This window comes from Lethenteron reissneri, chromosome 46 (genome assembly GCF_015708825.2).
Source record: "Lethenteron reissneri isolate LAM-NWPU_2019-01 chromosome 46, ASM1570882v1, whole genome shotgun sequence".
NCBI classification, from domain to species: Eukaryota; Metazoa; Chordata; class Hyperoartia; order Petromyzontiformes; family Petromyzontidae; genus Lethenteron; species Lethenteron reissneri.
The window spans coordinates 4,348,122-4,478,724 of record NC_083824.1 but is presented as its reverse complement, the minus strand read 5'-3'; the positions used below and the strand labels follow the sequence as shown (position 1 = coordinate 4,478,724).

The following is a 130,603-nucleotide window of genomic DNA, read 5'->3' as shown; positions in this document are numbered from 1 at the left end:
AAAAAATATCTGCCAATTTTATCCAGGTTGTACTATCCATGACGAATCATTAATTCGGATTTCCTACAGAGCAGAGCATCCCTCCGGGGTTATAGATCTACCACTCGGAAGTGGATCTCACAGAGCTGCCTCTGAGATAATTCCCGGTGACCTCCCGTCCACAACGCTTGAGGGACGATGCTTTCCCACTCATCCCGCTACTGCGAGTGATGATGTTCACCGCATGACCGCCCAACCGATATTCATCATTCTCAGAGCTTGTACCCAGATAAATTACAGACAGAAGCAAACTTAATGCGACGGACTTTTTGCGTGCAGTCAACTCCAGCAGGAGGTGCAGTGCCCAGAGAGAGCCATCGCGAGCCATATCTCTCATATTGAATCAAGTCATCATCTGTAAAAAATTAACCCGTAAAAACAAAGTTTTTCACTCTAAATCCTTTATATGCGTGGCGGCTAGAGTCCTCTCGTCCTCTGGCTTGATATGGCTGCCACATATGGGTCAGATGATTGCATTGCACCATTAAGCAATTAGTAATTAAATATAATATTTTTGTCCCAAAAAGTGTAAAATTTTGGAAAAAAAATTTCACGAACATTAATTGTCACGCACAACGAGTCTGTGTGGAAAATATCAGCTCGATTGTATGACGGGAAGTGGGTTAAAAAACGACCGAAAGATTTGCACGGTCGTAAGCAAGCAAGCAAGCGAACTTAATATAAAGGATTTTAAAAAAAGAGCTTAAAACACGGTACAACGTTGGACCAATGCTGGGCTAACGTTGGGCTAACGTTAGTCCGATGGTTCCAACCAACGTTTTTGGCCCGACGTCGTTGGCATGTTTACCGGGTTATAGAGTGATGACTTAATTTAACACCATTGGAACCTTTTGGCGTCATCTGGTCCAACACCATGTGAGACTAGGCTCTAAGGAAAGCTGTCTCGGGTGTGGACCAATCAACTTCAAGGACAGTGCATACATTATCAGAGTTATGTTTTTTGTTTGCATTATGACTGCAGGTATTGTGGTCTATGCAAACATGACTCCTTGTTCAAAAGGTGTCAGTTTTGTTGCCAGATAAAAGGGTAAAAAAACAATTATCCGACTTAATTTAACTTGAGTTTCATTGCAACGTCAAAAAGATGCTGGGCTCGAGTGGGAACATCGGGTGAGCGTGTCGACACGGCCGCCTATAAACCAGCGGCTTGTGAAAGTTGCAACCCTTGACCGTCACGTTCGTGAAATTATCCGCAATCTGAAAATTGAAAGGAAAATTTGATAAACTTCGGTGGTTTGGGTAACGGTTCGTAATAAGACACCCACCCACCCCGCCCTGTTGTTTACGTTAGCCGACATCAACCCAAATATTAATAAAAACAGGAAGTATTTCTAATGTTAAATATGATGAATATTTTTGTTAGCGTTGAATATAACTTGCACGTTAAATGCACAGAATGAAAAATAATAGCGCAGCGTGCAATACTGTGCGTGTATCCGTGCACAGCATTGCACACTTAACACGAGTTTGTACAGCAGTGTAGACTGTGTGGCAGTGTGGATTGTGGTGGTGTAGACTGTGTGGCAGTGTGGATTGTGGTAGTGTAGACTGTGTAGACTGTGTAGCAGTGTGGATTGTGGTAGTGTAGACTGCGTAGACTGTGTGGCAGTGTGGATTGTGGTAGTGTAGACTGTGTAGACTGTGTGGCAGTGTGGATTATGGTAGTGTAGACTGTATAGACTGTGTGGCAGTGTGGATTGTGGTGGTGTAGACTGTGTAGACTGTGTGGCAGTGTGGATTGTGGTAGTGTAGACTGTGTAGACTGTGTAGCAGTGTGGATTGTGGTAGTGTAGACTGTGTAGACTGTGTGGCAGTGTGGATTGTGGTAGTGTAGACTGTGTAGACTGTGTGGCAGTGTGGATTGTGGTAGTGTAGACTGTGTAGACTGTGTGGCAGTGTGGATTGTGGTAGTGTAGACTGTGTAGACTGTGTGGCAGTGTGGATTGTGGTAGTGTAGACTGTGTAGACTGTGTGGCAGTGTGGATTGTGGTAGTGTAGACTGTGTAGACTGTGTGGCAGTGTGGATTGTGGTAGTGTAGACTGTGTAGACTGTGTGGCAGTGTGGATTGTGGTGGTGTAGACTGTGTAGACTGTGTGGCAGTGTGGATTGTGGTAGTGTAGACTGTGTAGACTGTGTGGCAGTGTGGATTGTGGTAGTGTAGACTTGTAGACTGTGTAGCAGTGTGGATTGTGGTAGTGTAGACTGTGTAGACTGTGTGGCAGTGTGGATTGTGGTGGTGTAGACTGTGTAGACTGTGTGGCAGTGTGGATTGTGGTAGTGTAGACTGTGTAGACTGTGTGGCAGTGTGGATTGTGGTAGTGTAGACTGTGTAGACTGTGTGGCAGTGTGGATTGTGGTAGTGTAGACTGTGTAGACTGTGTGGCAGTGTGGATTGTGGTAGTGTAGACTGTGTAGACTGTGTGGCAGTGTGGATTGTGGTAGTGTAGACTGTGTAGACTGTGTGGCAGTGTGGATTGTGGTAGTGTAGACTGTGTAGACTGTGTGGCAGTGTGGATTGTGGTAGTGTAGACTGTGTAGACTGTGTGGCAGTGTGGATTGTGGTAGTGTAGACTGTGTAGACTGTGTGGCAGTGTGGATTGTGGTAGTGTAGACTGTGTAGACTGTGTGGCAGTGTGGATTGTGGTAGTGTAGACTGTGTAGACTGTGTGGCAGTGTGGATTGTGGTAGTGTAGACTGTGTAGACTGTGTGGCAGTGTGGATTGTGGTAGTGTAGACTGTGTAGACTGTGTGGCAGTGTGGATTGTGGTAGTGTAGACTGTGTAGACTGTGTGGCAGTGTGGATTGTGGTAGTGTAGACTGTGTAGACTGTGTGGCAGTGTGGATTGTGGTAGTGTAGACTGTGTAGACTGTGTGGCAGTGTGGATTGTGGTAGTGTAGACTGTGTAGACTGTGTGGCAGTGTGGATTGTGGTAGTGTAGACTGTGTAGACTGTGTGGCAGTGTGGATTGTGGTAGTGTAGACTGTGTAGACTGTGTGGCAGTGTGGATTGTGGTAGTGTAGACTGTGTAGACTGTGTGGCAGTGTGGATTGTGGTGGTGTAGACTGTGTAGACTGTGTGGCAGTGTGGATTGTGGTAGTGTAGACTGTGTAGACTGCGTGGCAGTGTGGATTGTGGTAGTGTAGACTGTGTAGACTGTGTGGCAGTGTGGATTGTGGTAGTGTAGACTGTTTAGACTGTGTGGCAGTGTGGATTGTGGTAGTGTAGACTGTGTAGACTGTGTGGCAGTGTGGATTGTGGTGGTGTAGACTGTGTAGACTGTGTGGCAGTGTGGATTGTGGTAGTGTAGACTGTGTAGACTGTGTGGCAGTGTGGATTGTGGTAGTGTAGACTGTGTAGACTGTGTGGCAGTGTGGATTGTGGTAGTGTAGACTGTGTAGACTGTGTGGCAGTGTGGATTGTGGTAGTGTAGACTGTGTAGACTGTGTGGCAGTGTGGATTGTGGTAGTGTAGACTGTGTAGACTGTGTGGCAGTGTGGATTGTGGTAGTGTAGACTGTGTAGACTGTGTGGCAGTGTGGATTGTGGTGGTGTAGACTGTGTAGACTGTGTGGCAGTGTGGATTGTGGTAGTGTAGACTGTGTAGACTGTGTGGCAGTGTGGATTGTGGTAGTGTAGACTGTGTAGACTGTGTGGCAGTGTGGATTGTGGTAGTGTAGACTGTGTAGACTGTGTGGCAGTGTGGATTGTGGTAGTGTAGACTGTGTAGACTGTGTGGCAGTGTGGATTGTGGTGGTGTAGACTGTGTAGACTGTGTGGCAGTGTGGATTGTGGTAGTGTAGACTGTGTAGACTGTGTGGCAGTGTGGATTGTGGTAGTGTAGACTGTGTAGACTGTGTGGCAGTGTGGATTGTGGTAGTGTAGACTGTGTAGACTGTGTGGCAGTGTGGATTGTGGTAGTGTAGACTGTGTAGGCTGTGTGGCAGTGTGGATTGTGGTGGTGTAGACTGTGTAGACTGTGTGGCAGTGTGGATTGTGGTAGTGTAGACTGTGTAGACTGTGTGGCAGTGTGGATTGTGGTAGTGTAGACTGTGTAGACTGTGTGGCAGTGTGGATTGTGGTGGTGTAGACTGTGTAGACTGTGTGGCAGTGTGGATTGTGGTAGTGTAGACTGTGTAGACTGTGTGGCAGTGTGGATTGTGGTAGTGTAGACTGTGTAGACTGTGTGGCAGTGTGGATTGTGGTAGTATAGACTGTGTAGACTGTGTGGCAGTGTGGAATGTGGTAGTGTAGACTGTGTAGACTGTGTGGCAGTGTGGATTGTGGTAGTGTAGACTGTGTAGACTGTGTGGCAGTGTGGATTGTGGTAGTGTAGACTGTGTAGACTGTGTGGCAGTGTGGATTGTGGTGGTGTAGACTGTGTAGACTGTGTGGCAGTGTGGATTGTGGTAGTGTAGACTGTGTAGACTGTGTGGCAGTGTGGATTGTGGTAGTGTAGACTGTGTAGACTGTGTGGCAGTGTGGATTGTGGTAGTGTAGACTGTGTAGACTGTGTGGCAGTGTGGATTGTGGTGGTGTAGACTGTGTAGACTGTGTGGCAGTGTGGATTGTGGTGGTGTAGACTGTGTAGACTGTGTGGCAGTGTGGATTGTGGTAGTGTAGACTGTGTAGACTGTGTGGCAGTGTGGATTGTGGTAGTGTAGACTGTGTAGACTGTGTGGCAGTGTGGATTGTGGTAGTGTAGACTGTGTAGACTGTGTGGCAGTGTGGATTGTGGTAGTGTAGACTGTGTAGACTGTGTGGCAGTGTGGATTGTGGTGGTGTAGACTGTGTAGACTGTGTGGCAGTGTGGATTGTGGTAGTGTAGACTGTGTAGACTGTGTGGCAGTGTGGATTGTGGTAGTGTAGACTGTGTAGACTGTGTGGCAGTGTGGATTGTGGTAGTGTAGACTGTGTAGACTGTGTGGCAGTGTGGATTGTGGTAGTGTAGACTGTGTAGACTGTGTGGCAGTGTGGATTGTGGTAGTGTAAACTGTGTAGACTGTGTGGCAGTGTGGATTGTGGTAGTGTAGACTGTGTAGACTGTGTGGCAGTGTGGATTATGGTAGTGTAGACTGTGTAGACTGTGTGGCAGTGTGGATTGTGGTAGTGTAGACTGTGTAGACTGTGTGGCAGTGTGGATTGTGGTAGTGTAGACTGTGTAGACTGTGTGGCAGTGTGGATTGTGGTAGTGTAGACTGTGTAGACTGTGTGGCAGTGTGGATTGTGGTAGTGTAGACTGTGTAGACTGTGTGGCAGTGTGGATTGTGGTAGTGTAGACTGTGTAGACTGTGTGGCAGTGTGGATTGTGGTAGTGTAGACTGTGTAGACTGTGTGGCAGTGTGGATTGTGGTAGTGTAGACTGTGTAGACTGTGTGGCAGTGTGGATTGTGGTAGTGTAGACTGTGTAGACTGTGTGGCAGTGTGGATTGTGGTAGTGTAGACTGTGTAGACTGTGTGGCAGTGTGGATTGTGGTAGTGTAGACTGTGTAGACTGTGTGGCAGTGTGGATTGTGGTGGTGTAGACTGTGTAGACTGTGTGGCAGTGTGGATTGTGGTGGTGTAGACTGTGTAGACTGTGTGGCAGTGTGGATTGTGGTAGTGTAGACTGTGTAGACTGTGTGGCAGTGTGGATTGTGGTAGTGTAGACTGTGTAGACTGTGTGGCAGTGTGGATTGTGGTAGTGTAGACTGTGTAGACTGTGTGGCAGTGTGGATTGTGGTAGTGTAGACTGTGTAGACTGTGTGGCAGTGTGGATTGTGGTAGTGTAGACTGTGTAGACTGTGTGGCAGTGTGGATTGTGGTAGTGTAGACTGTGTAGACTGTGTGGCAGTGTGGATTGTGGTAGTGTAGACTGTGTAGACTGTGTGGCAGTGTGGATTGTGGTAGTGTAGACTGTGTAGACTGTGTGGCAGTGTGGATTGTGGTAGTGTAGACTGTGTAGACTGTGTGGCAGTGTGGATTGTGGTAGTGTAGACTGTGTAGACTGTGTGGCAGTGTGGATTGTGGTAGTGTAGACTGTGTAGACTGTGTGGCAGTGTGGATTGTGGTAGTGTAGACTGTGTAGACTGTGTGGCAGTGTGGATTGTGGTAGTGTAGACTGTGTAGACTGTGTGGCAGTGTGGATTGTGGTAGTGTAGACTGTGTAGACTGTGTGGCAGTGTGGATTGTGGTAGTGTAGACTGTGTAGACTGTGTGGCAGTGTGGATTGTGGTAGTGTAGACTGTGTAGACTGTGTGGCAGTGTGGATTGTGGTAGTGTAGACTGTGTAGACTGTGTGGCAGTGTGGATTGTGGTAGTGTAGACTGTGTAGACTGTGTGAGAGTGTGGATTGTGGTAGTGTAGACTGTGTAGACTGTGTAGACTGTGTGGCAGTGTGGAGGGAGAGAATTGTCAGGCGGCTGAGCCTCGCTGGAGGATGCTGGGAACTTCGCGTGGCCTGGGGCCGTCCATAAATGACGTCACGCGATTATGGACGATTTTTGACCCCCCCCCCCCCACCCTCGTCACACGGAGTCACAAAAAGTCAGACCCCCCTCAAATATGACGTCGCAAAGCTCTGCCCCCCCCCCCCCCCCACAAAAAGTAGAAAACATGCTTCAAATCGCTTTAAACTATCGTCATTGTAGTGCGTATTTAATGTGGCGCTGCACTCTGATGTTGTAGGAGAAAACATTGATTAAAACGTCTATTTAATTAAGTAGGACGTGTTGTCTATATTTATTTAAAGTTGCGCATTTTGATGTGACGTCACATTTCTCAAACCACCCCCCCCCTCGTCACACATCGTCACAAATGTCTGACCCCCCCCTCCCCCTAGGTGCGTGACATCATTTATGGACGGCCCCTAAACCCGCGTGAGGGAGAAGGAAGAGGGTTTGCTGTCGCTTCGTGTGGCGTCGTAAAAAAAAGAAACTTCGCAGATCGTAAAGATGCAGCGGGTTCGAACGTTTCTGGTGGATTCATCAGAATCAGAATCGCGAGTTAGACGGGAGGAGGAATCCGATCAGCGATGAAACTCTTTTTTAAATCCTTTATATTAAGTTTGCTTGCTCGCTTAGGACCTTGCAAATCTTTCGGTCGTTTTTTAACCCACTTCCCGTGATCCAATCGAGCTGACATTTTGCACATAGACTCGTTGTGCCAGACAATTAATGTTCGTGAATTTTTTTTCTCCAAAATTTTACACTTTTTAGGACAAAAATATTATATTTAATTACCAATTGCTTAATGGTGCAATGCAATCATCTGACCCATAGGTGGCAGCCATCTCAAGCCAGAGGACGAGAGGTCTCTAGCCGCCACGCATATAAAGGATTTATAGTGAAAAACTTTGTTTTTACGGGTTATACTTGTTTCACAGATGATGATACACCGGTTGGGGGACGTCCATAAATGACGTCACGCACCTAGGGGGAGGGGGGGGGTCAGACATTTGTGACGATGTGACACGAGGGGGGGAGTGTTTGAGAAATGTGACGTCACATCAAAATGCGCAACTTTAGATAAATATAGAATTGTTATAACAACACTAATTGTTATACCAACACTCCTACAACATCAGAGTGCAGCGCCACATTAAATACGCACTACAATGACAATAAGTTTAAAGCGATTTGAAGCATGTTTTATTTGGGGGGGGGGGCAGAGCTTTGTGACGTCATATTTGAGGGGGGGGGGTCTGACTTTTTGCCATTCCAAAATCGCGTGACGTCATTTATGGACGGCCCCAAAGAACAAAAGTTTGTTTTGGTAAAATTGTCCTAATAGCACCGTGATTTATATTATTCTGTGCACACACACAGAAGAAAACCCTGCTATACATCATCACTTGATATATTCCACAGCCAAGGCGGGAGCAAACTCTTTATTGAGAGAGTTGTGCCACGAACGCGTGCGCATGTAGATGATGTCGTAGGTGTGAGGAGGCGCGTGCATGCCAATGTGGGAAGATAATAAGTGTGTGTGGGGAGCGGTGGCGCAGCGGTTAGCGCCATGCGCCATGAACCCGGCGACCCGAGTTCTGATTCTCACTCAATGCCACCTCCAGTGATGAATGTCAGACATTGCCCTAGGAACCCCCCCCCCCCGAGGTCGGCTCAGCCTTAAAAAACGAGTACTTCGTGCGGTGTGTAAACATCAGCACTGGGGAGACAAAGGCGGCTGGGCGTGGTGCTGGTCACCCACCTCCACGTGTCAAGCCGTTACGGCCTTAATAGGTGCTCGCTGACAGCACTTGCCCGAACAGGGTGTTGTTAAGGCAAATTGCGGATCTTAGTCTTGGCGTGTGTGTACGTAGTGGGGGGCCGTAGTGTAGTGGTTAGTGCGCTGCACTATGGACCCTGGCAACTCCTGGTGACCCGAGTTCAATTCCCGCTCAAGGCCAATACCGGTGACGATTATCTGAACCGGTCTTGGGCCTCATCTAGGTCGACTCGGCCTCAAGTGAGTAACTGGTGCGGTGTGTAAACCGCCACTGGGGAGACAAAGGTGGCGTGGTGCTGGTCACCCACCAATTCGTGTGCCACAGTTCCGGCCTTGATAGGTGCTACTCGCTAGCAGCACTTGCCCCAACAGTCTGTGAGAGGCTATTCGGGGAATCTTTGTGTGTATGGATACACACTGCAATAGTTATATTTTTACGTTCGTTTATCTTGAACACATTTTGCAGAAATCTAATTCTTTTGCACTCGCACATTTACGCAAAACACAAAGGTAATACTGAGCAGTATCAATTGTTTACCAACGTAAAATATGGTTATGTTAAACACAAGTACATTACAGGAATTGTATTAACATACAAAAAATAAAACTTAAGATGTTGGAAAAACGGTGTTGTTATTATTGTTGTTGTTGCTGCAATCATGTTTTTGTCATTTTATGAAAAGCGAAGAGCTCCGTATGATGTCAGCGTGGATTGAGGCATTGATGAAAAAAAAGTGCAGCTGCCAATTTTTTGGGTGTTTTTTTGCCAAAAAGACGAATCCGGTGCGTCGTGTTTTATTCAACGGTTTAATTTAACTTGACTCGTGTTTGTCGTGGTCAAATCTTGTAATCAAAAGTGAGTCTACTTCCTGTTGTCCAATCAATTCCAAATTTTGCACACGTACTCAGATCCGGTAACAATGCATGCCTGTGTAGTGAGTTCTTGGAGACAATTTTAGAGGCAATGCGTTTATTTATAACGCACAACAGTAACAGCCCATCTATACAGCCTCGGAACACAGCCTACGGCTAGCGTGCCTAACACCGGCTACGCTCTCAGGTCCTCCGGCTATGAATTACCTAGGGGAGGCTATCTGACCCGACCCAGCCAAGGGTTTCAACCACTGGCTCAACCAGACCCGGGCCTTACAAGGACGTCAGGCCGGGAGTCCCAGGGTCTCACCACTGGGCCACACAGAGCCACGGCCCTTACAATGACATCAGGCCCAGGGTCTCACCATTGACCCACACAGAGCCACGGCCTTTACAATGACATCAGGCCCAGGGTCTCACCACTGGTCCCCACAGAGCCACGACTCTTACAATAACATCAGGCCCAGGGTCTCACCATTGGCCCGCACAGAGCCACGGCCCTTACAATGACATCAGGCCCAGGGTCTCACCACTGGTCCCCACAGAGCCACGACTCTTACAATAACATCAGGCACAGGGTCTCACCACTGGCCCGCACAGAGCCACGACCCTTACAGTGACATCAGTCCCAGGGTCTCACCACTGGGCCGCACAGAGCCACGGCCCTTACAATGACATCAGGCCCAGGGTCTCACCACTGGCCCACACAGAGCCACGGCCCTTACAATGACATCAGGCCCAGGGTCTCACCACTGGCCCGCACAGAGCCACGGCCCTTACAATGACATCAGGCCCAGGGTCTCACCACTGGGCCGCACAGAGCCACGGCCCTTACAAGGACAATGGGGCTAGGGGTCGCAGGGTCCTAGGCTGGCTGGTCTTCTGGCTTCTGTCTTAGACTGGCCCTGAACCTCTGGAGAGGTCCGGCTTTTATACTCCTTCCCAACAGAGGGGCGGGGTCTCGGGGGATCCCGTAACACCCCGCAGCCCCCCCCCCTGCTTTTGGGCTGGGTAATGCAGCGACTCCCCTGCCGGCACGAGGTACCGCCCTTGATGGGCTCTGTCCACCACTGCAGGTAAGTGTGGTCCATCTACGGCGCTACACGTGTATCAAAATTGGCATAATTTAATTGGCTTTTTTAAAGCAATTTACATTTTGTATGGACGGCTTATTAATTAAATATATATTTGTGTAGGTCAAAAACTCCGCGGTCCCTAAACTGTGGAATCGCCTCGCCAAAGAAGCAGCGCCACGTGGCAGGCGACGTTGAGGTACTTCTTAACCGCGAGTTAAACGAAGTTGATAATAATAAAATCGTTGTTTAAAAAAAAACTTTTTTGAAGGAGTTTATTCTACTCCACACGTTGGGCTATTGTAATAAAATAACGACACGTGTGTGTGGGGTATTTTCTTGAATAAAAAAATTCCACGGTAGAATGTTTTAATCTTATCGTCAATGCAGAGCATCATTGTGACGGATACCGCGGAGGAATTTTGAGTTATTACAACAAAAAAATGAGCGGTGGATTTTCGCACGAACAATAACACTGACCAACACGAAAAAAGAAGCTGTGAGTTCGGGGGACGAAAATTCGAGCGGCAGGGAAGCTGAGGGGTCATGAGCAGAGAACGTTTGGGTTGGGGGGCAGCATCTATGTATGTGTGTATGTTGAACTGCTTTCACATCGTACGTAGCCAACCATGCTGATCGGACGTGCGGGGGAAGGACAACAGCATCATCATCTAGTAAAAGGTTTTTACCCTTTCAACTGGTACAAAAACTGACACCTTTATACAAGGCATCTTGTTTGCAATAACCACAACACAAGCAGTCAAAATGCAAACAAAAAGAAACAACTCTGGTGATAATGATATGCACTGTCCTTGAAGTTGATTGGTCCACACCCGAGACAGCTTTTCTTAGAGCCTAGTCTCCATTGGTGTTGGACCAGATGACCAATCAACTTCAAGGACAGTGCATATCATTATCACTAGAGTTGTTTCTTTCTGTTTGCATTTTGACTGCTTGTGTTGTGGTTATTGCAAACATGATGCCTTGTATAAAGGTGTCAGTTTTTGTACCAGTTGAAAGGGCAAAAACCTACTACTATATTTTGCCACTGGTAAAGGAGATGTCTCATAGAGCATCATCATCATCGGTGTACAACCTCGCCGACCCCAAGGGGGAGGTCGGCATCTGGAGACGGGGCCCAACAAAAATCTTCTTGCACACGACAGTGGCCATCACTCACAGCTCGGGAACTGTGGTAACGGTAGAAGGGTCACGTGGTGAAGCTGAAGGTGCTCACGACGCCCAGGAACGTGGCCGACAGTGCCGAACGACACGTGGGTACGTCGTGACGAGCGACACGTGGGTACAACCCAAGAACGCACGTGAGACTACTTGAACGATAATATTCATCTTCTTGGTTCTTTCGGTAAAGTCACGTAGAAGGAAAATAATGAAATAATAAAAATAAAACATAATAAAATAATTCTCACGACGTTTCGGCCACAACGGCTGCGTTGTGGCCGAAACGTCGTGATAATTATTTAATTGTTTTATTTTTATTATTTTATTATTTTATTATTTCCATTCTACGTGACTTTACCGAAAGAACCAAGAAGACAAAAAGCAGTTATTTCGGTAAAGTCACGTAGAAGGGAAATAATTAAATAATGTATTAATACATTATAAAATAATTCTCACGACGTTTCGGCCACAACGCAAGCAGCCGTCTTCAGTGGAGAACAGGTCTCTGGCTCTCGACAGACCTGTTCTCCACCTGAGGACGGCTGCTTGCGTTGTGGCCGAAACGTCGTGAGAATTATTTTATAAGGTTTTATTTTTATTATTTTATTATTTCCCTTCTACGTGACTTTACCGAAAGAACCAAGAAGATGAATCCCTGCAGTCACGAAAGCTTTAAATCGAAAGATAATATTCAACACAAATTAAGTTTACTAATAGGGGTTTTCCCCCTTTTTTCTGGCAACAAAACTGACACCTTTTGCAAGGAATCATGTTTACATTAACCACAATACTTGCAGTCAAATGCAATGTGGACCAATCAGTTTCAAGTACAATGCATCAATTATCAGAGTATTGTTTTTTGTTTGCATTTGACTGCAAGTATTGTGGTTAATGTAAACATGATTCCTTGCAAAAGGTGTCAGTTTTGTTGCCAGAAAAAAGGGGAAACCCCTATTAGTTTATTTTGGTACTGGCAAAGGAGGTCCCATGATGTAACAAATTAAAGTTGTTTTCATTCGGCTTTACTCTGCCAGGGCCCTTTAATGTGAAATGTCACGCCACGCAACCGTTAATAAGTTAGGAGGCGTCCCCAAGTTCAGCCCAACCGAACTGCCAATCGACTCGGCAAAGCGAAAAGCCACGGCGTCTCTAGAGAACGCAGTATTATTGCCTCGGAGTGTCACTTCCACGAAAAGCTGAAATGAGTTCCGCCGCAACGCTGCACCGCCGGGATAGATATTCGGGCTATGAATGTGGGTTTGCCGTGTCACCGTAGGGGCCGTCCATAAATGACGTCACGCACCTGGGGGGGAGGGGGGGAGTCAGACATTCGTGACGAGGGGGGAGGGGGGGGTTTGAGAAATGTGACGTCACATCAAAATGCGCAACTTTAAATATATATAGACAACACGTTGTACTTAATTAAATAGACGTTTTAATAAATGTTTTCTCCTACAACATCAGAGTGCAGCGCCACATTAAATACGCACTACAATGACAATAGTTTAAAGCGATTTGAAGCATGTTTTTTTGGGGGGGGGGGGGTGGGGGCAGAGCTTTGTGACGTCATATTTGAGGAGGGGGGTCTGACTTTTTGTTACGGGGTGTGACGAAGGGGGGGGGGGGTCAAAAAATCGTCCAAAATCGCGTAACGTCATTTATGGACGGCCCCTTAGCCCGCTTCATCTCGCCGTGAGGATGTGCATGAAGGTCAACCATTTAGCACATCAAACGCATTGACAAAGGGGACGCGTTTCGACATCAGAGGCAGAGCTTACTGAAAGCCGCGTGAACGTGGATTTTAATGGGATGAAACATGCCAGCAACTTGACAAAGGCTGCACTCACTAAACCACGTTTGCCCAATGTTGAGTTAACAAGACGTTGTTTTAACTCTGAATGAGATTTCAATGGTTGGCAGAGGCACAGACACGCGGCCTGAAGATGAACCCTTATTGAAGTTGAGCCCTTGCCGCCTGCACAAAGACCACGCGCATGATCATAATCTGTATGTCGACTGCAGGAGGAATCCGATGAGCTATAAAGCTCTTTGTCCAGTCGGGGCACTGGATCAGAACGTTACAACAACAAACGACACAGAAACACGATCGGATTGCAAAGTTTAGGAAACGTAAGGAAGTAATGATAACAATTAAAAAGAAACACTTTTTCTCATCTTGCCAGGTAAAGCCCACTGAGCTTCTTTTTAGAAGCGACCTGGTCACATATGAGAGCTCAACTAAGTGGCATATCGTGTGAAAATGTATAGCAGCCACATCATCTAAATCGTCTAAACGCGTGATGTTTCTAAATGTGTAGGGAAAACCCGGAGGACCTGGAGAAAAAAAAATCCACGCGACCACGGGGAGAGAGACACCGCAAATTAAAAATATACAGCAGCAGCAGGCGTCAGGGTCGGGATCGAGCCCACGTCCTCGTGCATACCAGGCGAGGTAGTTAACATCTCATAGCCACCGTGATGATGAGAGAGACGCAAACTCCAAATATATAGCAGCAGGCGTCAGGGTCGGGATCGAGCCCACGACCTCCTGCGGACCAGGCGAGGTAGTTAACATCTCATAGCCACCGCAACGGTCCTATTACGATTAAAGGGACGCTGCCACGGCATAAGCGTTCGCACACCGGACTTGCAAACCAGAGGTCGCCGGTTCCATCCGCCGTTTCGATCTCCTGGCGCGGCAGTTGAAAGAGTGGCGCAAGCTTATCAACCCCACTCCCCCCACCCACTCGTCCCACCCACTCGTCCCACCCACTCGTCCCACTCACTCCCCCCACCCACTCCCCCCACTCACTCCCCCCACCCACCCCCGGGATGCTCTGTCCACCCAGCCCTAGACGTCTGGACACCAAAGTTGGTCGATTGAGCGAGGTCACGTGTGGCGAGGTCAAATATGGGTATTCCCACCCCTTCCCCCTCTCTCTATTTAAGGCCTCGACACAGAGGCGTGGTTTCTCTGTGTGCCGATGTACGTCCCTCTCTCTATGTATCTCTGTGATATCTGTCTCTACTTATATGTCTGTCTATATGTTTCTGGTTCTGTGTTTTATCTCTCTCTCAAATTTAGCATTCTCAGGACGAACGTAATCAACCAGGTAGGGTGTTGACTGTTATGTTATCCGACTCTCTGTTGTATTACATTACATTTCTAAGTATACTAGATTTGTGTTTCTATTTCATTTATACCTGATGATGATTGCTTGTGTTGCAATCGAAACGTCGTATGGAGAGCCCCTCCCAGGTGTCTATCTGCACGCTCCATCTCTTGGGCAAGCACCAAGACTGCAAAGAGGACACCATTGGACGGTTTTGGGGCCGTCCATAAATGACGTCACGCACACCTAGGGGGGGTCAGACATTTGTGACGATGTGTAACGAGGGGGGGGGGGGGGTTGAGAAAAATGTGACGTCACATCAAAATGCGCAACTTTAAATAAATATAGACAACACGTTCTACTTAATTAAATAGACGTTTTAATCAATGTTTTCTCCTACAACATCAGAGTGCAGCGCCACATTAAATACGCACTACAATGACAATAGTTTAAAGCGATTTTAAGCATGTTTTTTTTTTGGGGGGGGGGGGGCAGAGCTTTGTGACGTCATATTTGAGGGGGGGTCTGACTTTTTGTGACGTCGTGTGACGAATAGGGGGGGGGGGGTAAATAATCGTCTAAAATCGCGTGACGTCATATATGGACGGCCCCTTACCGTCACCATCACCACCCCACCACCTCGCTGCTGATCATAAACCACCTTCACGCGAATTCCGGTCATCCTGCGGCCGTCTGGAACGCTCTTCCTTCCGATATTACGAAGCCACTGGAGCTATGCACTTTCAAATCATCTAGATTAATTAAATAATTATTTTGGAACTTTTTTTGTGTCTAGTTTGTTTTCCTTTCCCCGCACCTCCGATTAGCACGGTTGGTTACGTATGGTGCGAAAGAAGTTTAACATACATGTCGTTTAACTTCAAGAACAGAGAATCGGGGCACCGTATACCACGGGGTGTGTGCGGCAAACCACGACGATGCGTGACCTCGTTTTACATAAATTGTTTAAGAAAACTGCTCTCGCTTCTTGGACAGACAATTTTTTCATCTTTTTCTTCCATCTTTCTTCCATTGCATCCCGCCCCCCAAGCCCCCCACCAAACCCCCCCCCCCCTAAAATGTCACCATAACCTTCTGCATTAATTGCGTTGAAATACAATTTGAGAACGACGCAGAGCTCGCAACAACAGCGGAGTCTCGGGGCCAATTTCTCCGAAACCATAAATGGTTGCGAGTGTAGCAGCCACCCCACGTCAGCTGCTCGCTCCGGGACCTGGCGGTTGTGGCCCAACAAACTCATCCAGGCAACAACAACAAACACAACAGCAAAGGAGATAATACATCAAAATGCAGAAATGTAAACACACATCACCCAAAAACATTTTCGACGAGAGGCTAATCGGAGTAAATTCACTTTGTTTTGGCATTTCGTTATTGAGCTGGGACAAAATAGAGGCAAAGGGACGTCACCCATATTCTTAGGTTTTTTCGGTAAAGTCACGTAGGTAAAAAATAAAAATTAATAAAAAGTAAAATAAAATAAAAATACAATAAAATAATATAATAATCGTCGTCACCCAGGGTGGCGGCTGCACGGTTAATGTCGGTCCACAGTGACGCGTGCATCTCGGCCTCTCATCGGACGATTCAATTCACGCACAGGGAGTGCTGCTACCTTTTGTCTGGGAGTTGGGGGGGGAGGGGAACAGACGTTTTTGGCAATAGCCCTCCTGCACGTGCTATGACGAAAGGCCATCGCCCGAACCGTCGCCTATATTATGTTTCCTTATAAGGCGACACAGACACCACGGTGTTGTTATTGTTGACAAATGTGTCGAGTCTTTGTTATGTATGCCTTGTGCACCAGTGCCAGCGCAGCAGCAGCATCGCCCAGATAATTTGATTTATATATATTTTTTAAACGATGTGAAAATGGGCGCAAAAAATTCTGGCGCTGGCAAATAACGAAGCTGCCGTCATTGCAAAAGAATGATATCGAGGCTGCCTCCGTAGACCAAACCCCACCGTCACCGCTCCGGCTGCCGCAGTGCCGGCACCACTCCGCCGCACCACGTGTTGGCATCACACCACAACACGTGGTGGAGCCACCAATCACCACGTGATAGATCCACCACACCACGTGTTGGAACTACCGCACCACGTGTTGGAACTACCGCACCACGTGTTGGATCCACCGCACCACGTGTTGGAGCCACCACACCACGTGATAGATCCACCACACCACGTGTTGGAACCACCACACCACGTGTTGTAACCTCAACACCACGTGTTGGATCCACCACACCACGTGATAGATACACCACACCACGTGTTGGAGCCACCGTAGCACGTGTTGGAACCACCACACCACGTGATGGAACCACCGTACCACGTGTTGGAACCACCGCACCACGTGATGGAACCACCGTACCACGTGTTGGAACTACCACACCACGTGTTGGAACTACCAAACCACGTGATAGATCCACCGTACCACGTGATAGATCCACCGCACCACGTGATAGATCCACCACACCACGTGATGGAACCACCGTACCACGTGTTGGAACCACCGTACCACGTGATGGAACCACCGCACCACGTGATGCATCCAACAGCCACCGCTGGTGCTGGACAACCTCTCCCTTCGAGCGCAGCTCTTGCGGTGAGCGCGAATGGTTCTGGGTGCTGTTATCACTGCGCGCGTCGCTCTAAAAAAGGAAGGCAAAGGTTCAGCCCTGCAACTTCTGCGTGAAAGGGGTTCTTTTGTCTCCTCTTCCACGCTGAACAGGCGTGTTGAAAGAGGTGAGCGTATCCACCTAGCGATCGACTAAACCGTGGTGGTGTTCTGACCCGCAGTGTTACTGCTGGGCGGTCAGAGGCGAGGGTGGGATTTGAGGAAACGAACGTGAATCCCTGCAACTTATCACGAACTCCAAGGATTCCGATTGTGAACGCACCGCTAGTATTCCGTCTTAGTTGTGTACATCGCGGCGGTCATTCGAATTGCGTCTTTTGCAATCGCCGAGGAACCACAGACAAGTTGAAAGGCAGCAGCAGCAGCAGGTAGCCCGTGGAGACGGCGTCGACAATTGCCCAAGCTCTGCAATCCCCAACATATCACGAGATTCATAATAAAAGGTTTTTGGGTGAGATCGCGTTATTTATAAATGTGTCGTAACCCTCCACCACCCGACACGGCCAATCAGCAAAAAAAGTGTCACGTTGACAAAAGACAAATAGTTCACTACTTTAGCCCACCGGTGTGTTGAAGAGTGAAACCACAACATTTACAGTTTTTGAGTAGTACTGTGACGTTTCGCTGGTAATTGCATCCAGCATCATCGGCCAATTCGCCAGAATGTTGAGGCTCTGCTCGAGCTGCCGGTCTTAAATAGAGCAGCAGCAGGGTGACGTCATCATTTAACTCATCAGGTGCAACGATTTGAGGCGGAGGGGGGGTATTGTAATTATATACTAGATTAGTAATCGGACAATTATTCTTGGTTCTTTCGGTAAAGTCACGTAGAATGTAAATAATAAAATAAATAAAAAACATAATAAAATAGTGAGATTTATTTTATTATGTTTTATTTTTATTTTTTAAATTAAACATAATAAAATAATTCTCACAACGTTTCGGCCACAACGCAAGCAGCCGTCCTCAGGTGAAGACCAGCGTCTGTCGGGGAGACAGTGTCATTCGTGAGAATTATTTTATTATGTTTTATTTTTATTATTTTATTACTTCCCTTCTACGTGACTTTACCGAAAGAACCAAGAAGATGAATCCCTGCAGTCACGAAAGCTTCAAATCGAAATTGAAGTCGAAATTGTTGTGAAAATGCACAGGTGCTCCGAGGCATCTCACGTGCGCATGCAAAGCGGCATGATGAGATTGTGCCCTTCTCATTTCACCGATTTACCGTGAATTGGACAAAAAGATTTCCTGAAAACCTTCCGAGCGAGATCTCTGAATAAGCCGATTTGGTTGCGTAAGAATAATAAAAAAAACACCTCGTGACTATCGTGGTGCTAGGAAATTCGTTCCACGCACGAGCAGAACTGAAAACACAACGAGTTCTGTAAAGGGCGCACATATGATTTGCACGGGAACATTTGGTTTCGCGCAGCAGAATTTCTCATTGCAGAGTCGCGCGATTGACTTTCGAGATAAAATAAAAAAACAATTTGGGGTGTCGCGATACCACGAACGCCGATCCGTGCCGGAGAGAGCAAAGCGTGCGGTGACCTGTCTGGGTTCATCGCGGATTCTAAATGCACGCTGACCCACGTGAACAGTCGCTGGGGATGGTTAAATTTCGATGTAAAGCTTTCGTGACTGCAGGGATTTATCTTCTTGGTTCTTTCGGTAAAGTCACGTAGAAGGGCAGTAATAACATAATAAAAATAAAACATAATAAAATAATTCTCACGACGTTTCGGCCACAACACAAGTAGCCGTCCTCAGGCGAAGACAGGTCTGTCGAGGCGACATTTTTAAAAAAAATTTTTATTACTTCCCTTCTACGTGACTTTACCGAAAGAACCAAGAAGATGAATCCCTGCAGTCACGAAAGCTTTAAATCTAAATTTAACCGCCTCTACGGGGAGGGATTCCACATAACTTCAGACGCTGTCGCCTCGACAGACCTGTCTTCGCCTGAGGACGGCTACTTGTGTTGTGGCCGAAACGTCGTGAGAATGATTTTATTATGTTTTGTTTTTATTGTTTTATTACTTCCCTTCTACGTGACTTTACCGAAATAACCAAGAAGATGAGTCGATGGGGATTTGCGCCGCGCCAATTAACCAACGTCCCGAGCTCAGCAGGTGAACGCACGTGCAGATTCAACACGTGGTGTCTGGAATCTTTAATTTCTACTGCATCGCGGGCTGCATAATACATACAAATTGACACAATCATAGCCCCCACCCTCTTGTCAATCCACTGCACAATATCGGTTATGGGGGTTGTTTCACCACGCTGGTTAGTGCTGGTTGGTGAAGGGGGGCGGCGAATGCCCGGTTCATGTATCGCTCGCCGCTGATGTGTAGCCGTGGCCGGCAATCGAACTCAGGAAACCCAAGCTCAAGTGTGCAGTGGGTTAACCTAAGGGGCCGTCCATAAATGACGTCACGCGATTTTGGACGATTTTTGACCCCCCCCCCCCCCATCGTCACACGGCGTCACAAAAAGTCAGACCCCCCCCCCCCTCAAATATTTAAAGTTGCGCATTATGCTGTGACGTCACATTTCTCAAACCACCCCCCTTCGTCACACATCGTCACAAATGTCTGACCCCACCCCCCCCCCCCAGGTGCGTGACGTCATTTATGGACGGCCCCTAATGTCCAAGAAATCTCAAACGTGCGGTCTTAACTGCGCCGTGCCCATGTTTGTTTGATGCTGGACGGGCAACGGGCGAGGCGAATTTAAACGAACTCGTCCCACGTTCTTCGAAACCGGCGTGCCGGGAGATCGAACCGACGCAATTCCACGAAGTCGTCACGACGAGGCAAGTCACGAAGCAACGACTCCGTGGGTTGGGGGGGGGGGGGCACGCAGGGCGCGAGGTTCGGCCTTGTTAGAGCAACGAACTCCCCCCCCCCTCTCCTCCTGCACATCATGGACCGAGTTTGTCCGGACGCAGCGAGTCGGCACCTGGGGGCATCCAAGGGGGCCTCGTCGCGAAACGTCTCACGCCAACATTCTGGGAAGCCGCATTTCCATTTGTGAGCGCTGCTGCGCTGAGTTCTTGTTTTATTAAAATCCTTTATATTAAGTTCACTTGCTTGCTTGCTTAGGACCGTGCAAATCTTTCGGTCGTTTTTTAACCCACTTCCCGTGATCCAATCGAGCTGACATTTTCCACACAGACTCGTTGTGCGTGACAATTAATGTTCGTGAAAATTTTTTTCCAAAATTTTACACTTTTTAGGACAAAAATATTATATTTAATTACCAATTGCTTAATGGTGCAATACAATCATCTGACCCATAGGTGGCAGCCATCTCAAGCCAGAGGACGCATATAAAGGATTTATAGTGAAAAACTTTGTTTTTACGGGTTTACTTGTTCTTCACGTCACCTGCGGCGGCGTATTTCACGCCTCGTCACGCTCGGTGTTCGTTTTGGAGGTGGATGTGCAAAATTGGGGAAGGGGGGTGTGGGTGGATGAAGCGTCGTGCGTGCGTCTGCTTTGTCTCTAATGGAGATGTTGCGAGAAGCCAGCACCACAACTCACACACACGTTTCGCCAGGCAGCTCTTTCTCACTGCGAAACGCGACGAGAACACACAGGCCCGGCCTTACATGGTTCACATGATACATGCAGCGCGCACTGTGAAGGATGTTATTTCACATTAATACTCGTATGAGCATGGCCCCCCTTGGAATCTATCTGGCTGTGCTTCCTTGACGGAAATTGCGATATAAAACGATTTCACTCATTCTTCAAACGCTGTGCTGCTATACGCTGGAGCTCAACATCGGCTGTCTTCCCATCATCATCATCAGTCATGCTCAGTTCACTGCTGAGTCACGGATTGCCCACGCCACCGACACAACTCCGCACAGCCCCACGATGATTCCATAACCCGTCTCGCTCGCGCGCGTGGATTTATCTCACGGGTTCATACTCTTAGGTTTTTTTGTTCTTTTTCGGTAAAGTCACGTAGGTAAAAAAATAAAAGTTAATAAAAGTAATAATGGAAATAAAATAAAATAATAAATCACGACGTTTCGGAGGCAACACAAATCTCCGTCATCAGGTGGGACCGTCACAGCTAAAATTACTGCATCAAGTGATGCAGTGATTTTAGCTGTGACTGCATCAAGTGATGCAGTCATTTTAGCTGTGACGGTCCCACCTGATGATGGAGACTTGTGTTGCCTCCGAAACGTCGTGATTTTTTATTTTATTTTATTTCCATTATTACTTTTATTAACTTTAAATTTTATTTTTTACCTCTACGTGACTTTACCGAAAACAAACAAACAAACCTAAGAGTATGAATCCTTGCAGTCACGAAAGCTTCAAATCTAGAATTATCTTATCGGCTCCATCTCCGTGACCGGGTGCCCATGCAGCCACTCATCTCATCCGTCGTCTCGAGAGGCACGTCCTCTGTCCAAGCCCACTTTTATTGACAAAGAGTCGCTAAGTCGCCTGATTTGTGTTTATGTGCGTTTATTCTCTCAATGTCATTCAAAACAAGCATCCTCTCCACGCCTTGCGTCCCATTCTGTGTTGAACGCACATCACCGCTGCTGATCTGTGTTATAATGAAGAGTTCGGCTTGAAGCTAATTGCATGTTGATTTCCATTTAAATGTCAATTTTTACAAAAGCCACTACAACCAGATCTCGTTTGCCTCTTTAATTTCAACATTTAGATTCTGGTCTGCTATGAATAATCGCTCTCGATAAATATATGTACCTCTTCTTGGTTCTTTCGGTAAAGTCACGTAGAAGAGAAATAATAAAATAATAAAAATAAAACATGATAAAATACATTTCTCCCGACGTTTCGGCCACAACGCAAGCAGCCGTCCTCAGGTGAAGAACAGGGCTGTCAGAAAGACAGCGTCTGAAGAATAAAAAATAAAGTGATCGCAACACAAGCGCTCGTCATCAGCAACAGGGAGCCATCGTACGCCTTGGTTCTGTCGGTAAAGCCACGGAGCTAGAAACTGAATAGACCACGACGTTTCGATCAGGGACAAGGTAGGTTAGCCTCCGAGGGCAAGCGGTTTATAAACCTCGAATGTCCACCACCATCGACGGAGCAAGCGGCGATGAGCGCCGCTTAGCGGTCGCAGAGAGCAACGCAGACACGCGGACACCGGACACAAGGCACACAAACACAAGGCATGGAGACACGAAGATAAAGACAAAGATCCCCCGTATAGCCTTAACAGACTGTAGGGGCAAGTGCTGTTAGCGAACACCTATGAAGGCCGGAACGGTACACGAGGGGGTGGGTGGGCCAGCACCACGCCCAACCGCCTTTGTCTCCCCAGTGGTGATGTTTACACACCGAACCAGGTACTCATTTGAGGCTGAGTCGACCTAGGGGAGGCCCGGGATCGGTTCAGATAATCGTCACTGGTGTTTGCCGTGAGCGGGAATCGAACCCGGGTCGCCAGGTTCGTAGCGCAGCGTAGCGCTAACCGCTACACCACCGCTCCCCACTAAATGGAGACACAAGGCACACAGACACAAGGCACACAGACACAAGGCATCAGACAGATGTACGTTTCGCTTTACTCTCGTAGATAGAGAAACTAAGTAAAGAAAGCACGACGTTTCGGTCGCAACACAAGGGTCCGTCTTCAGGTGAGAAAAAAATTATCTGCCGTTGTGGATTTATATCAAGATTATGTTGAGCTTCTTTCGCACCGTACGTAGCCAACCGCGCTAATCGGAGGTGTGGGGGAAGGACAATAAACTAAACGCACGACAGTAGTGTTCTAAAGAAATGAATTTTCAATCGAGATTTACAAGTGCAAAGGGGCCGTCCATAAATGACGTCACGCCATTTTGGACGATGTTTTACCCCCCCTCTTCGTCACACGGCGTCACAAAAAGTCAGACACCCCCATCAGATATGACGTCACAAAGCTCTGCCCCCCCCCCCCTCAAAAAAAACATGCTTCAAATCGCTTTAAACTATTGTCATTGTAGTGCGTATTTAATGTGGCGCTGCACTTTGATGTTGTCTGTTAAGGATGAGTGTGTGAACGAGAGGGTGAGCGTGCGAACGAGAGGGTGAGCGTGCGAACGAGAGGGTGAGCGTGCGAACGAGAGGGTGAGCGTGCGAACGAGAGGGTGAGCGTGCGAACGAGAGGGTGAGGGTGCGAACGAGATGGTGAGCGTGCGAACGAGAGGGTGAGCGAACGAAAGGGTGAGCGTGCGAACGAGAGGGTGAGCGTGCGAACGAGAGGGTGAGCGAGCGAACGAGAGGGTGAGTAAACGAGAGGGTGAGCGTGTGAACGAGAGGGTGAGCGTGTGAACGAGAGGGTGAGCGTGTGAACGAAAGGGTGAGCGTGTGAACGAGAGGGTGAGTGAACGAGAGGGTGAGTGTGTGAACGAGAGGGTGAGCGAGTGAACGAGAGGGTGACCGTGTGAACGAGAGGGTGAGTGAACGAGAGGGTGAGCGAGTGAACGAGAGGGTGAGCGTGTGAACGAGAGGGTGAGTGAACGAGAGGGTGAGTGTGTGAACGAGAGGGTGAGTGAACGAGAGGGTGAGTGTGAGAGAGGGTGAGTGTGAGAGAGGGTGAGGGTGTGAACGAGAGGGTGAGTGAGTGAACGAGAGGGTGAGCGTGCGAACGAGAGGGTGAGGGTGCGAACGAGAGGGTGAGTGAGTGAACGAGAGGGTGAGCATGCGAACGAGAGGGTGAGGCTATGAACGAGAGGGTGAGTGAGTGAGAGAGGCTTGGTGAGTGAGTGTGAGAGAGGCTTGGTGAGTGAGTGTGAGAGAGGCTTGGTGAGCGAGTGAGAGGGTGAGTGAGTGAGAGAGGCTTGGTGAGTGAGTGTGAGAGAGGCTTGGTGAGTGAGTGTGAGAGAGGCTTGGTGAGTGAGTGTGAGGCTTGGTGAGTGAGTGAGAGGGTGAGTGAGTGTGAGAGAGGCTTGGTGAGTGAGTGAGAGAGGCTTGGTGAGTGAGTGAGAGAGGCTTGGTGAGTGAGTGTGAGAGAGGCTTGGTGAGTGAGTGAGTGAGAGGGTGAGTGAGTGTGAGAGAGGCTTGGTGAGTGAGTGAGAGAGGCTTGGTGAGTGAGTGAGAGAGGCTTGGTGAGTGAGTGTGAGAGAGGCTTGGTGAGTGAGTGTGAGAGAGGCTTGGTGAGTGAGTGTGAGAGAGGCTTGGTGAGTGAGTGTGAGAGAGGCTTGGTGAGTGAGTGAGAGGGTGAGTGAGTGTGAGAGAGGCTTGGTGAGTGAGTGAGAGAGGCTTGGTGAGTGAGTGAGAGAGGCTTGGTGAGTGAGTGTGAGAGAGGCTTGGTGAGTGAGTGTGAGAGAGGCTTGGTGAGTGAGTGTGAGAGAGGCTTGGTGAGTGAGTGAGAGGGTGAGTGAGTGTGAGAGAGGCTTGGTGAGTGAGTGAGAGAGGCTTGGTGAGTGAGTGAGAGAGGCTTGGTGAGTGAGTGTGAGAGAGGCTTGGTGAGTGAGTGTGAGTGAGTGAGAGAGGCTTGGTGAGTGAGTGAACGAGAGGGTGAGTGAGTGTGAGAGAGGCTTGGTGAGTGAGTGAACGAGAGGGTGAGTGAGTGTGAGAGAGGCTTGGTGAGTGAGTGAACGAGAGGGTGAGTGAGTGAGAGAGGCTTGGTGAGTGAGTGAACGAGAGGGTGAGTGAGTGTGAGAGAGGCTTGGTGAGTGAGTGAACGAGAGGGTGAGTGAGTGAGAGAGGCTTGGTGAGTGAGTGAACGAGAGGGTGAGTGAGTGAGAGAGGCTTGGTGAGTGAGTGAACGAGAGGGTGAGTGAGTGTGAGAGAGGCTTGGTGAGTGAGTGAACGAGAGGGTGAGTGAGTGAGAGAGGCTTGGTGAGTGAGTGTGAGAGAGGCTTGGTGAGTGAGTGTGAGAGAGGGTGAGTGAGTGAGAGAGGCTTGGTGAGTGAGTGTGAGAGAGGCTTGGTGAGTGAGTGTGAGAGAGGGTGAGTGAGTGAGAGAGGCTTGGTGAGTGAGTGTGAGAGAGGCTTGGTGAGTGAGTGTGAGAGAGGCTTGGTGAGTGAGTGTGAGAGAGGCTTGGTGAGTGAGTGTGAGAGAGGCTTGGTGAGTGAGTGAGAGAGGCTTGGTGAGTGAGTGTGAGAGAGGCTTGGTGAGTGAGTGTGAGAGAGGCTTGGTGAGTGAGTGTGAGAGAGGCTTGGTGAGTGAGTGTGAGAGAGGCTTGGTGAGTGTGAGAGAGGCTTGGTGAGTGAGTGTGAGAGAGGCTTGGTGAGTGAGTGTGAGAGAGGCTTGGTGAGTGAGTGAGAGGGTGAGTGAGTGAGTGAGAGGGTGAGTGAGTGAGAGGGTGAGTGAGTGAGAGGGTGAGTGAGTGAGGGTTTTGAAGTATTTCAATCGCAATGCGCGAACACGAACAGAAGCGGTGGCAGACAGAAGCGATTCAGACAGAAACTGCTTCCTGCGGCGTTGGCCACCACGCCGCAGCAGACAGAAGCTGTGGCCTTTGCGCACTCGGCTCGCCACTCGTCGCACGGTGCTGAGGCGACCACCTCCGCCCCCACCCCCTCAGGTCGCCATGGAGCCATTCGTGAAGTTCACGGCGCAGAGTCCGGCCAAGGAGAAGATCTATCGGTGGGTGGCGCGGGGCCGCGCCCTCGTTAGCCGAGCGGCGGCGGTGGCAGAGGCTGCGGGTAACGCTGAGGGAGCGAACGACAGCCGCGGCCTAGCTGTTTATGAAGAAGCCTTCGCTTTAGAATCCGCGTAGCGCATCGCGCGGTGGGGGCGTGGCGAGATGCGTTCCTGCGCTGCCATTGGTCGAAGCGGCTCGAAGTGGGTGGGGCTTGCGCGAGATTGACCAATCGCGTGCGCCGCGCCACCTGTCCGCGCCTATCCGCGTTAGGTTTTGTAAACGTGGAGTGAGCCCTCCTTTGCTAATTAGCAGCCATGCTCAGTCCACTGCTGGGCGAAGTCGTCACCACGCCGCGATGTTAGAGACGACTTGAGCCGCCCGCTCTCGTCGGCGGCGTGAGGACTCGGTGGGCCTCTCGCGAGGGCAGCGCTGATTATAATCACTCCCGCAATGAAGGACGTTTAATAAACAACAAAATAAATCTGTTCCAAGTGACGCCTCCAATCACGCATTGACCAGCGCGGTGAAGTATGGTCAAAGTACGCGCCACGCGGACCCGTACGGCGTAGGGTGGCTCCAGTCCAAAGAGCCGCAACAACTATCGAAGCGCCATCGTCACCCCTCACCTCGTTGGCCCAGGGACCGGGTTCTGATTGTGCAGCCTGGATAGAGTTTCGCTTCCCTTTCAACACCGCCTCCTGCTCTGAGATGTTGACTACCTCGCCTGGTGCACAGGAGGTCGTGGGTTCAATCCCAGACACTGAGAGATGTTGACTACCTCGCCTGGTGCACAGGAGGTCGTGGGTTCAATCCCAGACACTGAGAGATGTTAACTACCTCGCCTGGTACGCAGGAGGTCGTGGGTTCAATCCCAGACACTGAGAGACGTTGACTACCTCGCCTGGTACACAGGAGGTCGTGGGTTCAATCCCAGACACTGAGAGATGTTAACTACCTCGCCTGGTACGCAGGAGGTCGTGGGTTCAATCCCAGACACTGAGAGATGTTAACTACCTCGCCTGGTGCACAGGAGGTCGTGGGTTCAATCCCAGACACTGAGAGATGTTGACTACCTCGCCTGGTGCACAGGAGGTCGTGGGTTCAATCCCAGACACTGAGAGATGTTGACTACCTCGCCTGGTGCACAGGAGGTCCCTGTCACTGCCTCTCTCTCCCTGTCTCCCTGTCTCTCTCTCCCTGTCACTGCCCCCCTCTCCCTCCCTGTATCTGCCCCACGCGTTGGGCCCCCACTGGGCATCATGCGCCGATGATTGCATTGAGAATCGATTATTCCGCATTGCTACTGCATGTGCTGCAGTAACGCGAGGGATGGTGATGGGGGGAGGGTGGGCGTCTTCATCTCGCAGTGGATAGGCCATGGCTAAGAGTGATTCTGGTTTCTTGTATGCAATAGATTCACTTGGCACTTACAACTACATCCACCACGTGGTTATACATTACAAGAATTGCCTTGCAATTCGAAATGTTGACAATCGATTCCGTGGGTGGGGTGAATATGTGAGTGTACATTAATCCTAGACCCCTCATCATGTCCTGTCCATTGGCTGCATCTTTTTCTCCTCGTCCCACACTCTGTTACAGCGTCTCTAGAATCCGCCTCCACATGTTTGTTCAAATTACGTGATAGGTATCGCATCATGAGACTGACAAAGACATTCAATCTGTGGCAAGGACAGCGATTCGTGAAAGCGGATACCGCAGAGCTACCTCTGAGAGGTTAACGAGTGACCTCTGGTCTATACAGTAGGGGGCGGCACTTACCCACCCACTGCTGCTGCACAGAGTGATGTTCATCGTCTCAGTCAGGGGGTGGGGAAACTTTTTTCTGCCAAGGGCCATTTGGATATTTATATAACATCATTCGCGGGCCATACAAAATTATCAACTTAAAAATTAGCCTGTTATATTTGGTCAAACATTTAATTAACTCGTCCCTAATGTGATGGCTGGAACTGCTTCCTTTTGGCGAGGCGTGTGATGTTAGCTGCTATTGATGATGTTGCTACTCGCCACTGCTTTTCCAGGTTTGCTCCAAGATTGATTGAATTTCGAGTCCCGCCTGCAGTTGCCTTGGCAGGGCCAGATCCAAATGATTTTGCGGGCCTTATACGGCTCGCGGGCCGGACGTTCCCCACCCCTGGTCTAAGTAAAGCCAAATTAAGTGCAGGATCACATTTAACGTTACATTGTTACACGTGAGGGTCTGGCACCAGCTCCTCACGGATGGGGGTCGGGTAGGGGGGTGGGTGTAGACCTGTTGTGTGGAGGGGCGAGATGTTAACTACTTCACCTGGTACACAGGAGGTCGTGGGTTCGATCCCGATCCTCACGCCTGCTGCTGTATATTTGGAGTCTGCGTCTCTCATTATCATGTGGGCTATGAGATGTTAACTACCTCACCTGGTACGCAGGAGGTCGTGGGTTTGATCCCGATCCTCACGCCTGCTGCTGTATATTTTGAGTCTGCGTCTCTCATTATCATCACGGTGGCTATGAGATCTTAACTACCTCGCCTGGTATAGAGGAGGTCGTGGGTTCGATCCCGACCCTCACGCCTGCTGCTGCTGTATATTTTGAGTCTGCGTCTCTCATCATCATCACGGTGGCTATGAGATCTTAACTACCTCGCCTGGTATAGAGGAGGTCGTGGGTTCGATCCCGACCCTCACGCCTGCTGCTGTGTATTTCGAGTTTGCATGTTCTCCCCGTGGTCGTGTGGATTTTTCTATGGGTTTTTCCCTCCACTTTTAGAAATATGCTTTTTGAGTATTTGGCTGCCATAAATGTCCACGTGATGAGCCACTTCGTTGAGCTATCATTTGTGGAGAGGCTGCTTCTGAAAAAGAGCTCTTTTGCTCAGTGAACCTTACATGATAAAAAATAATAATTTTGCATCATTTAGTTTAAATGCCGCTAAGGAGAGTGAACTATGGTGGGCCAAATGGGCCCATCCCAGCACCCCTCTGGAGCCGGCCCATGGCTAAACCCATCAGCTCACGACACTTGAGAAAACCCAGGTTAATTGCAGAATGGAGGAAGGCGATTTCTGCTTCACCTCCCATGCGACGAGAAGCTCCGTGGAGCCGCAGTGTTGAACGCGAGGATGGGCGACTGTCTTGCAGGACAGCGCAGTACACCTGCACGCTGCTCCACCACCTGGCGGGCACGGCTGGGCTCAGTGGCGACGTGGCAGCCCTCCTCAAGCAGCTGGAGACTCACCTGAGCATGGGCAGGAAGAGTGAGTCCATACACTCGCTTGTCCATTCACTCGCGTGGCAGCCGGGGTGTTTTTAAATCCTTTATATTAAGTTCACTTGCTTGCTTGCTTAGGACCGTGCAAATCTTTCGGTCGTTTTTTAACCCACTTCCCGTGATCCAATCGAGCTGACATTTTCCACACAGACTCGTTGTGCGTGACAATTAATGTTCGTGAACATTTTTTCTCCAAAATTTTACACTTTTTAGGACAAAAATATTATATTTAATTACCAATTGCTTAATGCTGCCATGCAATCATCTGACCCATAGGTGGCAGCCATCTCAAGCCAGAGGACGAGAGGACTCTAGCCGCCACACATATAAAGGATTTATAGTGAAAAACTTTGTTTTTACGGGTTATACTTATTAAACGGTCACAATCCCATTAGGTTAATAACGAGATGACCTATGAACAAATCACCTGTATTGTTCCCAATCTCATGAGATGTTGGAGGTTAAGCAGCGTTGACCCTTGGATAGTGATTGAACGAGTGACCACCACGCACAACACTTTGTTATCAACTGTGGGGCTATATGGGCAGCAGAGGTTTGTCTGGAAAAATCTATTTGAACAATTTTTCGATTTAAAGCTTTCGTGACTGCAGGGATTCATCTTCTTGGTTCTTTCGGTAAAGTCACGTAGAATGGAAATAATAAAATAAAAAAAATAAAACATTATTTTTTTATTTCCATTCTACGTGACTTTACCGAAAGAACCAAGAAGATATTTGTACAATGTTTTATTCTCCCCGCCATAATCCCACACTGACCAGGAAGTATGGTCCAATAATCCCCACGTCTCCACAGGGTGTGGGGAGGCCCTCATCCAGCAGTGGATTGACAAAATATTCTTACTTGCAGAGTAACAATATACAGAATGCGATGTACGTTTTGTTGAATATAAATCCAAAATATAAGCAAGTGTTTCAATGGCGATGCATTACATTGTCTTTTTGAAGCTTCAAAAAAACAAAACACACCGTGTTTATTTTTTTGTGTCACGTGTACACGAAGCAAGTGTTGACTTGATATTTCTATATCACTATAGATGGTGCGCATAAAAGTGACCCGGGCAAAAATTCATCCTTTTTCTGTAAAATCGTGTCTGATGCAGTGACGTGTAGATTACGACATAGGAGATTGACACCTCCAGGAGCCTTAGTCTGGCTGCCTGAGACTCAGAATGAATAATAAATGCTTCGTATCACAAGGGAGCCTACATTTGACCTTTTGATTTTCAGAAACAAAAAACAATCCCAATGCAGCCATAGCCATCCTGGTGCTGTGGAAGAGGAAACTGTGACAGTAACTGACGCACACGTTCCATTCGGCAATCTGCAGAGATACAAAGCCAGGGCCATTACACATTGACGTCCAATGTTGAGGGTCAATTCGCATTATGGAGTCAACAAGACATAAAGCCACTATACACTGCGACTACAAAAACCTCACAGAGCCACTACACACTGCCAATACAAACACCGTACTACACACAGCCACTATATTGCAGAGTGGAGGTTATTTCTGAGAATAACAACGAGCCTCCCCCTCTGCAGTGCTGCGCTTGGGTCAGTCGGCAGACTGCGTGGTGGCTGCCCGGAGGACTGTGCACTTGTCCGACCCCGTGCTGCGTCTGTGTCTGACGGTCGCACAGCTGAACCGTGGCCTCTACCTCGCCTGCGACAACTTGCTCTGGGCTGGAAAGTATGCAGCGGCGGTAGTGGCACCAACACACCATGCCAGTGGGCAGCCAACTCGCTGATCGTAGTGGCAGCACTCCCCAGGCGTGTGCTGGGCGTACCGGGTCAGCCTGTCATAGGCGTTCCCCGTTCCCCCCCCGTTGCTTTGGCCAACTCATGCCAAGCGATTGCATGAGCCTCACCGACGCGAATGGAGCTCCGTTGCGCCGTGTGACGCGGTCGCCCCTGGAAAATTATCGCCATCGAAGGCTAAACTTGGCACATTGGATCACGGTGTCTGTAATAGTACCTAAGATTTTTTTTTTGGCGAGTTACATGGTGCGGTCACGATCGCATCTTGAATTCCATGCTGGTGTCAGACCTGACCTTGCTGTAATGGATCAACAAGTTGAAGACGTTCAGCACCGGTGGTGTGTGCTTGCATGCACACACCAGTAGGAGTAGGCACGTGTTCAGATTCCACTGCTGGCGCTCCTCCTGTGCCTTACAGACGGCTTCTCAAGTGTTGTGAGTTGTTGGTCTCAGCCCAGTTACCAATGACCGAGTAAAAAAACGCGTCATCTTACGTTCGGTTGTCTCCTTAATTTGGATAATTTCAGCTGAGACATAAAACATCAATTTGACCACACACCCCATTAGTTACCTAATTATGTATGTTAAACGTGTTTGAGTGACCTGAAACATGAACGTTTTGTGAGAACTAATAAATGACACGTGTCACCAATGCCGTAGCATCTCAGTGGCAGGGCAGATGGCAAGTGTCTCTCCCTCCCCACTGTGACAGCTACTTCAGTGAGCTGTCCTCTTCACATAGAGGGCGGCACTGCTGTGTGAGCTCCGAAAAGTTACTTCCATCGCTTGACGTGACACCGACAGCACCAACGGAATAAAACTGAGTAAACAAACAAACTTATCATAATCTTGTTTTCCCTTCTACGTGACTTTACCGAAAGAACCAAGAATATGAATCCCTGCAGTCACGAAAGCTTTAAATCGAAATTTAAACTTATCATAAGTTAGGAAAAGTCTGTATCCACGTGGATTAAGTTATGCCGTCCAACATGCCCTTGTGTTTGAAAGTATTTTATGATCACTGTGGAACCCAGTGCGCAGCACATCGCAAATAGTCCCTTTAACTCTCATTTCTGTCTTCTCTTCCATTCCAGTAAAGACAGAGCTGATGCATTGAAGGCTTGCTGCCCGTAGTTTAAAAACGTTTCCTACGGGAAGCACGTTAACCCGCGTTGGCGCGTGTGCACGCACGCTTGCATCAGGTTGGGGCTGATCGCCAAGCTCGACTCGGACAAGTGGAGCAAGCGGGCGTTCCGCTTCTACCTGCTGGTGCTGCTCATGGGCCTGGCGCGCGACGCCTACGAGGTGGCGCTGCTGGTGGACAGGGAGGCACGGGCGCGGGGGAAGCGAGGGGGCCGGGCCGGCGGCGCCGTGGCCGAGTGGGCCAACGGAGAGGAGTACTCCCAGGGGAGCGGGGACCCGGCACGGCTTGGCACGCGGGTACGTGGGTACATGGGTACACGGGTACGTGGGTACACGGGTACGTGGGTACACGGGTACGTGGGTACACAAGTACGTGGGTACACGGGCACTCAGGCACGCGGGCACGCAGGCACACGCACCGTTTTCACGTCCGCCGTTGCAGGCACGCGCACACGCGTGTCCGGCCTGTGCTAATTCTAGAAATTGTATTCATCATCGTTACGGCGACTCGGTTTAAAAGGTTTTACTGGGTATGGCTGTGGATGCTGATTCATCTTAGGAAAACATGAAATAGATTTGTTTGTATATTATATAAACCTGAGGTGCTTAGCGGGCTATGCTATGAACTCGGTGACCCATTGTTTCTCGGATATGGCTGATATCAATGGTATCAGAACCGGCCCTTCCCTGACCAACCCTCACTGAAATTTGCTCCAAAAAAAACCCCCCATGACCGACACAGCATAGTGAGGCCGTACTTATATTTACGTACGAGTTTTGGCAAGACTGTAACACCATCGATTCTTTGCTGCGCGTGCAGGTGCGTGGGTGCTGCGCGCTGACGTGCCACGTCATGCGGACGAACCACGCGGTGCTGCTGGACCTGGTGAAGAACCTGTGCGACCTCGTCATCCCGCTGGACCGCCTGGGCCTGCGTCGATCGTCGCCCGGCGTCGTGGGCCTGTGCGGGGTTATCTCCTCCGTGCTTGGAATCCTCCAGATCACGCACCCCTGGCTCAAGCTCAAGCCCTGAGCCCGTCGGCTACGCCACCCCGGGGGAAGCTCGTATACGCCTCTTTTATTTTCATTGCACATCAGAGCCGCGTCAGCTTGTTTTTTCCACCACAGAAGTTGAGCCGTGCCAACAACGTAACACGCTGTGAATGCAGGCGCACGTCGAAAACGCGGTGATGCTTTGTCCTCGGGTGTATTAACTGAAGTCGCATTTGGTGAATGCGTCATTAGCACCACCCCTGGTAGGAGTTGGTCTCCAGCCAGATTAAGGATCCCGTTTGAGGCCAGCGTATCACGGTTTGGTTTCCGTTCAACGTGGGAAATATCCAGTGGGCACCGCCCAGAGCCCTGCTCCGGCTCCTAATGTGCCAATGGATAAGGGGGGGGGGGGTACTCTACCAAAAACAATACTGTAACACCATCGATTCTTTGCTGCTCCGATTGTCAGAATTCATTTCCAAGGGAGGAAAAAAAACTACGGGTTTTGCTAATTTCGCTTTCATGATTTTGGTGGAATCCAATGTGTTCAATGACAAATTTGGCGCGCGCAAGTTTGGTGTTTTAAAAGCGCGCGGCAATTCCCTGGCGCCGAATTTTACTTTGGCCTGCGGTCGAGATTGACGGTAGAGGGGACGCCGACTGTAAAGATGAACCAATGAAATTGCCCGATGTGTGGAGCCCTTCAATCCGTCAGTGGATTGATCATGGATGGTGACGACTCGTCTCACATTTAGTGACCATATAGATAACATTTTAAAAAGTTGCACTTACGAAAATTAACAGACAATCGTGACCTAAACTCCATAGCTGCCCACAAAGTTATATTTGGGAGTTTTTGTTCGTTATAAAGAACGATTAATACAAGTAGGAACAGTTCCACACTGCCCACCAGGGATTATTTGTCTGTCGTGCACAGCCATGCCCTCGATTTGTATTTCATAGGGCGCTTCGGGCGGGCTCAGCACCACGTGACGCACCGCCCCACGTAGCTTGCGCGGCGTGACACGGATCGCACGATTGCGCTGTCCAGCCAAGTTCCTACCTGCCCACTCCGAAGGAACGTGTTGACTGCATACTTCACACTTGATAACATCACGTTCAAGCGTTCCGAATGGAACTCCACCTACGAATGGTTGACAAACTACACACGACGCTTGCAGCAACAGTTTGACTTGACAAGAAGCAATAATGGACAGTTAAGCCATTTCCGTATATCCTTTTCGTAATTTGAACAGAGTGCATTTCGCAAAGGAACATTCATTTTGCTTTGTGTATTAATGCAAAATTGCTTTCTCTATAACTGTAGTGCATTTATTTGCGTGGGTAAGCGCTGTTCGACTTGGATGCGATGAACCCGGAACGGTTGTAAAATTACAAGCAACACTTTGGATAACATTTTGCAGCGGTTTAATTTGCAACATCAGTGTAAATAACTTTTGATAAACACATGTACAATTGAACAGCTTCAATGCACGTTTTGTATATAAGAATGCAACCCCCGTCAACACGATGTGAAGAACGAGCTCACTGAAATTTGGGGCGAAAATGTAAAATTCTGACACATTTGAATGTTTGGTGTAAATTGATTTGAAAGCACGTTCGGTAACTACATTTGGAGCAGTACATTGGATGTTCGGGTTCTTGAATGCTCAAGTGGCTTTTGATAAAATTAAACATCGAGTTGTAATGCCTAATCTTACGTGAACAATAATCCTGTTCAAAATTGAATGGATTTAATAAAAAATATATATCTTACTACCTTCTCAATTTAAATTGTGATTGTGGATATTCAGTTACGTATTTATGAAAGCGACGTTTGGAGCTGTTCCGCACTGGTCATAACCAAGCTATACACTTGTATTCTTAGGTTTTTTCGGTAAAGTCACCTAGGTAAAAAGTTTAAATTAATAAAAGTAAAATAAAAATGTAATATTTTATTTTTACTTTTATTAAAAATTAAAACATTTTATTTTACTTTTTTTTTATTTAAATGTTAAATTAATAAAAGTAAATTAATTAATAAAAGTTTAAATAAAAATTCTATATTTTATTTTTACTTATTAAAAATAAAATATTTTATTTTTATTTTACTTTTATTAATTAAAATTTTTTACCTACGTGACTTTACCGAAAAAACCTAAGAATATGAATCCTTGCAGTCACGAAAGCTTCAAATCTAGAACTATACACTTGTAAAACAGTTGTACGTCTGGTCACGACCAAAATCATTGACCACTAAACTGGTCAGTGACCCCTACCTTACCAACCCGCACTTATAACCATGGTGCATGATGGCCGTCTCTCAATGGCCGTGTCTCTCTCAGTGGGTTCATGTTAGCATGACCGACATTGGTATGGGCAGACTGACAGGGCTGTTGGACATTTTAAGCGGTGTTTTCGCTAAGTTGTCCCTACCTGAAGAAGGACGCTTGTGTTGCGCCCGAAACGTCGTGATTTATTTTACTAAATTTTTCACCGACGTGACTTTACCGAAAAAACCAAAGAGTATGAATCCTTGCAGTCACGAAAACTTCAAATCTAGAATAATTTTTTTCATTACAAAGGAAAACGACGAAGAGAATGTCATGTTGACAGAGTAAGACCACGAGTCCTTGGGCATGCTGTCCCAAAATAGTTTTTATTTGGGCAGAGATTGCAAAGACATCACCGTTCTCAAAACGCCGGACAAATCAACAGCAAGTACACACAGCACATCCTGCCCTAAATGCCGGCCAGAAAAAAAAACAGTGCGTTTCTACGTAGATGAGAATATAAACGCCATGAGCAGGCACAGAATACTGGTATGACGGACCGCACCATCGCCTGCACATGGAGATGCAATCAAACTGGATTTGTTCTGGTTGGAAATTGGCACCAGAAGTATGTGGCATGAATGCAGTTCTGAAAAGACCGATCCATCTGCATGCTTATTCTTGGAACAGTGGCTGCAGGGCAAGCCAGCTTTAATATTTGCGTCACTGCAGCCGGAGCCAATCCAAGCGCTGCATTTAGGCGGGTACACCAGTTCTCAAAATATGAATTTCTACCGTTGCACAGGCGATTCAATTTTATATTGTACAGCAATTCAAAATGACCAACGCAGTCGAGTTTTTAAAAACAAACAGAAAATAAACCTTTTGAAAACCCCAGGCTTCTCTCTTGCACCGAGAAAATCTGGTAAACTGTCCCTCAATTTTACATTGACGGAGCATGGATTTTGATGTTAAGTTTGTATGGAAGCCACGAGAGCCGTGATGGCGCAGCACATGGCAACGCTGCGAAAATGCACAAACTTTCATTTCCCAGATTATCACGACAGCAAAAAAAAACGAGTACCATTCACGTGCTCTTACGCGAGGGTCGTCTCATTTTAAACAATAGGGCAGGTCACACTACACAAAACTTGCAGGTTTTGTTTAGCAAAGCCGTTAAAGTATTTTGTTTGCTCCTGCAACCAAACACGTACTTTGTTTTAAGTTAAAGGCAAGCACGCGTGTCCCCCGTGCTCGCCCTCACAGCATTCTCTCGCTCATCCATCCATCCCTTCAGCACACAACCACTCTCTCAACATTTCCAATTTCCAGGGCTGAATTTTGGCCAAGGTTGCTTCAGTCCTGGGGGGCAGGCCAGCCCAGGTGCCACTTTTCACTTCCATGTGAGTGACGAAAACAAAATGGAATTCAGGCTCCACCGCATGCCACATGAGACGTTGCATGCCCTGGCAGTCTTATAACGACTTCAGCTTTGCACAGAAAGTGTACGCACCATAGCAGCATTCAATACTGAATTATAAATGGACTACCAGTAAACGCACTCTAATCATCCTATGCATGTTTAGTGGCTGGTCATCAAAACTCATTCAAAAGCCCACTGTAATCATGTTATCAACATCTTAAGATTAACTTGTGCATATTAACTACACGTTAAATGCTTAGCAGTACAGGATTCGGCTTGGAAATGCAATTAAGTAATAAAGTACATTATTCTCTCTTTCAACAGAGAGGGAGTAGGCAGCTGTTTTTTCCCCATCCGAAAAACTAGCGTAACTATATATTATTTTGTGCACTCGGCAACTCCCGGTAGAGAAGAAGATACAGCGAAGCAAATTCCTTTATTTTGCTTTTTGCACTTTTAAGACACATGCAGTGGATTGATAAAGATTTAAATGGACGCTTTATTTTTGTCAATCCGTTTCGTTTGTCACCATAAATATGCTGAGAATTGGGTTGTAAATAATTATCATTAAGTTAATCCAGATGTTTATACCTTGTGCGCGTATCGTGTCAAATGTACACCGATGCAAAAAGCAAAACTAGTTGAAAAGCATCATTTAGATGTGGTCTTTGTGAAGATCATAGGCTAGTCTTTCCCCTCCCGCCCCCCCCCCAGTTTTAAATTCCCTGGATTTTCCAGTGAACATCAAAACTAAACTATTAAATTAAGAAAACATTCTCAAGAGTAAGCCCACGCATTTAGTGAGTCTTCCTCGGCGGCATGACGTCCCCGTTAAACATCTTAATTCTGTAGTTCTGATCCACAAGCACCACCAGCTTTGTCCGCAACAGAACGTGAAGTGTCGGGTCGTGTTCACGAGTAAGGGAATATAATACAATGTACAACACTAAATCCAAACATTTAGCGGCAGCTGAGATTCCCCCACCGGCGCAAAAGAAAGCATCGCATTAAACCAGTTGTATCCAACTTTGTCTTCTTTGTCTAAAATAGCTTGCATTTAAAAGTAACTTTAAGGAAAAGTTTGCCACTGGGTAAGAGGTAAACTTTTACCCCAAAGCCCCAATTACAGCCACACTGCCCATATCGCCCACGCAGTGCATCTATTTACACCACAAGTAGTAAGACGTTTCGGGGAAAAGAAATTAACTCCTCCGCACAGTTAAATGGTTCTCCCTGACATGAGGCATCATAAAAGCATGCATGTTCGTTGTGTTGCGCGGCTTTGAGTCAGGGGGGTAAATGAATATAAAGTGCTGTTGTTCTGAAAGATGGTGACGTGTAAGGAGTAAAGCATCTTCACAATAACGTGTTGACCTATGCAGGTCAGCGTGTGTGTGTGTGTATCACTGTGGCAAGTGTGTAATTCCTGCGGCAGTTAATGACCAAGACTCGTAAAGACGCAATGTAATGCAGATTAACAGAAACAAGCAGGAGAGTAATACACTTAAGACACCTTTTTGCAGCAGCCTTGCACACAGCTGTGTAATGAATGAGCAGAGAGGCAGTCAAGGCAATTTTGTAGCCGCGATAATTGTTAACACCACGCTACATATCGGGCGCCACGGTGGTGAGATGTTAACTACCTCGCCTAATATACAGGAAGTCGTGGGTTCGATCCGAACCACTGAAGCCTACACATTTGGAGTTTGCATGTTCTCCCCATGATTGCGTGGATTTTCCTCCTAGTTCTTCCCTCCACATTTAGAATCAACGTGCGTTTAGAGTGTATTTGGCTGCTGTAAATTTACGTGTGATAAGCCACTTTGTTGAGCTCAAATTTGTGGCCAGGTCGCTTCTGAAAAAGAGCTGTATAGCTCTGTGGGCCTTACCTGGTAAAACAAAATATACATGTCACCGCGTGTGCCAGTGACACCTAGAGGTTAAGAAGCGAAGTTGAATTATATGAGTGACCTCACCTAACACGGGCGGGGGGGGGGGGGCATGAGCCTCTCCCTATTTCACAGACAAAAAAGGATTATACCCAAAGAAGGATTTGGCTCGAAGCCACTGCTTATGTGTGTACCACCGTGTGTGTGGAAGCGTACAACCTTGTACTATACTGGTCATTATTTCTAAAAATACACTTAAAAAAGGTTTGTTAGGAGCCATTGGAAAGGGCAATTCGTGCCTTGGCATAGGGGAGGGCAAACAGATCAAAAGACTCACGACTCCACACCTGAACCCCCATGAGCTCAATGGAGCTTCTCGGTTAAACCCCCCAAATAACTAAGAGAGCCCTTGAAAAGCGCCGAATATTAAATAACCGAACCGAGAAAGGAAAACGCCTACGCCACAACAGCCCGATATAATTGTTTTTTACAAAGGGCCAACACCCTACACATAGGCCACGGGCCATGAAACAAAGCCTGCGCCCAGTCCTAGTGCACGAAATTATTTTGGCAGCAATGCACCGTGATGGTCCAGAGTGAAACCCGTGCAGCCCCGGGCTGCGTAACGCCACTGCGCAGGAAATCAAGCGCCGTGAAGCCACAGGCGGTTCAGGGGGCCACTTCTGCACGCAAGGGAAATCGGCACCACGCTAACCCTCTTTTTTCTTAGTCAAGCAATCCAAGACCTTATGCCAATTACACCATGAAACGCATCAACTTGGGCTGCCGAAGGGAAAACAACGACCATGGTCAAGGAATATAAATTGAAACTTGGCCACGCTGCCTTACACGTACCATCTGCCAATGCCCGCTATGAAATGTTTTTTTTGCAGTTGCTTTTATTTAGTTTTTTTTATGGCTTCCTCGTAGCTTGGCTGAAGTGAGCCTCACCCGGTTGACCCTCCGCCTCAAAGAGATGCCCGACGCTGAGAAGCTCGCAGAAGCTGGTCGACAACATTTGGGATCGCCGAAATGCAAAACGGCGTTGTCACGAAGTGGGGGGGGGGGGGGGGGGAAATGCTACGGAGTTTGAAGCGGTGCTACCAGACGGTCACGCTGGTCTGATCGTACTCCATGATGAGATGCTTGATGTGAGACAGCTTGTGGTGCAGATACTGGCAGCGGTGTTTCTGTTCACGGAAATTTGGGTTGATCTGGAGTTGAAAGGAAGGAAGGGGGGGTGGGGGGGGCAAACAACTGCTAACATGAGCTCGAAGTCAAGCCAATGCTGTGATGCAAGATCAAATTACGAAACATAATATATTTTAAGTTATTACATTTTGATGAGCGCGGCAGTGTGGTCATGCTTAGTGCATCACAAGGCTGTTATCTAAGCAAGCAAAGCATGCGCAATCATCTATTACAGCAGCAATGTATATCTACACGAAGCAGCAGGCACCTTTAAATATTAATCTAACAACCTGAATTAATGACTCTCGTACCCCGATATGCTTACCTTTTTTATCTGCTTGTATTCTTTCAAAACTTGGTCCTGAACACTCTGCAAAATAAAACAAAAAGCGTTATGGCAAGATGTTTATTCAACGGTATAACCAGACTTATGTTGACCGCTGGGGTGCACGCAGCTGGATCCGCAAGCGCGGCTTCGACAGCGTTCTACTAGATATGTACTACAAACATCGAAGAAAGGCCCTTCCAATGTTTAGGCGAAAGGAACGGAAAACCCTCCCAACATCAAAAAGCAAAACAAAATCAACTTCACAACACAGCTTATATCCGTTTACCACATCAGAGCCCGCATGAAGGCGCATCAAAGTGCACATTTTATTGCTGCGCCCCCGACTTATTTACAGCGGCTATTTTGGTGTAGACGTGCACGCGCGGGAGCGAGGTGCGTGTGTGTGTGTGTGTGTGCGTGGCCACGCGCGCTCCGACCTTGTACTCCTCCGTGCTGGGCTGCAGCTTGCGCAGCTTCGCGTCGAGTTGCACAAAGTGCTTCGTGACATTCTCGATGCGAGCGTGCAGCTCCCGGTACTCCTCGTACTCCGCGTTGAAGTCGTTCTTGTAACTCTGACGCTGCTCTGGGGACGCGATGGGTTTGTAGTTTCTGTCGGGTGAAAAGGGTTCGGGGGGGTTGGCAATCATGGGATTTGGGTGTCATGATACACCCCCGAAGGCTCGTGTTGTTGTACACAGCCGTGTGGATTTTTGTTTGTGGCTGTGGTTTGAGTTTTAATGTGTTTTAGCGAAACGATGTCTGTTTTGACGAGAAAAGATTTCAAGGTTCTAGATCGGCAGTGTTTAAAATTCTCACGTTAAGTTCAACCCACAAGTAAAGATTGTCATCTCAACGGACTCTTATCTGGTTACAAAGTTTACGTACTGTATACATAAATTCCAACGCATTAGTCAGTACGTTTCTACTGTAAAAATGACAACTAACATTTTCAGATGGAAACCTTCGACTTTAGCAGTAAACAAGTGAAAAAGTTCATGTCAACGCTTCCTATAAAACAAACAAAACGTGACTTTTTACAACGGGGAATTATTACGGACCATTGCAGGACAGTGCTCGGTGCACATTTCATAAGGGGGAGGTGGATTTCGTTACTTGGTACACAAAACTCTGCGACACGTGAAGTTCGTGTCGCGCTCACAGGGGCAGACCCTGACGCGTACAACGTGCGAGACTCACATCACGTAGTCGGGGACATCTGCCGTTGAAGTTGTGACATTCAGAGTCATGTCAGCCTCGGCGTCCCCTGGGAAAAAAAACACAAAATACAACGTTAAAAACAATACGCACGCAAGTACTTCGCAAACCCAAACGTTTTATGCGACTAGGGATAATGGGTAGAATTAAAATTACCTGAAGAGGCGATTTCATTGGGCGCTCACTTAAAGACTCGAGACATTTTAAGTGCCAGCGACAAATAAGTGAGCGCGTATTACCTCCATCAGGTCTGCACCTGAGTTCCAATAATTTGTTTCCGGTCATGTTGTTTTCAATCCTGGGCACGATTTAATTTTCCAAGCAGACACCCGAAATTTACAACATCAAATAAACAGCGATGCTCCGTAACTTTATTGTCCCCCCCCCCCCCCCCCCCCCCCCGTTAATAGGAGGACTGCCATCAAAATAATTGCTCCACAATTAATGTTGGATGCGCGGCAGCAAATGCCGCCGTGGAAACAACACTCCTCTAGGCAAGTGCACCGTGTGACATCGTGTCAAATGAATCTAGAACTAAGGGTATTTACAGAATGAAAGTGTTCACATAATGGCAGGGCAATTACACGGAGCGACGAACACATTTGTCGGTGCCGAAAATCAGGCCGACGGAACGGTCCGTCCACCGCGCGTTGTCCCCGATTCTACAGCGACTGCCAATCAGCTGCAAGTCAACGCCAGAGGGCAACATTGTGCCACCGTTCATTACACTCGCCTGTTCGCCATTGCAGCCCACTTACCAAGTGGGTTGTCTCTTGGGTCCGTACAAACAAAAATATCCCAGGAACAGAAACATAATTCAGTGTAGTGAAATACGAGCACGCATTTTGTGTGGATCGCTAATTTCAGCTGTGCGGAGTTTTACTGAATATTTTTTAAATGTTAAAAAAAAATCTTATTACGTACGAGGCTGAGTGGACGAATCATACATACAAGCCCCGAGTAATTCAATCCATTCTCAATGCGCATACGCCGAATATTAAATAAAATATAGCAATGACACTTGCAAAACTGCCAACCTGTCAGCTGTGAAATTAATAACAAACGAGGTCATCCCTAACAACAAGCAGTGAAGCAAGGCTTGGGTACTGTTACGCCCTCATGTATCGAAAGCCAACGGTGACTTAACCGGTGACTTAACCGTTTCAACGCTATAGTTGAGAAACTGCGCCGATGTTAATGACAGGAAGTAGTTCCAAACGTGGGCCAAGGGTTTACACTCTCTGAATCGACGCCCCACAGCAGAGCGCTACTACTAAATGCCGCCTACACGGCGCCTTGGCGGGGCGCCCACAGTGGGCAGCATCCCAGTGACTAATGCGATACAGCTGTTTTGCAACTGCCATCCTCGCTTGAAAACTGATTAGCCTCGCAGAGGCCAATGTTCAATCTGTGCAGCGCACTCGTAGAGCAGAATAGCAAAGGCGGCACAACAAATAAAACGGCTTTGTTCCGACGTGAAGCCCAATTTTGAACAGGCGGTTGCCAACGCACTCCAAATCTGTATCTACATCCTGTGCTGGAAACCCAGAAACTAACATACTTTAATAAATAATTTACTTCATGCCAGGCAGGTCTCTCCCTGCCTGCACCACGTGACCCATCGTCCCTTGCAGACGAGTCTATCCGAGGGTTCTACAAAAACTGTATGCGCCATCTCCTCCTTCGGTGAGAACAAATTCGAGAAAGGTCTAATCTGACCAACATCACCAAATGATAATTAACAATAAAACTTAACATCTTCTTGGTTCTTTCGGTAAAGTCACGTAGAAGGGAAGTAATAAAATAATAAAAATAAAACATAATAAAATAATTCTCACGACGTTTCGGCCTTGGTGGTGTTTCATTCTTCACCTGAGGACGGCTGCTTGCGTTGTGGCTGAAACATTGTGAGAATTATTTTATTATGTTTTATTTTTATTATTTTATTACTTCCCTTCTACGTGACTTTACCGAAAGAACCAAGAAGATGAATCCCTGCAGTCACGAAAGCTTTAAATCAAAACTTAACAATTCAACCCAATTTTTTATATGCATTCCTCCTTTCTTTTCCTGGAAATGTTTTGTGTGGGGAAGAGGGGCGGGCCCGGAGTGTGTTGGTGACTGCCTATAAAGACTGGGCTGAACGCAAGTACAACGGCACTGCTTATTCACAGGGCGGTGTGCCGACAATCCAAATCCGAACTTATGAACCTGTAACGGAGCCTTTTTCAGGCGGAGGGAAAACGTTTCTCCCCTCCCTGCCTGGGAAATGTGTCAGGTCTACCGTGACGCCGCCGCCTAGAGATAGCCCACCCGAACCGGCCTTCCTGGGACAGCAGCAGCATGTCCAGCCGAGAATGCCGTGTCAATGGTGCGTCGGAGAACGCCACACGGCCACTCTGCAGATCTCCGCCAGATAAACTGCAGCCCTTCCGAGCTCACAAGGCCGCCACGGCCCTGGTCGAGTGGCGATGACACCGGCCCACCGGACCCTTGCCTTATATGCCTCTTGAATGCACTCTGGCACGCTCTGCATAGAGGCTGGTTGCCGCCTTCTTGTGCTGACCGTACAACACACAAAGAACGGCTCTAACCGAACCCAACCCGTGCAGCCTGCCACCCCCCCCGCCACGTGCCAGCGAAAAGGCCCAGCGCAGAAAACAGCAAGTACAATATCCTGGTTGACGTGAAGCTCTGCCAAAGCCTTGGGAACAAACCCTGGGGATGTTCTCAACGACTGCTCTTTCCCTTGACATTAATTTAAAGGGAGGGTTATAGCCATCAAAGCTTGTAGCTCGCTAACCCTTCTTGCCTAGGTTATGGCCATCATGAACACTGTCTGAAGAGTCAAAAGATGTTCCAGGCAGATAGCGGAAGGCTCAAAAGAAGTTTACAGATGAAGGTTCCAGTGGCTCCTACTCTTCCTTTCTAAGTCAGTAAATAATCACTGCCTTGTTTTATCCTGCCCCTTGTTCCAGGTTTCCTCTCCGGAACCAACTCCATTCAACAGGAATCTTAAAAAAGATGACCAAGTGTTCAACAATGACATGAAAACACGGCCACTCCCAGAGTCATTAATCAACATTTGATAAACTTAAGGGTGTGCTCATATGTTGGCCAATAAATAAAGTGCAGTATTACCACGTGGCTGCCAACTGAGAAGTCAAAAAGGTCAATCTCGCCTCTGCACCGGTGCTGAGCTCCCATCGGACACGTTTTCTTGGGGAGCTACTTGGGCTGCGTCCACCCATCCGGTGGAAAAAGCGCCAACAATAAAGCTACGCCCAGCACATTCCAGTTCTCTACCAGAGTCTATGGGTCTTCATGCTAGTCTAGGCGCGATGCGTGGTGATAATGCACCAGAGCCGGGCACCCATGAAGACGCCAGCTCTCCTGGGAAGCCGCACGGGCTGTCTGCACCCGTCTGCCGCGGCACACGCCGATGATGACGCCGCCGCCACCGCCAGCGCGTTCTATTTACTCGGTGAATCCGTGCGAAGCACCCGAGGAGACGGGAGAGAATCCGACGCGGGCTTCAACTACCTCGTCGATCCAGAGCCGCGGGACGCCACCGAGGGAGCGAGACGCGACCCGAACGCGTACCTTCGTTCACTTTGGGATTGAGGTCCATCTCCTCCTTGATGTTCTCGATGTCCTCGCGCGCCTCCGCGAGGCTCCGTGCATCCTCATCTTTCCTCCTCTCCCGGTCTCGGTTTTTCTTGGCTTTCTTTCTACTCCTCGCGCCGGCGTCGGAGGCCCGCTCGGCCAAGTTCGAGGCTCCCTCCCGCGTGGCGCTGCTGTCATTCGCAAGCGTTCGCTCGGCTTGGCACTTGCTCTCCTTGTCCGCGACTGCAAGCGTCATCTGTCCTGAGGCCGGTGGCCGTCCTGTGCTCTGTCGCTCTGGCGGCAAGCGGCTCGGCGCCGGCATCGCCGCCCGGCGAGGACGACGTCTTGGCGACGGAGCTGGAGCTCACCTGGCTCGACTCCTCCGCCGGAGCTTTGGAGACGTTCTGCACGCCGGCCGCGGCACCTTCGTCGGAGCTGCTCACAAGCGTGAAGTTGGTGTCGCAGCGGCGTTTGGCCGACTCGGCGGCGGCGCCGCCGCCGTCCGAGCTGGGCCTGGCCGTCGTGTACGCGTTGCCGGTGGTCGGGATCGGGCGGTGGGGCTTGGGGACCGCCGCCCGCGGACCCACGGATTTGTTGTTTGCGTGACCGTTGAATGTGGGCGGCACGCGGCTCGTCAGATGCGAGACACGCTGCTTCTTGCTCGCCTTTGGGTCCACAAATTCTGCCGGAAGCGTTCGCTTTTGCTGCTGTAAGAAGAAATAACATTGTAAACACCTGGACGTTAATTATTTACGTTGTAAAAATGAGTTCTGGTCACATGTACCTGTGCCAAGGCTGCGTGGTGCCGCCAATGCACAGATGCAGCCGATGCAAACATAAAAAAAAATGTTGGCATCAACGTAAAAAAAATCGCTGGGATTGAACACAAACTCAATGCTGAGTAACATCTTGCGATTGTTCCAGAGGATGCTGTTACCTGTGGAGTAGACGCGTGGCTGTCTTTAACAGGGCTCAACCTTGCCAGCGGTTCAACCATAGCTGGAGAATTTTGACTCTGCGAGCTCTGCAGTCCAGAGGATTTCCTATAAAATACAACATCACATTGCGCTCAATAGCAGCAAGCATATGGTGAAGCACAGGTAGCTCCGTGTTAAGTTTTTTTGTTAGTTTATTACACTACAGAGAAATCCTGGGCTCATCCCGAGGAACAAACTGTACAGATGTACATACTGCAAAGAGCGGCAGTGCCTTTTTGAGTTTGGTTCCCTGCACAACATGGTTGGCTAATGCATATTCATCTGATAAAAGACAAGTGGTCACTGATGCTCGATGATGGAACTACAGGGTATGTGTCTCAACACAAAGACACGTTCACAAAGTCGCATACGACTCTCCTCATCCCTGTACGTGTCGTGCCCCTTGGTCAATCCACTGCTGGATGAGGGCCTCCTCAAGCGGGGGGGGTGTTATTTGACCATACTTCACCACGCTCGTCAGTGTGGGTCAGAAACGTCAGAGCATGGTATAGTACAAGGGAGAATGGTGAACTGCCTTCTGCAGCAGCAACAGCAGCAGCTTATGACACCTGTTTCATGCACAATGGTTGCCTATCAAAGCAATATCCAAGCTCAAACCAGCTTAGCTTCTGAGCTCTCACGACAGCAGATGCATTCCAGGTGTCATAACTGTAACAGCGGCTTACCCTGCTCCTCTTGCCACCATGGTGTTATATACTCCACCGTTCGCTTTCACAATGGAAAATGCAGCTCCATGGGCAACGGGAGGCTATGCAAGGTGACTGACTGTGGCGTCCTTTCCTCGCGTGCGTTTTGACCCTGTGCTCATTAAATTTAGCCGTAGATTTTGCACAGCTGCAAATTCTTACAACGGCGAAATATCCAAGAACACGTTGGGCAAGCGGGCTGTTTTTGGGGACACTTTCGTTGAAATAATTAAAGGCAGAATTGCTTGCATCATCACACGCGCAGTAGGGGAGACCAGTCTAGAAAGTGCACAAGTACAATCTGATGAAAAAAATATTTAAGTGCCGAAAGGGAATTAAATCAGAGGCAAAACTACAAAATCCAAAAGGGCCATGGCATCACACAACACATTGCATGGCTTCATCTTCTTGGTTCTTTCGGTAAAGTCACGTAGAAGGGAAGTAATAAAATAATAAAAATAAAACATAATAAAATAATTCTCACGACGTTTCGGCCACAACGCAAGCAGCCGTCCTCACCTGAGGACCTGAGGACGGCTGCTTGCGTTGTGGCCGAAACGTCGTGAGAATTATTTAATGTTTTATTTTTATTATTTTATTATTTCCCTTCTACGTGACTTTACTGAAAGAACCAAGAAGATGAATCCCTGCAGTCACGAAAGCTTTAAATCGAAATTGCATGGCTTATCAAAGCAAGCACATTTTCAGGCGCCAGTGAGTCGGCCAACTTGTATTCACACGGACTCTCAACACCTCACAAAACTACAAAATGTTCATAAGCGGCCAAAACGCCTCAAGGGGGCAATTCTATTCTTACGCAACAGTAATCCATGGCGGCAGATCATTAGAAAAGTCGCGTTACATAAACTTGCCGAGATCCAGAGTATTAAGGTCATAAGTGAAATGCCAGGCTCAATATGATTACTAATTAAGCAAAATCGTTTAAAGACTTCGATATTCACTTTCCATTACACAAAGCTCATGGTTCCCCCCCCTTGCTCATTTGGATTTATATTTATACATTTTTAGTTCACAAAGCCGCGGAAAATTACTGCCATACAATGCCAAGCAGTTGGTCAAGTTTGGTGCAGCATTTCCAATAAAGAAGCCATTTACACGTTTCAACAATTTCATTGTATAGGGAAAACTTGCAAAACCATTGGCGGTCTCCAAAAATAAAGCCTTTATGAACTTCAGAAATTAATGCGACTAATATTGAGATGTCAGCAACCACTGAACCCCGCCGGTAAACATGTGCCTGCTAGAAGAAAAAAAACCGAGGTCTCTCATTGAACCAATTTGAAAGCTAATGAAGTGAAAACGTATCCCGACAAAAGGAAATTAATAATACATCACTGGCCATACTGTGGAAATGCAACAGTGTCTATTTTAGACTTGACGTTTTCGTGACTGCAAGGATCCATGCTCTTTGGTTCTTTTGGTATAGTCACGTAGGTGAAAATAAAAAAATATATAAAAATATAAAAAAGTGAAAACAACTAAATAAAATGATTTCATTTAGTTGTTTTCACTTTTTTCTTTTAATTTTATATAAAAAAATTTATTTTCGCCTACGTGACTTTACCGAAAGAACCAAAGAGTATGGATCCTTGCAATCACGAAAACTTCAAATGTAAAAAATATATATATAAAAAAAAATAAAAAAGTGAAAAAAACTAAATTAAATTATTTTCTTTTTTCTTTTCACCTACGTGACTTTACCGACAGAACCAAAGAGTACAGCGTCTATTTTGCTAGGCAGCTGTGAGACACGGCACGTGGACGCTTCTCACCGTGCCACAAGCCTCTGCATCAGCTGCCTCTCCTCCTCCGAGTAGCCTGGCCAATCCTTCTGCAACTCGCGGTACAGGGAGTCTCTGAGGGTGAACGTGTTGTCCTTCGCATTGAGCACTGCCACCTGATGAGGAGGGGAAAATGAAAAACAAAAATCAAACAACAACAACAACAGTCTCAGAACACAACTCGAGACCGCTTTACTTTCACAGACAATTCGCTTGTGTCAAGCAGTGGGGCGGTCAATGACCCCTGAAACAAAGAAGCCTCTATTCCCCCCTTGGGTTCGTACACAAGCAGACTTTTCACTGGACTCCTCTCCATTACCACGCAACAGATGTAGCCGATGCATTCGGTTGCTTAGTGACAGCGGATTCTCGTAAGTGTACATTGCCGGCATCTACGGTGATAAAAGCGTGAATTGCGGGCTCGCTCAAAGGTGACTTCTCTTAGCTGCCTCCAGTGCATCGGAACTCCCCTCTCATGTTGAGTCGTACCGATTGATGCTTGACAAAGAATGGCTCATTAAAGCAACAATGAGCAACCAATCAGTGCCGTAAACCTGAATAATATCACTGGGCGCTGGTGACATCTGCTGGCTAGTCAAAAGCGTGAGAGCCTCCATCAATCTTTCAAACGCTCTTTCAACTGCCCTCCAATCAAAGTCCCCGGTGAACAGATGGTCCGAAACAATGCACGAGAGAGCGCGCCTGGTAATCCCTGGGTCATTAATCACAACGGGCACGGCATGCTCACGTGTGAAAAACCAGCCTCGCAATTGTCAGCATTTGAAGAGGCGATACTGTTAGAATGCAGGAATGGCAGGCTTACGTGTAAATTAGAAACGCAGTACACCGACTTGCTAATATACACCTGAATTACTGTACGCATGAAACCGTATAAAACATTCATGACAATCGTGAAAGAGTCCAAGAGACTTTGTAATACACAGAAATTACACAGTCTCACAGATTTATCTATATATACTACCGTATTTGACTCTAATCTTGCAGATGCTCTACTAAAACATTGAATTACAGAATGGAAATGATAATCGGGGTGCATTTTGGGTGCAAGCATCCGACAGCAATTGTCGGTGCTCATTTAAAAACGGTCGGGGCAACTGCTGCACAGAGATGACAGACGCTGCACGGTGCATTTGAGGACACATGTAAAGCGGTCGATGCATATATTAGCCACGAATACACAGCTGTGACTTAACCTAGATCTATAATGGCATTAACCAGAACCCCAGAGCATTGGCCCCAGCAATAGCTTTTCATTACTGCAGAGTGCAAAGGCTTGTCACTTGCTTGATAAAAGCCAGACAAAAATAGCAGAAAATGTAAATCCTATTTGTACTCAAACGCTGCCCCCATCCCTGCACAGCCAGGTGTGGGTGGTTTCTGCTTGCAAAACACAAATTTTCTCCTCGCTGTCCCGCTTAAAAAGATGTCACCGCTTCGCCGCTGATGCAAATTGCACGCTAAGTGGCGTACATCAATCTTCACGTCCCAGGCCCGCACAGGGAAGCAATGTCCATTTTTCAAAATGAGGAGGCCCAAGCTGAAAGACGGTGAGTCAAGTGGAACACATCGGCGAGATTGTAACTTTGTTCCAACTATCCTACTAGAATATCAAGTGTTTTCAGAATTTTTACAGGATTACAGCATTTCTGATATTTTTTAGCCAACAGGAAAAATAATCGTGTCCTTTTCTCTAGGAAAATATAAGTTATAATCATCATATATCACAAGATAATCTATTTCCTATGCTTTACACATGCTGGTTGTAATTACCGGTGAAACGTCGTACTCGAATTGTAAATGTCGTGGGTTTACTTTCCAACACGAGTAACGAATTGGCATGTTTTGACTTAAAGCTTTCGTGACTGCAGGCATTCATATTCTTTGGGTTTTTCGGTAAAGTCACGTAGATATAAAAATTGAATAATAAAATATTTTTCTAAATATCGCGACTTTTCGATCGCAACACAAGCGATCGAAACGTCGTGATATTTTATTATTTTTCATTATTTTTTTAAATATCTACGTGACTTTACCGAAAGACCCAAAGAATATGGCATGTTTTGTTCACGTGACAAACCTTACTCATTGGCTGTGTCGGGTGGTGGCGGGTTTAATGACATTCATATTGAAGTGATCTAACCCAAAAAACCTGTTATGGATGTAGTAACAACAAATGTTGTCTTAAACTACTTGATGCCATTTTGAAATGTCTTTGCCACTTCCGCTTACATCATCCACATGTTTGGTTTCAACACAACTGAAGCAATTATGCAAAAAAAGGCTGAGCCCATGTTTTGCTTTAATTCTCCAACAATGTGTAATTTCACACATGCGCTATAGTGGATTTACCGTATTGCATGAGCACCACAACATAATTTGTTATGAACTGTCAACGGCCACACCTGTAATAGCACCCAAGTCGAAGCTGTTGCCACCAGACAGAAGACACGGTGTGCCACTACAGCGGAGGGGGGGGGGGGGGGGTTGCTGGCACCGTCGCAACGCCACCGCTCACCTCGTGGTCAACAACGGTAATGGCATGCGGCGGAGTATCGACAAGGCTCAATTATTACAACTCACTACTCTACGGAGCGTCCGATAAAAACATTACAGAGCTGCAGCGTGTACAACATTCTTTGGCACATGTCGTCACGGGTACTGCAAGATCCGACCATGCCTGTCCAGTGCTTGCTGAGCTGCATTGGCTTCAGGTTGCCAAAAGATACATTATAAAAGGTCGCGCTCATTGTACACAAAGTGCTTTCCACAAATGAGCCGCAAATGAATCACAACGCCTTGCTGATTTCGTCAAGGCGCATAAACCATCACGTGAACTCTGGTCATCCTTGCAGCAGCTTTTGGCTTGCCATTGAACAAAGATGGTCAACTGTATCGCGCACGTGCAGATGCTTTTCTGCGGCCATCTGGAACGCTCTCCCCTCCGATATTAGGAAGCCACTCGAGTTATGCGCTTTAACACCTAGACTGAAAACTGATACTGGTAGGAACCTCCTGGTTACACCAGCCCACCGGGGATTGTGTCCGTCCGTCCGTCGTGCAGGGAGGGGCTGGGTGGGGAGGGAGGGGCTGGGTGGGGAGGGGCTGGGTGGGGAGTGGCTGGGTGGGGAGGGGAGGGTGGGGAGGGGCTAGATGGGGAGGGGCTGGGTGGGGAGGGTGGGGCTGGGTGGGGGGGTGGGGTGGGGCTGGGTGGGGCTGGGTGGGGAGGGAGGGGCTGGGTGGGGAGGGGCTTGGTGGGGAGGGTGGGGCTGGGTGGGGGGTGGGGTGGGGCTGGGTGGGGCTGGGTGGGGAGGGAGAGGCTGGTAACCCCTGGTGCCCTTATAAAACTCAACGTTTAACCTACTCACGCCGGCGTGTGCCCGCCCTCACAGTCGGGCATATTTGCGGAATACACCACGCCGCCGTTGACCCTGACCATTGACCGAGCAACCCAACGTTCCTACCAGCTCCCTCCGCAGGAATGTGTTACTGTGCTCAGTTTGTTGTCCTTCCCTCGCACCTCCGATGAGCACGGTTGGCTACGTACGGTGGGAAAGACGTTCAACAAACATACACACCTGTGTGAGTACAGGGGAGAGTTGCATCTTGTCGCGCTGGTTCACCCCATCCCGCTGCAGGCGCAGCAGCAGCTCCGGCTTCTTGTAGGGCTTGAGCGCCAGAAGGTGCATGACGCGCTCACGGTACGACCGCTGGGACACAGACGATGGCACGCTCGGGGGGGTGGAAACGTTGCTCTTGCGTAGCGCGCCAGCGACGTTCACAGGCATGGAGCGCTTGCGGCCCGGCGCCAGGTCCAGCGTGCTGGCGGGCAGCTTGCGCACCGTCCGCTTGCCTGCAAGCCGTGGGATGGGAGGCAAAAGCAGCAGCAGCCATTGTTTATTTCAGCGTTGACGATCGTAGAATGCACGGTTAGCGCAGGCCTGCCTGAACCATGCTGATGATGGTTGACTCTCAGGATAAGTGCTGCTACTTTGCTAGGTAGTGCCTGTGCATAGATGTTGCTTTGCACCGACAATGCTGTGGTTGTTTTAAACATCAACAATTTATAGGCCATTCTGGAAGGCAGCCAACATTCACACAATTGGGGATGGAAACCTTGATTCATTCCAAAACATACGGGCCCCCAAACATGACCTGCCAAACTCCCATTTCTACAAATTCCTTCCGATCGGAGACATTATTACACAAAACCCCGAGCAAAGACCTGTGCGGCACACCCCCACCGCCTGATCAAGTAACCTCAGGTGGTGAGAAATAAAAGATGGCAGAAGCATACAGACTTCTTCACCCTGGGGAGGAACAGACCAGACCAAACACTCCACGGTTATGGGAGACACAGATTATGGGAGAGCCAGTTGGGCCAACTCACCCCCTCCCGGCAGAAAGGGACACAGATCTGGCATGCCACTTCCTTAAGCCCTCGATCTCTCCTACTAAAAGCCATCAAATTCTAATTCATACTTGGAAGATACCTCGCCAATGACAGGAGATTAACATATTCCACCACCTCTGCGGACTGCCCCAGATACCACCCAGACATATCACCATGCCTTCTCTGGTCATGCCCAGATATCGCTGAGGTTTTACTTTACGCATCACTAAACACTGCAACAGAATTAGCTCCACAAACATTACACCCTCAATTGACTCCTCCCTTTGGGGCTCAAAACCTTGGGCACATCAAATCTGCAGCACGACCCAAGCCAGGCGTTCGATATCTCAGCTAGGAAAGCCATGCAAAGTGGAAGGACCACCAGCCACCCACCCCCGAAACACTGGCACCATTCACTGTATACACTGGCAGCGATGGAAGATCTCAGCTATAAACTAAAAGGAAAGGAGAGAGAATTGGACGCAATATCGGATTCTTTGTTTAACAGCCCACACAATATAGTCCCCCCCCCCCACCACCATCCAGAACCTTCTTGGAGAAGGGTCTGGAAGAAAAGTAAAGAGGTGAACTTGCCCTGAATATACTGCCGGGAATCAAAGGGAGGAGAGAGTGAGGGGAAAGTGTTTAAAGACCGTAGTTTTTTAACCACCCACCCGGAAGTCAGTCTCAGACCCCCCCCCCCCCCCTTTTAAGATATAGTTTCCCACCCCGCTCCCCCCCCTCCTCCCACCCCCTACTTAACCAAATCCAAGACGTCTGCAAGTTTCAAGGTGGGTCCAGTCCACCGCTGAATCTTGGAACGCTCAAGCGGTTCAGTTTTCATTTTATTTAGAGGTGCAGCGCCGCTGTTTTTAAAAGACACTGTACTGACTGCAGAGAAACGGAGCGACACGACCTCACTCTACGATCGCTGGCGCCAAACTGTGCCACACGCCCTCCCGCACGGCCTTTTACTTCCGATTCCATCCGTAATCGGTTCCAATAACGTGAACATACGGAATCGGATGAAAAACGGAAGACGTACACGAACATCATCACGCACACATAGGTTATCGGAACAGGACGGGGTTAAATAGAAATTAGGCTTCCCCCTCTCCTCATACGAAGACACTCCCTGTACGGAGAGCCACTTGCGCAGAGGACACAACCCGAGTGTATTCTCTCCTGTATCCGCCGGATATACAATGGGTTCTATTGAATTTATCCAGCATTAAAATACGTCACAAGACACTGCACAGAGCACTGGGCATACTATTTTTTAATTTTATATAAAAATAGAGTGTCATAAGAAGAAATAGGCAGTTGTCGAGGCTGAACTTGAACTGTGGCAGGGAGTTGACAGCATGGATAGCAGCGGGGGGGGGGGGGGGGGAGTTCAAGTGAGCAGCATCAGAAGAAAACGGGCAACATCTCACTCAGCAAAGGTTGACTGGGGGGCTCTTTTACTGGGAGACTTGAGGTTGCTGCAGCGGAAGTTTTGGAACCGATCTGAGATAAAACCCATCAGGTTAAGGCAGGATGTGAGAGTGCGCAGTGAGGCCGGCTTCATAGAGTCTACGGCAATATTGAGTTGTCTTCTTGGTTCTTTCGGTAAAGTCACGTAGAATGGAAATAATGAAGTAATAGCAATAAAAAATAATAAAATATTTTTTAATTTCATTTTATTTTATTATTTCCATTCTACGTGACTTTACCGAAAGAACCAAGAAGATGAATCCCTGCAGTCATGAAAGCTTTAAATCGAAAAATATTGAGTTGCTCGTCATCGGCATGGAAGTGATGGTCGGCATTACAACTAGCCGCTTGTTTTTCCAGGAGGGAGGAGATATAGTGAGATGAGCGGGTTTGGGAGGGGGGGGGGGTCGAGGACGGAGTGTTGCAGGACACCACAGCGGCTTTGAGAGCTCAAGCAACTAAATCTTTTAATCAGGAGAAACACGTGGGAAAAGCCACTCAATGCCGAGAAGCAATCTGAGAGAAACCACCGAAGCGATGTCTATTCCGATTGTCAATTTCACCCAACTATGCCCTCTTATTTTTAACGTAACTTAGAGAGAAATAAGTATAACCCGTAAAAACAAAGTTTTTCACTATAAATCCTTTATATGCGTGGCGGCTAGAGACCTCTCGTCCTCTGGCTTGAGATGGCTGCCACCTATGGGTCAGATGATTGCATGGCAGCATTAAGCAATTGGTAATTAAATATAATATTTTTGTCCTAAAAAGTGTTAAATTTTGGAGAAAAAATTTCAGGAACATTAATTGTCACGCACAACGAGTCTGTGTGCAAAATGTCAGCTCGATTGGATCACGGGAAGTGGGTTAAAAAACGACGGAAAGATTTGCACGGTCGTAAGCAAGCAAGCGAACTTAATATAAAGGATTTAAAAAGTGAATGTTCAAACTGGCAGTGCTGCACGTACGCAACAACAGTGTACAACGCCGCGTAAATAATAGATGTGCAGGTATATTAGGGAAAGGATGAAATTGAATCGGAATCAAATCGCGCGAGTCAGCGTGGCGTTTTCGCGCAGACCTGGAAAGCGGATCGCGGGTGAAAAATGTCCGCCCCACGAGGAGATGACAGGGGAACAAAATGGGACTCCTGCCAGGCATCTCATCAATCGAGGATGCAGGCTGCCACGTTGACGGAGCGTTTACGTTTGGAGCAGAAAACGTCCCACTTTCCCTCCCACTGCACTGTCGTGTTCAGCAATAACTCTGCGTGGAAATTATACGCTTTTCAAACACCGCTAATGGGTGCCTGAGGAAGAATAAAATTAAACAGTTACTGAATGTGCTGTGGAGTACATTATACCCTTCATGGAGATGAAAATTACCAATTAGACGAACCTGTCATATGCACCAAAGCAGAGATGATTAATGGGCACTCTTTTTATTATTCAACAAAAACACAGCTCATAAACCCTTAGTGTTTGCATAAACGTTAAATTTACGTTTCAAAGTCTGCGGTGTAATCACCAATTCTGGTTTCAATTATATTAATAAACACCTCCAAGTGTACTTTTAATGAGAACATCTAGTTAGAGAAAAATATGACGATGGTGTGACGATTTCCTGCCTCAAAAGGTCTCATTCTGCAACAAATCACCACTTTTGTTGTTCTTCTTCTCCTTTTATCAACGGTGCACTTACAGCAGCGCACCGCTAATAAATTAAACGTAAATCAGATTACCAATTCGGTCCAGAAAATGTCACGTAAAGAAGCGTCTAGCCCTGATTAAAAGGGAGCGCTGCGCGGAAAGAGCGGTCAGCTGCTCCAACCCTCCCTCTCTCCCGCTGTCCCCCCCCTCCTCCTCCTCCCGTTTCCATTGCGACTTCATACGTCAAACGCTTACCGGCGGCAACACATTTATATATATTTATATTCTTTTCAAGTGACGCAATTCCCAGCCACCTGCGCCGAGTAAAGCCACTGGAATGCGTTGAAAGGAAGATGCTGGTGGTGGTGGTGGGCAGTCACCGCTGTAAGCTGTCAATATGAAAGGGGAATGAGACTCCCTACGTGGGTATCACAACATATATTTATCCAGTACAACGGTACGCGCCTCCCGGTGCGCCAACGTAATAAACAGGATGCTGTGTGGCGAGGATACATATTACGCAAACGGGGCAATGTGTTGTGGTTGGAAGCGATCGTCCACGACAGCTTTATCGACATCGGCAACGTCACGCTACACTTATTTACCACGGAGAGAGGCCTCGGCTAGAATGTGGGTAATATTACCCGAAAGCAGCGATGCCAATGAACTGCAAACAGCGCGTTTGTTTAAACGCACCCCGATCACTTGGGATATGTTTTTTTTTATCTCATCGTTATTTCTCGTTTACTAATATATTCACAGATGTGGATGAAGAAACATACATTTTACATGTTTTTCTTATTATATAAGGATGCCAGCACTTGAATGCCCGTAAATTGCATGGTAAAAAGCAATTTGCAAAAAGAAAACAGTATTTTTTTTAAGCCAACGCATTTCAAAAGCAGGATTTAAATTTACACGCGATTTTCATCGGTGACCAGGCGCAACTCCTCGTAAGCTTCCTTCAAGGTCCTGCCATTCGCTCTGCCCGTAAAGTTTTTGAAGAACCGAATATGCCACATAAGCCCCTGCAAGTGCAAGCTGCACCAGAAGGCTTCCTTGCAGCCCTCCCTGTGTTGCCTTGCCCAATACATTGGGCAGCAGCAGCAGCAGCGCCGCATCCTCCACTAGCGAGGGCTTGTGCGGCATGACTATTCTTGCCACCGCCACCAAAGACAGCACTATCACACGTCCAGTCTTCTGAGAGGTCATATCTCTTTTCAACAGACTTGGGACGACCAAAAACTCTTTGCCGGTTTTCCTCATTCTCGGCGCGCCATGTCTAACATATGCAAGTTGAGCGGCATGCTTACAGCCCTTGTCCTTATCCTGAACATACTCTGTGGCAAAGTTAGAAGCTATAACCTCCAGCCCCACTATCAACTTCCTCCCTCTTCACATTTTGACGCTCCCACAAACGAAGTGTTTGGCGAGAGCCTCCATCCCCTGCCGAGCGAGACGGGACTGAGGAGGAGCGCTCGCCGGCCTCCCCACTTGCCTTAGCCCGCTTGGGGGAGGTGGCCTCTTCCTCAGAGCATTCCTCCTCCTCTTCCACTGCGGCCTTATTTTTATTCTTTGGGTCTTTCCGTGAAGTCATGTAGATAGGTTAAAATTAATAATAAATAAACTACGACGTTTCGATCACAACACAAGCCATTGTCATCAGGAGGGGAAAAATAAGTATAACCCGTAAAAACAAAGTTTTTCACTATAAATCCTTTATATGCGTGGCGGCTAGAGTCCTCTCGTCCTCTGGCTTGAGATGGCTGCCACCTATGGGTCAGATGACTGTCTGCCAGTATTAAGCAATTGGTAATTAAATATTTAATTTGTTTTCCCTAAACAGTGTAAAATTTTGGAAAAAAATGTTCACCAACATTAATTGTCTCGCACAACGAGTCTGTGTGCAAAATGTCAGCTCGATTGGATCACGGGAAGTGGGTTAAAAAACGACCGAAAGATTTGCACGGTCGTAAGCAAGCAAGCAAGCACGCAAGCACGCAAGCAAGCAAGCAAGCGAACTTAATATAAAGGATTTAAAAAGAGGCCTTATCTCCTGGTGCCAACTAAGTGCACTGTGCTCCCAAGCGCACTATTGTTTTCATTAGTCACTTGGGAGAAGAGTAAACCAAAACGCCATTGAGAAGAGCTCTCGAGAGCTCCCTCGAGGAGAGGCCCTTCTGCCGCCAGCGGAATTAACAAGTCATTGCAGGGCTGTACCTTTGCCGTAATGCTGCACTTTGCTCTTTGTAGAGGAACGTCTTGTTAATTTTTTTTCACCACAACGCCAGCTGTGGACACGCTTTTGATGCCGCCACGTCCACGACCATAACTCTAGACCAGGGGTCGCCAAAACCTGCCGCTCTTTAAGGACTGCTTCAAGACCAGAGGTCGCAAACGTGTTTTGATTCCTTACCTACCCGTACCTCGCCGGGTACGGGTACCCGTTCCCTACCCGTACCCGTACCCTAACCGAAATGAGTGACAAACGGTTACTCACCAGTGACTCACGGTCTACCCGTACCCGTACCCGGCCGCACCAGGGTCACAAACGGGTACCCGTACCCGTACCCGGCCGGGTACGGGTAGCCGGGTATCGGGTAGGGTACGGGTATCGGGTACCCGATTGCGACCTCCGTTCAAGACGTAATGTACGTACGTACGTTACGTAATGTACGTACATTACATAATGTACGTTACGTAATGTAAAATTACGTACATTACATAACATTACGTCTCGAAGCGGTCCTTAAAGAGGAGGTACGTACCCGCACGCACTGCGGCTCTTGAAATATTGAGTTTTGTGCCGAATTATCACAAACATGGCTCTTCTCGTTATTGTGCTTGCCAACCCTCCACCCCCCGCTTGAGACGGAGGCATCGAACGCGTTTTGCTCGACCGCGACGGGCGAAACCCACCGAGGAAGGGCCCTCCGGGCTTGATCTCGATGACGCCGCGGCTGCGCGTCTCCTCCTCGGCCTGCGTCATGCGCTCGCGTGTCATCTGATACGAGTCGTCGGTGGCGCACACCGTTATCTTGTCCTGAACGCTGCCCAGGCAGTCCAGCAGGCAGGAGCCGTTGCTGTGCACGCAGCAGATTGGGGATAGAGCACAGGTGATGGCTTTGTACATTTGGAGGTGTAGTGCAGAGTAAACACCACCGTGCAGGCTTTCGCAGTGCATTCAAACAACCCAATGAACCGCAAAAGAAAGAGTGGATAGACATAAGGGCTGTACATGAACTAATACATTTGAAACATAGTACTATCTTTTTTACAGTTGTGCTGCATAGCTCTGCGACGGGAGTTTTTTGGTTGTACCGCATTTTTCGAAACGATGCCCCACGTTCGCTCCACGTTCTGGGAGCCTCTCGAATGGGTTTCTTCATTTTAATTCTAGATTTGAAGCTTTCGTGACTGCAAGGATTCATATTCTTAGGTTTTTTCGGTAAAGTCACGTAGGAAAAAAATTAAAATTAATAAAAGTAAAATAAGTATTTTATTTTACTAAAAGTAAAATAAGTATTTTATTTTACTTTTATTAATACAAATTTTTTACTTTTATTAATTTATTTTACTTTTATTAATTAAAATTAATAAAAGTAAAATAAGTATTTTATTTTACTAAAAGTAAAATAAGTATTTTATTTTACTTTTATTAATTAAAATTTTTTACCTACGTGACTTTACCGAAAAAAACCTAAGAATATGAATATTCTTCATTTTAGTTCGGCAAGAAGCTCCCAGTATGTGGCCGAAACGTCGGAGTCAGCACCAAACAACACGCGGTATGACACGAAAACGCTTCCGAGAGGGAATTAACAGCCTTCAAAAGCTTGGGATATCCAGTACTTAAAGGTACACCACAATTCGCGAACAGCAATCTTGTAAATAGGTGCACTGCGTGTCGCAGGCTGACGCGACGTGTTTAAAACGTCATTGTTTAAAAATAAATGAGTTTAAAATTACGATCAAAAGAGCACTGGACAACACTGCTGTTGTGACATAAAAAAGAACGGGAGTGAAACGGTGGCATCGGAGCGCTCGTTAATTTCTTTCTAGATATCAACACTTCCCATCTACATTGGACAATCTGGGACGTACACCTTCGACACACCTAAGAAATACAATCGTTGTGCTCTTTTGCATCGCATCCTCCATATATAAGCTCATTACCTAGTTTTAAAATCCAACTGGGACGCTCACAGTGCATGTATTGTGCTATTTATCACAACTGAAAAAATGCTTATCATCGGCGAGATGTTTTCACATGATGCTATCACACTGTGAAGCGCACTAATTCTCGAGCTACCGACAGTAGCCGTTGCAGTGCCACCAGTCAAGAACTTGTTGATTTTGCTAAGAATTTCATGTCGTGTGTGTCCCTCGCACTATTTCAGCCGTGCAAACGTGACTTTGCATTCCACGGATTACTTATTTATTCAGCAGCTGCTTTTTCTCCCCCACTGCAGACGATGACACTGTAATAACTAGTTAACAGGATGAGAAATACGATGCATATATTACATCACCGAGGCCATCTTAAATTCACATAAGTCGGCCAATTTGTGCCGTGCCAGGGGCATATTAATCATCCACCAGCCATGATGATTTACAACGCCACGTGCCTACCCTGTAATAAAAAAAGACAAACAACCACCTCTGCACATTGCTTGCTGGTGCGTACACTACACGGCATCTACATTTATTCAAGTAATATAATTGCTCCAGGGTTTACATATTATGATAACAATGCGAAACAGCGTTCTCGATTCCCAATAATAAATGGACTACCTCTCACCCACGTAAATGTTATCAAGTAAAAATGATCCACTGCGTTCCAACGGTGGCAATAAGGCAACATTAACGTTAACCGCAGCTCATACAATCCTTGCACGTATGTACGACTAACTTCTTACTCGCCGTACGCAGCCAAACGCGCTAATCGCGATCGCTGTTTGCACAACGTTGGATCTGTTTAGAATGTGGTACGACAGATGCTAGCAACGGCTCAATGGACACACGACACGATTTTTCCATCTGCAATCCACCTGGGGTGGTGGGGGGCTCTTTCTGTTTATAAAAGCACTGTAAACGGTAAGGGTCATTTCATGTCAGCTCTACACCCTTGGGGCACGCGGGGGGGGGGGGGGTGCCAGTCTGGCAATGTTTATCAGGAGCAGAGGTAAAACAAGCGGAGCTTAATCCCCGCAAAGCCTCCCCGTGCTTAACGGTGCCTTTCCTTTCACACTCCACGCCCCACCCCGCATGTGCGACTATGTCCCCGAGTGCCGCTCGCTCGGTCAGGGGCTTGGGGAGGGGGCCGACAAAATGCTCTTTGCAAAACAAAGAGAAGTCCTACAGTTTGTGGAAACTGTGCCACTCGGAATTGCGTAAACCAAAACTGTGCAAGGCTGCGGAAAGAGAAAATGCACGCAAAAAAAACGCTGATTGCTTTATTTCCCTTCCTTCAAAGAGGAGCTTCCGATGTTGGCGGATTTCCATGAGCTCACGGTGACAACAGCAAAATAAAAAAAACTGTCTGAAGCCTCTCAAACGACTATCAGACAAAGTAAGGTCAATAAAGGACCCCCAAAAGCCACAACAGTTGTGTTAATACGTTATAGTTTAAAAACAAACAGCGTTGCAGAAGCATTGCCAACGTGTTTATGAAAGGGTTCTAAGGCACTCGGTGAAACCAGGGCGCACAGACATATCCAAAACAGAGCGTAGAAAAGCACAAGCAATCTGTGTGCAAAGTGCGAAACATCAAGAAGAGCCATTTCTAATTTCTAATGGCTCTACAAGACAACGGCATCAACATGATTCATATTGTTGTTTGGTGGCATCAACTAACACTACAGTAAAGGCGTGCACATACACTTGCCTTTTATTAATCTGCTTCTGGATGAGAGCCTCCCCAATGCCGCCCAGGTTGTGGGAATATTTTACCATACTTTATCGAGTCTCACGTCTCTTTCAGGATGCTCCTACCAAGTTTTTTGCAGGAGGGGGCGATGATTGCTGTGTCTATTTCAACTAAATAATTTGCAGGCAATTTTTATTTTCAAACTATGTCACAGGACCTGAGACTAGGCTCTAAGGAAAGCTGTCTCGGGTGTGGACCAATCAACTTCAAGGACAGTGCACATTATCAGAGTTATGTTTTTTGTTTGCATTATGACTGCAGGTATTGTGGTCTATGCAAACATGACTCATTGTAAAAAAGGTGTCAGTTTTGTTGCCAGATAGAAGGGTAAAAAACCAATTATCATATTTTTCACTGGCAAATGAGGTTCCAATGATGGAGGACCTTAATTGTCCAGTGTGAAGCGAACTTGACGTAACTGTTTTGGTTACTACACCTGCATTAAATAACCAGGGCAGCTGATTGATCCGAACTGCAGTACCGCTACGCCACGTCAACGAACCACATGATGTAAATGGTGTAAAGCGTGGTGATTTATGAGTTGCGTTGCCTACATAGGAAGGGATAGCGCACCCCAATGTGCAATGCTGGTGCAGACACCGAGAGACATTTCACTTCACCATCCTGCCTAGCGTAAAAAACAAACAAACAGAGCCTACGCGTTTATTTATCTAGCACACGCAATTACGCTTTCAGCTTTATTTATAAGGTATGCAGAATTGGGGGGGGTGGGCAATTATACGACCACTAATGTGCTTGTGTCAAGAATAGATTGCCACAAGCGCCCCCCCCCCTCTCGCTGTGTACACTGTACACAAGCCACTTGGGAAACTTGGGCAGACGAGATTTTTAAACCGGCGCGTGCAGACTGCAGATAAGGATGGGCGGTGACGCAATTGCGCTGCTGCTGCTGCTTCTGCGTGACAGCAGGCTGCGGTGGGGCCACCGTACCTGTCCGTGTACTGCTTGATGCACTCCAAGCTCGCCTGGGGACCGTCCCTCCCCGCGCTCGACACATCGAAGGAAAAACACCGCAGCCCTGACAGGCATTCCGATTTTGGCACAGGGATCTTCATAACCTGCGGACAAGACAAATGAATAACAAAAGAAGCAACGACATTAGTTTATTTGTGTTGGAGAATATCTGTTGTGGAGCAGTGGTGCAGCGCACCTACAAAGCCGGTAACCCGAGTTTAATTCCCGGTTCACAGCTCGCATCAGTGGCAAGTGATGTCAGACCTGGCTGTCTTCTCTTTTCCTTCACCAATCGGCACTCACCAGTGTGGCATGTCAAAAAACACCATGACTGACATGGTGTGTGTACGGGAGGGGGGGGGGGGCCTCCATCCGTTGGCAGAATGAAAATGGCCGTCATTAATTTATTAACGTGAAAAACATGGCACGAGAAAGTTTCACATCCTGTATAACAAGCAGCGAAAAACGTCACGAAAGAAAATATGAAGAGCATATTTTTCAGCCATGACTGAACGCTGAGTCTAGACTCTTTTCAGAGCAATGTAATAAGATTTGTATTTATAGAACGCATAAATGCAACCTCAAATCCAGACACTTGGCAAATATGTGGGACATGCACAACACGAAGGCGTATATAGAGAAACCAACATCTCCTTTTACAAAGGCCACTAAACATCATCATATTACCATCGCAATGTGACAATTTAACCGCTACACCCCTCCCCGTAAATTATATGAATTGTCAAAATTCAAAAATGTGTCCAGTTTTTTTTCTGTCTCATTTGTATTCGTGCTCATTTTCTCTGGTATAGTATTATCTGTACAGTTTAGTTTGAATATTACCCTAAACGTAACGGTAACATAATATTTGCATTTAATTTAAATTAATTATTATGAACCAATTATCACAAGCATGATTTGACGATATAATATCATGAGCACAAGAATACATTTTAATCTATCAAATGATTTCGATTTAAAGCTTTCGTGACTGCAGAGATTCATCTTCTTGGTTCTTTCGGTAAAGTCACGTAGATGTTTTGTTACACGATTAATTGTAATGCAAAAATAAAAGATTCCTTTACTAAAAGTATAAATCAGTAAATACAGGAGTCTGTGGATAATTCAACAGCTACACACCTGAATATTTGTATTAGCCCTCAAACATCCACACACACAGCCCATCCCGTCATGACGCAGAAACATAATAACCCCAGGTTACATTTATGAATAGAAAGCAGTATTCGGGAAAAGTTGTACTCATTGCCACCGGATGTAGCCGAAATGTAGCTATCAATACGATGACAACAGACCACCCGTTTAACCCCGCGCTGCTGCAGGAGCTGTGCTTTGAGACACAAGTCCCCGGTGACTCACAGAGATACTCCGATATGTCAGTCAACGAGCATGAAAGCGACACAGGATGCCACGGACCGCGGCGTACGCACGCAAATCGCCCGAGAGCTGACGCAGACGCTCACGCCCCGCTGTATAGCGACGAGAGAAAATCAATATGCTCCCAAGTCTGCCTGCGTCACACGCTGCATGCGTCCGCCGATGCGAGACTAAGGACGGCCCACTCACGGCTGACCTCAGCAACCGTCCCCGTAGTCACATCAGCGGCGTGACGGCAAGCTGCGGCTACGAGTAAGTGGAGGGGGGGGGGTTGTCCCGGGTTCCGGCACAAATCCGGGACGTTTTTGGAAACCTGCGACAAGGCCAACCCCCGTAGCGTGAATTTACGGCACTGCCGCTGCTCTCCCAGATTAAAACTCGAGTTGTGATGCCCTGCAGTCAATCCGTGTCACATCTCATGTGCCGAGTCTAATGAAGAACACCCATTACAGGCATCGAACTCTTGTCAGCGCTCCATCTCCATTATTGTGTTTACAAGTTCCATTCATTTTCTGTCCTTTCCCGCAATCCCCTGCATACAGGAATTAAGATAGATTAAGACAGGGTGCTTCTGAACTTGTTTTACGTGCAGCCCTATGAGGATAAATGGCTGAAGCACGAGGCATCAAATCACAGACTCGAGATTAGAAAGGGGCCAAGCAAAAGCTGACTCAATATTTACATCTACTGCTTTCTACTGATAATAACACATTGCACGCGTAAACAAAACACAAGCACGCACCCCGTGCGCGTTTTACAGACTCCCATGGGTCCATAATAGTCAGCCGCCGAGCCATGCACGGCACAAATTATAACGCATGCATTAACTAAATGTGTTGATGCTACGGAAGCCGACCTGCGTTGTCACGGAGACAATGTAATTGCTCTGGCGCAAGGCACCTTTGCGCGGGGGGGGGGGGGGGCAGCGGCTCGTTTTTTCTTGAACCGAACGAGGATAAAGAAGCAACTCGCCGTCGCAGCGATTCCTAACGGCGTCGACGGCGCGCCGCCGGACTTGATGATGGCTTTCGCACAGGTGAAATGCCACTTAAAATGCACACTCGTGACGTGCGTGCGTTAAATCACCGTTCCAAAGACCCCACACAGCCTCCTGGTAAGTGCCTCCTGGCGCGTCACTCCTGCATCCTCGCCTGACGCAACAAGTGCCTGCATGCCGCAGACACCTTCACTTGTTTTTTTTAAACAAGCACGCCGATGCAAACTTTTAGGCGTCAATGCAGCTTGCAGTGACGGCGCCTGAATCTGCAAAGGTGCCTCCGGCAATACGATCTGCTCCAATCGCAAGTCAACAATAAATCGTGACCCCACGTGCGTGTGTCCTCCGTATGGACCCCCCGTGGTCGGTGACACTGCTAAATGGGAAAACAAGTGCGTGTTGATTGTGGTTTTTGCCACGAACGTCAGTGCGCGGATATCACGCTGTTTCAGCCAAAGTCCAACGTGAGACACGGTATCACTGCCCGGGCTTGCCACAGGGACTGCTCGCGATGTCAAAAACGAGCCGTTTGCAGTGAACTAAATAAAAAAATAACAACGTTATAACAAGATTTAATTTCATTAGATTCCGGTACAAATATTGGGGGAGTGGGAAGGGGGGTCATTGTGATGCCTGCCAACATGATTCAAGTGCTTAAGGTAATCTAGGCAATTACATAAAATACCTCGGTTTTACGAGAGAAATTGGTCAGCATCATTTATAATAAGGGATTATAAATGCAGTGAATGTTGATTTTACTATTTTCGAATCTAAAACCAGAGATCCAGTTGTATTTTGTAAAACATGCCATTAATGCCGAGGTGATGTCATACCATTTAGGGGGATTATTATGAAAATCTTCGTGTGATTAAAGCAATTGTTCTAATTTGAGAAATTACCTACCAGCATACAGCTAATCGCCAATGGCCTCCCAAGCACACAAACACAACAACGAGCATACTTTATGTAAAGTATGGCTTGTCGCTAAAAAAACGATGCCAAAAAAACACAAAGCTCTCAGCTTACACAGCTCTACCTGGCATGTGCATAACAAGCCACTTGATACGAGTTATAAGAAGCTTCTTTATCGAGAACTAGCTGTACTACCCGGCTTCGCCCGGGACTTGTATCCACCACGGCCGGCCGCCTTTGTCTCCCCAGTGGCGATGTTAATACGCCACACCAGTTACTCGTTTGAGGCTGAGTCGACCTAGGGGAGGTTCAAATAATCTTGACCGGTGGTGGCCATGAGCGGGAATCGAACTGGGTTCGCCGGGTTGGTAGCGCAGCGTAGCGTTAACCACTACACCCACCGCTCCTCACACACACAGACGCACAGACACACACACAGACACACACACAGACACACGCAGACACACACAGACAGACACAGACAGACACACAGACAGCACGCTAACCACTACACTACCGCTCCCCACACACCACACACGCACAGACACACACACACACACAGACACCCACACACAGACACACACACACAGACACACACACAGGCAGCACGCTAAGCACTACACTACCGTTCCCCCTACACACCACACACGCACACACACAGACACACACACAGACACACACACACAGACACACAGACAGACACACACACAGACACACAGACAGCACGCTAACCACTACACTACCGCTCCCCACACACCACACACGCACACACACAGACACACACACAGACACACACACACACACAGGCAGCACGCTAAGCACTACACTACCGTTCCCCCTACACAACACACGCGCACACACACAGACACACACACAGACACACACACACACACAGACAGACACACACACAGACACACACACACAGACACACACACACAGACACACACACAGACACACACACACAGACACACACACACAGACACACAGACAGCACGCTAACCACTACACTACTGCTCCCCATACACCACACACGCACACACACAGACACACACACAGACACACACACACAGACACACACACACAGACACAGACAGCACGCTAACCACTACACTACCGCTCCCCACACACCACACACACACACACAGACACACACACACAGACACACACACACAGACACACACACACAGACACACACACAGGCAGCACGCTAAGCACTACACTACCGTTCCCCCTACACAACACACGCGCACACACACAGACACACACACAATACACACACACATACACACAGACATACACATACATACAAACACACACATACATACACACAAACACATACACAATACACACACACATACATACAGACACACACATACATACACACAAACACATACAGACACATACATACACACATACATACAGACACACAGACACACATAAACACATACACACATAGTCATGACCTGGCTTTGCCCGGGACTTGTATCCACCACGCCCGGCCGCCTTTGTCTCCCCAGTGGCGATGTTAATACGCCACACCAGTTACTCGTTTTGAGGCTGAGTCCCTCCCTCGCCACTCTGCCTCCCTCGCCACTCTGTAGAGGACGTGAAATTTGTATGAATTTACCTCAGAGTGGCGTGTTGGGTGTCGAGGCCTAGCACCGTGCAGAGCCTCCCGCCTTGCCTGATTTTCCCACCCGGCGAACGCTGGGTACGGGTGCCGGTCCCCCCCCCCCCCCCGCGCTATTAAAAATGGCGTCCACCCCGCGGCGAAAAGTTGCTACTCGTTGCCAGGGGCAACCGCCGTCCAATGAAAGCGGCGAAGGCGTCGTTAGCTGTTGCCAGGGGCAACCGCCGTCCAATGAAAGTGCGTATGGTCCGAAATCCACACACACATACACAGACAGACAGACATGCACGATTTTATATATATAGATAAACCCTCCACCAGGTAATGCATCACTATGCAAACCTTTAGTGACATCAATTTGTTGGACTGGACAATCCACTGTTGGGTAAAGGCCTCCCTACACAGCACAGGTCATGGGACATAATTTAGCGTACTTGACCACGTAAACTCCTTTGTCAAGGCTCTCTCCTCCTCCGACCCAGCTTAAAAATACGCTGCCAAGCTTAGCAGTGTTCATTAGGACGCGGTCTTTCCGACAGCCCTGTTCTTCACCTGAGGACGGCTGCTTGCGTTATGGCCAAAACGTCGTGAGAATTTTATCTTATTATGTTTTACTTTTATTATTTTATTATTTCCCTTCTACGTGACTTTACCGAAAGAACCAAGAATATGAATCCATGCGAGTCACGAAAGCTTTAAATCGAAATTTGACCACGTTGTTTACAGCAAATTAGTGAAATTGGAGAGCATAGCAGAGTACTGTACAATGTATTTTTCCACACTGCCCTCTGCTGACAAAGTAGCCAATGCAGTGATGTCACAAGTACTTGAATGAAACACGTAAATCGTGACTGTCGTATTTTTCGCACAGATATTACAACTGGAGCCAGACTGCCCTGGGGCACACAGGATAGAAGCATGCGCTTAGATTATTTGACTGCTATAAATTTCCACGTGATAAGCCACTTCGTTGAGCTATCATTTGTGGCCAGGTCGCTTCTGAAAAAGAAGCTCATAGCTCATTGGGGTTTACCTGGTAAAATAAAAATTGTTAATTTTTTACGTCACTTGCTTACTTGACCTATACGTTGCACTATCATGTTTTTGTATTGTTTGTTGCATCGTTCTGACCCGCCCCAAATGGACATCTGTCAAAGAGTTTTATAGTTCATCGGCTTCATCCTGCAGCGTAAATAAAGATTCTGATGAAACTGTATTGAGAAAGTGTTAAACCGTTCCTCTAGTGCATGTACATGCATGTGACATTGTGCTCAATCCTTCACTTCATTCATACATCACACGAAATCCACACAAAGCTACAGCCGGGAAAATCAGTCCATTTAGTTAATGAGTCAAATAAAAAGTCTAACCGACTACTTTATTTTGGGTAAATTACTCGGGCTCCCTCAAAACATTACAGCTGTCCCGACATCCTGCCTCCTGAAGGCAGGAAATTCCCAACAAATCACAACGAGCGTGACAAGGCTGATGTCATCAAACCCCTTCCTCTATCTCCCGTCCAGTGACACACGTGGGAACAGACGTCAAGAGTATTTTGGCATTGTCCGATTAAGGGGCGCCAGGGTGGCGAGATGTTAACTACCTCGCCTGATATGCTGGAGGTCGTGGCTTCGATCCCGACCCGACGCCTGCTGCTGTATATTTGAAGTTTGCGGTGTCTCTCTCTCCCTGTGGTCGCGTGGATTTTTCTCTGGGTCCTCCGGTTTTTCCCTCCACATTTAGAAGCGTGCGTTTACGAGTACTTGGCTGCTATAAATTTCCACGCGAAAAGTCACTTCGTTGAGCTATAATTTGTGGCGAGAATTTTTCTGAAAAAGAGCTATATAGCCGAGTGGCCTTTCCGTGGTAAAAGAAAAAAGTTATAAAGTCCAGAAACCAAACCGACAATCGGTATCCTTATCAATTACAGTACTTAAATAAAATCGAATAGCCCAGCTCCAGCCTGAACCTGACTTATCCTTGGAATTGTGAGGCAACGTGGTAGGGCAGCATAAAGGAGCGTGCCAAAATTAATTGTTGTACTGTACTTATTAATTAAGAATTTTAATTTTTTACCTACGTGACTTTACCGAAAACACCTAAGAATATGAATCCTCGCAGTCACGAAAGCTTCAAATCTAGAATGTACTGTACTTCTCTGCTGCCTGCCTTGACCAACCCACATTGACCAGCATGAAGTACCGGATGATAATCCTCACGAACATTTTCCAGCAGTGGATTTACAAAAGGGCAGTACATGGACAACTTACTATCATAGTTACGGCAACTGCTAACCCTTAGTGCTACTACTGCGGTTTGGGGTGCGCTTGAAAATGTAATCCAATGTTGCACTGTACATACGTTGAGATTTAATCGTATTTTACCGCGTTTCTAAGCTTCATCTAATTCAGCGGGAATTTCGTGTAAACCGAGTATATAACAACGATAATCTATTTTCGCCATCTTTGCGGGCACTGCACTTCTGCTGCTGCAGCATACGGCCAAACTCTGTCATCACCGACACAAATGATGGTACATCACTATTGCTTAAGTCCAGTTACCATAAAACCCACTGGCTGCATTGCCAATAACAGGATGCAACCCGATTAGCCGAGGTCCAATAAAAGGGCTGCATTTTTCACAAGCAAACACAAAAGAATGCCATTTAACTGAGCTGTTAATTTAAAAGGCTCGGCCTGCCACTGTAGCAGGAGACCAGTGTGTGTGTGGGGGTTACAGCCAAACCAAAAAAAATAAACTTATTGTGATTCACTTTTGTTACATGATCAATAGCCCTAACTTTTCGTAATCAGTCTTGAATAGAACATGTGAGCGAAAGCAGGCTCCAGGTGCTCTTTGGGTGCAGCTGTAAAGTTGTTTTTTCTTCCAGCGCTCGTATGTAACGTAGAAGCACTGTTAACATTCCTACATTAAACACGATACACGGTGGCCACTGGGGTTTTTTTATCAGTAGAGTGGGCACAATGAAAAATGTTGTTGCACACACAGCTCTTTCAAATGAAGAGCAGGTTTGATAATTGACCACTATACATACACAGCAGTTGTCCAGGCAATGTGAGTGGCCAAAAGTTGTTTTTGCTGTGATGACACAATGTTTTTTGATGGTATCCACAACTTGAGGTTTTTTTTTACATAACAAAAGACCCCAACCAACATTGTTAATATGCACGATGTCGTAGCCACCCGTTGTAGCCTGTTACTCCTAACCATGTGGTGGTGGCCAAAACGAAACACAAGTTAAAGGATCTAAAAAAAAGATCAATGGTAGCAAAGTGCAATAATGCAGCCACCATGTTACCTCCGGGTGATGTGCACGTCACTGGATATTTAAATATCTGCACAGACCTCCTATAAATACATGAGGACACTGAGTTTGCTGGCACTCCTTTCTCTAAAATACATTCGCTGGCTATATAGGGGCATTAAACACTTTAATTTGTGCTCGTCAAAAAGACAGCAGAGCCCAAAATTGATTCGCACACAAGGAGCCGTGGCACCATAATTAGCGCGCTTACGCCGTGAATGCAGCAACGCGAGTTCGATTCCCAGCCACGGTTATCGTCAGTGCGTGATATCCGAGCTGGCTCTTGGCCCCCCCCCCCCCTTCTTCACCAACCCGCAATGTGAAGCAAGGCCACACAAGTCCCACGACTGATTCAGCAGCGGCCTGACAAAGGGTTTCACGAACCTTCGGGTGAATTGAAACAGATACCATGGGTAGGTAATGATTGAAACTCCCGGTGAGCTCCGTGAGTTCTCACCACTTTGGGTCACAACTCGATTCAAGCATCAATATTTGTCTCTTCCGTACCGTCAATCATTTGTTTTTTCTCTGTAAGGTAGTTCCGGTCCGTACGGTGCTGCTCGTACAGCCTCTCATTTGTGACGTGACGTCTCGTCTGTTCTGTATATCTCGTTGAAACAAGCTGGTGTCATTTCGTTAGACAATTAGCCTCACAAAAAAATGTCAACGCACGTAAAAAAAATCATTACTTCTTCCGGAAAAAAAATGTGATGTGTGTACACAACGAGTTTATCAATGTTTTTTAAAAGCAACGAATCATTCCGGCTCTCAAAATGTATTGCACAACCACCGCGTGTAGAGAGATTGCATTAACCTTTCTCAAAGCTCTCTTTTAACTGTGCTGTAAGGATCAGTCACCACTCAACGAGACTCCGTTTGGCATTTAAAACATCCTGCAACACCCCAATATGACTGTCACGGCGAATACAAACAGGATGTGACTACTCCCAGCATTACTGGAAACCCCAGTTCACGTGAATGTAACCCCAGAGTCGCTTGACTAAGAAGAAACATTCAAATAGAGGTAACCCCACATTTTACCACTGCCATATATATATGCGCACGTGATCACACTACATTTTTTTGTGTAAGTTTACTGGGTCATAGGATTTTCCAAAAATGCCAACAATTGGGTACAAAAGGTACGAGAAGTTTATGCGCGAGAGATGACAGTAGCATCACAGCTGTGTGTAACTTTAAACCCTGCGACCATGTCATGCATATGAGCACAGTGATGCTGGGGTTTTTGAATTCGAAAATAATACGAAGCCAAGCTACTACCTCATCAGAAAAGCAACATATTATGCAAATAGTATAATAATGCGATTACGATTGTGGCCATGTTGACATAGCCTTTAAACTACCGTTAAAGGTAGAGTTGTTTGGGCAGCTTTGGATGCCTTAATCCAACATTTTGGCTGCTTATCACGTTCGTTCAACTTGCGAGAGTTGCTCAGCCACAATTAAAAAGGCACCAGCCAAACTGTACATTTCCACATGCGTGGGCATGCACAATTACACGGCAACTTCAGCCTCCTCCTCTTATAACGAACTGCCGACACAAGCCCACAAGAGATTGAACATACATCAACCGCATGTACGCCGACAGATTCGGCTAATCTTACAACCAGGTTGTTTCTATACACACGTTACTGCCGAAGCCAGAAACGATTGTAAGAATATACACACGGTAGGTAACCTGCATTAGACATATGGTATAACATTATAACATGAATACACATACCGTACAGAACAACACATGAAAAGTGAAGTCAGTGCTTCTGCAAATTCACACTTTGCTCGATGATTGCGTTTCGTTTGGGGTTTTCCTTAGATTGTGGCATTACTAAACATAGGCCTAGCTTCGTTCTCTCTTCCTCTCTGCGATAACACACAGAGCAGTAATATGCAGCCGTCACCTACAGCCAACGAGGCAGAGTATACATCGCCACAGGGGCATATCCTTAGTGACGGCATTCTAGTCTCACTCCGCACAATAAATCACTCGGAAGGCATGCAATCCCATCAGACCGGGGAACTTAAACAGGGTTGAGCCTGGATAGTGCTTGGATGGATGATCACATTCACACAAAATACGTGCAGTAGGCATTGTGGGCAGGAGAGGGCAGTCTAGAAAAATCTAAACTTGTATTTGTACTTATGCCACCATCAACTTTAACAAAACGAGCATTGTAAAATATGGATAAATAACCCAAACTGTCTGGACAGTGTGGTGAGGCCTTCATCCAGTAGTGGATTGACAAACGGGCTGTCCATGTACTCAGCAATTCAAGTGACGTGGTAACACATGTACATGCCTGATGCTTCAGACGACTTTAGCTACCCACTTTGGAGCTAAAAGGAATTGGACAATCTATATTATAACTCAAGTTTTTTCCATAGATTACAACCAAATAAAACTTTAATGATATTGTGCACCTCTTCCTTAAAAAAATTCTCTCTATGGGACCAGAAATGGCTCAACATATTGCTATTTTCTTTCATTTGGTGAAATCAACAGGGCGCCGATCTAACCATGAAACCCAGAATGCACAAATATCTACTGAAAGTAAAAAGGTCTTAGAAATTATGAACTGGAGCAAGTAATCATATTTTACCTTGAGACCACTGAATCGGCTCTTTTGGGTAGCTAATCTATCGCTGGGTTTTGTTTGTCTGCTCATATTTTAACCCGGACAAGCGACCTTTTATGATCATGTGGCCCCATTCCACCAGGTATGCCTCTCCGCCCCCCACCATTTTACCCAACGCCAGTAATGCCAGTGGCGATGAGGGCGGTTGCATGCCAAGTTGGTCGGTGGGGACGAGATGCCTGAGGTCAGACACCTGTGGCGGCCGCAACACGTTCCACCGGTCGAGTGGGGTCACGGACACACCGAGGCTGGCAATCAGTCCAGGCTCGGCTCGCAGCAGAGGTCGCAAACGGGTTTTGATTCCTTACCCGAACCCGGCCGCACCATGGTCGCAAATGGGTACCCGTACCCGGCTGGGTACGGGTACCCGTACCCTACCCGAAATGAGTGACAAACGGTTACTCACCAGTGACTCACGGCCTACCCGTACCCGTACCCGGCCGCACCAGGGTCGCAAACGGGTACCCGTACCCGGCCGGGTAAGGGTAGCCGGGTATCGGGTAGGGTACGGGTATCGGGTACCCGGTTGCGACCTCTGGCTCGCAGCTGCCGTTTGCGGCGCATGGGGGAACGGCGTTACCCTACCGAATTGTCCGTGTTTACTCAAACTGGCAGACACATTTCACGTGACCGGTGTTGTTTCTCTTCTTTGTTAAAACTATAATTAAAATATCCCCAAATATGTCATTGTTTGTGTACATGTACACACATGTACAGCCGTTTTGTTAATCCACAGCCAAATGAGGGCCTCCCCCTCCCATCGTGCGGGTTGTGGGGGTTTGTTTACCATACTTCACCACGCGAGTCAGTGAGTTTGTGAACGCAGAGAGCAGACATGGGAGCATTAAAATACAATACACACACAGTCGCCAAAATACGAACGTCTGACTTAGAAACATCCACACTTATGAACCCCCGCAAGATGGAATTTTTTTTAACCATCCGATTTTCAAATGTTCGGTCGTACTTATGAATCAAACTGCGGAACTATTTTGTTCGGCGGAGCAATCCTCCACGAGATTTAACGAGTCTCCTCCTAGAAATGCCCCTTCCGACAACAAGCAAACCAGCATTAGGACGCAATGGAAGTGAAAATAAAACGTTTTTTTTAAGTTACTTTATTTTATGTTTTATTTACTACATAGTATTTATGACCGTATTACGTGGAAAAGTACAATATTTATTTTTTATTGATGAGTTTAACAATGCTTCTCTCTTTTGCTGAATGATAACAGATTTTATAACACTGACCGAATATACAATTAACTATTGAGTTCTGAGATACGAACAAATGGACTTACGGAACAGGGTCTCGGAAACGTAACCCGTTCCTAAGTCGAGGACTGCCTGCACACAACAATGCATTTGCTGCACTACCCTTTGAGTCCCAAAATATTACCCCATCAAATTAACCCAGAAAGTGCCCGATCTCAGAAGCAATGCAGCACTGAGCATGGATTGTGCTTGGGCAAGAGGTTTATCATGCATAAACAGGTGTTAAGAGGGCACTGCGCAGCATTCACTACCATGCTCAATGCATTACTGCATTATGGGTTTCATGTTATAGCGTGCCACTATTTATTCAACCAAATTAAATGGGAACATTTAGGTCAGCTTCTATGTGCCCATAAAGAGGTAACAGTTCGCCTGGAACAAGTACGCAACGTGTGAATTCGAGTTTTTCTTGGATCTGATTTAACAGAAGGGGTTCCATCCAACATTTTTGCATATATTTTAAAAAAGAATCATGGCCAGATGAAGATAAAAGGAGTCATTTAACAGTAGACAGAATTGTTGGTTATAGTTATTATAGAGCACAGAAATGTATTTTTTGGCAATCATCGTGATTCCTAGCAGAATTTTTTTTGGAAGAATGATTTCAGGATTACGTGACCAAGCCAAAATATAAGCAGTTGACTTTTCAAGCTGCTAGATGTTATGATTTTAAGACCTGTGGCCAAATGTCAATATCTAGATCAACAAGCTGCAAACACTGACCCAGCCCAAATAAATATTTTACAGAAATTTTGGCTTTGTTTGCTCGCTGTAGCTTATAAATCCTACACACGGTAAAGCCAACATTTCCTCCTGTACTGACACGACACAACATTTTTAGTTACTTGAAGCGCCTTCAGGATCTTGAAACCACACAAACACACGGTCATGCCATGGCGCTAGATTTTGGAGCTCAACAAAAAGCACATAAAGTACTGTACATGGATACAAAGTGACCTCTCTCTCAGCACCAACTCCACTTTGAACGACAAAGTTTAATGGATAGGGGTGTAAAAATTTGGTCCCAACGAGATTCAAGGAATTGTCATGATGATTCTAGGTGACAATTTAATTCAACAATAATAATAGTTAACAGTTTTGTGCCTCTAGCTGCCTCTAGTGGCTGGAGGGGTCACATGAAACCATCACCAACAAGGATTAAACATTACTTCTTGCACACGAGATTCTACGCATGTAATGTGAGCTTAATAATCTATAGGAATCAGTAAATTGATGGATCTTTATACCCCGAACAAAATAAAGGTTTACTGGACGCTGCGGTGACATCTTTGTAACTATAATTAATGTTCTTGGTCCTTCCACGACCTCAACTTATTCATTATTTCAGAGCAGGTGTTCAGCCTGCACTCAGGAACCTTCGTTATTCTTGGGCATTCTTTCACATTCATATTTACTGAACCAGACATTTCAAGGATCAGATGAAACCATCATCATCAGCGGTCTCGAATACAAACACAGGATCTAGTCCAGTCACGTCCCCCGTGTGCACTAATCGCAGGATGCAAGTGAAATGTAAATAATAATGTACAGCTAGTGCTAGACTAAGGTCTCCCCACAATGGTTTTGTTTTACTAAACTTCACTAAGCTGATCAGTGTGGAACGGGTGAAGTGGAATTCACCACTGCCGACGTTGACCATGACTGGGTATCGAACTCAAGAGTGCTGGCACCGTGTGCTAACCACTACAAACAGTACAATCAATTTCAGGACAAATGGAGAACGGCAATCAATAAAGCGGATTTGACGAAACATGCCATTTTTTTCAACCGATGCACTGCACATGCTTGGCTTGTCACTCAACAGTTAATGGTTTGGCCCACACTGTGGCACATCTTGACAAGGACACTTTCATGTACAGAGGCGCGCGCACACACACAGAGGGAAGGACCTCGGCAGACCGTTTCCCCAGCGTGCCATACAGATGGTCGGCAAACACGGCCAATGCGATTGACTTACCCCTTTGCCTCCTCCGAAGCGGATGGTCGGTTGGGATGACAGGGAATGCTGGAGAAGATAAAAGAAAGGGTACAACGTTACTGTCAAACTCCCAATGCATATGGCTCAGTTAGCAAATGCCTGTGATTTTTAAATCGCTCTTCAATGAAAAATACATTCAGCGCTTATTCAGCATTTAATAACCGTACGTTTGTAACTACTGCACTGTAGTGTGACTTGCATAACACACTCATTTCGTTCTCTGTAAAGATAATTATCTTGTCAGGGTGTACAATGTGCAACGTAAAACAATAACTTAACAAACCGATACGATAATAACCACTGCAGAAACCAGCTAGGGTCAGAAAACGTAAAAAACAAATAAGGATGGCACTTGTAAATGCCTGGCTGTCATTCACACGAGCATCCAGATTAGAATACACTCTGCATTGCTGGGCAAGTTGTGTTTTGAGATAACAGAGCACACGTCTCTCTACCTGTGCTACAACAATATCAAATGTACCGCATTATCTTTCCCTGAACAAAAAATACTTGCCTTGATGGCCAACTCCAAACACCAAGGATATGTTGCTACCCCCAATGATGCTGCCAGTGAACAAATCAGCTGGAAGGTGCCCGATCCTGGTAGGCTTCCAAAGATCAGCAATGTTGAGCCTGGATAATGCTTGGATGAGTAACCACCAAGTATAACAAGTTGCTACAGGCTGTGGGGCTATGCGAGTTACAGCACAAGACAGAGCAGTAAAATGCATCGTCTTACTGTACCTTTACACTCTTCCCCGTCTTCACAAACCCACTGACCACTCTGCCCAAGCACTGTCAACGAACTTCTACAACACACATGGCATGGAGAGCCTCTTATCCAGCAGTGGAGCGACCGATAGCCTGTATAAGTAATAGGTTTTCATCCTTTCAACTGGTACAAAAAAATGGCACCTTTATACAAGGAATCATGTTTGCAATAATCACAACACAAGCAGTCAAAATGCAAACAAAAAGAAACAACTCTGATAATGATATGCACTGTGTTGTGGTAATTGCAAACATGATCCCTTGTATAAAGGTGTCAGTTTTTGTACCAGTTGAAAGGGTGAAAACCTATTACTATATTTTGTCACTAGTAAAGGAGGTCTCATAGTGTAGCGATAGCCTGTACATGTATAATAATGATGCTATCATGTAACCTGGTGTTCTGTAAAACCCTGGCTATAACTAGGGCCCACATCGTTTGAGCCAGTACTGACCTGAGCTGTTTTTAGTTTCTGCCTCAGTGTTAGTGGCAGGTGGGCAGCAGAATGTGTAGAACAGTGACGCGGAATCGGCTCCACAGCCAGGTAGCCTAAGTTAGACAACTGTGCCATCTACTCCCTGACTTAGTAGTGCAGTTCTCATCATCGTCATCCGAGCCGTCACCATCTCTCGGCGCTGTGATGTGGCGAACGTCTGCTCGGATGCGTTCCCTCACTTGACTGCCGCTCCATTTTTAGTCTCGGCCACCGACCATCATCCCTTCTCTCGGCATCCTGCCCAAGCTGTCGTAGTTTTATAAACACCGATACCTCTAACCTACGTGTGCTCTCATGTTCTGTCTCTCAATTCAATGGCAAGAATGTACTTCTCCCCATGCACTGGCGGAGCCAGTGGGGAGGTGGGGTGGCATGTGCCCCCCCAACAGAGGTCGCAAACGGGTTTTGATTCCTTACCCGTACCCGGCCGCACCAGGGTCGCAAATGGGTACCCGTACCCGTTCCCTACCCGTACCCTACCCGAAATGAGTGACAAACGGTTACTCACCGGTGACTCACGGCCTACCCGTACCCGTACCCGGCCGCACCAGGGTCGCAAACGGCTACCCGTACCCGGCCAGGTACGGGTAGCCGGGTATCGGGTAGGGTACGGGTATCGGGTACCCGTTTGCGACCCCCCACTGCCACTGTGTAGCATATTATTATGTGCCAGGGACTCTACGAGATGATAGGATAATAGTCTGAGTCCATAATTGGCAATAAGTAACGGCAAAGCAGTTATAAGTGACTCAGAATTGTGCTCAGTTGCGTATACAGTACACGGCTTCCCTGAAGGCAAACACCTTCAGCGAGCACGATGCCGATCACACAACGCGGTTCGAATTCGACCCTCGATCGATGGCTGCACCATCGCCGCACACGCGTCGAATAAAAAGCAAGGGACAAGTCCTTACTTACTAACAACTCCTATAATTTTTCATTGCTGGAGGGGTTGCCCCCCTACTTGAAAATCCTGGCTCTGCCATTGTCCCCATGCTTCTTTAAGCAATTTTGAGCTTGTTTTATGTTTTTATCATCAATGTAAATTTGACTGATCCATTCGCCATAGCAGGTAATGTCCACCGATTAAAAACAGTGCAAACCCTAAATGCTAAGCGTTGACATTTCACTAAGGCTATAAACTACAAGTATAGTTATTTTAATTGCCGTGAGAGTTAAGTGCGCTCGCTAGACTACCGTATGGAAGGAGTTGAGTAGAGCGCATTACTTTTTTTAGCCAAACTCTTGCCAGAGTGCGAGTTTATCTTGTGTGACACGCGACACACTAACTTGAACCTATTTTAATAATAGGCATTTCCCAATATGGAAGCATGGTTTCGTGTACAGTGCCGCGGTTGTACGCCGCCACGCACATTGGTCATAAGCAAGTGTGTGTATATATTACACAACGTGCGTTGCTTACCATTGAAATAACCGTTCAGTACCAGATCATGGTATTTTAGAAGTGAAAATGAAAATGGTTCGTATCAAGTTTCAGCATATAATGATATATCGAAGTATGTAGGCAGCAGATGGATAAGGCCAGTTAACTAAATGACCTCCAAACAGAAAGGATGCAATGAACATATATTTATCTTTTTAATTAATCTTTTAATCCACAAAAATGATTCAGACCTGGTCGCATAGCCAACATTCCTGGTTTGGTTAAAAGCTCTCATACATTAAAGTTAATCTCAACACTCGGCAGCCTGAAAGGAAATTAACAGAATTCACGCCAACTTTTGCTGACAAACCCTCCACAGACAGGAATACAGCGCAGCTGGCATTTTCTGTAGCACATTATAAAGTGCGAACATAAATATTTCATGTAAAAAAAAACATGTCCGGCTGCCTCTAAAAAACCACAGGCCTCAATTCCCTTTCACCAAAAATTTGTTTATCACACAAACGCATTGTGCTTTGTCAACAAAACTTGACAGCATTATGTGCAGACTTTATAGGTACATTGATTTAATAACGAGCCAAAAGCATAAATAACTAACAAAAATGCACGTCTTAGAAAAATATCTTGCTGTTGCATACACTGCGGAAATTACATTTTCCCTTTCGCATTTGCATGCACTGAAAGCACATCTGAACCAAACGCAAGCATGATCTCCGCACCATCCCTTCAGGTCTGCCGGATGAGACGCCGCTTATTCCTACACAACAGGATATTAAACCAATTCAATGCAAATTATGAAGAAAAAACTAAATCTTCATCAGCCATGGTGAATTCATTTGCTGGAAAAAGGCATCCACAATCAGCCACAATACCTTTTACACGAAATAAAAGTTAAATTAGCCGATTATAACATTTACTGGCCAAGTATGGTGATGTCATGTGATATACAAGTCATGATCGGAGGACAAAGACGCCCCATATAGTCTTAAAAGACTGTTGGGGAAAGTGCTGTCACCTATCAAAGCCGACACGGTACACGAGGGGGTGGGTGGCAAGCACCACGTCTTTGTCTCCCCAGTGGCAATGTTTACACACCGCACCAGGTACTCATTTGAGGCTGAGTCGACCTCGGGGAGGCCCAGGACCAATCCTATGGTCACAAACGTATCTTCTGCGGGTAAAACATTTCCCAAAATGTTGCGAATTATAACCCATCGCAGGGATGCAGATTTGACTTCAAAACAGGTTAAACAGTTTAAGCCGATTTGGTCAAACCAGTTTATGTCCACGAGACATTTATATTTTCTTCCACGTACAAAACGTTTATTTGCATCAATGGAGTGTAAGGTTCAAACTGTACCGGAGGCTAACGACACTCACTCGTGTGTGTGCGGCTTGTTTTGTTTGCCCCTAATGCTACCGTTAGCGTACAGCCAAGTGTGAGTAAACCTTACGAATCTGTGTCTGCCATTCAAAAACACACTATGCTGGCCTTTAAAAGCGTGGCTTTTAAAACTTCCCGACCCACGAAAAACAAGGTCACGCAGCAGAAACTCTGCTTTATGATGCCTCTTCTTAACAGAGCTTGCGATAAAAGAATGCAATAAGGTGGCTTTACAGGGGTTATGACACATACAAAGTACACCTCAAGGGCAAATCACTCATTATTAATGCAGTAGATCTAAATGCAAACACTATGAAGAGAGGTAGACCAGCAGCCTCAAAGCACACTGTCAAGGGTACATATCAGTGTTTCGTCCAGACATAGACTGGAAGCTATCCAGATATTTGTTTGTAGTACCAAAGAGCAAAATGTAAAAAGTTCCATTCATTGGCTACCACATTCTGATGAGCTCCCCCCCTCTCCTCCCCCCTCAACTCGCTTTTAAGGGATTACATCTTGAATCATTGCCTCACTTGATGCAGCTAATCTGGCTGTGACGGTCCCACCTGATGACGGAGACTTGTGTTGCCTCCGAAACGTCGTGATCTTTATTTTATTTTTTATTAATTTTGATGTTTTACCTACGTGACTTTACCGAAAAACCTAAGAATATGAATCATTGCAGTCACGAAAGCTTCAAATCTAGAATTAACATTAAGCAATAATAAACAAACTCCATATTGTGGACAAGTTCAGTATCACTATCCATCCATTATAGTTCGTACTCGGCAAGAAAGCAGAAAGCAAGCTAATTTGACGGTTTGTTTGACAAAAACAATTACAGAGATCATTTAAATCTATTACGTCACTTTGCTCTCCAATTTGTTTCGATAAAATAACCACCCCCCCCCCCCCCCCCATAGATGCCTTGACCAACAGGTCTTGTATTGTGTAAAATAAAATACCTAGTCACGTACGCGAGGGCGATATGCTACACAGCACCACAAAACACCGTGGCATTTTGAAAATGACTAGAACAGGCAAAGTGCTCAAAGCGTTAAAAGTTGGCTAAAACCAGAAGCCTGGGTCAACCCCCACAACTGGGGCAGGCATAGTTTTGAATGGAAAGAAACCGCACTGAGCCGCAGACAGCAGACGCCAAAGTGTGCGAGCTGGCGCAAAGACACGCGGATTACTACTTCATCAATTGTAATCGCTTTGCAATAACATCGTGATATTTATGAATACACTATTAAGACTCAATTTGTTTTAATTTGCTGTTTTGGCTGGTACCGGGGGTCACGCAACGGGTGCAATCGGATACGGTTCCACGAGTGACGCAGGGAGCTACAGATACAACGGCTGCAACCCCATGGCGTCTCTGCACCCTTTATCCCTCCGCTCCCCGGCAGTCCTCGCCAATCTTTGGGTTTCTCCGGCCACGCTTGAGCTTCCGTGCTGAACTGCCACCACTGCATTCAATGGAGGGTTAAGGCACGGGGTTAAAGGCCAGGTTTTAAAGGGTTAGGGGGTTAGGGTTACCAGCGAGGATAAAGTTATACCCTGCACTGACTGCACTGCTCTCTCTTGGCACGGCAATGTAATATGAAGCAGCGAATTTCACACGGCATGGAACGTGGGGGGACACGGTGTGCACATGCAAACATGTGGCCACAGCGGATCCAGAGAAAGTTTTTTTAAATCTATCATTAATACAAGGTTGATTTGTTTTACCACAATGACATTTTAGAAGCTGTATTAGAAAATAACTTGAATGGGTACACTACACACCCTTCAGAAATGTTATTCCTATTTTGTTGTCATGTTACACTCTCTACTTTGAGTGAATGCAGTGCAACATAAGTATGATGACAGAATAAACATTATGCAATTAAAAACAATTACCCCAGTTTAAAAATTACATCTTTATGCAGTCAGGCATTCATATAATACACAAGTGCTTGCCTTCTTAACAGTATCAATTGTCCAAAAGGCTGAAACATTACAAATCCCCCATTTATCATTGCTATCAATCACGTTGTACCAAATAATTAAGGACTTGCTGCCTTCTTCCTAAGTTGAACAAACACCGTTGGCTTTTACAAAATCTCCAAACGAAAATGTACCATGTTTCTTACTGCAAAACACCAGCATGCAGTGTATTCAATTCCCCATTTCCCAAAGCATTTATCCGGCACCTGAATTATGCCCCACAAGAATGGTTAATGACCTCCCCGCCGTGCAACCAACCTGTGGAGCAGTTAAAGCGAACACATGCATCTTAAAACAGAACGGCACTGTGTTACCTGCGCGCGTGATTAAATGGCTATTCCTGAAAGTTCGCTGCGTTTGTTCAACTGGGCGACCAACATGTGGAGCCGGTTGCAGTGACATGTCACTCACTCGGAGGGTGTATTCCATGTGTAAAATGACTCAAAGGAACGGCGGGGGCAGGACCGTGCAATAGAATCGTGTCAAGTATGCAAGGGATGCATGCAATGTGATACGTTGTGCTAAAAAGCATAAACAAGCAAGCACACAAATGTGCAAATAAATTATAAACTCTACACTGACCATCACGGATATGATATTAAAAGCGAGTGCTCAAAGTGTATCTTTAAGCAAAATAGCGAAAGGAATTTGTGTTTTTGTTTTAAAAAGGTAAACTAGAAAACAAGCGTGTGTTTGCACGAAACGTACGAAGCCAAAGAACATTCAATGTCAAAAGTGAAGATCCAGTCCTTTGAAACTCAAGCCGAATCTAAGCCGTTCAGAAAGAAAATATCCATTTTAAATGCTATACAGCGTAAAGGCCACAACTTAATGAATGCAGTCCAGAGCCGTGCGATTCCTGCCAAATATTTGCTTCTTTTTTCGTGCAAAAATCTCTGCACTGGCATGCAGCAACATAGTGTCCTTAGGTTCTTAACCATAACATCCTATTGGACGATTCGGCCTCAGCTCTCCATTTAAACCCTTGCATCCAGTGCACCCTCGACACCAGTCTTTACCTAACACTGGTTTAAAAGCTCAGTCCGTTAGGCAAACGTCAGGGAGTTAACATTCGAGGTTACATTTGACAATTTAAAGCGCGCACAATTACCCGCCGATTTGCATTACAGAGCACATCCGCTTCTTAACCAAAATGTTTGTTTGCAGGAGAGATAACGGTTTGAAATTCAAGTGAAGATTACATCAATGTTTCGATGGTTTTATAATATTCCCAGATGCATCAAGACCCGGCGCAACAGCGAACTTTTAAACATGCGACATCTGCTCGGCAAATGTAACAAGTACAATTACGGGGTAACTGAGAAAGCACTCCACGTTCATGTCTGCGCTCTATTACACACCATCACAAAGATTTCAATCCCGTGTGACTTTCCATTAATTTATAGCCAAATGTATGCCACACACGTGCATAAAAGGCTAATTTTCGAAAATGACAAGAACACATCTTAGGCCTGCTTGTGATCAAATAAAACAGCTGCAGGACAATACAAGGCAGCAATTCTAAAGAGGCAACTCAATAAACATCTGTTATTTGCATGTAGGTTTATAAACAGGATACTGACATTAGTGAAATTTTTGTTCGTGAAGAAAAATATAAAAAAGTCACATTCACTGTACTGTAATCGGCTGTGACAAAGACATGGCCTAGTGGTAGCGCATCCACCACTTGTTGCAGATTCACGGTTCGTATTCAGCAGCCGCCCTGGCTATTACCGCGGGTGTATTATTCACGAAATAGATATCCAGTCTGATTCGGGGTGGACATTAAAGTTCCCCTGACTTTATTCCTAATAGCAGACCACTGTGTAGTCCATTTTTAAATGCCCCAGAAACTACTCCATTTTAATATAAATAGCAATCGCCGATAAATATCAAAACCTGGCAGGACCCTCCTGAAAATGAGTCGTGAGACTCAGCAAGGCATTCCTGAGTAAAGAAGCATAATAATAAATAATGTTTAATGTGCCAGAGCTCACTATGAAAGTACTTTTCAGAATAACAAAGCTTAATCTCTTGGTAGTCTATAACACACAGCCTGGATACAAATATAATCGGAATGTGCTGCTCATTCCGAAATTGATCCCACGAATCGAGCATTGACATGAAATGTCGTATCCAATTTGTTTAGGATTAATCCGAAGACATGACGTCCCAAGTAGTGACGTCGCTGCCATAGTGTTACTTTTTACTGACATAAGTGATCTTAAATCCGAGAGCTTCAAAAATATCCTTAACAATTCGAATAAAACCGAAATGTTTACATTCGTTCACCTATTTACTAAACTAGCCTTTTGCCCGGCCAAGGACGGGTGTATTTAAGTAAGTCTGAAACTTGTGTGTGCAATTTGTAAGGGTGCGGTGACAGACCTATTTCATTTTAAGGTTCTAATCCCTTGTTCATCATGACGTCCTTTTTACTTCTATGTCTCAACAGCGTTACGGAGATCGCGTGACGTGAGGGTTCTGCCTTTGTAGTGAGGGTTGTCAGTGGACGCCGAGGAGGGGGGAGGAGGCGTCTCGGCCCCCCATGTGGAGTGACGTCAGCCGCTAATCATTATGAATGTAGTGGCGTGTCCATCTTGAGGACGTAACCTGCTCATGATTATTAATGAGCGAGGCTGGTCGACGTTGAGTGACGTCACGAGCGTTGCACACAGACATTTTTGTCTCATTATAGTAGGTAATAATAATGGAGGGGGGAGGGGGTGCATTTGGAGGACGTCACCTGCTCATGATTATTAATGAGGGGGGTTGTTTGATGTTGAGTGACATCACCTGCTCATGATTATTAATGAGGGGGGTTGTTTGATGTGGAGTGACGTCACCTGCTCATGATTATTAATGAGGGGTGGTGGGGGTGTCCATTTGGAGGACGTCACCTGCTAATGAATATTAATTAGGGGGGGGGGGCTGGTCTACATGGAGTGACGTCTCGAACGTTAAGGACTACGTTCCTTGGTGATTATAGTAGGTATACGTATATGTTTAGGTTGCGCAATGCTTTTATAATCGGGGATGCCTCTCGGTAGACGAGATGGGAGCCAGGGATGGGGGAAACCCTCTTCTAAAAATAATCAATCCCCTCTCCTTTATCCAGGAACGTCTCCAGGCAATTTCACGAGGGTCCCCGACATAGTGGGGATGTTTGGTTAACTCCATTACGGAGTGTTTGGTGATGCGCGGTTAAAACCAGAGCGGTTGGATAAACGCACACATACGAAGCATGCCTCAATTCAAGACTCGTTACGGATACATTCAACATCGATTGCTGTCAGTTTAACACACAGGCTTTCGCGACCAATATCATCCATAATACAGGGGTTTTTTGGGGGGTTTGAGCGCGTTATGTAAACCCGTCACCACTTGACACAGCCGATTAGTAAAGTTTGTCACGTGAACAGAACATCCCAATTCATTACGAGTACAGCACACCGGTGTGTTGGAGAGCAAAGCCACAACATTTACAATCCGAGTACGACATTACTGGCTAACGTCGTACTCAGCTTGTAAATGAAATGGCTTTGATCTCCAGCACACCGCGGAGTGCTGTACTAGTAACGATTGCTGTGTTACTGCCATTTTCCGGCCACACTTCCCCCACCCTCCCCTAGTTGTTACCCCTTGACCCGTGGAATATCCCCGAGTGTCACATCTCCATACAAGGGCTAACAAAGCCATCACCCCCCAGCAGTGCAGTGGCTGCTACGGCGTGCCCATGCCAAGTAACTGCAGCAGAACGCAGCACACACACACACGCAGGGTTCTATTTACAGCAGGCAAACCATCAGCAGATTAGCATCTCCGCTGGGCGCTATATCAGCAGGCGTGCGCGCCTGTGTATTGCACATTATACAGACACACAAGTTACTCATCGCTTGCTCTCCGGCGTGGCCCATTGAACCGCTGATGTTGTTCACTTAAAAAGTGTACCCCCCGCCGTTACGTTGTTTATTTGTTCAGCTAGCGTCCGAACCTCGGCCGAGCTTTTACTTAATTACAAACTAAAACACAATAACTCGTTTGCGTGTGCAGTAGAGTGCATAGATGTTGTTCACCACATGCGCTCTATAGGTGAACACATTTTCGCATTCCGAACTGCCTTGACTTGGCGTCCGTTCAATAATTTAGGGAAAGGCGTTTCTGTCCATTTTGTCAGGAGGAGGAGGAAGAAGGCGGCTTGGGGGGTGGTGTGAGAGGGTGACGCAGAGAGTTCGCGAATTCCTCAGTCCCAAAATCCACGACAGTCTTTTTAACATAATCAACGTTTTTAGGTTAGATCGCGTTATTTATAAATGTGTCGTAACCCTCCACCACCCGACACGGCCAATCAGCAAAAAAGTGTCACGTTGATACTTTATTTTTTTATTCTGGCGAATTGCCCGATGATGCTGGATGCAATTACCAGCGAAACGTCGTACTACTCAAAATTTTTTAAATGTTGTGGTTTCACTCTTCAACACACCGGTGGGCTAAAGTAGTGAACTATTTGTCTTTTTTATTTAAAGCTTTCGTGACTGCAGGGATTCATATTCTTGGTTCTTTCGGTAATGTCACGTAGAAGGGAAATAATAAAATAATATAAATATTGTTTTATATTTATTATTATTTCATTATTTCCCTTCTACGTGACTTTACCGAAAGAACCAAGAATATTTGTATTTTGTCAACGTGACACTTTTTTGCTGATTGGCCGTGTCGGTTGGTGGAGGGTTACGACACATTTATAAATAACGCGATCTAACCTCAAAAACGTTGATCACAAATCAATAATATTATTCGCGAAATCCTGCTACGTGTTAAACAGTCTTTTAAACATTTAAAATTAAGGGCAGAGAAAGCGCAACGTTGATCACCTAACGAGTTGCACTTTGCAATGTCCACGTACCCCAAACTCGACCACCTGGTACCACAACCACCCTCAGTAGTTTCGTTTATCGAAACCGCACTGCGCTTGGCATTAGCTTCCACATTAATTTACCAAATCGTTAACATCACGAAGCCATTTACGATACACATTTACATACTTTAAAGACACTGTGCGAAGATAAAACAATTTAAAGAAGCACTGCGCCTTGTAATGGCCTCTAGTTCGTTCCAGACGTTCTCCCTCACCGCTCTCCGCCCTTCCCACCCCACACCAGCAGACAACATCGATTATCTCGTAACCACGTTCACAAAATAAACCCACGTTACCTAACATACAAGACACTAACCTCCTTGAGGTGAAAACTAGTTGAAATATTGTGTTAATATCATGTTGTTGTTGAGTTCAAGTATAAATGATTAAGTGCGACAACGCCTGTTTTTAGTTTCACTAACAACCACTTTTAATGGACACACGCAGTCGAAGGGCTCCATTGACGATTTCGTCTAATCGTTTTAACTATTTTAATTCGCTTAATGTCAAAACGATAACCTCTCTTTATAAAGTGCACAGAAGCGATTTCTATTAAAGCACACAACCACCACCGCAACCACCACCAACACCAACACCACCACTTCCATCGTCACACAGTCGTAGCAATAAGACCAGCAAGTTACTCGTCACAATCACAATTCAACCGCCGGTAAATGAAACAAAAATACACTAAAACTGTTGAACCCTTGGCAACAAAACTCTTGACCAACCATCCTGGAGCGAGGACGTCCATCAGTGGCAGTGTTGGAGGAGATCGACAGCAAATGTACGTACTCGTACAGTAAGCAACTCACAAACCTCACCAACCTCACCAACAAACCCCCTCTCACCTTGGACGCCTGGTGCACTTCGAAAGCCTTGATGGCCGTGTCTGTGAGCTTGACGTGGAGAAGGGTGAGGCGCTCAGGGTCCGAGCCGAGCCGTCCGCACGACAACGCAAACTCGCGGCCTTCGCCCAGCACCGCCATCTTCCACTGCTGCCCACCACGGGGCCGGAGGGGGGGGGGGGTACCCGCCGCGTGACGTCACGCGCATGTTGCTAAGCGACGCGAGGGGGGAGGAGCTCGGGAAGCGGAAGACGTCAATCACGGAGGTGTTGACCAATCGGAGAAGACGAAAGGTGGCGGGGGGCGGGGCGAAAGGTGGCAGGGGGCGGGGCGAAAGGTGGCGGGGGGGCGGGGCGAAAGGGGGGGGGGGCGGGGCGAAAGGGGGGGGCGGGGCGAAAGGGGGGGGTGGGGGGGGCGACTCAGTTATTTATTGAGAGTGGAGGAATCCGATGAGCTGTGAAGCTCTTTGTCAAAGATGTCACAGCAAATCTTCTCCCCGAGTCGTGCAAATCGAAAAAAAAAACGGAAAACTTGAGATGACTACTTAAATGCCGTTTTTAAATCTCGGGTTTTGACTATTCAAATGCCAGTGGGGTTTTTTTTATTGATCGGGGGAAAAAAACTTAATCAGTTACATTATTATTAGCGCACGTGTTGTACAGTGCACACTTCAACTCGTATCCACTCTCTCACTCTCTGGTCCGCCCTATTTATATGCCGTGAATAAGGGCAATGGCCCGAAACGTCGCCTGCCATATAACTTTCCTTTTAAGGCCACACGCACGGGGAGGGATGTTGTCGAACGTGCTGGCTATCTTGTTGTTGTTGACGAACTTGCTGGCTATCTTGTTGTTGTTGACGAACTTGCTTGCTATCTTGTTGTTGTTGACGAACGTGCTGGCTATCTTGTTGTTGTTGACGAACTTGCTGGCTATCTTGTTGTTGTTGACGAACTTGCTTGCTATCTTGTTGTTGTTGACGAACGTGCTGGCTATCTTGTTGTTGTTGACGAACTTGCTGGCTATCTTGTTGTTGTTGACGAACTTGCTTGCTATCTTGTTGTTGTTGACGAACGTGCTGGCTATCTTGTTGTTGTTGACGAACGTGCTGGCTATCTTGTTGTTGTTGACGAACTTGCTTGCTATCTTGTTGTTGTTGACGAACTTGCTTGCTATCTTGTTGTTGTTGACGGTGCTGGCTATCTTGTTGTTGTTGACGAACGTGCTGGCTATCTTGTTGTTGACGAACGTGCTGGCTATCTTGTTGTTGACGAACGTGCTGGCTATCTTGTTGTTGTTGACGAAGGTGCTGGCTATCTTGTTGTTGACGAACGTGCTGGCTATCTTGTTGTTGTTGACGAACGTGCTGGCTATCTTGTTGTTGACGAACGTGCTGGCTATCTTGTTGTTGTTGACGAAGGTGCTGGCTATCTTGTTGTTGACGAACGTGCTGGCTATCTTGTTGTTGTTGACGAACGTGCTGGCTATCTTGTTGTTGACGAACGTGCTGGCTATCTTGTTGTTGACGAACGTGCTGGCTATCTTGTTGTTGTTGACGAAGGTGCTGGCTATCTTGTTGTTGACGAACGTGCTGGCTATCTTGTTGTTGTTGACGAAGGTGCTGGCTATCTTGTTGTTGACGAACGTGCTGGCTATCTTGTTGTTGTTGACGAAGGTGCTGGCTATCTTGTTGTTGTTGACGAACGTGCTGGCTATCTTGTTGTTGTTGACGAACGTGCTGGCTATCTTGTTGTTGACGAACGTGCTGGCTATCTTGTTGTTGTTGACGAAGGTGCTGGCTATCTTGTTGTTGACGAACGTGCTGGCTATCTTGTTGTTGTTGACGAACGTGCTGGCTATCTTGTTGTTGACGAACGTGCTGGCTATCTTGTTGTTGACGAAGGTGCTGGCTAACTTGTTGTTGTTGACGAAGGTGCTGGCTATCTTGTTGTTGTTGACGAACTTGCTTGCTATCTTATTGTTGTTGACGAACGTGCTGGCCATCTTGTTGTTGTTGCCGAACGTGCTGGCCATCTTGTTGTTGTTGTTGACGGTGCTTGTGCACCACTGCCAAGGCAAGTCACCAGCGAATCAGCGCGCCAGGCGCGGTGACCAATCAGAGAGGCAGTGGGTGGAGCCTGCCGCGTCAGGGGGGGGGGGCGGCGGGGGGGGGGGGAGAGAAAGCCGTGACGTCACCCATAACTGGGTCGACCAATCAGAATCCTTATATTAGTACACAGTAGTAGTATACTAATATACATATTAAATCTGTATATTCTTTGAGGTCTTTCGGTTAAAGTCACGTTGATCGGTTCAAAGAAAATAACTAAAAACTAAGTTTCGATCGCAACACAACGACAGCTTGTGTTGCGATCGAAACGTCGTAGTTTTTTTTGTTTATTTTCTTTGAACCTATCTCGGTGACTTAATCGATTTAAAGCTTTCGTGACTGCATGGATTCATATTCTTGGTTCTTTGCGACTTTTTTTTCCGACAGCTCTGAGGACGGCTGCTTGTGTTGTGGCCGAAACGTCGTGAGAATTTTATTATTTTATTATTTCCCTTCTACGTGACTTTACCGAAAGAACCAAAGAATATTTACTGAAAGACCCAAAAAATACGAATTCTTACAGAATCTGTATTTAGACTGCGGGAGGAATCCGAAGAGCTGCCAAGCTCTTTACTCACAGACGTCACTCACTGGGACTTTATTGTTGTTATTGTTGGTGCAGTGCAATGTCAACAATTTCACACTCAGCTTGATGAAGCCACAGACAGGGAGGGCATGGACTTGGTAGTGGTTGTGTCAGCGCCATATGTGCTGTGGATCGGGGCACTGTTGTTGTTGTTGTGACAGCGGTCACACAACAACAAGAGACACGTTTTCCCTTTTGTGCTTCAGGTATCCATGTGGCTCGGTGAAGGGAGACCGTGACCACGTGTTGGGCACCCACGGTGGATCTGGCTTTTGCTACTCACACCACCACCATCTGTGACCCCCCCTGCCACTTTGCACTGCCCGCCACATGCGTAAACATGCCACCGTCATAGTGGTTATCTGCAATTAGCACACTCTGGTAGCACTTCAAATGGATGAATCACTAAGAGCCGAATGGATATTTTCGTAGAGTTACACACTGCTTGGATGTGCTTCTTTGAAAGTGTTAAGTGTATTTTTTTTTATTATGAAAGGACATCTCTTGACAGTTGCTTTCGTATTGGCCGTACAAAACTCATCATTTCCACTCAGATCATCATCTAGGATATCAAAACTCTGCCATTGCGTATGTCGCAATTTGTATCCGACAGAAGTAAGTGTTGACATCAACACCATCATCATTCACATCACCATTAACATCATCATTAGCATAATCAACATCATTCACATCATTAACATTACCATCATTAACATTACCATCATTAACATCACCACCATCATTAACATCATCATTCATATCACCATTAACACCATTATCAACATCACCATCATCACCAACATTCACATCACCATTATCCTGATCATTACCATCATTAATATCACCATAATTCACATCATCATTAACATAATTTCACATCATTAACATAATCACCATCATGAACATCATCGCCATCATTGACATCATCATGAACATCATCACCATCATTCACATCACCATTATCATGATCATCACCATCATTAATATCACCATAATTCACATCATCATTAACATAATTTCACATCACCATCATGAACATCATCATCATGACCATCATCACCATCATTCACATCATCACCATTATCATGAACATCATCACCATCATTAACATCATTACCATCAATAACATCCTTACCATCATTAACATCATCACCATCATTAACACCACCATCATTTACATCATCATGAACATCATCACCATCATTAACATCATTTTTCGATTTAAAGCGTTCGTGACTGCAGGGATTCATATTCTTAGTTATTTCGGTAAAGTCACGTAGAAGGGAAATAATAAAATAATACAAATAAAACCATTTGTTTAAAATCATAAAAATAAAACAATTTAATAAAAATACAACAATACAATTTATTATTTCCCATTTACGTGACTTTACCGAAAGAACCAAGAATATCATTATCATCATTAACATCATCACCATCATTCACATCACCATTATCATAAACATCATCATCATGACCATCATCACCACCATCCTCCTGGGGGGAATTGCAAGTGACGTCACTCGCGGACCAATCAGCGCGCGCGCGCGCGACTGCACGCGGCCCTCATTTAAATTCGTTGACGTCACTCGCCAACCAATCACAGCGCGCGCGACTGCACGCGGCCCTCCTCATTTAAATTCGGGTGACGTCACTCGCCGACCAATCAGCGCGCGCGCGACTGCACGCGGCCCTCATTTAAATTCGGGTGACGTCATTGCCGGAGCTCGAGGCAAGAATACAAAAAAAAATTTCCAAATGCGAAACAATTGTTTGTTTTCCGAGAAACTATTCTTGGTGTTATGAACGGACGTAAAAAACAATAAACCACCACATTCCCAACAAGTTCGTCAACAACGCTGCGTGGAAATGGCTCGAACTCCTACGTGGCACATAGTCCACTTTAACGTCCAAATCCACTTTAAATTAATCGCCTCGCGTTTAAATAACTCCCAGTGACGTCACTGCTTCGTCTGTGACGACACACGTGGGAGCGTCAGCAAGTGTCGTCACGCTTCACTCCGACGACGTCACGAGAACGCACTTTGAGCGTTACACTCACCTTACGAAACTTTAGCCTCAGCGGTTTATTTATATGGCCAACAAGGAGTTAATTACATTATGGGCCGTCCATAAATGACGTCACGCGATTTTGAACGATTTTTGACCCCCCCCCCCCGCCGCCTTCGTCACACGGCGTCACAAAAAGTCAGACCCCCCCCCTATGACGTCACAAAGCTCTGCCCCCCCCCCCCATATAAAACATTGCTTCAAATCGCTTTAAACTATTGTCATTGTAGTGCGTATTCAATGTGGCGCTGCACTCTGATGTTGTAGGAGAAAACATTTATTTAATTAAGTAGAACGTGTTGTCTATATCTATTTAAAGTTGCGCATTTTGATGTGACGTCACATTTCTCACCCCCCCCCCCCCCCCATCGTCACACATCATCACAAATGTCTGACCACCCCCCCCCCCTAGGTGCGTGACGTCATTTATGGACGGCCCCTTACTTGACATCCCAGGCCACTCATTGTATTCATATGGTCTGGGGTCATTGAGTAAATATATATTTTTTAAAACAGGACCCTGCGGGGTGGGCTGGTAGGAATAATACTTAGTACCAGTACAGAGATATCGACCGGGTATAGAGGAGTTAAAGAAAAAATTACTGTATTCTAGTGTAACGTTAATTAAAAGTGTTTGTTTTGACAAGAAACGCTGTGAGATTTAAAGACTCGTAGTCTTTCATTTCCAACACCACCCTCAACACCACCCCTCCCACGGACGGACGGACGGACACATTAATCTATTGGTGGTCTGGTCCACTTCATTCCTACCAGTATAATTTCAGTACCCATGTAGTGACGTCACTGCCGTGCCGGATCGAAGTCACGCGGTGACGTCACTAGAGAGGAACTGAAACTCGCAAACAACTTTTGGTGAAAATAAAATTAAACAAATGACGACGTTTCGATCGCAACACAAGCGATCATCATCAGGTGGGACAACCACAGCAAGCAAATGCTGAAGTCGGCTGGGAGAGCTGCTACGTGACTTTACCGAATATTATATGTAGAACATTTAGTTGTGAATATGTATATACCGTATACATTTAATTGGCAGTTGCCTATTATTAACACAGTTAAACACGTGGGCTTTCGCGACCAATAACATCCATAAGAGGGGTTTTTTTTTGGTTAGATCGCGTTAATATATAAATGTGTCGTTAAAACCCGCCACCACCCGACACAGCCAACTAGTAAGGGTTGTCACGTAAACAGAACGTGCCAATTCGTCACTAGTACAGCACTGCACCAATGGCTTGGCTCTCCAACACACCCTCGTGCACCTAGCCTGGCACAAGAGGGCTTGGCTCTCCAACACACCGGTGTTGCTGTACCAGCGACGAATTGGCCACGTTCTTCAGCATTTTCTTGCTATGGTTGTCCCACCTGATGAGGATTGCTTGTGTTGCCATCGAAACGTCGTGATTTGTTTTATTTTATTTCTACCCACGTGACTTTACCGAAAGAACCAAAGAGTATGGAATTCATGCAATCACGAAAGCTTCAAATCAAGATTGAACTTTTATTGTTTCCTGTTACTCAGGCCACGGGTCGATGTCTAATCGTCTTTCGAAGGTCCATAACGACGAGAGCAGCACTTCTGCCGCAGGAATGTGGAATTTCCACCACGTGCTCAGGGTGGGGGGAGGGGGCACACCCCAATGGAGATGAGTCATCGCTCGATGCTCATTTCGATTTTGAGAAATCAGCCATGCTCAATCCACTGCTGGATGAAGGCTTCCCCAATCTGTGGCCAACCTCTCACAGTGCTGACAATCACTGAGCTCTATTGCCCGGGTTTCAATTTGTTCTCGGACACGTTCCGTTCCTTGGCTGCCACTCCGTCACTCCAACTTCACCATCCGCCCATCATCATTCCTTGTCGCCATGACATGTCCTGCGCAACTCCACTTGCATACAATATAACAAAAGTTTCTTAACAGTTTTAATGATGTCAGTCACCTGCGTCATTGTCTCTAATCCGCGTTGTGCTTCTGTCTTGGCGTAACACCACCAGTTCATTCACCGGGCATTTGGCCAAAGTGTCAAGTTCCCCAAACGAAAGCAGTGGAATTCACAACCACAATAGCAGTGGCACCACAACCACAATAGCAGTGATACTACCACAATAAAAGTGGCACAACCACAATAGCAGTAACACCACAACCACAATAATAGTGTCACAACCACAATAGCAGTAACACCACAACCACAATAATAGTGTCACAACCACAATAGCAGTAACACCACAACCACAATAATAGTGTCACAACCACAATAGCAGTAACACCACAACCACAACAATAGTGGCACCACAACCACAATAGCAGTAACACCACATCCACAACAAAAGTGGCACCACAACCACAATAGCAGTAACACCACAACCACAACAATAGTGGCACCACAACCACAATAGCAGTAACACCACAACAACAATAGTGTCACAACCACAATAGCAGTAACACCACATCCACAACAAAAGTGGCACCACAACCACAATAGCAGTAACACCACAACAACAATAGTGTCACAACCACAATAGCAGTAACACCACATCCACAACAAAAGTGGCACCACAACCACAATAGCAGTAACACCACAACAACAATAGTGTCACAACCACAATAGCAGTAACACCACAACCACAACAATAGTGGCACCACAACCACAATAGCAGTAACACCGCAACAACAATAGTGTCACAACCACAATAGCAGTAACACCACATCCACAACAAAAGTGGCACCACAACCACAATAGCAGTAACACCACAACAACAATAGTGTCACAACCACAGTAGCAGTAACACCACAACCACAACAATAGTGGCACAACCACAATAGCAGTAACACTACAACCACAATAATAGTGCCACAACCACAATAGCAGTAACACCACACCCACAATAATAGTGCCACAACCACAATAGCAGTGAAACCACAACCACAATAGCAGTGGCACCACAACCACAATAGCAGTGAAACCACAACCACAATAGCAGTGGCACCACAACCACAATAACAGTAACACCACAACCACAATAGCAGTAACACTACCACCACAATAGCAGTGGCATTTAAACTACAGTAACAGCCACACTAGAATCACAGGAGGGGTGACACTCTAGCCACAACAGCAGTGGGACTTTCACAACCACAGCAGACGGGGTTTCCTGTAAACCCACAGCTCACCTCTATTTCCAGGAAGGAGGCCTCGTCGTTCCAGTAAGAGTCATGGGGCGAGGGAAACCCGGCCGTGAAGCGAGCCGCTCTGTAAACACGCGAGATTCATGGATCTGATGCCACCTTCCATTGTTGGCGCCGTGGTGAGCGAGATGTGAACTACCTCGCCAGGTACACAGGAGGTCGTGGGTTCGATCTCGACCCTGACGCCGGCTGCTGTATATTTGGAGTTTGTGTGTCTCTCTCTCTCATCATCATCACGGTGGCTATGAGATGTTAACTATCTCGCCTGGTACACAGGAGGTCGTGGGTTCGATCTCGACCCTGACGCCGGCTGCTGCTGTATATTTGGAGTTTGTGTGTCTCTCTCTCTCATCATCATCACGGTGGCTATGAGATGTTAACTATCTCGCCTGGTACACAGGAGGTCGTGGGTTCTATCCCGACCCTGATGCCTGCTGCTGTATATTTGGAGTCTGTGTGTCTCTCTCTCTCTCTCATCATCATCACGGTGGCATTGAGATGTTAACTACCTCGCCTGGTACACAGGAGGACGTGGGTTCTATCCTGACCCTGACGCCTGCTGCTGTATATTTGGAGTTTGCGTGTCTCTCTCTCTCATCATCATCACGGTGGCTAGGAGATGTTAACTACCTCGCCTGGTACGCAGGAGGTCGTGGGTTCTATCCCGACCCTGACGCCTGCTGCTGAATATTTGGAGTCTGTGGTGTGACCCGGACAGGTGGCAACCCCATTCACCACGGCACGGACAGCATGGGATTCGGCGTTTGTGATTTGTGATCGTGTGGCAAGAATTTGATTTGAACCGAGGTCTGGGCCACAAGGCGTTGCTTTGAACTTTATCGCAGAAAAAATCTGCACGGTGGCGATCACGGACCTCGGGGCGCTGACTGAGAAAGACCGTCCGGTTCTAGATTTGAAGCTTTCGTGACTGCAAGAATTCATACTCTTAGGTTTTTTCGGTAAAGTCACGTAGGTAAAATAGAAAAAATATAGAAATAAAATAATAAATCACAGTGATTTTTTATTTTATTTCTATAATTTTTTTATATAAATTTTTCTTATTTATTTTTATTAAAAAAAATACCTACGTGACTTTACCGAAAAACCGTCCGGTTTTAGTCAGAGGGGGCGTGGGGAAAAGGTGTTAACTCACGCGGTGAAGTATGGTCAAACAAGCAACACAGAGGGGGGCCTTCATTCAGTAATGTATTGACAAAGGCGGCGGAGTAAAAAAACACACACAACACAAGGGTCTTTTATGGGCCTTAAAAAAAGTGTTTCTCCAACGTGGCATTGACTCAGCACGCCGACAGCACCAACATCGCCGAAACGACTCTCACCACCGCTTCACGCACGGCTCGGACACGTTTCTTGACCGAGTCCATTGAACTGCACAACGGCTCTTGTGCCAGGCTAGGTGCACGAGGTGAACCCTTCTGTGAGCACGGGTTAACGCAGACCCCCTCCGCAAGCACTGTGTTAATACGTAAACAGAACGTGCCAATCTTGATTTGAAGCTTTCGTGACTGCAGGAATTCCATACTCTATGAGACATCTCCTTTACCAGTGGCAAAATATAGTAATAGGTTTTTACCCTTTCAACTGGTACAAAAACTGACACCTTTATACAAGGGGTCATGTTTGCAATAACCACAACACAAGCAGTCAAAATGCAAACAAAAAGAAACAACTCTGATACGCATTTCACAAGTAGTGACTAATCCCATATCTGCATTTCCCATAAATATGCTAAACTTCTCTTGATATGCAAATTCTTTTGTTAAGGCGTTCTTCCCCCTCCAACCTAGCTTAAATATACGCTCCAAGCCTGGGGTGTTTCATTCAGGCTCTGTCTTCCCGACAGACCTGTTCTTCACCTGAGGACGGCTACTTGCGTTGTGGCCGAAACGTCGTGAGAATTATTTTATGATGTTTTATTTTTATTATTTTATTATTTCCCTTCTACGTGACTTTACCGAAAGAACCAAGAAGATGAATCCCTGCAGTCACGAAAGCTTTAAATCGAAATTTTATGATAATGATATGCACTGTCCTTGAAGTTGATTGGTTAGGCTCTAAGAAAAGCTGTCTCGGGTGTGGACCAATCAACTTCAAGGACAGTGCATATCATTATCAGAGTTGTTTCTTTTGTTTGCATTTTGACTGCTTGTGTTGTGGTTATTGCAAACATGACCCCTTGTATAAAGGTGTCAGTTTTTGTACCAGTTGAAAGGGGTTAAAACATATTACTGAATTCCATACTCTTTGGTTCTTTCGGTAAATTCACGTAGGTAGAAATACAATCAAACAAATCACGACATTTCGATCGCAACACAAGCAATCCTCATCAGGTGGGACAACCACAGCAAGAAAATGCTGAAGAACGTGGCCAATTCGTCGCTGGTACAGCAACACCGGTGTGTTGGAGAGCCAAGCCTTCTTGTACCAGGCTAGGTGCACGAGGGTGTGTTGGAGAGCCAAGCCATCGGTGTAGTGCTGTACTAATGACGAATTGGGCACGTTCTGTTTACGTGACAACCCTTACTAGTCGGCTGTGTGGGGTGGTGGCGGGTTTTAACGACACATTTAGATATTAACGCGATTTAACCTAAAAAACTCTATTATGGATGATATTGGTCGCGAAAGCCCACTTGTTAAACTGTATTAATAATGGGCAGCTTCCAATTAAATGTATACGGCATATACATATTCACAACGAAATGTTCTATATATAATGTTCTATATATAAAAACATTAAATGTTGTATATTGGTAGGGTTGGGCTACAATGAAACACAGAATAAACACGCACAAATTTAAATAAATAATAATACTACAACAAATCCTGTTTGCCTCCAGAATTCGTTTGCGGTAAAATTTGCTTATATCCCTACCCTCGGTGACGTTTCATAACAACATTTTATCGAAGCTGGCACACTCTGGAGCCGGTTTCAACACTCCGGCTGTCAACGGCAGAGCCAGCTACTATTAAATGTGACTTTTTAGGGGTAATCATGATTCAACACTCCGGCTGTCAACGGCAGAGTCAGCTACAATTAAATGCGACCGATACGAAGTCACAGCGATGTACTTTCTCGGTTTGATCAATGACGGTCCAAAAACCCCGTTCGCGTCTTGATTATAATATTTCAGAAGAATTTCAGAATATTTATTGATACTGGAGGAATCCGATAGCTATAAAGCTCTTTGTCATCGATGTCCAGTAGGGGCACGGGGTAGGAACGTTACAACAAACAAACAAAACCATGATAGGTGTGCAAGGTACAAGAAAGGTAAGGGGCCGTCCATAAATGACGTCACGCACCTAGGGGGGGGGGGCAGACATTTGTGGCGATGTGTGACGAGGGGGGGGGGGTTAGGGAAATGTGACGTCACATCAAAATGCGCAACTTTAAATAAACATAGACAACACGTTCTACTTAATTAAATAGACTTTTTCATAAATGTTTTCTCCTACAACATCAGAGTGCAGCGCCACATTAAATACGCACTACAATGACAATAGTTTAAAGCGATTTAAAGCATGTTTTATATTTGGGGGGGGGGGGCAGAGCTTTGTGACGTCATATTTGAGGGGGGGTCTGACTTTTTGTGACGCCGTGTGACGAAGGGGGGGGGGGGGTCAAAAATCGCGTGACGTAATTTATGGAGGCCCCTAAACAAATCACCCAAATACATACAGCACCAAACCCCCATCCTACCAGACAAAGCCCGCCGAGGTATGAACTTATTGTTCAAAAGCGAACTGGCCACAAACGATATCTCAACAAAGTGGCCCATCATTTGGACATTTATCTCAGCAACAAAATAATCTAAATAGTCACACAGGGGGAGCTATGCCTAAGAAGGCAACAAAAAAAACATCGGCAGTGATGGCCCCTTTAACAATCCCTTTTAAAATGCTAATCAGCCAGCGACGTCGTTTTTCGGAAAGCCTTTCAGCAAAGCGAGGGTGTCAATGGGGGGGGGAGGTCGACTGGCCCTGGCTGTGTGAAGACCACAGGATTTATGGCTCTTTCTTCCCTCAAATATTGAGTCCGTAGTAAGTGTTATTTTACAATTGCGTATGCCTCCAAAGTACAAGAAATGGCCGTTATTCGCCACAAACTGTGTTTTTGTGACCAGGCCACAAAAGCAAAGTTAATAATCCACTCCATTAATAAGTGTAACTAATTTATTATTCTTTTGTTCCTGGGTAGTAAGTGTTATTTCCTAATTGCTTATGCCTCAAAAGTACATAAAACGGCTATTATTCCCCACAAACTTTGCTTTTGTGACCAGGACATTGATATTTTGAAATTTGCCTATTTTCAATGAGAAAACGTGGCGTACGTTTGTGTCATTCCTTCACGTAAAGTCCTGGTCACAAAAGCAAAGTTTGTGGGGAATAATAGCCATGTTCTATACTTTTGAGGCATAAGAAATTAGAAAGAACCAAAGAGTATAGAAAATAACACTTGGTATCCAGGAACAAAAAAACCGTGTCATTCAACACCCAGAGGGGTGGTGGTGGTGGTGATGGGGTTTGCTGTCTGCCGCTGTGAGCCGCTCCGAGAGCCCGGAGCGCCCCACGCTGGTAATCGCGAGCACATTCAGGCGTCGGTGGGAGGCTGAGAGGGGGTCGTCAACCTCTGGAGGGTTCAAAAGGACAGACAACCACACACATCGGCGGGAGGAAGAAGTGAAAGATGTGGCTCGCAACGCTTGCACAGGCGGGGAGATGGCGTGTCTTTGATAAATCCCCGGCAGTCTCAAGCTCCGACTTAAAACTTTCGTGACTGCAGGAATTCATATTCTTGGTTCTTTCGGTAAAGTCACGTAGATAGAAAATAAAATTTTAAAATGTTTAAAATAAAGGCAAAAAAAACCCTGGCTGGCAGGGTTTTTTTGCTTTTATGCTTAATTTATTTTTTATTGTATTTTTATTTTCTATCTGGCTGGCAGGGTTTTTTAGCTTTGATTTTTAATTTATTTTTATTTTCTATCTACGTGACTTTACCGAAAGAACCAAGAATTTCGTCTCAAGCTCTTTATAATGTTGTATTACAACTCACTTGCACGACATCTGCATTTGTTACGGCTCTGGAGAGCATTGTACGTGTTTGACTGCCTGTGATATTTATTGTATAAATACATTGTATTGTATAGGCTATATATTTAAAATTGCTGGTAAGTGTCAGGATGCGGTGGCCACACATGCTATGTAAGGCATCCGTCCATCAGTCATCTCAGTCGGTCAACCCATAACACCTGCGTCTGGCCCGTGCCCTCCTGCCAGCGAGCCTTCGACACTTGACGTGGCCTCGAGGTGCACCTAGCCTGGCACAAGCGCTGTGGTGATGTCACCGTCACTTCGTGGCGACTGTTATTGTTGTTGCAATGCGACAATAGGCGAACTGGACTCCAATGCAAATGAGATGTTTCATCTCAAGGGATTTTCCAGGTGAAATATTTTTTTTATGCTAAATATATATATACAGCACAGTACATCATCATGCAAATGACACAAAACCAGCGCTTGTTGTAATGTCGCTGCAAGACTTACAGGCAGTAATTAATTTCAACTGTAAAAGTTTGCAACACCGTTCTGGGAATTAAATGACATGTCACATCCATCTTGCCTTATTTTCATGTCAGTTTTAATAAACCTGTTCAAAGGATTATAGGAATATAGAGTACAATAATAGAGGATTATTATGGATAGGTGTACCTTGCTCTCTAGTTGTAATGCCTTATGGCAATAATCTCTACTCCAAGCAAGCCGAGCAGAGCTTTCTGGAATATAATGCGTGAGAAAGTAAGACCCGGTTACAGATTTTTCCCGGGAAACTACATTAATAAGACGACGTACCTGGGAGAAAAAAACAGGACCGGTGGCCTGAGTTGGAATGCCTGAGTGAGGCCTGTGGGGAGGCAAACTAAAGTAGGTTGACACCGGAACAAAAATATTCATGAGATTATACAAGGCGATCCATTTATAGATACCCCACTAACATGGCCCAGATAATTTACTCCACAGAGAAAACAACATTTTATTTCAAATCCTCCACACGCCTCCCATCAATATAAAAACGACTTATTAAAACTATCAATGCTCTCCTATGTACAATGCGAGAGCCATCACTTTCCTTTCACACCATTCAATCAGCTGTTGAGAAGAGAGTTCATGAGAATCAGTCGGGTATCTATACATGGATCATCCTGTGCTGTAAATGCATTTTTTTAAGATTTCTACAAATTTATATTCCAATAGCGTGTTGCAAATAAATATTGTAAATATATCTTTTTTAGGATCATAACGGAAAGAGACTAGGGCTGGTAAATGAGAACCTCCGAACCGGTAACCATTTCATTATCGGTTACCAGCCGAGGTAACCGTTTCCCGTGGAGTTTTAGTTGTGAATTCCACGCCAGCGTCCAAACGGCACGGCCGCCCACGTCACTGCCCACGTGGTTCATTTGCCCTCATCTCTCATTTAAAGGTGCAGCCCCGCAATTCCTCGCTTACGCCACTGTTGGGCGTAGCTCTGGTGTGGGGGGGGGGTTATTTGGTCTACTCTTCCACGCTGATCAGACATTTATTAAGAGGTGGGAATACCCACACTTTACCCCACCACATGAAAGTTGCCGATCGACTTTGGTGAACCCGCTTCTACTGCTGGGACGACAAAGGGGATGGGTGGGATTTCAGAAACTCGCCCCTTTGTTTTGATTGCCGAGCCGGGAGATGGAGTTGAACCAGGCGACCTCTGTATTCTAATCCCAGTTCTCTAGTAACCATTACTCCACTGGGGCACCCCCCCCCCTCTGTTTCTTAGCTAAAAAGGCACAGCTGTTGTGTTCATTGCTCGAGACATTTCTATTTGTGCATTTTTATGGTAACGCAAAAAAGCCACAATTTTAAAAACCCCATGAGAGAGACTTTTAAGGGCCGTATCTCTGCTCGGGGGTTAACGCGGAAGCCACATTGCTTGGAGCCCAAACAAGAGGCTACCTCCCCTTCTCCGTGCCATTGTTTTACAAAACCTGGCTCTACCCCGGCAAAGTCGCCGCCGTGCAAAAGCAAATGTAACTTCCCAGAGTGCATTTCAACTCGCGTGAGAAGTACTGCTACCAACTCGTACAGCTTTAGTGCGCCGCTTTAACATTTGGCTTTCGTCGACAGCTAACGACGACTGAAAAAGAGCCGCCCTTTAAAGCTGCAAAGCCGTACGCGGGAAACGCCGCTCAAATCGCCACAATTAAAATAAGTACACTTACAAAAAGCAGCCAAGAGTCAAAGCTATTTTAATTCGTCTAACGTAAGTGAACAGCGACGCAAGTGGTCATGCGTTATTGCGTGAAGCGCTAAGAGACTATAAAATAATCAATCAATGTCAATTGCGGAGACGGTGGGGGGAGAATCTATCCGCAGGGAGAGAATCCCTCTTCATCGGCATCTCCGACGACCTCTCCCTGCCGATGGGCCAGCAGTATTCCGGCGAGAGGATCTTGGTCGGCTTGTTGAGGACAAGGTACTTGTTGAGGTGGCTCTCGTCCAAGTGCCGAGCGTCCAGGTCGCTCAGGGAGTCAGTGAGCGATGCTCGCCGCGCACGCCTGGGCCAAGGCGAACACGTCCTTGCAGCGGCCGCCAAACAGCTCGGAGGTGAAGTAGAAGTCTCCCTCGTGGCGGCCCACGCGCGCCGCCGAGGCGGACCTCCTCTCGTACGGGAAGAGCCTCCTCGGCTTCGCGAAGAACCCCGGGTGCAGCGTGGCCACCAGGCTCCCGAGCACCTCCGGCCCGACCTCGTCCACGAAGACCAGGTCCACGTCGGCGCAGAACACGAAGCGCTCCTCGTCCGCGACGAGCTCCTGCACGACGCCGGCCAGCAGCGACATGCGAGCGCGCCGCAGGTGCCGCCCCTCGGGCCGCTCGGCCACGAACAGGGCCTTGAGGCGGCGCCCCGGGGCCGGCACGAAGGCGGGCACGGCCCGCGCGTTGTCGGTGAGGACGTAGTAGGTGACGGCGTGGCCGCGCATGAAGAAGCGCTCGGCCGACTCCAGGAAGTGGCTCAGGTGCTCGACGTAGCCGCCCACGGCGAAGGTGACGAGGCCCACGGACGCGACGTCGTCGTCGTCGTTCCCGCGCGACACGGCGGCGCCGCCGCCGGCGCTCCACACGACGGGGGCGCCCCACCACGTCGCGTTGAGCGCCGGCTGCGGGCGCGGCGCGCCGAGGCCGCCCAAGCCCAGCGCCCGGGCGCCGCCGACGTGCAGGCGTACGTGCAGGAACTTGAAGTCTGTTGAGAACAACAACAACAAAGAATACGTAAAACGTTCCTTTGTTTGAAAGAACGCAGGGGTATAATTAGAGACACGCACGTGTTACGCTGCCGTGGTTGTAACGGTTCGCGCACTGGATTTCTAGGGGTCATCGATTCAACCAGAGGTCACCGGGTCGGTTTGTTCTCCCGGCGCGGCAGTTGAAGCAAGAGGCAGGGCACCACAGTGACGAGATGTTAACTACCTCACCTGGTACGCAGGAGGTCGTGAGTTTGATACCGACTCTGATGCCTGCTGTATATTTTGAGTTTGCGTGTCTCTCTCCCCATGGTCAGGTGGATTTTTCTCCGGGTTCTCCGCTTTTTCCCTCCACATTTATATCCATGCGTTGAGCGTATTCGGCTGCTAGAAATAATCTACTTCGTTGAGCTCTCATTTGTGGCACAGATCACTTCTGTCCTCGCAGCGGCATCGTACACCACGTGCAGCGCAGTTGTTCGGTAGGCCGGTCGTGAGTAGAAGAGTCGGCCGAAATATCCTTTAAGAGGCGCTCACTACAGCTCCCCTGCAGTGGAAGTCCTTCTGCCGGCAGTGGCGTAAGTAAGCCATTGCAGGGCTGTACCTTTAGATTTAACCCCTTCATTTATCCGGGCCATCGTCCCCGTCGCGAGACTGTTTGGATGGTATTTTGTGTTGGGATGTTGGCCAATTCCCTCCTGTGTGTTTTCTCATGCGGAAGGAAGCTGCAGTGACTGGGGAACACCCACGATGCATTACGGAGGGGTGGTAACAAAACTAAATACGAAGTTTAAACAACAAAAGCAGCAGCAACAACACACGACCACCAAAGACAAGAATACCACAGAATGTCAAAGAGCCTCGCAATCATTCCATCGCCCAGTTGAAGTTTCCCAGGGTTTACTCGCCTTGGGGGACCCCCTGACGGCAGCTGTCCCTGTGTGACAATGTAACGCAGCACCGGCCTGCAGAGGGCATTAGTCGGTCAGTAGAGGGCGCTGTTGCTTTTGGTTATTCGAATTAAGTTGCAAGAAATGCTTCAAATGAGTAAAAATCGGAATCTCTATTTAGACTAGAGGAATCCGATGAGCTATGAAGCTCTTTTTCACAGATATGGACCGTGATGCCAGCACACGTGACCCACGCTTTTTTTATTGTTAAGAGAGTGTTGGCTAAGGGGCTCAATGCACTCCACTCGCAGTGCTGGAGTTCCTGTGTTGAAATATAGACGGCCAACTGTGATTGCTCCTGGATCTCACGTACGCCGAGTTGATGATGGTCTCGTCTCAACCCAGTCATCAATAACTGCGCAGCAACAACAACGACGATGATTTAAAGCTTTCGTGACTGCAGGGATTCATATTCTTGGTTCTTTCGGTAAAGTCGCGTAGAAGGGAAATAATAAAATAATATTAATATCAAAAATAAAAATTCTCACGACGTTTCGACTGCAACACAAGCAATCATCATCCACAGCACAGCAAGAACATTTTACTTTACCGAAAGAACCAAAAATATAACAACAATGATGTTGCAATTATGGATTTGCCCTGCATATGGGTTTGTTCCCGCTCTGAAATATAAAAGCGTTGGTTGCATTGCGATGAAATGAATGTTCTCTGTCGGGTGTGTAATGGTATGGGTAAAAAAATAAATGACACGAGGTGGTACACTTGGCACTGCGATCGTTGCGACGGGGAACGTCTTACATCTTACATGTCACGGCCATCGGCGTGATTGGGATATAACTCTGGGAAAAGGGGAAAACGTGGTTTAAAAAAATAAAATAAGTCGTATTCACCGATGACTCACGCTGCTCGCCGTTGATAATTCCCGCGGAGTGAGAAGAGAGTGCGCGTGGGTTACTTACAAAACAAGAGGGCGGCGGCGATCACGACCAACGTCAACACGCCCCTCCTGGGCATCCTTGCCTCTTCAGTGGCTGCAAACACCAACACAGTGGCTTCACATCATTCATCATCATCATTATTGAAAATTTTTTTTTTATTTCATTTTACCAGGTAAGGCCCACTGAGATATTTTTTTTCTTTCAGAAGCGACCTGGCTGACACAAATGGTAACTCGACCAAGTGGCTTATCATCACGTGGACATTTATTGCAGCCAAATACTCTTTAAACGCCGCGACGTTGATTCTAAATGTGGAGGGAAAAACCGGAGGACCCGGAGAAAAATCCGCGTGACCACGGGGAGAAAGTCACCACAGACTCCAAATATACAGCAGCAGGCGTCAGGGTCGGGATCGAACCCACGACCTCCTGTGTACCAGGCGAGGTAGTTAACATCTCCTAGCCACCGTGATGATGATGAGAGAGACACGCAGACTCCAAATATCCAGCAGCAGGCGTCAGGGTCGAGATCGAACCCACGACCTCCTGTACACCAGGTGATGTAGTTAACATCTCATTGCTTGTGTTGCAGTCGAAACGTCGTGAGAATTTTATTGTTTGATATTTATTTTATTTTATTATTTCCCTTCTATGTGACTTTACCGAAAGAACCAAGAATATATATCACACAGACAGCCATGATCACTGACAGCCATGATCAGCACAGCGCCACTCTGCCGGCTGTGGTTGCTGCCCGGTTGTTGTTCTGTTGTGGCTGCCGCCCAGTTGTTGTTCTGTTGTGGCTGCTGCCCGGTTGTTGTTCTGTTGTGGCTGCCGCCCGGTTGTTGTTCTGTTGTGGCTGCTGCCCGGTTGTTGTTCTGTTGTGGCTGCTGCCCGGTTGTTGTTCTGTTGTGGCTGCTGCCCGGTTGTTGTTCTGTTGTGGCTGCTGCCCGGTTGTTGTTCTGTTGTGGTTGCTGCCCGGTTGTTGTTCTGCTGTGGCTGCCGCCGGTTGTTCTGTTGTGGCTGCTGCCCGGTTGTTGTTCTGTTGTGGCTGCCGCCCGGTTGTTGTTCTGTTGTGGCTGCCGCCCGGTTGTTATTCTGTTGTGTTTGCTTCCCGGTTGTTGTTCTGTTGTGGCTGCTGCCCGGTTGTTGTTCTGTTGTGGTTGCTGCCCGGTTGTTGTTCTGTTGTGGTTGCCGCCCGGTTGTTGTTCTGTTGTGGCTGCCGCCCGGTTGTTGTTCTGTTGTGTTTGCTTCCCGGTTGTTGTTCTGTTGTGGCTGCTGCCCGGTTGTTGTTCTGTTGTGGTTGCTGCCCGGTTGTTGTTCTGTTGTGGCTGCTGCCCAGTTGTTGTTCTGTTGTGGCTGCTGCCCGGTTGTTGTTCTGTTGTGGCTGCCGCCCGGTTGTTGTTCTGTTGTGGCTGCTGCCCGGTTGTTGTTCTGTTGTGGTTGCCACGGTTGTTGTTCTGCTGTGGCTGCTGCCCGGTTGTTGTTCTTCACCACCGGCTGGCCTTCATCCCTCTCACCGGTGCTGCTGGTTTATTGGAGGCCCAGATTCAATGGACGTATAGGGATGAAGAGATATACTGTACTGTTTGCCAAGAGCCAGATATGTAGTGGGATGAGAGAAATGTGGACAACAATAGAGATGGTAGTCAAATGAGAGAAGAGAAATGCTGACCATGCAGATATCGGAGAGATAAATTGGCGTTTATGATAAGTTTCGATGTTTATTAGGATTTGAATTTGAGCTGATAGTTGATGCCACCACTTTGTTTTTTTCCATGAATCCAGTGCCCATTGCGCTGTATTCGTAGCACGAGCTAACCGCTACACTACCGCTCCCCTACACACACGTACACACACACGTACACACACACACGGCATGTCTCCAAACGAGTCAGTGTCCCTTTAGCTCAAAACGAGCAGTGGGCCGACAGTGCTCCTCTACACGTGGTGGTGCTGAGCCAGTGGTGGCAAGAAAGCAGCCTCTGCCATCGGACATCCGCAGTTGATTTCCTCACAGTGGCACCACGGTTGCGAGATGTCAACTACCTCGCCTGGTTTACAGGAGGTCGTTGGTTTGATTGCGACCCTGACGCCTGCTGCTGTATATTTGGAGTTTGCAGCGTCTCTCTCCCCGTGGTCGCGTGGATTTTTCTCCGGGTCCTTCGGTTTTTCCCTCCACGTTTAGAAACACGCATTGTTTTTGGCTGCAATAAATTGGCACGTGATAAGCCACTTCGGAGAGCTTATCATTTGTGATTGCCAGGTCGCTTCTGAAAAATAGCCACGATAGCTCAGTGGGCCCTACCTGGTAAAATACAAAAAATACTTTCGTTGTAAATGGTTTAGTTCAGTTTAAGTAGAAAAAATAGTTTATCTTTATCTCTTCCAGCCACACAGACTATTACGAAATGCCAACACGACTGCCGTCCTACTGCACGCAACTTGACACGCTTGGGCCAACTTTCAGGAAATACCGCGCGAAAGGTTGCGGAAAGAAATTCCTGCCATCCGAAAAAAAACCGAGATGACAGTGGGTTTTTTTTCTTCCTCTTATTTTCAGGGCCAAGCTTCGGTTTTACTTTACAGGCGTGAACGCGCGGGAAGGAGAAGCCGCGGTGCCGTGGTTAGCGCGCCGCGTTGTGAACCCGCGAGCCCACGGTGTGATTCCTGGTTCGCGGCCAATATCGGTGAGCGGCGATACATCGGAACCGGCCCTGGGCCTGCCGACCTTCAAAAGCCCGCAGCGTGGTGAAGTATGGTCAAAACTCCACACCTATGACCAAGAACGTGTGTGGGGGGAGGCCGTCATTCGGCACAAAAGGGCTGTAATTGATTGGGGAAATGTTTCTCTTTGAGAGCTCCGCATTTGTGCGGAACTCCAAAAGAAGAAGACGAAGAAGCGAGCTCCTTTGGTCGCCTTCACAACGAAGCCAAACACCGATTGACTTGATAATTGGTTTTTACCATTTTATCTGGCAACAAAACTGACACCTTTTTACAAGGAGTCATGTTTGCATTGACCACAATACCTGCAGTCATAATGCAAAAAAAAACATAACTCTGATAATGTATGCACTGTCCTTGAGGTTGATTGGTCCTCACCCGAGACAACTTTCCTTAGAGCCTAGTCTCACATGGTGTTGGACCAGATGACGCCAAAAGGACAATGCATACATTATCAGAGTTATGTTTTTTGTTTGCATTATGACTGCAGGTATTGTGGTCTATGCAAACATGACTCCTTGTAAAAAAGGTGTGAGTTTTGTTGCCAGATAAAAGGGTAAAAAACCAATTATCATATTTTTTACTGGCAAATGAGGTTCCAATGGTACCGATTGACTTCTCAAGGGTACAGTCAATTCCTGAGGCCACAGAATGTTTCTTACGTGAAGGAGATTACAAGTTTGTTTTCATGGATGGGCTATTCTCTTTTCTAGTTCGAGACACACAGTTTCCCACCCCCCTCCAAAGCTTCACGGCGCAGACCATCATGATGGTGTAGTATGGTCAATTAATTCTAGATTTGAAGCTTTCGTGACTGCAAGGATTCATATTCTTAGGTTTTTTCGGTAAAGTCACGTAGGCAAAAAATTAAAATTAAAATTAATAAAAGTAAAATAAAAAACCACGACGTTTCGGAGACAACACAAGCTTCCGTCTTCAGGTGGAACCGTCACAGCCCGACAGCTGTATCAAGTAATACCTGCAGTTACTTGATACAGCTGTCGGGCTGTGACGGTTCCACCTGAAGACGGAAGCTTGTGTTGCCTCCGAAACGTCGTGGTTTTTCATTTTAATTTAATTTTATGAATTTTAAATTTAATTTTGTACCTACGTGACTTTACCAAAAAAACCTAAGAATATGGTCAATTAACCCCCCATGTCCCGCACTGTGTGGGGGAGGCCCTCATCCAGCAGTGGACTGACAAAGAGGGCGGTACACAGGCACAGCTCTACGTCTCGTATTAATGTTATACTTTTTAGAAATAACATTTTTTTTCGTGCTCTACAGGAATGACTTCCAGTGGTTCACAATTGTAGAGCAATGCCCTTGTTCTCTTGCGGAGCGCACCGCTGCCTCATAGCACATTTGTCTACAAACGTCGTTCTGGAGGTCTCGTGCCAAGCCAAAGACGACGACCAATATGATGATGATGATGATTTAAACACCTGTTGATAAGATTTTTAAAATCTCAAAACGTTGGGCGTGATGATGTCGCACAAACTGCAGCGGCAAACTTCTTGAAATACCAGCTTCTGAGTCGGGATCGGTGACATCAATTTTCGCTCCGCCATGCGTACACTGCTCGTCACATCGCTACAGAAATGCGACATTTTACGACATTCATCCCTGTCACGCTTCAAGCACTATCGATTCCCCTATTACGGTTTATTTCTGTCGTGGCACGCAGTTTCTTTCGGAGGCCGCGGGAGCGCAAGCAAAGGGTTGCCACTTCACGAGGTACGGTAAAAAACTAAACGGGACGTATAACGGCAAGCAGAGCGTCTCGCAATACTAGGATAGAGGAGACAAAATGTTAATACTGGTAGGAACCTCCTGGTTACACCAGCCCACAGGGGATTATTGTGTCCGTCGTGCAGGGTTGGGCTGGGTGGGGAGGGAGGGGCTGGGTGGGGAGGGGAGAGTGGGGAGGGGCTGGGTGGGGAGGGCGGAGGGGCTGGGTGGGGAGGGGCTGGGTGGGGAGGGTGGGGCTGGGTGGGGGGTGGGAGGGGTGGGGCTGGGTGGGGAGGGGCTGGGTGGGGAGGGGCTGGTCACCCCGTGGTGACCTTATAAAACTCAATGTTTAACCTACTCACGCCGGCTTGTGCCCGCCCTCACAGTCGGCCATATTTGCGGAATACACCACGCCGCCGTTGACCCTGGCCATTGACCGAGCAACCCAACGTTCCTACCAGCTCCCTCCGCAGGAATGTGTTCGCACCGTCACAAGTGAGGGGTGTTATTGTCACGCAACTGACACAAAGTCAGGACCTTCAACGTTCCCGGGGAAGATGTTGTGCACGTCTCAAGGTGGCTCTCGCGACGAGAAGGGGTGTCCTGGGGGAAAGCTGAACAGGTGGCAAGCCGGAGCGCGGCCACTCGAGAAGTTGTTTTTTTTCCCCATTCCCCGTCGCCGGGCAGAGCTGCCAGCCATCGATAACCCATTAATTATTGACGCCTTTTAGGAGCGGCGCAATCGCGGCACCAGAAAGCCGTCGCTCTGGCCGGGAAAGACGTCGCTGCCGCCATCCAAATGTTTTTCTCCGCGGGCGCTCGGGAGCCCGTGAACCCTATCTATGTGATGAGCGCCACTCCAATTCGCTCGCTCATCTCGTTACTTCGTAGTTTGTTTTTTACTACTCCGGCAAGCTAAGGGCTGACACCGAGACAGCTTTTATAAGGACACAAAAAGCTTCCCTGGCGTTATACTGAAATTAGATCGGCGAAATGTGCGGCACCGCCAACCCCCACGTCCGGGCAATGGTGGTGGCTACGTTGCTGCCCGTCACCCAGCATTGCGGAGGCAGTAGTGGCAGCAAGGATTGGTGGATCACCGCACAATTACAGGTAGTCCTCGACTTACGATGGAGATGCGTTACGACGACCCCGTCGTAAGTCGAAAATATCGTAAGTCGAAGATGGCCTAGCCTAACCAGGAGTCTTAAAGAATGGTGATAATTTATCAAAACAGAGCAATTCACAGTACCGTACTGTATAAACTACAGTACGGTACTGTGAACCGTTTGTATTTATTAATTAGAATACTGTATTGCACAGTAAAATGTAAAGTAAAAAAAACAAGATAAATTCTTAGCCTACCTATATGAACTGCAATTTAATAGAAAGTTTTTTCAGGAAACAATCCTATCTGCTAGAAAAACTTTTAACATGCATTGAACGTATCGTATCGTGGTAACCTAAAAATGAAATCGCTAAAGCTACGTATCGTACATGCACTGAACGTATCGTAACGTATCACATTGTCCTGTACTCACCAAGATTCTGTCCGTCGTCTGCACACTTGAACGATGTTAGGTTGTTGATGGCAATTTTGTCGTATCGATATCGCCATCGTAAGATCGAAATATCGTAAGTCGGACCATCGTAACTCGGGGACTACCTGTATTGTGTAACTCCCTTCCCGCGTGTGCCCAGGAGGTGCTATACCCCTGGCTTGCCAGGATAAGGTGGTACAGCCAGTGGACTAATTGCCATCTGTTTCCATCTGTAGGGGGATAGAGTGTTTCCCCCTCGCGCACGTAAGTATTCCCTGCGCGCTCCAGTTTCCTCCCACATGTATAAACACTCAACATTACTTGGCTTTAAAATATCTTTGAATAAAACCCAATGCAGGAGCCTCCAAATGGAGTCCTATGACTCAGTATTGCTTCCCTGTATAGATAAAAAAACGTTATTTATTATTAATTATGATCACATCAAATATAATTAAGTGTCGACCCGTGGCCTCTATTGATGGAATTGAGCTCCTATTTCGTGGGTCCCACGGTTCGTCAGCCGGCCGCTTAGGCCAGCTGATCCCAACGCTATTCCCAACGCGGCGGCGTTGTACACTGTCGAAGATGACCCAAGCGGTTTTGGGAGGCTACCAGCAGCAGTTGTCATAACAACTCCACATTTGGAGAGGAAACTCCACCGGCAGCGTCTTAAACCCGTGGCGGCATAGCTGTTGAGGTGTACAATATACTTCCTGGAATGTGCATTGTTTATTAGAGTCACAGCATGAGAGGGCCATAATGTGTGTATGTCTGTTGAATTTATTTCGCACCATACGTGGCCAACTGTGCTAATCGGAGGTGCGGGGGAAGGACAACAAACTAAACATAAAAAGCAGGTCTAAAGAAACGAGTTTTCAATCAAGATTTTAAAATCTTCTTGGTTCTTTCGGTAAAGTCACGTAGAAGGGAAATAATAAAATAATAATAATTTTTTTTAAATTCTCGCGACGTTTCGGCCACAACGCAAGCAGCCGTCCTGAGGACGACTGCCGTCCTGAGGACGACTGCCGTCCTGAGGACGGCTGCTTGCGTTGTGGCCGAAACGTCGTGAGAAATGTTTATATATTTTTTATTTTATTATTTCCCTTCTACGTGACTTTACCGAAAGAACCAAGAAGATGAATCCCTGCAGTCACGAAAGCTTTAAATCGAAAACATTTTAAAAATGCATCGCTCCAGTGGCTTCCGAAAATCGACGGAAGAGCGTTCCAGACAGCCGCAGAAACGCATCCAAAAATGGGCGATGCGGTGATCGTCTTTGTTCGATGGGTAACTAAAAGCTTCTGCGAGGATGACCGGAGTTTGTGTGGGGCCCGTGCCAAGCGGGTTGCATGTCAATCACTATGGCTTACAGAGCCAGACTATGGCTACCAAACGGTTCAGTCATCCTCGCAGCAACGGCTTTTGGCTAGCCATCGAACAAAGACGGTCACTGCATCGCGCGCTTTCAAAAGCGCTTCTGCGGCCGTCTGAAACGCTCTTCCTTCCGATATTAGGAAGCCACCGCAGCTATGCAATTCTAACTAACCTAGATTAAATTTCGATTTAAAGCTTTCGTGACTGCAGGGATTCATCTTCTTGGTTCTTTCGGTAAAGTCACGTAGAAGGGAAGTAATAAAATAATAAAAATAAAACATAATACAAAAACAATTCTCACGACGTTTCGGCCACAACGCAAGCAGCCGTCCTCAGGTGAAGAATGAGACAATGCCAAGCTAGGAGCTTATATATAAGCTGCGTTGGAGGTGGAAGAAAGAGCGCCTTAACAAAAGAATGTGCATATGAAGAGGAATTTAGCATATACATGGAAAATGCGTATTTTCCATGTATATGCTAAATTCGCATTTTCCATGTATATGCTAAATTCCTCTTCATATGCACATTCTTTTGTTAAGGCGCTCTTTCTTCCACCTCCAACGCAGCTTATATATAAGCTCCTAGCTTGGCATTGTCTCATTCTTCACCTGAGGACGGCTGCTTGCGTTGTGGCCGAAACGTCGTGAGAATTGTTTTATTATGTTTTATTTTTATTATTTTATTACTTCCCTTCTACGTGACTTTACCGAAAGAACCAAGAAGATAACCTAGATTAACAAACTAATTTCTTTAGAACAGCTTTTTGTGTTTAGTTTTTTGTCCCTTCCTCACACCTCCGATTAGAACGGTGGGCTACGTACGGTGCGAAAGAAGTTCAACGTACAAACAAGGAAATCTTAAGATCCAGTCAGCGGCGTAGCTATCGGCGTGAAGGAAGAGCAACTGTGCCAGGAAGCCCACGGACCGGAGGGGGGCCCAGCCACCGGTCCTACGGAGAGGGGCAGAAAATCGGCGCGGAAGGGCGCCCATTCAACTGCTTGCCACAGGGGCCCGTGGCATCGACGCGGCGCCGCTGCCCAAAGCAGGCGGCCGCGTTCGCCGGCTTGGTAACTGACGATGCGGCGTTGATGCTGCGCTCGTTCGAGGCGATGGCGGGAGCTGGGTACAAGCTAATGATCACGAGCTGGGTGCAAGATAATGATCACGAGCTGGGTGCAGCCAGCTGGTAGGGAAGCGGAGGACGGATCATTGGCAACAGCGACGTTAATATGAATGCGATAAGTTGTTACGAAATTAAAAAAAAAATCTCACTTTTATATTTGTGTTACTTTTATTGAGACGGGTCATGCTGATGGAAGCCTCCCCACATTGTCGGTCATGGGGGTTGTTGGCCATACTTTACCACGCTCAGTGGTAAGGATGTAGGGAACATAAGACACGGAAGCACAGAAGCTCAGTACAACATTATATTTTGCAGCACTGCCCTTACCTGACCCCATATGTAGCCCTGTGAAGAAACTTTGTCCACGGTGGTTACCCATCCAAGCACTGCCCAGGATCAAAACCTGCTTATCTTCCGAGATCTGATCAGATCGGAGGCATATTTCCGCTTGATTAGGTCATCAGCTTCACAGTACAATGTTAATTTTACGACGAAAGTATTTGTGTTGCCGAGTACATAAAGAGCAAGACAAGATGTCTTCACTTAGGCAGGCAAACAGGCAGGACCAAGAGACTGAACAGACGGGCAGCATGAATGTGCGATGAAAGGTTGTCTTCCTACCACATGTGCCTCCGTTTAAAATGTGGTCTGCAGCCATTTCCCAGATTGAACAGATTTCGATTCGAATAACGGAGCCCATATTTGAGGACGTTACATAAGCAGCTTTCTTTCAAGGATACGATTATCACTCGAAGGCGAATCGCTTCACAATCAAGATAACCCACAAGCCACCATTCTAATCGGAGCGTGTGACCCTCGCACCCACGGGGATCATGGGTGTGACGAGAGAAGGTGCACAGAATGCAAGCACGTGGGGGAAAGAAAATCCGGGCAGCCACCCCGCGCATGTGACGATGGAACCTCTGGCTTAGCAGAATAAGGTACAGTTCTGAAATACTCAGGTGTTATAGGCTTGAACTAACTCACTATTTCTAGATTTGAAGTTTTCATGACTGCAAGGATCCATACTCTTTGGTTCTTTCAGTAAAGTCACGTAGGTGAAATTAAAAAAAAAGAATAAAATAGAAATAACTTAATTAAATCACGACGTTTCAGAAGCAACACAAGCTTCCATAATCAGGTGGGACAACCACAGCAAAAAAACAAAGTTACTGTAGTGGGCAAAGGGAGCTGTTAGTGACAAGTGATAGCCAATGTTTTCATGGAGAAATTTAAAACAGACACCATCCAGACATCCACCCTGCGTCCTTCCCTGTGGAAGAGATATGTGGATGACACTTTCGTCATTTGGCCACATGGCCTACCAGCATTGAACCAATTTCTCCTCCACATTAACTCCATACACCCATCCATCAAATTCACCATGGAAGTGGAGAAGGATGGTTATCTACCATTCCTGGATGTTCTGTTTGAGAAAAAACCTGATGGCTCTTTGGGACATTCTGTCTACAGGAAAGACACCCACACAGATTCCTATCTGAAACCTGACTCCCATCACCATCCGGCACAGAAGAATTCCCTCATCAAAACATTACACTATAGGGGCACTGCATATCTGACCAACACCACCTAGGCAGTGAATTGGAACACGTACGCCAGGCCTTAAAGATGAATGGATATTCGGACCAGATTATCCGCAAAGCTGTTTCTCCAACCATAGAGAGACAACCCCCTGAGACTCCGATAAAAACCATCAGGTTACCATACATACAGTGAGGGAAAATCCCCTGCTGATTTTGTACGTTTGCCCACTGACAAAGAAAGGATCAGTCTATAATTTTAATGGTAGGTTTATTTGAACAGTGAGAGACAGAATAACAACAACAAAATAAAAAAAACGCATGTCAAAAATGTTATAAATTGAGTCGACAAACTGAGTTGCATTTGTGGCGATTGTTACATTGGGGAAACGAAACGAGATGTATCGGACCGCATTCACGAGCACAAGGCGGATTTGAAACATGGCAGAACTGGATCTTCTGCAGTTGCTGACCATTGCTATAACGCTGTGGGCTCTCATGATATTGTTTTTTCTGAGACCAAGGTACTCTGCAAACCGTCAGGCTACTATCAAAGGTTTGTTCATGAAGCCATCCAGATATACAAACACAGACATAACTTAAACCGAGAGGATGGATTCAAATTGAGCAATCATTGGAAGGATGTTATTAACCAGGTAAAATCTTAATTGATTTTATAGCTTGCTTCCATACTCGCATTTCCAGTTTCTACAGCACGCCCCCCCAGGCCAACGCCGGCACTGTGTCTCACCAGCCGTTTCCTGCCACACACTAGAAGGATGTTATTAATACGGTAATATCCTAATTGCTTCTCTCCCTCTAACACTGAGATGACAATCTCATCAGTTTGAGAGAGTCCCCCAGGGTGAACGATATCGAGCAAAGCACCTCGGCCACGCGCGTACGCCCCGACGGCACATCCCGCTCGCCCGTGTTACATGCGGACGCTTGACCTCAGGGCGCGTCAAACTGTCCGGACTGCGGGCCGTGCCAGGTGAGGCTGCAGTAGGAAGGGTTGCGACGGAGTCCGAGATCATCTTCTTGGTTCTTTCGGTAAAGTAACGTAGAAGGGAAATAATAAAATAATTCTCACGACGTTTCGGCCACAACGCAAGCAGCTGTCCTCAGGTGAAGAACTGGTCTGTCGGGAAGACAGCGTCTGAATGGAGACGCTGTCTTTCCGACAGACCTGTTCTTATAATAAAAATAAAACATAATAAAATAATTCTCACGACGTTTCGGCCACAACGCAAGCAGCCGTCCTCAGGGGAAGAACAGGTCTGTCGGAAAGACAGCGTCTGAATGGAGACCTGTTCTTCACCTGAGGACGGCTGCTTGTGTTGTGGCCGAAACGTCGTGAGAATTGTATTTTATTTTTATTTTATTATTTCCCTTCTACGTGACTTTACCAAAAGAACCAAGAAGATGAATCCCTGCAGTCACGAAAGCTTTACATCGAAATTTGGAGTCCGAGATACTTCGCCTTGGCATCCAAATGACCCCGGGGGAAGCGGACGATCTCAACAGAGCTCGAACGCTCAACGCCGAGCACGGCCCCGGCCTGGGCAGCGCTTGGATTGGGTGACCACCACGCACCACACACGGCAGCTTGTTATCAGCTGAAGTTGCTGATGCTGGGGAGGGGGCCTACGTGGTGGACAGCTTAGAGCAGTGCAGCAATCGTAATTGTTGTACCGTGCTACACACGCACGTCTATGGTCCCGGCCTTTAACTGGCCCGCGGTTGCGCACCGTTATCATTCAGCGTGGTGAAGTATGGTCGAACGGACCCCCACGACCCCGCGCAGCGTGGGGAAGTCTTCGTCCAGCGCTGGCTTGACGCAAGCGCTGTGCGTGCAAATATGATTCACTCTCTCTGCCCCCGTGCGCCACGTCCTTCCTTAAAGACGTCGGCGATCGTAGGCTTCCTTCCGTTTAGCTCCGTCCGTGATGTTTACTCAAGAACTTTGAATCAGATATTCAGATATTCCTCCCAGTTTCAACCGATCCTTCCCATTGCTTGTGCACGTAATCTGCTGTCTTCCCCGGCTTCCTGTGCTACCTCGACATTTTCCCAGGCAAAAAACGAATTCACATTCAGCCTCTTGTTTTATCATCACACGTCCAAGAAATCTACAACTTTTCCTTTGTCTAATTATTCTCATTAACGTTCTTGTTGCGTTACCCTGCTGCTATCCGCAACACGCTCATGGCGCTCATCTTGGGTCTGCCCGTGAAATGTTTAACATCCTCATGTTTCTGTCGCTTCTTTGTAAGATCTTTGCAATTGTCCAGCTTTTCACATCTGCATAGAACAGGCCAAACGCAGCACTAAAATTGGGACCCCGATTACCAGATTCGGAATTATTTATTCCCACTGGAGGAATCGGATGAGCTGTAAAGCTCTTCGTCACACACGTCCAGTCGATTATAAGAAAATGCGACGGTACAAGACAGAAGCCACGTGGCAGGGTGCCTTCGCGACCCGAGCTCCTTCGCTGTATAATCCACCGACGCAAACAACACTCGCCTCGCGCCTAACGCTCACGAGTGCCGCCGCTCTGCGAAGACTAATCGGTGACATTAATTTCGAGTGACCGAGCTCAGCACGGGACAAACAACGCACGCAGCGGGCCGCGCCGCTCCGCATTGCAACGGTTCGTTAAGCTTGAAGGATCCCTGCAGTATAAATTTCGATTAAAAGCTTTCGTGACTGCAGGGATTCATCTTCTTGGTTCTTTCGGTAAAGTCAGGTAGAAGGGAAGTAATAAAATAATACAAATTTTTGTTATTATTCTGCGTTTATCCGATTTAAGATGTGAAACGACAAAAAAAACAACTACTGCAGGGATTCATCTTCTTGGTTCTTTCGGTAAAGTCACGTAGAAGGGAAGTAATACAATAATAAAAAAAAAATATTCTGCGTTTATCCGATTTAAGATGTAATACGACAAAAAAAAACAACTACTGCAGGGATTCATCTTCTTGGTTCTTTCGGTAAAGTCACGTAGAAGGGAAGTAATAAAATAATAAAAATAATTTGTATTATTTCACGTAGAAGGGAAGTAATAAAATAATAAAAATATTATTATTATTTTATTACTTCCCTTCTACGTGACTTTACCGAAAGAACCAAGAAGATGAATCCCTGCAGTAGTTGTTTTTTTTTGTCGTTTCACATCTTAAATGGGATAAACGCAGAGCTTCAGTGCTCCAATGTCATTGGCAGCCTGTGACGAGTCATCGCAGCCATAGCGACAGGTACACTGGACGTGGTGTTCCGTGGAAATATCTTTCTGGGTCGCTAACCCAGCTGATATAATAATACTGGTAGGAACATCCTGGTTACACTAGCCCACAGGGGATTATTGTGTCCGTCCGTCCTGCATCCAAAAATGGGAGGGTTGGGGCTGGGTGGAAGGGGAGGGTGGGGAGGGGCTGGGTGGGGAGGGGCTGGGTGGGGAGGGGAGGGTGGGGAGGGGCTGGGTGGGGAGGGTGGGGCTGGGTGGGGGGTGGGAGGGGTGGGGCTGGGTGGGGAGGGGCTGGTCACCCCGTGGTGCCCTTATAAAACTCAACGTTTAACCTACTCACGCCGGCTTGTGCCCGCCCTCACAGTCGGGCATATTTGCGGAATACACCACGCCGCCGTTGACCCTTGCCATTGACCGAGCAACCCAACGTTCCTACCAGCTCCCTCCACAGGAATGTGTTTACATTTAAACGTGCCTTTGTACAAGGTACTCAGGACGCTCTACAACACAACAATGAATACATCGTTAGGAATAACTCAGAAGTACAGGAGTTAATTTATGGAACGGAGCGCAAGAGACAGAGGTTTCAAACGCACATCACCGTTGTTCTCCGAATTGTGAACGAACCTGGGCAAATCCCTCCACAGACGCGGAAGCGAAGCCCCTGAAATGACAGACGAACAAACGGCTGCTTCTGCGTGGTTTTCCCACACAGTTGTGCTCTCTACAAGAATATTTATTTACGCTGGAGGAATCCGATGAGCTATAAAGCTCTTTTTCACAGATGTCCGGTAGCGAATGTGGGCTGTGCCGCGTCGTTTTCGACATTGCGTGCCCGACGTCTCGCGAGAAATCAGCACACGACGCTCGCCAACCGGAACACGTCGGAGAAACGAATCTCGGTTCGTTACTCCGCAGTGCTCGAAACGCCCGCCCCCCTACACCTTCCTCTACTCCGGGAGCCCTCTGCTGACACAGCGGCGGGATGCTAACCCCCTCGCCTGGTATACAGGAGGTCGTTGGTTCGATCCCAACCCTGACGCCTGCTGCTGTATATTTGGAGTCTGTGGTGTCTCTCTCTCTATCATCACGGTGGCTAGGAGATGTTAACTACCTCGCCCGGTATACAGGAGGTCGTTGGTTCGATCCCGACCCTGACGCCTGCTGCTGTATATTTGGAGTCTGTGGTGTCTCTCTCTCTATCATCAAGGTGGCTAGGAGATGTTAACTACCTCGCCTGGTATAGGTATACAGGAGGTCGTTGGTTCGTTCCCGACCCTGACGCCTGCTGCTGTATATTTGGAATCTGTGGTGTCTCTCTCTCTCTCTATCATCACAGTGGCTAGGAGATGTTAACTACCTCGCCTGGTATACAGGAGGTCGTTGGTTCGATTCCGACCCTGACGCCTGCTGCTGTATATTTGGAGTCTGTGGTGTCTCTCTCTCTATCATCACGGTGGCTAGGAGATGTTAACTACCTCGCCTGGTATACAGGAGGTCGTTGGTTCGATCCCGACCCTGAAGCCTGCTGCTGTATATTTGGAGTCTGTGGTGTCTCTCTCTCTATCATCACGGTGGCTAGGAGATGTTAACTACCTCGCCCGGTATACAGGAGGTCGTTGGTTCGATCCCGACCCTGATGCCTGCTGCTGTATATTTGGAGTCTGCGGTGTCTCTCTCTCTATCATCACGGTGGCTAGGAGATGTTAACTACCTCGCCCGGTATACAGGAGGTCGTTGGTTCGATCCCGACCCTGACACCTGCTGCTGTATATTTGGAGTCTGTGGTGTCTCTCTCTCTATCATCACGGTGGCTAGGAGATGTTAACTACCTCGCCTGGTATACAGGAGGTCGTTGGTTCGATCCCGACCCTGATGCCTGCTGCTGTATATTTGGAGTCTGTGGTGTCTCTCTCTCTATCATCACGGTGGCTAGGAGATGTTAACTACCTCGCCTGGTATACAGGAGGTCGTTGGTTCGATCCCGACCCTGACGCCTGCTGCTGTATATTTGGAGTCTGTGGTGTCTCTCTCTCTCTCTATCATCACGGTGGCTATAAGATGTTAACTACCTCGCCTGGTATACAGGAGGTCGTTGGTTCGATCCCGACCCTGACGCCTGCTGCTGTATATTTGGAGTCTGCGGTGTCTCTCTCTCTCTATCATCACGGTGGCTAGGATATGTTAACTACCTCGCCTGGTCTACAGGAGGTCGTTGGTTCGATCCTGACCCTGACGCCTGCTGCTGTATATTTGGAGTCTGCGGTGTCTCTCTCTCTCCCTGTGGTCACGTGGATTTTCCTCCGGGTCCTCCGGTTTTTATTTAGAATCAACATCACGACGGTTAGAGTATCTGGCTGCTGTAAATTCCCACGCGATGAGCTATCATGTGTCACTAGGTCGTTTCTGAAAAATACCGATATAGCTCAATGAGCCTCACCTGGTTTAAATAAAAAGTGTCTAATTTGTAAAAGTGGATAGTTTATACGTGGAGTGGTTTACGTAGGTCACCGTAGTTCGCGCAACCTACCGGCAACACGCCGGTTTTCGGCAGACTGCGTGAGTAGATGGTACGCCTTATCCATACTCTTAATAATGCTATATTATTACATCCAATTATTCCTAAAATCCTACGAACCGGTTTATATTTGTGATTTTTCTAAAAGGGCAAAAAATGTGAAATGGATGTGGTGTGCCAAGGGGCCATCCATAAATGACGTCACGCACCTGGGGGGGGGGGGGGTCAGACATTTGTGACGATGTGTGACGAGGGGGGGGGGGTTGAGAAATGCGACGTCACATAAAAATGCACAACTTTAAATAAATATAGAATTGTTATAACAACACTAATTGTTATAACAACACTCCTACAACATCAGAGTGCAGCGCCACATTAAATACGCACTACAATGACAATAGTTTAAAGCGGTTTAAAGCATGTTTTATTTTCAAAATGGAAATATGGTTTTAGGGGGGGGGCAGAGCTTTGTGACGTCATATTTGTGACGCCGTGTGACGAGAGGGGGGGTCAAAAATCGCCCAAAATCGCGTGACGTCATTTATGGACGGCCCCCAATGCAATTTCCGGAAGAGCGTTCTGGACCGTTCCGGTTGTAGCTGCCGCGCCGTGTCCTGCAACAGCTTCGCCATGTCGAGTAAACGCACAAGAGCACAGCATCTTGGGAAGTGGCACGTGCCTGGTAGTCACGGCCATAGCGAGGTGTACCTCCGATTGACCACGGTTGCCTACGTATGGTGCGAAAGAAGTTCAACGTAATGTATGTTGGATGAGGTGCTCCGGATCGTCGAACCTAGACAAGACCCGGTTGAAATTAAGCGCCACATGGACAGAAAACTCTGGGTCAGTGCAACAAAAAAAAATATCCTTTTAAATTGTGCCCTGGGCTCTAACCACAACAATATGGAAACCGCGACCCCCATTGGAGACGAAAACTTGAAGATGCGTCTCATCTGCAGCGCGTTACTCCAGCTGACCACGACAGCCAGGGAAGGACGTTGATACGCCGAGGACAGACTAATCGGCTCGCCCACTCAGAGGGAGGGGGGTAGGGAGTTTTGCTGAGTAACCAGGCGGATCAGAAGTCAGAGCCCTGAGCTGACATCACGGAGATTGTGGGCGTGAATTGGGGGGCAGCTAACCCGTGACATATCACAGTTTTCAAGCATAGTGAGTTCATGGTCTCAGTCCAGTCACCAATGACTACGAAGATAAAGACCCCCCCCCCCCCCCATAGCCTTGACAAGACTTTTGGAGCAAGCGGTGATAGCGAGCACCTATGAAGGCTGGCAAGGCACACAAGGGGGTGGGTGGCCAACACCACGCCCGACCGCCTTTGTCTCCCCATTGGCTCACCAGGTATTCAGTTGAGGCTGAATCGACCTAGGGGAAGCCGTGGACCAGTTCAGATAATCTGTCACTGGTGTTGGCCGTGAGTGGAGATCGAACTCGGCTCGCCGGGTTCGTAGCACAGCTACACACACACGCCTTCTTCCAGTAGCACTGGTGGTCTTGCACTTGATTTGGTTAAATTTCATCTCGAAGATGGAAGATTCGCTGGTTTATCCAGGATGTTTCTGTTGCGCGTCGTCGCTTTAAGATGTTCTCTGTTCACATTTTGTTTGTTGCGGTTGCACCCGACTCAAGAGCCGCATGGCTCACAGGGCTACACCTAATCAATGAAACTTGAAAGAGTAAATGTGACAATCTCTTAGCAGAAATGTGGTCGCGTGGGAGATGGTGCGCCCCCTACTGTGCAGACAACACGGCCTCTTGAAGGAGGCTTTGGGGAAGAGCCCTGCGAGAAATCTCTCCCGTGGTGGCCGCTCACGAACAAACCGCAGCGACAGCACTCGGGGAGATTTCCGAATGGATTCTTTGGCCCATGACACGATGCCGATATGGCACCCACTGCAACGAAATTGAGGTCTTACAAATGTAATGGCTGGGCACATTACCTCCAACTGGCGCGGTTGGCTTCATACGGGGCAAAATAAGTTTTAAGTACAGAGACAAATATGCCCCGTGTAACCTTGACAGACTTGGGGCAAGTGCTGTTAGTGAGCACCTATGAAGGCCGGCATAGCACACGAGGGGGTGGATGGCTAGCACCATGCCCGACCGCCTTTGTCTCCCCAGTGGTGATGTTTACATACCACGCCGGGTACTCATTCGAGGCTGAGTCGACCTAGGAGCGGCCCAGGAGCGGTTCAGATAATCGTCACTGTTGTTGGCCATGAGCGTCCGCACGGTGCGCCTTTTGGCATCATCTGGTCCAACACCACGTGGGACTAGGCTCTAAGGAAAGCTGTCTCGGGTGTGGACCAATCAACTTCAAGGACAGTGCATATCATTATCAGAGTTGTGTTTTTGTTTGCATTCCGACCGCAAGTATTGTGGTCAATGCAAACATGATCCCTTGTGTAACGGGTTCCGGAGACACTTGTAGAGGTAACTTCTTTATTACAACACAACACTCCAACAGTCCTGATACTCTGTCACAGCCTAGGTACACAGCCTAGGTACACAGCCTAGATACTCTACTCTGGCTACGCTCTGGAACTCGCCCTCACAAGGTCGTAGAGTCGGGAGTTCCAGAGTCCCAGCGCTGGCTCTCACAGCATCCCAGGGTCTTCCGATGGCTGGTCGTGGGTCTTGGGTCTTGAGTTACAACTGGGCCCCGATCGTCCAGGGAGCTCTCCTTTTATGCCTGGTCCAACGAGGGGTGGGGCCGTGTGCGCCACCCGACATCCCACAGAGCACACACAGCCCCCCCCCCCGTTGGCGGCGCCCAGGGGATTAAGCGCCTGGGAACTCAACGCCTGGCGCCGAGAGGCTTAAGCGTCTGGACCCCCTGGGAACCCAGCGCCTGGCGCCCAGAGGCTTAAGCGTCTGGACTCGCCTGGGATCCCAGAGCCCCCAGCAGCCCCTCCCTTCTTATGTCACTACACTTGTATAAAGGTGTCAGTTTTGTTGCCAGTTAAAAGGGTAAAAACCTATTATTATGTCTATAAATCACTTGTTGCATATGTTGTTGTTGTTATCACCATCATGTAACCATGCTTGTGTCACTAACATCTGTACTGTGTAATATCTGTACAGCCACAGGACGCCAGTGACATAAGGCCTAACAGCTCATTGGGCCCTTCCTAAAGCAAAACATTTAATCTAATGACTGCAATTATTATTATATCATCATTAATCTCATTTATTTTTCAGCCTGCGCGCATTTTTTCGGACCGCCGCGTTTCTCGTCACCTTCCAGCAGGTGTACGGATCGCCTTTGAGGAAGATGCCAGCGCACTTCACGTCACACGGCTGACACTTCTCGTACCCGTGCCGATTCGGTCATTTGCACGCGGGGGGGCTTTTGAAAGCGGCGAGGTCACCTTGGAAGCACCGCGCACGATCCACACGGCCATTCCACACACACGATCCACACGGCCGTGGCACGGCACGTGGGGCAGAGGTCGCAATCGGGTACCCGTTACCCGTACCCTACCCGATACCCGGCTACCCGTACCCGGCCGGGTACGGGTACCGGTTTGCGACCCTGGTGCGGCCGGGTACGGATAGGTCATGAGTCACTGGTGAGTAACCGTTTGTCACTCATTTCGGGTAGGGTACGGGTAGCGTACGGGTACCCGTACTCGGCCGGGTACGGGTACCCGTTTGCGACCCTGGTGCGGCCAGGTACGGGTACGGGTAAGGAATCAAAACCCGTTTGCGACCTCTGACGTGGGGGCTACGAAGGCGCCGCCTCCAGTGATAATGCGAGCCACATGGACGCAGCGAGCACGTCCGGGGCATTACCTGGTAAAATAATTATAGCTTTTTTGCGATTTGTTTACCTTTGTTTAGTTTGTTGTCGTAACGTTCTGACTCCGTGCCCCTCCCGGACATCAGTGAAAAAGAGCTTTATAGCTCATTGGATTCCTCCAGAATAAATATTCTGATTAGCACGGAGGAGGAACGCCGTGACTGGCGGCCTGGCACTGCGACTGCTGTACAGGGGGAGAAAAAAACGCCTCCAGTCTCTGTACACCGCTACGGCCATGAAAAACGTTGAATTCAATACGACGTGACCTTTTAGAATTCTCAGCAGCGCTTTGATGTTCTAAGCTAATCACAGCTACAGATGTGTTGATTTAATTCATACATTGCCTAAAATTTAGAGGTTGGGTTTTTCGAAAAAAAAAAATTTAGTTTTAAAGGCCAATTTTCCCACTTTTTTTATACTGTGCTTAAATGTCTTATTTGTGGAGTGGGAGTGCAGTGACGCTCCCAATGTACTATGATCCTGTCATCCTAAGTTTGATTCCCCGCAAGGACTAACATCGGTGGCGAGTGAGATCTGAACCGGTCCTACCGACGCCAACCGGCACTGAAATATGGTCAAATAACCCCCACAGACAAGTACGAGGAAGCAGCCTCTGATGCAGCAGCAGATTGCCAATACATTTCCCGGCATGTGCATTGCCTATTAAAGTTGCGAGTCACAGCATGAGAGGGCCATACTGTGCGTATGTTCGCTGAACTTCTTTCGTACCGTACGTAGCCAACCGTGTGAATCGGAGATGCGGGCGAAGATCAATAAACTAAACACAAAAAGCTGTTTTACAGAAATTCGTTTTCATTCTAGATTTAAAAGGTGCGGTGAATAGGGCAGATATCGTTAGATGTCCGCGCTATCTCCTCTCCGTGACGCCGTCCCTATCAACGTCCATTGCCCACGGGCGCCCGGGGGCCATCGTCCGCTTGTCGTCACGGACAAAAGCAATCGCCCCACGATTGACGTGGCGTGCCGCTGGCCCCGAGGCTCAGGGGTCTCCGCGCCATCGTCGTCATGAATTAAATGAACGGGCGGTGCCGTCAGTCACGACGCGCACGCTCAATGTCGAAGCGCGCGTGCGAGCCTGACGTGGTCAGTGGGCAGCCAAAGGTGCTGGATGCGTGTCGACCGTTACAGGCGGGGGGGCATTTTACGAAACGGTTTCCGCGAAGGGACGAAGCAGATGAGGGTCGCCGGATGTTTGCCATCGCGCGCTGCGCCCGTCACGCGTGTTTCTCGTGGGAGAATCAGATAGAATCAGGAGTAGTCTAATGTCAAGCGGGCGCCACGTTCCACAGATGAGTAGAGTCTGTACAGTAGGGGAGCGATGTGGCCACGTGTGTTCCCAATTGAGCCATTTGTGGCTGTCATGTTTACACTTTGGCAAATTTAGACCGTGACGCGTGGCCTACTCTTTTTTACACACTTTCATTTAACTGACTCTGTTGTTGTTGTTGTCGTCGTTGTTGTATCCTCAAATCTTGTAACTCAATTTTAACCCACTTCCCAATGTGGTATCGACTGCAAACTTGGTATACTTATGTCATACTGATGACAATACTATATTGTATCATAAAAAATATATATATTTTTAAACATTCTTTTTTATATGTTATGTTTCGCCTTGGGTCTAATTGTCCACGGTCAACTCACGTTGGCTGTAAATCACCACGGTCCCTTACGTTATGGCAAGCTTCGGGGCCACTTCCTGGAGTCGTGGAGTTCTTCCATTACTAGTACATTTCATAAAAGCGTGTTTTAAAAAAAAGTTTTTTTAAATATTACTTATTTCTAAATGACGTCACGGGAATTCGAACGTCCACTGTGAAGAAGATGGTGCATATATTATGGAAAATAACCCCGTATTTACCGGGGTGGCCTTCGATCACAAACTGCAAACCGTTGCAACAAGCCGCAAGTGCACCATTACTCGGCCATGCCAAGCCAATACAAGGGACGATTGACCCACCTTGAATGCGTCAAATCTCATCAGAAAAGTAGTAATTTCAACTTGTCGAGCTGCCGGGCGGTGAGCCGGCACCAAAAATTGCCCGAGTTCTGCATCCCTCTACGTATTCAGGTGTTATCGGCCAACCAATGAGTGTTTTTCATAATCAACGTTTTTGGGTTTAGATCGCGTTATTTATATATGTGTCGTAACCCTCCACCACCCGACACGGCCAATCAGTAAAAAAGTGTCATGTTCACAAAGGACAAATAGTTCACTGCTTTAGCCCACCGGTGTGTTGAAGCGTGAAACCACAACATTTACAGGGCGTAACGTTAGTGTAAGACTAAAAGAACACCAGAGAAATATTAAACTATCGCAAACACAACTGTCGGCAGTGGCAGAACATGCATGCCAACAGGGACACTCAATTGATTTTGACAACGTTGAAGTATTGTGTAAAACTAGTTACTACTGGCAAAGACTAATTAGAGAATCCATTGAAATTGAGAGAAACAAAAATAACTTTAATCGCTCAGACAGCTACAGGCTTAGTGCGGCCTGGAAGCGTATTATTAAATAAGATACATTACAATTCCTTATAAGGGAAACAAACACTAACTGATTACTAATGTAGCATAATCACAATAAAACACATGCCAAATGACTACTAATCTACAACTCGCATCGTAACAATAGCCTGATTACTAATCTAGTATATAATTACAATAACTACCCCCTCAAATCTTTGCACCTGATGAGTTAATGAGTTAATGATGACGTCACCCTGCTGCTGCTCTATATAAGAACGGGAGACAGCGCAGAGTCTCACCATTCTGGCGAATTGCCTGATGATGCTGGATGCAATTACCAGCGAAACGTCGTACTCAAATTGTAAATGTTGTGGTTTCACGCTTCAACACACCGGTGGGCTAAAGCAGTGAACTATTTGTCCTTTGTCAACGTGACACTTTTTTACTGATTGGCCGTGTCGGGTGGTGGAGGGTTACGACACATTTATAAATAACGCGATCTAAACCCAAAAACGTTGATTATGAATAATATTGGTCGCGAAAGCCTACGTGTTAAAGCAATGAGTGTTTACACGTGGGAAGAAACCGGAGCACCCCGAGAAAACCCACGCGTGCGAGGGGGAAACACTCTATCCCGTGCGTTTTTGCCGTGCTGCATTCTCCTGGGGAGCCGGGGTATGGGCCTCCTCCTCGACGCCCGCGGGAAGGGAGTTTTGCAACATTTGTGCGGCGATCCACCGACCCTCGCCTCGACAGTGCTGGATTGCGGGCCACGTGCACAGCCGCCGCCACCACCACCACCCGGAGCATCGGAAGATGCCCAGGATGCATCCTGGGAAGTGCTTGGATGGGTGACTACCGGCGCTCACCATTTGTTGTTCTCTCTATTTAAGGCCTCGACACAGAGGCGTGGTTTCTCTGTGTGCCTATGTTTGTTCTCTCTCTATGTATCTCTGTGATATCTGTCTGCTTATATGTCTGTCTATATGTGTCTGGTTCTGTGTCTTATCTCTCTCTCAAATTCAGCATTCTCAGGAAGAACGTAATCAACCAGGTAGGGTATTGACTGTTATGTTATCCGACTCTATGTTGCATTACATTACATTTCTAAGTATACTAGATTTGTGTTTCTATTTCATTTATACCTGATGATGATTGCTTGTGTTGCAATTGAAACGTCGTATGCTAGTATTTAATTTAATTTATTATTTTCTCTTTATACGTGACTTTACCGAAAGAACCAAAGAGTAATTCCTGCAGTCACGAAAGCTCCAAATTAAGTTCGTCTGTTGTTTGTTGTTTGAGGTTGCGGGCTAAAGGATGACCAGGAGGTGGCAGTGTAGCAGTGAGCTGGGCCAACATATCGATGGGACGTGTTGGTTCTGTTGGTGGAATGGTGAACCCACTTGGGCGGAGCTTTGAGTGCTTTCGTGGATTTTCTCTTCTCCTCCACGTGCCAAGCACCCATTAATGGTATTCACTAAACCAGGGGTCGGCAACCTACGGCTCCGGAGCTGCATGCGGCTCTTTACGGGCTGCTTCTTGACAATATGTATGTATGTACTCAGATGCATTGCGG

General features: G+C 47.0%; 2 protein-coding genes and 1 pseudogene across 2 annotated transcripts; 1 reads left to right on the top strand and 2 right to left on the bottom strand.

Annotated features, from left to right (window-relative positions):
- Nucleotides 1–25,619: 25,619 nt before the first annotated feature.
- On the top strand, nt 25,620–34,718 carry LOC133354240 (peroxisomal membrane protein 11B-like). Its single transcript, XM_061570929.1, has 5 exons — nt 25,620–25,745; nt 28,887–29,002; nt 30,579–30,726; nt 31,997–32,234; nt 32,758–34,718. Exons 1-5 carry the CDS (start codon nt 25,690–25,692, stop codon nt 32,968–32,970), a joined length of 771 nt encoding a protein of 256 aa, XP_061426913.1. The 5' UTR covers nt 25,620–25,689; the 3' UTR covers nt 32,971–34,718.
- Nucleotides 34,719–35,568: 850 nt separating this feature from the next.
- On the bottom strand, nt 35,569–88,937 carry LOC133354228 (RNA polymerase II elongation factor ELL2-like). Its single transcript, XM_061570910.1, is given in 13 exon segments — nt 35,569–39,729; nt 40,032–40,076; nt 40,472–40,643; nt 41,232–41,298; nt 44,853–45,099; nt 45,101–45,562; nt 45,793–45,898; nt 48,333–48,457; nt 51,938–52,212; nt 58,797–58,960; nt 62,758–62,885; nt 76,948–76,995; nt 88,784–88,937. Coding segments are annotated over 13 exon segments (2,091 nt in total). The 5' UTR covers nt 88,922–88,937; the 3' UTR covers nt 35,569–39,615.
- Nucleotides 88,938–101,243: 12,306 nt separating this feature from the next.
- The window catches only part of LOC133354237 (globoside alpha-1,3-N-acetylgalactosaminyltransferase 1-like), a 34,451-nt pseudogene continuing 5,091 nt past the window's right edge, over nt 101,244–130,603 (bottom strand).

Excerpts from the sequence above, each read along its gene's own strand:
- LOC133354240 (XM_061570929.1), top strand. The coding sequence starts at position 25,690 with ATGGAGCCATTCGTGAAGTTCACGGCGCAGAGTCCGGCCAAGGAGAAG. Across the intron at positions 29,003-30,578 it reads CCTGAGCATGGGCAGGAAGA|TGCTGCGCTTGGGTCAGTCG; the intron begins GTGAGTCCATAC and ends CCCCCTCTGCAG. Across the intron at positions 30,727-31,996 it reads AACTTGCTCTGGGCTGGAAA|GTTGGGGCTGATCGCCAAGC; the intron begins GTATGCAGCGGC and ends CGCTTGCATCAG.